General features: G+C 35.7%; 9 protein-coding genes and 1 long non-coding RNA gene across 21 annotated transcripts; 7 read left to right on the top strand and 3 right to left on the bottom strand.

Moving 5' to 3' along the window:
• Positions 1–24,371: 24,371 nt before the first annotated feature.
• LOC149921337 (uncharacterized) lies at positions 24,372–26,787 on the bottom strand. 2 transcript variants are annotated; one of them, XM_090163307.1, is made up of 4 exons: positions 25,382–26,787; positions 25,116–25,294; positions 24,921–25,043; positions 24,372–24,858 (listed from the first exon to the last, which is right to left on the bottom strand). In XM_090163307.1, exons 1-4 carry the CDS (start codon positions 25,837–25,839, stop codon positions 24,374–24,376), a joined length of 1,245 nt encoding a protein of 414 aa, XP_090019433.1. In that variant the 5' UTR covers positions 25,840–26,787; the 3' UTR covers positions 24,372–24,373. The 2 variants fall into 2 exon arrangements, with proteins under 2 accessions (XP_090019433.1, XP_090019432.1); XM_090163306.1 differs by having other exon boundaries at positions 25,116–26,787.
• Positions 26,788–48,521: 21,734 nt separating this feature from the next.
• LOC149921336 (uncharacterized) lies at positions 48,522–58,819 on the top strand. Of its 3 annotated transcripts, none has more exons than XM_090162404.1 (13): positions 48,522–48,987; positions 52,652–52,733; positions 52,824–52,939; positions 53,015–53,045; positions 54,024–54,696; positions 55,487–55,545; positions 55,612–55,721; positions 55,798–55,947; positions 56,003–56,117; positions 56,803–56,874; positions 56,940–57,489; positions 57,557–57,682; positions 57,740–58,819. In XM_090162404.1, the coding sequence occupies exons 1-13, from the start codon at positions 48,838–48,840 to the stop codon at positions 58,677–58,679; spliced, it is 3,174 nt and encodes a 1,057-aa protein (XP_090018530.1). In that variant the 5' UTR covers positions 48,522–48,837; the 3' UTR covers positions 58,680–58,819. The 3 variants fall into 3 exon arrangements, with proteins under 3 accessions (XP_090018530.1, XP_090018529.1, XP_090018531.1); XM_090162403.1 differs by having other exon boundaries at positions 52,652–52,748; positions 57,740–58,818; XM_090162405.1 differs by having other exon boundaries at positions 48,523–48,987; positions 52,652–52,748; positions 54,057–54,696; positions 57,740–58,818.
• A 1,006-nt stretch (positions 58,820–59,825) lies between these two features.
• Positions 59,826–61,179, bottom strand: LOC149921335 (sn-1-specific diacylglycerol lipase ABHD11-like). 4 transcript variants are annotated; one of them, XM_090163149.1, is made up of 6 exons: positions 61,047–61,179; positions 60,840–60,906; positions 60,599–60,772; positions 60,344–60,529; positions 60,090–60,274; positions 59,826–60,025 (listed from the first exon to the last, which is right to left on the bottom strand). In XM_090163149.1, exons 3-6 carry the CDS (start codon positions 60,704–60,706, stop codon positions 59,878–59,880), a joined length of 627 nt encoding a protein of 208 aa, XP_090019275.1. In that variant the 5' UTR covers positions 60,707–60,772; positions 60,840–60,906; positions 61,047–61,179; the 3' UTR covers positions 59,826–59,877. The 4 variants fall into 4 exon arrangements, with proteins under 4 accessions (XP_090019275.1, XP_090019276.1, XP_090019273.1 ...); XM_090163150.1 differs by lacking the exon at positions 60,840–60,906 and having other exon boundaries at positions 60,599–60,677; XM_090163147.1 differs by lacking the exon at positions 61,047–61,179 and having other exon boundaries at positions 60,840–61,034.
• Positions 61,180–71,458: 10,279 nt separating this feature from the next.
• Positions 71,459–73,652, top strand: LOC149921334 (zinc finger protein 862-like). The gene has a single exon (XM_090162160.1). The coding sequence runs from the start codon at positions 71,459–71,461 to the stop codon at positions 73,619–73,621; it is 2,163 nt and encodes a 720-aa protein (XP_090018286.1). The 3' UTR covers positions 73,622–73,652.
• A 2,492-nt stretch (positions 73,653–76,144) lies between these two features.
• LOC149921333 (uncharacterized) lies at positions 76,145–77,214 on the top strand. The gene is made up of 4 exons (XR_016477374.1): positions 76,145–76,270; positions 76,361–76,493; positions 76,569–77,082; positions 77,147–77,214. It is a non-coding gene; the product is annotated as an uncharacterized LOC149921333 (long non-coding RNA).
• Positions 77,215–78,162: 948 nt separating this feature from the next.
• On the top strand, positions 78,163–79,161 carry LOC149921332 (uncharacterized). Its single transcript, XM_090162159.1, has 3 exons — positions 78,163–78,337; positions 78,402–78,618; positions 79,035–79,161. Exons 1-3 carry the CDS (start codon positions 78,244–78,246, stop codon positions 79,159–79,161), a joined length of 438 nt encoding a protein of 145 aa, XP_090018285.1. The 5' UTR covers positions 78,163–78,243.
• Positions 79,162–79,643: 482 nt separating this feature from the next.
• Positions 79,644–85,004, top strand: LOC149921331 (uncharacterized). Its single transcript, XM_090163490.1, has 21 exons — positions 79,644–79,821; positions 79,881–80,050; positions 80,114–80,281; positions 80,353–80,457; positions 80,522–80,590; positions 80,646–80,775; positions 80,840–80,943; positions 81,012–81,140; positions 81,197–81,884; positions 81,947–82,110; positions 82,165–82,260; positions 82,325–82,396; positions 82,454–82,698; positions 82,757–82,827; positions 82,895–83,195; positions 83,326–83,734; positions 83,794–83,879; positions 83,939–84,105; positions 84,167–84,331; positions 84,406–84,548; positions 84,618–85,004. The coding sequence occupies exons 1-21, from the start codon at positions 79,758–79,760 to the stop codon at positions 84,849–84,851; spliced, it is 3,780 nt and encodes a 1,259-aa protein (XP_090019616.1). The 5' UTR covers positions 79,644–79,757; the 3' UTR covers positions 84,852–85,004.
• A 16,205-nt stretch (positions 85,005–101,209) lies between these two features.
• LOC149921330 (GPN-loop GTPase 2) lies at positions 101,210–102,391 on the top strand. Of its 2 annotated transcripts, none has more exons than XM_090162474.1 (4): positions 101,210–101,789; positions 101,847–101,971; positions 102,031–102,129; positions 102,225–102,391. In XM_090162474.1, exons 1-4 carry the CDS (start codon positions 101,303–101,305, stop codon positions 102,294–102,296), a joined length of 783 nt encoding a protein of 260 aa, XP_090018600.1. In that variant the 5' UTR covers positions 101,210–101,302; the 3' UTR covers positions 102,297–102,391. The 2 variants fall into 2 exon arrangements, with proteins under 2 accessions (XP_090018600.1, XP_090018599.1); XM_090162473.1 differs by having other exon boundaries at positions 101,213–101,789; positions 102,188–102,391.
• Positions 102,392–102,473: 82 nt separating this feature from the next.
• LOC149921329 (m-AAA protease-interacting protein 1, mitochondrial) lies at positions 102,474–104,071 on the top strand. Of its 2 annotated transcripts, XM_090162475.1 has the most exons (5): positions 102,474–103,076; positions 103,131–103,202; positions 103,257–103,380; positions 103,446–103,575; positions 103,889–104,071. In XM_090162475.1, the coding sequence occupies exons 1-5, from the start codon at positions 102,675–102,677 to the stop codon at positions 103,974–103,976; spliced, it is 816 nt and encodes a 271-aa protein (XP_090018601.1). In that variant the 5' UTR covers positions 102,474–102,674; the 3' UTR covers positions 103,977–104,071. The 2 variants fall into 2 exon arrangements, with proteins under 2 accessions (XP_090018601.1, XP_090018602.1); XM_090162476.1 differs by lacking the exon at positions 103,131–103,202.
• On the bottom strand, positions 104,068–107,617 carry Snx27 (sorting nexin 27). Of its 4 annotated transcripts, none has more exons than XR_016477142.1 (12): positions 107,289–107,615; positions 107,095–107,197; positions 106,893–107,021; positions 106,561–106,824; positions 106,316–106,496; positions 106,086–106,246; positions 105,930–106,019; positions 105,724–105,873; positions 105,535–105,663; positions 105,402–105,459; positions 104,982–105,209; positions 104,068–104,919 (listed from the first exon to the last, which is right to left on the bottom strand). XR_016477142.1 is itself a non-coding variant. In XM_090162472.1 (11 exons), the coding sequence occupies exons 1-11, from the start codon at positions 107,537–107,539 to the stop codon at positions 105,188–105,190; spliced, it is 1,527 nt and encodes a 508-aa protein (XP_090018598.1). In that variant the 5' UTR covers positions 107,540–107,617; the 3' UTR covers positions 104,068–105,187. The 4 variants fall into 4 exon arrangements, 2 of the variants coding, with proteins under 2 accessions (XP_090018598.1, XP_090018597.1); XR_016477143.1 differs by having other exon boundaries at positions 105,017–105,209; XM_090162472.1 differs by having other exon boundaries at positions 104,068–105,198; positions 107,289–107,617.
• Positions 107,618–119,719: the final 12,102 nt, after the last annotated feature.

Below are 119,719 nucleotides of genomic sequence, written 5' to 3'. Positions count from 1 at the left end.
ACGATAATTTGGAATTTCCTAACAAAATAATTTATTCGTTAAAAAACCTGGTATTATGGTAATCTAGATTCCGCCAAAACCAATTAGAAAGCTGATTTATACACTAGATTATTTCCTACCTTTTTGCTCTACCCTCACTACTGTGTTTTATATCCGAAACATATTTTTGGCCTAAAATCTGCATTCAAGGTCAAACCCAAACGCGGGAAAGGTATGCTTATTCAGAGTTTAGAGTCTAAAGTCTAGACCTATTTTCCCTCAGCTGATTCGAACATCCGACAGACCGAGCAGTCGGGTCGAGGAAATTGTTGTTTATACTTCATGGGCATACGAGATCGATAGTTCGCGGCATCGCGTCCAAAATACGTGAATGAAAAGGTTAATTCGATGAAATTAGTTTTTTCGTATTTATAAGCGATAAGCTATAACCAGTAACAATGGATTTAAGTTCAGAAAATGAAATTGACTTGGAAAACAACGATGAAAAAGATAAGTGTTCAACGCCAAAAAAAAGGCTACTGAATCGCGGCAGTGAATGTAAGAATAGGCCAAAACACCGTCAACAAAAGTTTCGAAGAGAATGGAAAGAAAACTCCATGTTTAAAGGTTGGCTTGAACCCGACAAAAATGACAGTTTTAAAGCGGTGTGCAAGGTATGTAACATGAAATTGACTGCTGAGATTAGTGTTTTAAAGCAACACGCTAATGGCATGAGACACAAAGCAAACATTCGAGGAAAAAGTAAAAATCAGCCAGATATTTTACAATTTAGCCTAAAAAAAGTGGATACTCCGGCAGAAACTCAATCAAAAATTGCTGAAATAAAAATTGCCGGTTTCTTAGCAGAACACGATATTTCTTTTAACACTGCTGATCACCTTAGTTATATCATACGTGACTGTTTTTCCGAATCACCCGCCGCGAAAAACTTTTCTTTGGGAAGAACTAAATGTACCGCAGTGGTCAAAAATGTCCTTGGCGAAAGCCACAAAGCAAAATTAGTTCAAAAGCTACAAACAACAAAATTTAGCATTTTATGCGATGAATCTACGGACATTGCGACCGTTAAGACGTCATGCGTTGTCGTTAGATTCTTTGATGATGACACGAAAAAGATTAAAAGTGAATTTTTTGAATTATTGAAGGTTTATGATTCAACTAATAAAGAAAAGGTTAATGAAGGGGCTACAGCGGAAAATCTTTACAACGGTTTGATTGAATGTATAAGTAAATATAAGATACCCTTCGAAAATGTAGTCGGCTTTGGTTCGGACGGTTGTAATACGATGATGGGAAGCAAAAACTCTGTGGCGACTCGTTTTAAGAACCAGTTCCCTGGCATTAATATCATGAAATGTGTGTGCCACTCAATTCATTTATGCGCAAGTGAAGCGTGCAAAGTGCTACCAAGGGCTTGCGAAGACCTTGTACGGAACATTTACAGTTTTCTCAATGGAAGTGCTAAAAGGCAAACTCAGTTTATCCAGTTTCAAGAGTATTTGGACGTAAAAGTTCATAAGATGCTTCATCCATCGCAAACACGTTGGCTTTCATTAATTGCCGTGGTTGAACGGGTATTGGAACAGTGGGAAGCATTGAAGCTATATTTCACGGAAGCATGTTTGTTGGAACGACTGGTTGCCGCTGAACAAATATATAACAGCTTGAATGACCCATTCCTGAAATTATATTTCGTATTTCTTAAATGGATTCTACCAAAATTTACAAGGTTCAACGAGTACTTTCAAAGCAGCAAGGTGGTTGTTACATACCTTCATGAAAAGATTTCAACAATCTACTTAGAAATACTTCAAACGTTCATGGTCGGTGATTACGTTAAACAAAACGTACTAGAGAAAATAGACCCAATGAAAAAAGAAAAACACTTGCCTCTTAACCAGATGTATTTAGGTGTAGATGTCATGGAGGTTATGAATAACGTCAACGTACAATCTCGTCCCGATTTGATTCAACACTTTCGGACGCGTTGCAGAGAGTTTCTGGTAACTGCATGTGTTGAAATTAAAAAAAGATACTCCTTCGCGGACCCTCTACTTACTACGATTGCCATGTTACAGCCAATTCATGCTCTAAGCATCACTTCTAAATCGAGACAACAATGGCCATCAATTTTGCCTTTGGTTTCATCTGTGCCGCGAGCTCTTGATTGTGAAAAGCAACTACTGGATGACGAATGGCGAAGGCTTCCGATTATCGTTGATCAGCTTCCACAAGAAATTAAAGAATGTCGTGAGCCGGACGAATTCTGGTCTAAGTTACTGAACTTTCGTGACATTGTGGACGAGCAAGAATTTAAATATCTTCCAAGGTTTGCCCTGAACGCATTGGTTGTTCCTCATGCCAACGCCGATTGTGAAAGGATCTTTAGCAAGATTAATCGAGTAAAAACTAAGTCAAGAAATAAACTAATTACCGAAACCGTGAATGGTGTTTTGTTAGCGTCTGAATGTGTTAAGGCTAGTGGAAATTGTACGCTCTTAAAGCCAACTAGTGATATGATGTCTCGAATGTGTCTTAAAATGTACGATAACCTTTCTTCCAACTGCGAAGATTTTGAAGAAGTTAATTTTCAAAATTAACTATTAATTTTTGTACGGTACGTTAAAGTTGCTAACGTCATTAAATTTGTTGAAAATAAAATAAAAATAACGTAATAATAATAAGATAACGTGTTTTTTATTTATCTGAATTTGCTTAGACACTCAAACGCCATGCAAGCAAAACCCAAGTGGGAATTTTCTTTAACATGTTTTTGATCTTTTAAGATTCCCGCTCGCCACTCGGGTGGATGCCTGAACATAAAACACTTAGAAATCGGGAAATAGTCCACTTCTGTCGAGCCCTTTAAAGTGTACGATAATTTTAGCTAAAATACGATAATTTCGAGCCCCTGGTACGATAAACACTTCTTCAAAGGTTGGCAACGCTGCTAGGCTCTTTAGTCGTTGCCCGCGCGGGAATTTCCAGTCATTTATTCCTGTTCCGCGAGAGCGTTACTTATTGTTATTACTAGTCGTATAAGTGGTGGGCAGTTTTAATTTGACATTGTTTACTTTCAAGTCGACATTTAAAGCGAGAACTCATTGCCGTAACTCTGCTTGGGTAGGGTGTATCGAGTCTAATCAAAGAATTTGTTTCGTCCACATCGGTACACTTCCATACAGTTCAGTTCAGCACTTTCTAACTAAGCCTTGGTCTGCCGAACTGAATGAATTACACGGCTGAGACCGGGTAATTTTCACTACATGGAAGGAGTTTTAACGACTATTTGATTGTTTAACACATGCTATAATAAAGGGTATTTAACCTTCAATTACATTAAAATATTGAAAAAAATGTTCGTAAAATTTCATCATAATATTTTTTTTTATTAATTTTAATTTTATTGTTTTATATTAAAATGGTTTTTATCATTTATTTTTGGAGATACCTGGTTTTGGGATCAAGGTGGCGATGTGAAAAAATTTTAAGATACTATGAACTAAATCGAAAAATCCTCTGCTTATTTTTAACGTAACTAGCTCCAATCATCTCTAGCAAACCTTTTGGCAGAAATGTTAAATTCGCATTTTATTGAACATGCTTAAAGGTTCACCAAAACCTATCGGACCGAATTTAAGTTAACTCCACCCATTCCGTCACGTGACTCAAATCTCTATTTTCACCAATTTACTGATTTATTGTTCCTTTTTATTCTCGGTTATTGAAGTAGATGGCGACACTGCTTAACATCTCCCTTAATTATAAGCAAATTTAAGTCGAATTAAAATAGTAGGTGATCAGTAGACGGTTCCTTCGTTTTTTGTTAATATTAGGTTTGTTTACAAATACAATTTTGTGTCCATACCCGTAACTATGGAAACGAATTAGGATTTTTATAGTCGCAACCATTAATTTCCCGCCCACAAATCATTAGAACAAAGCGAGGAAATTTGGGACGTGATGTCGTACGAGACAGAAATAGAGCGTTTTAATTATTACCGCAATAAAAACGGGGAATCTTCAAGGATGTTTCCATTACTACACTGAAATTCGGTAGTTTTGTCATAGAAATTATGTCCGCATCTCCAGTAACGTCGAAATATGATTCTTTTTGTTAGTTTTCGGCTACTAAATCGCTGCTTTAAAGCCTTAATGTCCTAAGTCCAATTTTGACGTTATAGAACTTTATATTTATTTGTGGAAAAATATATTTTAAAATTCACCAATCCGCTACACAACGCTTTTAATTAAAATATTTCTCATATCAATTCAACGCTTTTAATTTAAATATTTTATTTAAATTTAACGTTTTTAATTAAAATATTTCTTATATCAATTCAACGCTTTTAATTTAAATATTTTATTTAAATTTAACGTTTTTAATTAAAATATTTCTTATATAAATAATTTACACCAATCACCAATTTCATTTAAATTCATAGGTTGTAATTTACACCAATCACCAATTTTATTTAAATTCAAATGTTGTAATTTACATTTTACACCAATCACCAATTTTATTTAAATTCAAATGTTGTAATTTACATTTTACACCAATCACCAATTTTATTTAAATTCAAAGGTTGTAATTTACACCAATCACCAATTTTATTTAAATTCAAAGGTTGTAATTTACACCAATCACCAATTTCATTTAAATTCATAGGTTGTAATTTACACCAATCACCAATTTTATTTAAATTCAAATGTTGTAATTTACATTTTACACCAATCACCAATTTTATTTCAATTCAAAGGTTGTAATTTACACCAATCACCAATTTCATTTAAATTCATAGGTTGTAATTTACACCAATCACCAATTTTATTTAAATTCAAATGTTGTAATTTACATTTTACACCAATCACCAATTTTATTTCAATTCAAAGGTTGTAATTTACACCAATCACCAATTTCATTTAAATTCATAGGTTGTAATTTACACCAATCACCAATTTTATTTAAATTCAAATGTTGTAATTTACATTTTACACCAATCACCAATTTTATTTCAATTCAAAGGTTGTAATTTACACCAATCACCAATTTCATTTAAATTCATAGGTTGTAATTTACACCAATCACCAATTTTATTTAAATTCAAATGTTGTAATTTACATTTTACACCAATCACCAATTTTATTTCAATTCAAAGGTTGTAATTTACACCAATCACCAATTTCATTTAAATTCATAGGTTGTAATTTACACCAATCACCAATTTTATTTAAATTCAAATGTTGTAATTTACATTTTACACCAATCACCAATTTTATTTCAATTCAAAGGTTGTAATTTACACCAATCACCAATTTCATTTAAATTAAAAGGTTGTAATTTACACCAATCACCAATTTTATTTCAATTCAAAGGTTGTAATTTACACCAATCACCAATTTCATTTAAATTCATAGGTTGTAATTTACACCAATCACCAATTTTATTTAAATTCAAATGTTGTAATTTACATTTTACACCAATCACCAATTTTATTTCAATTCAAAGGTTGTAATTTACACCAATCACCAATTTCATTTAAATTCATAGGTTGTAATTTACACCAATCACCAATTTTATTTAAATTCAAATGTTGTAATTTACATTTTACACCAATCACCAATTTTATTTCAATTCAAATGTTGTAATTTACATTTTACACCAATCACCAATTTTATTTCAATTCAAAGGTTGTAATTTACACCAATCACCAATTTCATTTAAATTCATAGGTTGTAATTTACACCAATCACCAATTTTATTTAAATTCAAATGTTGTAATTTACATTTTACACCAATCACCAATTTTATTTCAATTCAAAGGTTGTAATTTACACCAATCACCAATTTCATTTAAATTCAAAGGTTGTAATTTACACCAATCACCAATTTTATTTCAATTCACAGATTTACACCAATTTTAAAAATAAAAATAAAACTGTTGAAAGATTATTTTTTGGTATCTGATATTTAAAGGACCACCTCGACGTACGAAAAAATCTGGTTGAAAATCCAGTGGCTCCTCCTCTTCCGTACTTTGAGATCGGGCCAATCGTATTCTACGATGTTTCTAGCCCCATTTCGCGTGGAAAAGTAGTAAAATTTAACGCCTTTAAAAGTCTATTTTTGTTCAACTTTGTTGCTGAGTTCGAGTCGAGTATGCAAAACGCGTAGCCTTTTCGTTCACACGCTTAACAGAAAGTTAGTTAGTCCTAATTCTTAAAAAAACGACCTAACAAAATACGTCAATTAACATTAATAAAGGTATTTCGTATTTATATTTTCATTTAGTTTTGTTCATTCAAAATAATGTTTAGGAAAATGATTATATTTTAATATTTGGAGCTAAGCCTCGGTCACAAAAAAAGTCCGTTCTTTAAAATATGGCCAATAACTGCGTTTGCGTGGGAAATACGTTGTGGAAAGTTTTTCTGCATTCACACGTCAACAATGTTTCGCGTAACAAATTTCATATGCTGAATGTCTATTATAATGTATGCTTGTACATTACATAACTGGAGGCTCACAATGGATATAAAGGTATCGCTTATTACGTTGTATGTAAAGGAGCTAGTGTTTCAAATTTTAACGATAAATATTTATATATTAATAATATTACTACGTTCCTGTTACTACTCTACTCCAGAGTTCAATCAAGATTTATCAGTAATAAAATTCAAACTAAGGTTGCGCAAAAACGATTGTTTGTATGATAATTTTTATGTAGGTCCTTTATTTGTAAAAGTGTAACAAATTGTAAAACTCTAAATTCCATAGGAGTGTAGATACGAGAAGGTAATCACTAAAGTAATCAGTAGGTAAACAAATCGTGGGTAATAACGAAAAATCACTTAAGAAAATCACTGAAATCACCGAAATATTGTGAGAAATCACTTACAATTGTGAGAACTCCATGTAAAATCGGAAAAGTTGTTAGAACTACATGGAAATCACAGAAAACTTGTGAGAACTACATGGAAATCACAAAAAACTTGTGATAACTACATGGAAATCACAGAAAACTTGTGAGAACTCAATGGAAATCACAGAAAAATTGTGAGAACTCAATGGAAATCACAGAAAAATTGTGAGAACTCCATGGAAATCACAGAAACATTGTGAGAACTCCATGCAAATCACAGAAATATTGTGAGAACTCCATGGAAATCACAGAAAAATTGTGAGAACTCAATGGAAATCACAGAAAAATTGTGAGATCTCAATGGAAATCACAGAAAAATTGTGAGAACTCAATGGAAATCACAGAAAAATTGTGAGAACTCCATGGAAATCACAGAAAAATTGTGAGAACTCAATGGAAATCACAGAAAAATTGTGAGAACTCCATGGAAATCACAGAAAAATTGTGAGAACTCAATGGAAATCACAGAAAAATTGTGAGAACTCCATGGAAATCACAGAAAAATTGTGAGAACTCCATGGAAATCACAGAAAAATTGTGAGAACTCAATGGAAATCACAGAAAAATTGTGAGAACTCCATGGAAATCACAGAAAAATTGTGAGAACTCAATGGAAATCACAGAAAAATTGTGAGAACTCCATGGAAATCACAGAAAAATTGTGAGAACTCAATGGAAATCACAGAAAAATTGTGAGAACTCAATGGAAATCACAGAAAAATTGTGAGAACTCAATGGAAATCACAGAAAAATTGTGAGAACTCAATGGAAATCACAGAAAAATTGTGAGAACTCAATGGAAATCACAGAAAAATTGTGAGAACTCAATGGAAATCACAGAAAAATTGTGAGAACTCAATGGAAATCACAGAAAAATTGTGAGAACTCAATGGAAATCACAGAAAAATTGTGAGAACTCCATGCAAATCACAGAAATATTGTGAGAACTCCATGGAAATCACAGAAAAATTGTGAGAACTTCATGGAAATCACAGAAAAATTGTGAGAACTCCATGGAAATCACAGAAAAATTGTGAGAACTTCATGGAAATCACAGAAAAATTGTGATAACTCCATGGCAATCACAGAAATATTGTGAGAACTCCTTGAAATTGCAGAAAAAATGTGAGAACTTCATGGAAATCACAGAACATCTTTCGAAAATCAGTAACAGGTGTGCAAACCTGTTAATATTAGCGTATATTTCCCGCTTGAATAAAAAGTGTGTACAACGAGATAATCGAGACTTCCGTCAGACTGTTGGCGCGATTTTAAGTATGTAAATATGTTTACGAAAACCTAATCATTTATCGGCGAAAATTTTAATCAAACCATTTTATACATTGGAATAACGATATCTCTTTGATTGATAAAATTATATTTATAATTTTCGTATATTTTTAAAAAGTAATCTCTTGATATAGGCTACCTTAGCTTAATATCGACTTGGCTGGCGATTTAGAAAATATGAACTTTTGAATTTTTCTTGCTGTAGTTATAGGTGAAAATAAAATATATTTCCTACTAGCAAACTACTATGTACTCACAAGGAGACATCCCGAAGTGTAACCAGGGAGTTTAGTGCTCCCTGGTGTAACCCACCGATTTTGTTCAAACTCGGGGGATTGGTAGACCGTCGTGTAACTTGAAAAATCCTAAAGGGAATTTATTCAATGGGCAACCGTTTTGCCATGGCAACGAAAAATATTTTTGACAACAATAAATGGAAATTTTCCCATTGAAAATAACATGGGATTCTGACCGATTCCTAGGACCCCCGTGTGAAAAATTTTAACAAATTAAAAAATTTCCAAAATGCCCAAAATTTAAAAAATAGATAAAAATTAATAAAGAAAACATCAAAATTGATCAACTTTTGATCAATTTGAGGTCAAAATCCCATGTTATTTTTAATGGGAAAATTTAATATTTTGTGTTGTCAAAAACATTTTTCGTTGCCATGGCAAAACGGTTGCCCATTGAATAAATTCCCTTTAGGATTTTTCATGATACATGAAGGTCTACCAATCCCCCGAGTTGGAACAAAATCGGTGGGTTACACTTCGGGATGTAAATATTTACTTTTGTAGTAAGTAAGATAAAGGTTTTATCTGTTGATGCATTTTAACTTAGTTTGTTAATGCAATTAAACAATTTAATTTGTTTAAAATAGTGTCAAGTCGAAAATATTTTTTAAATTAAAAGTCACGAGCTTTCATTTAAATAAGCAATTTTATACGAACCGAATTTTTAAAAATGGGACAAACTTAACAAAGAATGTAGTTTTTGCAATTTGTCGAAAGCTTTTTACTTACGATATTGAGGCCCTAACCTTATGTGCAATAATGCTTTTTCCAGCGGCCCTAATTTTCATAATTATATTTTTAGCGAATGATAGGCCTATTAAAGTCGCTATTAAAGCTCGCAGATTCCATTGTGAAACAAGGTCTTTGAACTGTTATGATCTACTCCAGACAAGGCGTAACGCGCGAACCGTAATCTCAATGCCAGATAAGCAGACGACGCTTATCAAAAAAAACGCCATTGTTAATGTCTCGCTCGTTTTGTGGAAGTGATTTTAAAAGACAATGGAATTTGCGGCATTCGCCCGTTAGATAACATTGCGAAACTTTTATGGCAGCTATATACTCTCAACTTTTCCGATAAATGTTTGTTTCATCTTAATTGGGTACGAAAATGGTCGATATAAATATGAAAGTGATAATATTCTTTTGAATAAAAGAGCTTTGGAGACTCTCAAAGACTCCCAAAACAGACTAAAATAATTGCGTTGTAGAAAATTACTTGATTTACCAGAGGCGTATATTGGGAAAATGACTTGATATACCAGGGGCGTATATTGGGAAAATGACGTGATTTACCAGGGGCGTATATTGAGAAAATGACATGATTTACCAGGGGCGTATATTGGGAAAATGTCATGATTTACCAGGGGCGTATATTGGGAAAATTACTTGATTTACCAGGGGCGTATATTGGGAAAATGACGTGATTTACCAGGGGCGTATATTGGGAAAATGACGTGATTTACCAGGGGCGTATATTGGGAAAATGACTTGATTTACCAGGGGCGTATATTGGGAAAATGACATGATTTACCAGGGGCGTATATTGGGAAAATGACATGATTTACCAGGGGCGTATATTGGGAAAATGACTTGATTTACCCGGGGCGTATATTGGGAAAATGACGTTATTTACCTGGGGCGTATATTGGGAAAATGACGTGATTTACCAGGGGCGTATATTGGGAAAATGACGTGATTTACCAGGGGCGTATATTGAGAAAATGACGTGATTTACCAGGGGCGTATATTGAGAAAATGACGTGATTTACCAGGGGCGTATATTGGGAAAATGACGTGATTTACCAGGGGCGTATATTGAGAAAATGACGTGATTTACCAGGGGCGTATATTGAGAAAATGACGTGATTTACCCGGGGCGTATATTGGGAAAATGACATGATTTACCAGGGGCGTATATTGGGAAAATGACGTGATTTACCAGGGGCGTATATTGGGAAAATGACTTGATTTACCAGGGGCGTATATTGAGAAAATGACGTGATTTACCAGGGGCGTATATTGAGAAAATGACGTGATTTACCCGGGGCGTATATTGGGAAAATGACATGATTTACCAGGGGCGTATATTGGGAAAATGACGTGATTTACCAGGGGCGTATATTGGGAAAATGACTTGATTTACCAGGGGCGTATATTGGGAAAATGACAATGGGCAACCGTTTTGCCATGGCAACGAAAAATATTTTTGACAACAATAAATGGAAATTTTCCCATTGAAAATAACATGGGATTCTGACCGATTCCTAGGACCCCCGTGTGAAAAATTTTAACAAATTAAAAAATTTCCAAAATGCCCAAAATTTAAAAAATAGATAAAAATTAATAAAGAAAACATCAAAATTGATCAACTTTTGATCAATTTGAGGTCAAAATCCCATGTTATTTTTAATGGGAAAATTTAATATTTTGTGTTGTCAAAAACATTTTTCGTTGCCATGGCAAAACGGTTGCCCATTGAATAAATTCCCTTTAGGATTTTTCATGATACATGAAGGTCTACCAATCCCCCGAGAAAATGACGTGATTTACCAGGGGCGTATATTGAGAAAATGACGTGATTTACCCGGGGCGTATATTGGGAAAATGACATGATTTACCAGGGGCGTATATTGGGAAAATGACGTGATTTACCAGGGGCGTATATTGGGAAAATGACTTGATTTACCAGGGGCGTATATTGAGAAAATGACGTGATTTACCAGGGGCGTATATTGAGAAAATGACGTGATTTACCCGGGGCGTATATTGGGAAAATGACATGATTTACCAGGGGCGTATATTGGGAAAATGACGTGATTTACCAGGGGCGTATATTGGGAAAATGACTTGATTTACCAGGGGCGTATATTGGGAAAATGACATGATTTACCAGGGGCGTATATTGGGAAAATGACGTGATTTACCAGGGGCGTATATTGGGAAAATGACGTGATTTACCTGGGGCGTATATTGGGAAAATGACGTGATTTACCAGGGGCGTATATTGGGAAAATGACGTGATTTACCAGGGGCGTATATTGAGAAAATGACGTGATTTACCAGGGGCGTATATTGAGAAAATGACGTGATTTACCAGGGGCGTATATTGGGAAAATGACGTGATTTACCAGGGGCGTATATTGAGAAAATGACGTGATTTACCAGGGGCGTATATTGAGAAAATGACGTGATTTACCCGGGGCGTATATTGGGAAAATGACATGATTTACCAGGGGCGTATATTGGGAAAATGACGTGATTTACCAGGGGCGTATATTGGGAAAATGACTTGATTTACCAGGGGCGTATATTGAGAAAATGACGTGATTTACCAGGGGCGTATATTGAGAAAATGACGTGATTTACCCGGGGCGTATATTGGGAAAATGACATGATTTACCAGGGGCGTATATTGGGAAAATGACGTGATTTACCAGGGGCGTATATTGGGAAAATGACTTGATTTACCAGGGGCGTATATTGGGAAAATGACAATGGGCAACCGTTTTGCCATGGCAACGAAAAATATTTTTGACAACAATAAATGGAAATTTTCCCATTGAAAATAACATGGGATTCTGACCGATTCCTAGGACCCCCGTGTGAAAAATTTTAACAAATTAAAAAATTTCCAAAATGCCCAAAATTTAAAAAATAGATAAAAATTAATAAAGAAAACATCAAAATTGATCAACTTTTGATCAATTTGAGGTCAAAATCCCATGTTATTTTTAATGGGAAAATTTAATATTTTGTGTTGTCAAAAACATTTTTCGTTGCCATGGCAAAACGGTTGCCCATTGAATAAATTCCCTTTAGGATTTTTCATGATACATGAAGGTCTACCAATCCCCCGAGAAAATGACGTGATTTACCAGGGGCGTATATTGGGAAAATGACTTGATTTACCAGGGGCGTATATTGGGAAAATGACGTGATTTACCAGGGGCGTATATTGGGAAAATGACATGATTTACCAGGGGCGTATATTGGGAAAATGACTTGATTTACCCGGGGCGTATATTGGGAAAATGACGTTATTTACCTGGGGCGTATATTGGGAAAATGACGTGATTTACCAGGGGCGTATATTGGGAAAATGACGTGATTTACCAGGGGCGTATATTGAGAAAATGACGTGATTTACCAGGGGCGTATATTGAGAAAATGACGTGATTTACCAGGGGCGTATATTGGGAAAATGACGTGATTTACCAGGGGCGTATATTGAGAAAATGACGTGATTTACCAGGGGCGTATATTGAGAAAATGACGTGATTTACCCGGGGCGTATATTGGGAAAATGACATGATTTACCAGGGGCGTATATTGGGAAAATGACGTGATTTACCAGGGGCGTATATTGGGAAAATGACTTGATTTACCAGGGGCGTATATTGAGAAAATGACGTGATTTACCAGGGGCGTATATTGAGAAAATGACGTGATTTACCCGGGGCGTATATTGGGAAAATGACATGATTTACCAGGGGCGTATATTGGGAAAATGACGTGATTTACCAGGGGCGTATATTGGGAAAATGACTTGATTTACCAGGGGCGTATATTGGGAAAATGACAATGGGCAACCGTTTTGCCATGGCAACGAAAAATATTTTTGACAACAATAAATGGAAATTTTCCCATTGAAAATAACATGGGATTCTGACCGATTCCTAGGACCCCCGTGTGAAAAATTTTAACAAATTAAAAAATTTCCAAAATGCCCAAAATTTAAAAAATAGATAAAAATTAATAAAGAAAACATCAAAATTGATCAACTTTTGATCAATTTGAGGTCAAAATCCCATGTTATTTTTAATGGGAAAATTTAATATTTTGTGTTGTCAAAAACATTTTTCGTTGCCATGGCAAAACGGTTGCCCATTGAATAAATTCCCTTTAGGATTTTTCATGATACATGAAGGTCTACCAATCCCCCGAGAAAATGACGTGATTTACCAGGGGCGTATATTGAGAAAATGACGTGATTTACCCGGGGCGTATATTGGGAAAATGACATGATTTACCAGGGGCGTATATTGGGAAAATGACGTGATTTACCAGGGGCGTATATTGGGAAAATGACTTGATTTACCAGGGGCGTATATTGAGAAAATGACGTGATTTACCAGGGGCGTATATTGAGAAAATGACGTGATTTACCCGGGGCGTATATTGGGAAAATGACATGATTTACCAGGGGCGTATATTGGGAAAATGACGTGATTTACCAGGGGCGTATATTGGGAAAATGACTTGATTTACCAGGGGCGTATATTGGGAAAATGACATGATTTACCAGGGGCGTATATTGGGAAAATGACGTGATTTACCAGGGGCGTATATTGGGAAAATGACGTGATTTACCTGGGGCGTATATTGGGAAAATGACGTGATTTACCAGGGGCGTATATTGGGAAAATGACGTGATTTACCAGGGGCGTATATTGAGAAAATGACGTGATTTACCAGGGGCGTATATTGAGAAAATGACGTGATTTACCAGGGGCGTATATTGGGAAAATGACGTGATTTACCAGGGGCGTATATTGAGAAAATGACGTGATTTACCAGGGGCGTATATTGAGAAAATGACGTGATTTACCCGGGGCGTATATTGGGAAAATGACATGATTTACCAGGGGCGTATATTGGGAAAATGACGTGATTTACCAGGGGCGTATATTGGGAAAATGACTTGATTTACCAGGGGCGTATATTGAGAAAATGACGTGATTTACCAGGGGCGTATATTGAGAAAATGACGTGATTTACCCGGGGCGTATATTGGGAAAATGACATGATTTACCAGGGGCGTATATTGGGAAAATGACGTGATTTACCAGGGGCGTATATTGGGAAAATGACTTGATTTACCAGGGGCGTATATTGGGAAAATGACAATGGGCAACCGTTTTGCCATGGCAACGAAAAATATTTTTGACAACAATAAATGGAAATTTTCCCATTGAAAATAACATGGGATTCTGACCGATTCCTAGGACCCCCGTGTGAAAAATTTTAACAAATTAAAAAATTTCCAAAATGCCCAAAATTTAAAAAATAGATAAAAATTAATAAAGAAAACATCAAAATTGATCAACTTTTGATCAATTTGAGGTCAAAATCCCATGTTATTTTTAATGGGAAAATTTAATATTTTGTGTTGTCAAAAACATTTTTCGTTGCCATGGCAAAACGGTTGCCCATTGAATAAATTCCCTTTAGGATTTTTCATGATACATGAAGGTCTACCAATCCCCCGAGAAAATGACGTGATTTACCAGGGGCGTATATTGAGAAAATGACGTGATTTACCCGGGGCGTATATTGGGAAAATGACATGATTTACCAGGGGCGTATATTGGGAAAATGACGTGATTTACCAGGGGCGTATATTGGGAAAATGACTTGATTTACCAGGGGCGTATATTGAGAAAATGACGTGATTTACCAGGGGCGTATATTGAGAAAATGACGTGATTTACCCGGGGCGTATATTGGGAAAATGACATGATTTACCAGGGGCGTATATTGGGAAAATTACGTGATTTACCAGGGGCGTATATTGGGAAAATGACTTGATTTACCAGGGGCGTATATTGGGAAAATGACATGATTTACCAGGGGCGTATATTGGGAAAATGACGTGATTTACCAGGGGCGTATATTGGGAAAATGACGTGATTTACCTGGGGCGTATATTGGGAAAATGACGTGATTTACCAGGGGCGTATATTGGGAAAATGACGTGATTTACCAGGGGCGTATATTGAGAAAATGACGTGATTTACCAGGGGCGTATATTGAGAAAATGACGTGATTTACCAGGGGCGTATATTGGGAAAATGACGTGATTTACCAGGGGCGTATATTGAGAAAATGACGTGATTTACCAGGGGCGTATATTGAGAAAATGACGTGATTTACCCGGGGCGTATATTGGGAAAATGACATGATTTACCAGGGGCGTATATTGGGAAAATGACGTGATTTACCAGGGGCGTATATTGGGAAAATGACTTGATTTACCAGGGGCGTATATTGAGAAAATGACGTGATTTACCAGGGGCGTATATTGAGAAAATGACGTGATTTACCCGGGGCGTATATTGGGAAAATGACATGATTTACCAGGGGCGTATATTGGGAAAATGACGTGATTTACCAGGGGCGTATATTGGGAAAATGACTTGATTTACCAGGGGCGTATATTGGGAAAATGACAATGGGCAACCGTTTTGCCATGGCAACGAAAAATATTTTTGACAACAATAAATGGAAATTTTCCCATTGAAAATAACATGGGATTCTGACCGATTCCTAGGACCCCCGTGTGAAAAATTTTAACAAATTAAAAAATTTCCAAAATGCCCAAAATTTAAAAAATAGATAAAAATTAATAAAGAAAACATCAAAATTGATCAACTTTTGATCAATTTGAGGTCAAAATCCCATGTTATTTTTAATGGGAAAATTTAATATTTTGTGTTGTCAAAAACATTTTTCGTTGCCATGGCAAAACGGTTGCCCATTGAATAAATTCCCTTTAGGATTTTTCATGATACATGAAGGTCTACCAATCCCCCGAGAAAATGACGTGATTTACCAGGGGCGTATATTGAGAAAATGACGTGATTTACCCGGGGCGTATATTGGGAAAATGACATGATTTACCAGGGGCGTATATTGGGAAAATGACGTGATTTACCAGGGGCGTATATTGGGAAAATGACTTGATTTACCAGGGGCGTATATTGAGAAAATGACGTGATTTACCAGGGGCGTATATTGAGAAAATGACGTGATTTACCCGGGGCGTATATTGGGAAAATGACATGATTTACCAGGGGCGTATATTGGGAAAATGACGTGATTTACCAGGGGCGTATATTGGGAAAATGACTTGATTTACCAGGGGCGTATATTGGGAAAATGACATGATTTACCAGGGGCGTATATTGGGAAAATGACGTGATTTACCAGGGGCGTATATTGGGAAAATGACGTGATTTACCAGGGGCGTATATTGGGAAAATGACGTGATTTACCAGGGGCGTATATTGGGAAAATGACGTGATTTACCAGGGGCGTATATTGAGAAAATGACGTGATTTACCAGGGGCGTATATTGGAAAAATGACTTGATTTACCAGGGGCGTATATTGGAAAAATGACTTGATTTACCAGGGGAGTATATATAAAATAAATTACTTAACTTAACAGGGGCCTCTGTATAGAAAACGACTTAAATTTCCAGGAGTGTGTGTATAGAAAATTGTAAGTGAATGGCCAAAGACTTATGTATGTACTTGATTGCGAAGGAAGTTTCTTCTTGGGAAAATAATTTATATAAATCATTTCTTTAAAGCTTTAAGTTCTTTTTCCAGGAAATTATTTTAAAATACTAGCATATGAAATAAAAGAAAATAACCAATATCGTTCTCTTTTCGAAAGATTTTTTTATCCTTTTTGGTTTTTCCGCATTTGTGCCATCTGAATTTACTATAATATATTATTTTTACATTAGCTTTATTTTGTTTCGAAAATTTTATCGGCTTTTTAAGAGTAAAATAACGTAGTTCCGTAAGTCAAAGTGGCTTTGGTGTTTGCATCGTGGAAATCCTTATCTCTCCATTCAAAGAGGCACGCTATCGCGGAGCCACCTAGCGGACAAAGCGAGACGTTAATTTGGTGCTGGTGGCTTTCGGGCTGATGCTCCCACATCGGAAATCAGAGCCGTGAATGGTCTTAAGAAAGAGATAAAAATAAGCTGATTTCATCGGTCATTCAAATCGGTAACTTTCACGGTTTTTGAGGGGAAACCGCTTTAGCCCCACTAATATATTATCGACCATGTTGAGAAAGTTCTCAGACGATAGATAGATTAAAGGGCAACAAAAGAGGTGAAAACTACGTGGCAGAACCTGCTCAAACTACACTTATGTCGCTTTTGCTAGTAGCCTAGTCGAGCCTAGTACCTTTTTCATTGTACGCACAGCCACAGGCGAACTTTCTTTCAATTAGATATTTAGATCAGGCCACATTTTCTTCCTTTCGGCAGTGTCACGGTACAGTTTGTGAATATTCTGCCACTTAGCTTTCCCCACGCCACTTCTTACCCTTTAAAGGGTCTCCAAAGTTCGGTGGCCAAATGTGTGTAAAGTCAGTAAAGTGCGAAATTTACGGTTGACTCTGCCCGCCTCTGCCAACTTGAGGCCGAGTAAGGGGTTGGGGGAATGAAAAGCATGCTCAATTTTCTTTTTTTTTCCACCGAACTTTGGAGCCCCTTTAATTTATAATTACAGCAAAAATAAGTGCGAATTTAAAATTAACGTGTTTGCTACTTTAGCGAGGGGTCGGACACTTGCCATTATTTTGTACGGGATTTCGGGATTTCGTAGAGATTTTGCTGATTTTATCATTACTTTTTGAAGTGATTTTCTGATTTCAATGTTAATTTACCATAGCGAGAGTTAAAAGATTTTGCGATTTTAGACAAAGTGTACGGGATTTTCGTAAATGTCCGACCCCTCGTACTTTAGCGTCTCTAATTTTTAATTTTTAATTTTATGTTAACCAGGGGAAGATCACAAAGTTACTAACTGCCCTAATAACCGAAATAAAATTTTAATAGCGATTTAATCATTTTTTTAATCTTTATTCAGCCAACGCTTTTATTTTTAATATGCTAAGCAAACATTAGCTTTCATACCCATACAATTAACCAGCTTTCATACCCATACAATTAACCAGCTTTCATACCCATACAATTAACCAGCTTTCATACCCATACAATTAACCAGCTTTCATACCCATACAATTAACCAGCTTTCATACCCATACAATTAACCAGCTTTCATACCCATACAATTAACCGGAATCGCTACTTGCTCTCTTATTATAAAAATCAACTTAAAATGCTTTGTAACAAATGGAATTCATATTTAAGTAAATTGGTTTTTTAATGTTAGTGACATCTATTGTAAGAGAAACTAGTTAGACAGGAACACATGCTTTAAAATCTTACAAGTAAACACATCCTTCCCCCCGATGAATTAGCTAATTTGTAAATATTAAATTTCACTTTGAAGAAATTTCCAATAATCTTGTACATAAAATTAATAAAACCAAGATCAATTTTATCGAAAAAGAATTTTTCGAGAAACCTAGTTTTGGAAATAAGGTAGCGAAACGACGTCGTGACCACGTTAATTTAAATTAATTTTTAGACAAACCGAATTTTTCGAGTTACCTGGTTTTGGAAATAAGGTAGCGAAAAGCGAAATAGTTATATCAATAGGCACGAAATTCAAATATGACAATAGGCGTCTCAATAAATGCAGATCAGCGAGTCCCCAAGGAGTAATAGCACTGAGAGCGTAGACTGGAAAGCTATGTTTTATTTAGTCCTTGTCTCTTGGTTTTGAAGCGGTGCCGAAAATAAGACCACATTTTAGGCGGTAAAAGTTATATAAAAGTTTAAAAAAGATTTTACCTTTATATCATATAAAATTTATCATTTACTTCGACCAGGACGAACACGTGTGGAAAGGCTTGTCTCTTTTGTGAAAGCATGGTGAAAGTGAAACGCAAAATCTATTTTACAAGTCGGATTGAAGTTGGCTTAGTTGGTTGGTTACCGGTTGAATTGGCAACCCTGTTACCGCCCGAGCGAAAATATTTCAGATCAGTGACTACGTCATGGGAGAAGCGAAAGGAGAGCGGCGTTTATTGAGACGACTATTATAGTGAGTACGCGGGTTGTCGGGTCCAGTGGTGGATATATATGGGGGATGCCCCCCCTTGACGCTTACGCTTTGCATGTGACTTGATGATTTGTTATTACACCCATAGCTCAAGAAGTCTTTTAGCGCCCCCCCCCCCATTTAAGTTTTTTCTGTATCCGCCACTGCTCGGGTCCCGCGAATTGGGCAGAAATCTCACCAACTAAACATATAATTTTCAACCAAGTCTGCCTTGATGTAAAAAAACTTTGTACATTTAAATTCGAAAATCGCCAAATCACAAAAATGGGCATTTACAATCGATTGACGTATCACGTGTCTTTGTACTTATAACGTACCACGATAAATCGTGCGAACTTCGGCGGCGGACACAGCACGTGAAATTGCCGAGGGATTGTGTGTCAAAACTTAATATTATTTGTAACAATAGAAGTCAGACTTCGATAGTTTTATTTTTTATAAATATTACTAACTTACCCTATTAATTATTTTAATAAAATTGTAAATCAGTTTTTCTCCCAAAATGGCAGTAGTAATGATGCGCCATAAACTCAATAACCCACGCTTACCCCACAAATTTTTCAGTAACAAATAGGCGAAACTATAAAGTCCAGGGGGGCTGAAAAGATGGTAGTCACGTGAATTTGTGGAGGACTGCAGCGCCATCTATCCTAAGAAAGAAGAACTATTATTTATTTTATTATGCTAATAGCGGTTTAAATTTTGATGGATTCATATAAATTTTCTAATTATTATTATTGTTTAGATCATTTTGTAATAGAAAAGTGTAAGTTAATTAGCTGTATGCAGTATCTGGAAGGAATATTTTTTTCTTTACCATCGCACGGCCAACTATGAACACGAGTTACCGAATCGAAGTTGGCTGTGATACGGTAGTCACGTGAATTTTTTTTCCCATTTTAACAAGTTGGTTAAGACCAAATTTACTTTATAGTTTCGCCTATTAGATCTGGTTTTTTTCGACTACTTTGCCCTCAATGGGTTAGAGTGTGCAATAACTGGTGGCTTTACCGGGGAGTCGGGGTCCGGCTCTTGTAACCCATAAGGGCGGTGGCGCACTGGGAGATGTTAGCTCTGATCAAATGGTCCTATCTCCACCTCCGACTTCGGTCAGGTTTGGGCTGGAAACTGTGCTTCTGCTCAGGCTAACGGAGAGGGTCCGTGCAAACTGGCCGCCTCGGCGGATTGGGTAGCCTGCTGTGGGGAGCTCTCTCCAAACGGTTTGACTCTTTACCTACGTAGGTAGGGTGTCGGCTGGAGTTGCTACAGCATCCACTCTTAATCCCACTGCTGTGTGCGAAGTGGTGATTGGTCCACCCATCGCTGCTCCTTCTGCTGGGTTGAGTGGCTTGCGTCAAAGGTGCGACCATCAGTAGTAGGGTACTGCTACCCATGCTGGATTTGTCACCTGTCCGGGCTAGATCGACGCTGGCGTAGGGCACTGTGATGATAGGCCTCCGGTGGTATGGTCTCTGTTACTAGGTACACCGGGCTATAAATTCTGACACACATACTTTGCCCTAGACCCGGGGAACCGAACTCAGCAAACCACGTGCCAACACGGCACAGAGACTCAATTATTTTTCTCATTCGCTTATCAACGATTGGAATAAGCTTCTGCTGTCTATTGTTCTAATAAAGGACTACCATAAATTCCGCTCCTCTGTTACTGACCATTTATTTGTCACCCCGTAATTCCTACACCGAGCCGTTCTTACCCCTTCAATATTCTTGCCTTTTGTACGGTATGTAAATTTTTTTTTTGTATTATTGTTAATATTTTTTTTGTACAATGTGTTACACAATTTTTAATCGGGAGGGGAACGGGAAGAAGTGTTTTGCGGTTTAGGGGAATTGAATCCGTCCTATTAATCGAAGCTTAACCTGATCGCTCAAATATGTGATTTTTATTTAATACATCGATTTCAAAAGTTAATGAGTATTATTCCTTTAAGCTTGGTTGGAGATAATAAGCAGATGGAACTGCGATCCGGACATAAGACACTAGTCACGGCATTTCACTACTAAAATAAATGCTCTGACTACTAAAATTAATCGAAATCTGGGGGCTCACTAGTCAATTTGACTACTGAAAAACTTAAATATTCATAAATAATGGCGAATATGGCAAATCATAAATTCATCATTCATCAATTCAAATTTGTGATCGGCCAAAGTCACGTAACTCAAATGATAATATATTCCTGTTTTAATTCTGACGGCTAAAGCAAAATGTTGGCTGCCCTTTTTGTGTTTATACCCAAATTTGTAAAATAAATTAAGATAGGAGGCTCATTAGTCAGGCTGACTACTAAAAAAAATTCTTATGTCCCACTCTGGATGGAACAGACTCTGTTATGACGTAAAGGAAGAAATTACATCAACTGACTGTTGGAATGAAACTATTATATGAGATAAAAATTTATTTCCTTCAAAAATCAGTATTAGATTTACAAAAATACTGCCCATAATGGCATACACTTAACCAGTTGCCGACCATTAATAAACTGCTTATTGGCGTTTTCATTTCCTTGTAATGGTTCGTACTAAGATGACTCTCAGGAGGACCATTATATTATAAAATAAAACACTAAAGATGATCAAATACGTAATACTTTAAAATAGACAAAATATAATATACACTTTAAAATATCAAAACTATAGACAAAAAAACAGGCGAGTGAGTTCAACTACTCGGATAGGCATCCTCGATCGAACTGGGGAGAAAAGGTAGAGTAGAATCATAAAAACTACAAGAGGAATAGAAAGAGTCGATGAAAAGTGTTACGGGCAAAAGGTTCTCCGTTCATTTCCGCTTGAATCTAATTGGCCGTCATTTCCAAAGCTTTTCTTTTTTGATTGGATCAGAGATAACCGGAAATAAAGGGGGAACCTTTTGCCCTTGTCATCTTAGTAAAGCACGTAAAAAGGCAGGGCCTTCTATTAAGTTGGTAGTTTCTATGGTAGAATAACAAAAACAAAAAATATATAAAAGGTTTCCCCGGGACATACTATGACTCAGAGTCAGCGGAGGGGTCGGTATAATATAATACCATAAGCCTATAATCTGGAAGTTTGAAACGCGCATAGCGCCCTTTGTACCACCACTGGACCGGTGAAAAAGAAGAAATCAGGCGATAGTATCGGCACCTGGTAGAGATAAATTGAAGCTTCTTCCTTCCCCCTTTCTCTCTCTACTCACCTCTCTCATACCAAAGCAGCTGGCATCATGCATTGCGGGACGCGTGACGTTTCTCTTTTCCGCCACCGGGTGGATTTAGCGCTGCACTTTCGCCAGTCGTTTGCTTGAACCAACACTGCCTTTCGATTCAAACTTAGGGTTGATAGGCTTATGATAATACCGAAATAAGCAATTAGCGGGTTCGTGTGAAAGGGGGGACATGGACGGTGGACGAGCTTTCAAAGAAGAAAATAAATACAAAGCTGTTACGGGTTCAAATTGCGTTCTTTTAACCGTTACATCCTTCACTCCATACAAATCTCATAATTCTTCAAAACTGAAACACGCGAAAAGTGCCTCGGCAGAAGATCGACAAATTTCTCCAATCAGCACTTAAGAGTGGTTCTGTCAGGAAAGGTGTGACACCTAACTTCCGTTTTTAAAAACAATAATTTACGCCGCATAGAACCCGCGTTTGATTGGCCGATATCGTTTTGTTAATACACTGTATTTTACCATTTCTTTGCAAAAGTTATTTCTATGTAAAACCTTTATAAGCATAATTTGACGCCAAATTAATTTGTTTAATGATTTGTATTATATTTTATATATGATAATATAATAAGTATAATTTTGGTATCATAGACTTTTGCAGAGTAATTGTGTAATCAGAAAATTAAAGTAATAACTCCCTGTCCAAAAGTCATAACTCCCTGCTCTTCGAAATAGCAAAAGCGACAAAAGCGTGTCAACTCTACCTTTGCACCCTTTAATTTTTTACTGAGAGCTAGTCTCACAATAGACTACATAACCTACTATTTGGAATAGTACTAGCAACTTTATATTTAGTCTAACAAGGAGACATCCCGAAGTGTAACTCACCGATTTTGTTCAAACTCGGGGGATTGGTAGACCTTCATGTAACTTGAAAAATCCTAAAGGGAATTTATTCATGGCACCGAAAAATGTTTTTGACAACAACAAATGGAAATTTCCCCATTGAAAATAACGTGGGATTCTGACCGATTCCTAGGACCCCCCTGTGAAAAATTTTAACAAATTTCAAAATTTCGAAAACGCCAAAAATATAAAAAAATAGATAAAAACTGACAAAAAACATCAAAATCCCAAGTTATTTTCAATGGGAAAATTTAAAATTTTGTGTTGTGATAAACATTTTACGTTGCCATGGCAAAACGGTTGCCCATTGAATAAATTCCCTTTAGGATTTTTCATGATTCATGAAGGTCTACCAATCCCCCGAGTTTGAACAAAATCGGTGGGTTCCACTTCGGGATGTCTCCTTATAAGACGATGTTCTCTCTTCGATCACAGACCTTTCGATTTACTAATACCAGGAATTCATACCTCGAACTTGGAATGGTTATCCGGCCGTATTCCCTATGGTAAGATCTCGGCGGGGACCGTTTTCAGTGACGTGTATGAGCGTTGCCTCCGTTATATCAAGGCCTGGGTTCCCTCTTTCCTGAGCATTGTACTACGAGTTATTCCCCCCCCTGTTTGAAGTTTCCTATTTTTCCCAATAGATGGCGTTCGTTTCCATTGCGTTTAAATTTTAAGTTTCGTTCGCATTGGTCCTGAAAATGTATTAGTTCATCTACACGGCCAATATTAGCCAACTTCAGGTTATGAATTTTAACAATTTGTGAATTAATAAATGTATTACTCTTATTAAGGCTTATGTTAAATAGAATATAGTTTATGTGTAGTTGATAGTTTCATGATGGTCAAATAATTGATTCAATTGGTTTATTAAAATTTTAAAATCAACATTTTTAATACCGGAACATGAAATCAGATACTTGTTTTCCAAAATATCACTAATGGGAGTAGAAAGATATATTCCATACATACCACCCACATACATATCAGTTTTTTCCTAGTATTTCAAACTTTGAGAACTTTTCTAGATAAGGGCTTGGTGTTTAATTTTATTTTCTTTTCTTTTCGATCTGAGGCATCTTTAGCGTGATTATCTAAAAGAGCTCTCAAGAACTTCTCTAGAAGGATTTTCCGTAAATCTTGACTTTCCCGTGATGAGAAATTCTTGCATTCGTTGCACATTAGGGGTTTTTCGAAGTAAGGTAGAATTTCTCTTACATATGATTGAAGCACTTGTACCCGAGGAAACAAATGGAGTGAGGATTGCACAAATTCCGTTACAAGGGCCAATAATTTAATTATCATTCGTGAGGGATATTTCAAGCCTCCTCTATCTTGAGCATTAATTAAAGCAAATAACGGAGATTTACTTTGCGGCTGCATCATTTTGTCCAGACAAAACTCACAGTCAGTCCTTTCTTCGGCACATTTTATTATGTACCCACCAACCATTGCAATGGAGCAATTTCTTATTGAGACAACAGGGCTTTCTGAAATTTAAAATGAAGTCATTTGCTTTTGAACTTATGGAGTTTTAAAATCATAATATTACCATTTGGACTTGTTTTCTCCATTTCATGTAATATGGTTGTTAGGTGAGGAGGCAATTTGATTAACACTATTGATGTGGCAGTTGGATGACTATCTCCAAGACTTATTTCGTGATCAGACGCAACTAGAAACAAATTTTGAAATTTGAGGACGCTCAATCACATTATCATATTAAATTGAATAAAAACTAATATACCATTAGCAATTGATTTAGAACCATTTCCACAAATTGATGAACTGGATGCCTTCAAGATTCCAATTTTCAAATGGTGTTCTATGCTGAGGGTGCAGGCACGGGCATCCATTTGATCGTTGAATCCTCCACTACTCCTTATATGACTAAACGTCTCTTGAATGGTATCACTTGAAAATTTTCTAGTGAAAATGTAATGAAAACCATTTTCCAATAAATATTTTACAAGTGAAATAGTGGATTTGGTGGTAACGACTAGAGCTTCATACGTCTCATCTGTGAAACAGTCTGATTTGTCATACGCTTGTGCATTAGTTTGAATAGCTTCGATAAAAGGTAGAAATTCTTCAGCGAGCCAAACAAGCCTTTCATCATCAATAGATTCGAAGGGGAGTTTATTCTCATTTCTCATATGTATGGCATAAGTCTTGTTGTGAATGTCATGTACTTCAAACCATTTGCGGACCATCTCCATAAAGTAGATTGTACATTCCAAATCAGCTCGTTCTTCAGGTTTGCACGTATTGAGCCTTAGAGTTGTTTTTAAAGCTGCTGTCATCGGATGAGAGAATAATAGTACTGCTCTTCTTACATTCATTTTTTCAAAGCTCGTTGGGAAAACCATTTTCCTAGTTAGAAATCTTACTGGTTTCATTAACGCATTGCTTTGAGCGAGATATAAGTCCGTGACAAATTTGGGGTTAATTAGAAGGGCAATAAACACCATAATTGATTTCTTATATTTTTTATTATATGACTTTGATCAAAGGCGATGAACATTTTCCTAGCTGGATCTAAGGGATGTACTATTTCGTGATGTAATTGTCTGTCACTAGAAAATTTCTTAAACGCTGCGGTATTAATCTTTGCGTTGTCTGAAACAAGCCGGACAACAACGAATCCACAGTCTTCCACCGCTTTAATCACCTCCAATGTAATTTTGTGAAGCTCTTCCGCTGTCAATTTGGCGGTAAAAAAATAGGCCACGGGAAGTTTAAAATTGGTTGAGAGACCCTGGAACACAAAACACAACAAATGTGTAGCTAGCTGGTCACCTATTCCGTCTTCATCTGTTGTGCTTGTTTCACCAAAATATCGATCCATTTTTCTGTCATGGTTTAATGGCCATTTCATCGTGCATTAAAGATCCTAATATTTCATTTGGATGCTTTAATTTGGAAACCTCGGCAATGAGACGGTCTTTGGCAATCTGTGTAATACCGTCAGCTCCACTTGAATTGCCCAGAAATTTTCTTAATGTTGTACGTTCCGGTAAATGTAAAATATCCAAATCTCGGATAAAGTTATACGTAGCTGTAGATTTCTTATAAATTAAACAACAAATCTTCAAGGTTGAATGTTTATACGGTAAAGACTTTTTACCGTAGGCGAGTACTTGTTCAATTAAAAAATTGGCTCTTACATCTCCACTCATACTCTCGCCCATAATCTTTCGCAGTTGGGTATATTCCTTTCTTTGGTTCTCTTCTTTTTGTTCCTTGATTGTTTCTTTTAAGCTTGCAATTATTTTCCTTTGAGCTACAACTTGCTTTCTCAATTTATAATTGTCTCTTACATATTTACGTTTAGAAGTTACGTATGGTGTCTTTCGTACAACAGGAGACGCTTGAGTAGTGGCATCTCTACATGAAATTAAATGGACAACTTCAGCTAGAGTAGATTTTTCTGGAATCACAGATTTAGCTTGGACTAGGGATGTAGTTTTGACTAGAGACGTTGTTTCTATTTGAAGAACGACTTTGTTGTGAGGAACTATAATGTCTCGAGGAACAACTACGTCTTGAGGAACTATTACGTCTTGAGGAACAATTACGTCTTGAGGAAAAATTACGTCTTGAGGAACAATTACGTCTTGAGGAACTATTATGTCTTGAGGAACTATTATGTCTTGAGGAACTATTATGTCTCGAGGAACTATTATGTCTCGAGGAACTATTATGTCTCGAGGAACTATTATGTCTCGAGGAACTATTATGTCTCGAGGAACTATTATGTCTCGAGGAAAAACTACGACTTGAGGAACTATTATGTCTCGAGGAACAACTACGTCTTGAGGAACTATTATTTCTCAACGACTAGCTTTCTCTTGACAAATGACTTGAGGGCTGGAAGTGTATTCGTAAGTTTTATTCATCACAGGTTGCATATCCATGGTTCGAATATGTGATGTGTTGTCATTGCACTGTTTTTTTTCAACTTTGGAATGAATAATATCTGATACTCTGAACAAAGCCTTTTTTAGCTTTTCTCGAGCTGAAATAACAGGTGTGGTTTGTACATCAGTCCTTGGAATATTTCCCACTGGAGAAAGAGGGATTCTTCTTTCGCAAGAGTTCTTAAACATCTTTTGGGGATGAGAATCAGAAATTTCAAATTCATTTAGCGAAATATGGGGCACAACGCAGTTTAAAAGACGTTTTCGACTAGTTGATATACTAAAATCAGACTTGTTAAAATGTTTGCTACAGATTTTAGCATCTCCTTTATTTGATATAAGTTCCTCATGAAATGAAAGATCGTCATCCTGTTGGACGTTAAAAATTGCACAAATCCATTTTTTTCTCATTGACATTTCCTTAGGAAATGAATGGAAACTTATATTTTCCTCTTGACCAATTTGGCGTTTCTTTACTCTCTTCCAATCACTTTGTTTGCAATTAGGAACTGAGCAGACAACCATTTTATATTACTACAAATGTAATTAAACGTTTGTTAATATGTGGAATAAAATACAATTAGTTAAATACTTACTTATTAATGACCACCACGGCGAATCATTGGAAAAAAAGATCCAAAGTACAACTTTGCAAAAAACGAAATGCGCACGCTCTAAATTTCAAATTTCACAATGGTTCAGAGTGCCTCTAGCGATAAATTGCGGCGTATTAGAAATCCACGGTGGGGGGGCGAAAATCTAAGCGTACCCAGGCCTTGATATAACGGAGGCAACTGACGGTATGAGAAAAAAAAATCGCCCCCTCGCACGCGTCTCCCCTCTTTAGGAGTTTTTACCCCGCGCAACCTCCCGTTTTTACAACTGTAGTTTTTTGTTGTTCGACTCCCCGGCCATTTCGAAATTTAGGGTTTGAAACTCCACCATTCAGCTCGCTCTCCCGACCTCTCCATGTGGAAGGATTAAGTCCGGCATTGTTATAGCGCTGTCAAAGTGGCAGCAGTGACAATGCCCTTGAGAACCGCGAAGTCCGAATGACGAGGTGACCGTCGCTATCAATAGAGCGATAGCGAAGGGAAAAGCAAAAAGATGTTCGAACCCTTTTTCGACACAGGGGGAGGAAATTATCTGAAACTAGGATTTAATACCATTGAAAATCGTATGAGAAAACACGTATGCTCTGACGTCAAAATGATGTAAAAAAACGGTCCCCTAGATAGAGACGGAAATCGGCCGAGGTAACCATTCCAAGTTCGATGTATGAATTCCTGCTAATACCCGTAGATATACGTTCTAAAACGCCTCATCCGGCGGCGCAAATTCAAATTTTGATAACGTATTTATGTCGCTTTTGATTTTACTGTATTTAAACGCGGCCATTTTTGATGCCCTTGCTAACTCTATGCGAATTAGCGAGCGAATGAAGTTGGTGGTGCTATAAGAATAACGGGAGACAATTTATTCGCTTGTTAGAGTTAACACGTGTTTTCTCTAAGACGGGTAATAGACCCGTATTTTCTCAGAAAATCCGATTTTTCTAAGCTTGAACACGGGTTTGATATACTGGGGGGTTTTTTAGTTGGAAATGTGGCGTTGTTTATTGAACGGGAAGAAACGAAAACGTCTCGTTTTGATCCATTCCTTCACGCAATTTCCCAAACCATTCTCGGAATACACTAGAAAGGGGTTTTGGTTACATTATTTATTTCGACCTTTCGACTAAATTGCGATAGAAATAGAGCTAGAGCCGTTTTAAACATGATACTCGTGTTCATTCTTGGTCTTTCTGCACAAGCAGAGCCTCGTCAGAACCCAATAGATTTTGAAGAGATCGAAGCTAGTAAAATTCTAAGCAGGGGTTTTTGGTAGGGTTAAAAAACGGGTCAAGGTTGTAAGGGGACGTCATGAAAACGGCTAAAAACGTGTTCCCCGTGGAGAGCGAAATCGGGATTTTCCGAATTTAGTGTTTCCTACCTACATGAAAACCAAAGACTATATAAATTTTTAGCGCTAATTACATAGTCTTTGACGTTTAAGGTGTTTCATTCATTATCTTGAAAAGAGTTGGTATGGCTTCGGCAGGTAAACAGCGGCGAATGGCACCTGTTTATCACTTTCGTGCGAGTTTTAAACGGGATAACTTCGATAGCTCAATAAATGTCGTTGTTCGGTAGTTTATAACAAACATCTTCCGATCGAACAAAATAAAATTTAAAATACTAATTATTATTTTTTAAATCGGCTCAACTTTCAGCTAGATTATGTCCTTCTGTACGTCGTGACAGCAGATACGACCAATTAAATTTTGGGTATTTTCAATCCCCCGAAATTAAAAAGATTATGTTGCTGGAACGATAGGGGGCGATACTTTACGGGAATTTTTGGTGCGATACGGAAAAGCACCATGGAGTTTTCTTTGGAGCCGCCACTTGATTTAAAGGGGAACGGGCAAGCTTTAACCAGTTAGATAGCCCTATAGCCCATTAAAAACAAAAATTTATGGCGAAAACCGCATCAAAAAATATTGAGTGGTTAATTTTTAATAAAATAAAGAAATTTCGGGAAATTGAAAAGCGCGCGTCCACCGCGCTACCTGGTGAGAAGTCGGTGAGACAGAAAAACAACGTAAAAGCGCGCGCTGCTGAAGACGCCAAAAATTTGTTTTTCACGCGCGGTGCGTTCCAGTTATAAGAGACCTAAGCCTAAATTGCGCGATTTTAAAAGTTAGGATAGTTCGCAAATAGCTCATACGGGGTTAGGGGCGCTGGCGGCAGCCCCTAAGATGGCGGCGAAAATTCAAACCCAAACACCTGGCGTTATTTTTCGTTTCAACTTTTTGGGCCAAAAGCTATTTTTTCAAGACAAAAAAAGGTACGTGTTAGTATATTGAACGTCTTGTTAATTTTTTGATACGGAAATAAGGCCATATTTGGAAAAGCTTGGCCGTTCCCCTTTAAGATTTTAAAAGTGGAAATAAATAAAAGTTTTCAATAGTTGATTTTATAAAATAAAAACAGGTCTTGCCCAACTTGTCAAAGTGTTGCTCTTACGCCACAAGACACAGCTTTATTAGTATATTTTGCGCACGAGCGATTTGCACGCGCTCTAGAAAAACCTACATTCCTCGCGACTGTAGCGCGCGCTAGTAGGCTTGTGAACGTAAGAGCAACATTTAAACAAGAAGGCCACGTTAATTTATAAAAAGAACTATTTGAGTTAAAGGTTCACGCGAGTGGCCAGCCACGGGCAAACGTTGTCGTTGGAAAAAAATTGCCAGGAATGATTTTCCAATAATTATCTCTCTCGTCGGGTAGGGGGAAAGGCAAAAAGAAAATAATTATATTATAGGTCAGTTATAGGTAACCTATCTCCATCTATCTATTGTCGGAGTAAACTTGAAATTGTACAGACGGGCAAGTGAATCTAGCAGGGTGAAAGTGGACTTCATCTTCCTGGGTAGAAAGTTCGATCCAGCATGGATTAAACACTAATCCATGGATCCAGTATTGATTGGTATGGATGGAAGTAGATAAAGTTTGTTAGCTGTTTTCTACTTTTGGATTCATTTGAACTAACCTTAGAAACCGTTTAAGTTACAAAAAATCTGAGAAACTAGTTAAGATAAATAGGTAATGTATATCTTAATAAATAAAAATACTAAAGACCTTTTCACACGAGCCAACTTTTCAAATCAAAATGCTGAGTCAGCAAAAATGGATCAGTGATCCATTTTTTTCTCGCGTACTTTTTTGGTGGATCAACTCATCGAACTTTTATTCACACGAACCAACTAGTTTACTCAACTCAAAGTTGACTCATCTAGTTGGATCAAAAAGTTGGCTCGTGTGAATAGACCTTAAGAAGAGGTTGAAGAACTTAGAAGTACCTAATCAACTTAGATATATTATAGATATTTTAATGATAAGAAAAATCAATAATATGAAGATAAACCTCTGAACTTAAAATTCAAACGATTTAAAGTTTATGTAAAGCAAATATTTTGCTGATTAAAGAAATGTTTCCTTTTCATTTTCTTATTTTATAGTTTTTTGAAGTATTATTGAATTTTTATTTCCAAAGTATATTAAAGCGGTTTAAACCAAGTAGTTAAATCTGGACTGGTTACCACCTTGCCAACCCTGGTACTCTATGGGGCATTTCTCAATATAAAAAAAAATAAGTTCAAATGTTGAAGATTTGGTATTGGACGAATACCACATGGATTAAACATTAGTGTTTAATCCATGAAAACAATTCCGAATTTCTTCTTCTGGCATTTCAGTAATTCATGTAGTCAGGAGTCTCAGGACTCCCAGAACAGCTAGTATTAAGTACCTGATTGTACTGTGATATTTTTGTGATGTCAAATTAAAGTTAACTATTTTTAAAAATGAAGAAAAAATTATTTACTAATACTTACGACGTTAGATTAAGCCTAGGAGGGCTTTGTGTTACTGTGTAAACACCTTTTTCTAATATTGGGGCAAATACATTGGGCTAGTAAAACAATAAAAGAGCAACTGGTCACTGATCCCAAGGACCACTTAAATAATTGTAAATGTCACAAGGACCAGTTTTTAAAAACAAATCTTATTTCTAAGCCTGGACCATAGACATAATAAAGAAATAGACACATTACGCGGAGTTTGATTTGCCAAAAATATACGGGAGCGATAACTAGCAGACAACCGGCAGTTGTTCCGTATTCCTGGGGTACTACGTGTAAAGCGCCACTTAAGTTTAGTGGCGCTTTAGACTAGGCGCCCACTGGCTCTCTACAAGGAAGCAAAGGCTTGTGGAAGCTAGGACGGAGACGTTACGAGGAGCAGTGAGCGCTTGGCCTAGGCCACATAGTACCTAACGCTTAAGAATATTTATCCGGTTTAAAATCAGACGCAAAAACTTTAGGGGTGAATTTGATAAACGGTTAGTACTTTTATGTTAGCTAACATGTTTCATAATTCGTTTTGGTGATTTTTTTAATTAAAAAGTTATAGAAAAAGTGTTTTCTACTAAAAATCTGTTTTTGTTTGGTAAAAAAGGTTAATATTAGTGTTTTTTTACGCATTGCAATAACAAGTAAAACAATACCGGAAAAGGTTTCATTCCATAAGTAGGATTAAATTATCATATTATTTCGATGAATATTCATTCTTATTTAAAATCTTTGTATAACTATAGGCAAAGATAATTTAAACTCGTACCCTAGATTCGAATACTGAGAGCTTTCCCATTGACGGTTTTGTTACAAACGCGTTTACCCTTTTCCGGAACGTGACCTCAGAAAAACCGGGCTCCATCGGTTGCGGTAAGGCGCAAACCATGGAGTGAATTTTTTCTGATTTCCGGCGGGAAGTGGGTAAATGCTATCGGCAACACGCGAGAGAGTGATTTCGAATCTAGGGTACGAGTTTAAGTTATCTTTGCTATAGGTTTCCCTTATCTAAACCTACAATACTTTCTCAATGGACAATTGCTGTAAATCGTGACACATTCAAATCATGATTTAATTTGTAATGATAACTTTTTAGAACGGGATATACAAATTGTAAATGGCAAAAGGTGTGTCAGACCAAAAGCCATTCCAACTCTGGTTTGGTTTCCATAGAATTAAAACAAGTAAAAATAGTCTAAATATTTTTTTATTTCATTTAAAGAAATTACATCCAGTTGAAAGTGAAATAGAAAAAACCGGTTATGCTAACTTCTCACCTTTAAATTTTGACCAAGGATCATTTCGTGTAGGTTTAATTATGTTATTATAATTTGAGCAAGATCTCCTTGGTTTTTAGCCAATTTTGTTTAGTTGGTATGAAGAGATATTCCTCTCTCTATAAAAGAAATGTAGTCTAAGAACTAGAACTGGCTATATTACGAAATATTGTTGGCATGGACATCTTCTTAGATCACCGCACGAACATGTTTGATGCTGAAGTTGGAATCGAACATCATCATTAAGAAAGTTATTAATTTATATTGCAAGCTCAGACCGCACAAATTAGCGAAGGACTAAAATCTAGAAATGAAGGGTCAAGCCATCAAATTAAATTGTCAAAGCTAATTTTATTTCAAGGACAATAGCTACATACCTTTAGTAGAATCATCCATTTCATCAAAATTCCATTTACTTTTGTTAACAATTTAGAATCTCAGAATATTCCCATAACAAGCCATAACCACAACACACGAGTTACTTAAGCCTTTGAAAAAATTAGAATTTTTTGGTTTTTAATTAAAAGATCATCTGCTGCTTTTTATTTGGGTTTTAAAAGAATTAATTGACTTATTTAAAAATTATAATAAAAATTAACCTTATTTTAAATTCTCACAGCCAAAATATTCGCGAATCACGTCAGAGTACCTAAATGATTACAAACACGAACATGTGTGACGTGTCACGTGATGATTTTTTATTTTCTCACCTAATCGACAGGCGTCGCTTAAACGTGGTACCACAGGAATACGGAACAATTACCGGTTGTCTGCTTGGCGTCGCCTCCGTATTAACCGCCCGTAGAATTTTGGGTCTATTTCTTTATTATGTCTATGACCTGGACCGAAACGAAATTAACACTAGTGGCAAGCGCCACGCTCTTTTGAAGTGTAAAATTGTAATAAAATACAAATATTAACCTTAGGCGTAGTGAAAGTTTTTGTTTGCGATTAGGAATATTAAAAGGCGCTGTCTGCAATGATGATGTATCCAGAAAGTTTCACCGCTGATGGCATGGCTGAGCTAGAGGTCCTCTGATTAATAAATTGTAGTCTTAACAATGAGTAGTTTGGACAACGCGTGTTTTTAAATGAAAAAAACGATCACCGTCTGCTTATCTAGAGGACTTTAAGCTTGCTAACGCCACTATACCTAGAAAGATTCCAGGGTCCCTGGTCCCATATAACATCCTGTAAGAATGCTGCCGCGTAACTGAGAATTAGCCAAACAGCCGTGGCAGACGATCGACCAACATCAACCAATCAGGACTCAAAGAGCGACTACCGCCGGTAACGTGTGACATCTAGCTCGAGCTCTTAATAATAATAAATTACTATATACATTACGTCACTATTTTACTGTCGATGTTTTTAAATATGGCGGGTGATCAAATTGTTCCGACGAGGCAATAAGATAAAAAAAAAATATTTATTTAATAATTTTAACTTTTTTTATTATGGCTCTACTTGCAAAAATTAAATTTCATAGGGAGCGAATGTTTCCTTGTACAGGTAATATCATAATATAGTGGTATAACCATTGGGTTGGGAATATTAATCTAGAGATCCAATCAAATCTGCTCCCCGCGAAACAAGTTTTTGTAAATTACGAGAAAACGTTATCATATGACCCGTGGCGCCATCCATTATTTTTGAAAACAAATCTTTTTGCCGGAAAACGCGTCTTATTTGAACGAACCATTGAGAGATAGACGGCGCCACGGGTAGAATGATAAAGTTTTCTCGTCATTTGGGAGCAGACGGCAGTATTCTTATTTTTTAAAAACTTGTTTAGCGAAATTCTGAAATCCGACGTTTTGATTGGACCTCTAGATTAATATTCCCAACTCAATGGGTATAACCATGACATAACCATTGAATTGGGAATAATACTGCTAGAATTACAATTACGATTTCGGTTGCCATGGTTACGCGGGACCTGTTCTGAGAAGACTGTACGAAATTCATCTTTATAATTAGGCGGTAGCGCCATCTATATTTTGTAAAGTTATATGATTCGCGCAAAAATTCAATTGCAATATAGACAGATGCCGCCACGGTTGAACGATATAGTTGAAAAAGTCTCCATATTGAACGAAATTGGTCCCGCGACCGCCAGATTTATTTATTCCCAACTCAATGGACATAACTGTACAAGCCTTTGTTTTGCGTTTAGTCTAGTCCCGGCCAACTTGGACCCTAGCACAATGGCTGAAATTCGATGAACAAGGATTTTCCCACTATAAATCATGCTATAAACTATTGGCGTCCAGCGCCACGCTCGTTTTTATATTGGCTTCAATGCAAAAACTATTCTAAAAATAATTTACCGCGAAAAATGGGTTAATCCGTTCTGTGGTGCATTGAAACAATAAAGCGTGTCAGTGCCCCCGCCAGCAGTAGGCACAAGTAGGCACGTGCCTATGTTCAAAAAATTTAGGCCTATTTTAGGGGCCTCTAAAAGTTTAAAAAAATTGCCTCTGGAGCCTCCAAATGTGATTTTTAAATTTTATTTATTTTTAAAAATTGGTCATCTAGCCCCTAAAAAAAGAACTCCCATTCAATTCCAATTTCCAAGAGTCCTAAATGGCCCTAACAAAACGTTCCCTTTTGAACCACCTATACTCGAAATCAATATTACTTGAGTACACAAACAAAGGTAGCGAACTCTGTGGTTTCTGCTTTTGGTAGTGTACTCTGTTAACATTGATATAGAGTATATGACAAAAGACTGGCCCGGGACGGGGAAGTCCGTCGTGCAAGGAATGCAGCAAAAAAAAAACACCTGTTCGCCTCAGTGATAACTTAGCTCCAACCGACACAATAAACATAAGCTTAGTTTCTAGGAATTCTACAAAAGGGGGCATAAAGTGAGAAACTGGAATTCTTTAATACGACTTAAACCGTTGCAACGCTTAAACGAAGGGAAATCCCAGCGGAGCTGAAGTCGAAGCGTAAAGCATCGTACCAGTCACTACTTTGAATAGAGAGCGTCCTGGGGATTAGGGTTTTTTTTTTTTACTCCTTGTCCCTTTTTGCGAAATCACGTGATATCAGTGACCACTAATCGTAGAGAAAGGACCTAGACCTTCGGTGGTCGGACTTGTCCCAGATAACGCGCGTTTCTTCATTTCGTTTTCTGCTCCTGAACAAACAGGTAGTTCTCAATTTCGATTCTCTCCCAGTCAAATTTTTTTAAGTCTCTTATGAGACTAACTTTGCCAATACAGCCTTTTTAAAGGCTATTTAGCTGTTTTAAGCTAATTTTTAAACAGCCTTTTTCAAGGCTAATTAGCTATTCTAGCTAAATTATTCAAAAAGCCCTTTTCAAGGCTAGTTAGCTACTCTAGCTAAATTATTCAAAAAGCCTTTTTCAAGGCTAATTAGCTATTCTAGCTAAATTATTCAAAAAGCCTTTTTCAAGGCTAATTAGCTATTCTAGCTAAATTATTCAAAAAGCCTTTTTCAAGGCTAATTAGCTATTCTAGAAAAAATATTCAAACCGCTTTTTTCAGGGCTTTGATATAGCTGGTATTATTAAAAAGTCTGTTTGAAGACTACATAGCTTTAACTAAGCTTTATTTGATTAAACCTTTTTAAGGTTATTTCGCTATTAGTATATAATAGTCGCATTTTCAAATATGAGTACCAGAAAATTTTTTATCTGGGTCCCAAAAATGAGAAAAATGGAAAAGGGAAGATAGTTTCGTTAGTAATCAGAAAGGCGCAATGGCACGTTTTTTGAAATCGTCGGCGCAAAGCCATAACTATAGTTCTGAGAAAAACCTAGTCAAAGAATTGGGAAAGGGTTTAGAATCCTTGGAGACTGATAACAGTCACTGTTTTAGTAATACTGCTGAAGTTCTTCCAAACGTCAGTACTGATATGGAAATGGAACTGACTCATGAAGGAATTGCAAACCCAAACTCTAACCATGCACAAAATACATCAAACAACGTGTCCAATTCAAAATAAATGGGCTTACACGCGTTGAATAACTTGGATATTAGTCTAGATAAAGATTGCCTTTCAGTTCAGCCTAAACTAAATCCTTTTCCTAAAAGATTAATTGGCGGTAAAAATCGAGGTTTCAATTCTTCTTGGTATGACAAATATCATGAATATATCTAGCTATGAATATACAATAACAATAGCCTCTCTAACCTCCTGCTAAAATTTGGGTTGAGCTTATCTAGTCACGTGATCAATCACATCTGCTCCGACCGAGTGAGGAGCATGCCGTCATTTCCTTCAATCTCCTGATTGGCTGAAAACGCGTCACTGGTTTCGAAAGTTGCCACCCAAATCAAATCGACATGATAGAAGGGCTATATGGTAACGTTGGATATTCATAGCTAGATATGTTCATGCAAATATCAAATGATTGAATATTCAGTTGCAAAGGATGCAGTGTATTGTTTTTGTTGCCGTCATTTTTTAGGCAGTAGAAACACTGCATTTCTAAAGGGAATTTCGGATTGGAAAAACATGGGGACACAATTCGAAGAACACTTCACTTCCAACAAAGCTTCTCACCAACTAGCCTACAAAATGTACTTAGACTACATGGAATCCAAATCCCGTGGATCAATAGTTTGCCAGGTTAACGACCACCATAGACTAGACGTTATTAGAAACAGAGAAGTCCTATCTACACACGTGGAAGTGATTATTTTATGTGCCCAACAAGATTTAGCACATCAGGGGAACACTTACACATCCACCGACAATATTTGGAATAGGGGAAACTTTATTGCAATATTAGATATTTAAAAAAAATGTCATGATTTAAAAGCAAGTTTAGTGAGAAAAATTATTGTTCAAGAGGTCAACTACTATAGGGGAGTTTGGGCGTTTGCCCAACATGTTTAGCTCCGGGGGTCCGAATTAAAACGTAATAATTAGATTACTTTGAAATTTAAAATTGTCAAAATTATTTTAAGCACTAAACAAGAGGCTGTTTTACACATCAATATTAATTTAATAAGTTAAAACACAACAATAAAACAGTTCAGCTTGAAATAGTGCGAAACTAGACAATGGCCACTGTAGTCTTCCCCCTTAACAATGGGGGAGACAAGCCTAAATAAGTAGTTGATGAATTTGGGTAAAGAGGTAATCGTAGGGTGGAATTCTTCGATTAAAAGTAAAGTTGGTAATATTTATTTGTAAATAATATACTTAATAATAAAAATTTATTAATTTAATAATAATAAAACTTTTATTAATTTAATAATAATAACATTTTTATTAATTTAATAATGATAAATTTTTTATTAATTTAATAATAATAACATTTTTATTAATTTAATAATGATAAAATTTTTATTAATTTAATAATAATAACATTTTTATTAATTTAATAATGATAACATTTTTATTAATTTAATAATAATAAAACTTTTATTAATTTAATAATAATAACATTTTTATTAATTTAATAATGATAAAATTTTTATTAATTTAATAATAATAACATTTTTATTAATTTAATAATGATAAAATTTTTTATTAATTTAATAATAATAACATTTTTATTAATTTAATAATGATAACATTTTTATTAATTTAATAATAATAAATTTTTTATTAATTTAATAATAATAAAAATTTTATTGATTTAATAATAATAAAATTTTTAAATAATTATATACAATTTGGCTAGTTAAAGAACAACAAAAATTACAAAGGAGTTTTTTATGGGGGCCTCTTAATCACGCAGTGCCTACTCGCGAAAAAATCCTGGCGGGGCTACTGAAGCGTGTAATCCAAAGGAAAACAATACTTTTTCATAAATGTACGCGTCGGTTTTAAAACTTTATTTGTAAGACAAGTCTGAAAACAGTGGCGAAGCAAAGACCCTGAGCCCCTCAGAGAAAGTCTTTTCGGGGTTTTAGTCGGCCTTTAGCATATTATTTGAGAATAATTTAGGGCCCCCCGAAGCCCTCCGGCATTGCGGTGGTGCTATCTACGTCACTGTCTGCTAATGCGCTACCTCTTACTGATTTCGTCTACGTTCGAAAGAGGTCTTAGCCATGATAGTCTTCGGTCTCGAATATTTTTTTTTCTTGCAAGTAGCAGGTATAGCAGCAATGACGTAAGTGACGTAGAAGCTCAACTAAAATTGGTTGGAAGTTACAGTCGACAGTGGTCAGCGCCACCTATCAACAACGATGACGTTCGTTATAAAGACATCATAGATCATATCTCTATGGCCTTATTTCGAATACCACGTAACTTTGTACACAAATCTTAAGAAGATACGTAGTTTTGGAAATAAAGTAGCTCAATTGTTTTTTTTATTTCCCCCTATTGTTTTTTCATTTCAATTCAATTCAATTTCCATTAATTTGAGTTTTAAATAGACAATACAAAAAGGAGAAGGGCAAAGACAGTCCTAGGGATAATAAAAGATCCTAGAACCGAATAACCCTAGGTAAAATACCAAGGTGTCGAAAAAAAATACCCAGATGCCAAGATCGATCTCAAAATGCCAAGATCTTGGGAGAAATGCCAAGGAGTGGCAACATTGCGAGCTGGGCTATCGAAAGCATCGTCTGCAGCTTTCATATTTATCCGCCGAGAGATGACGCGTCGGGCGTAGCACGGCCAACGTCGATCGTGCGTACCGCGCTTTAGCCATTGAGTTGGGAAAAGCGCGTGAATTTAACGTGTATATGTTTTCCCGCCAGGGTTTCGCTACGTTAGTCACATTGGAAAAATCAACAAAAACAATTTTTTTTAAATATTCTTAAGGAACATTTAATTGAACCGAATGTAGGTTAATATTTAAATAATACTAAAATATTTTTTTAAATATTCTATTTTTTTAACGGTGTTTATAAATTATAAAAGAGTTAAACAGAAACCGAGAACTTCCCCTAGATGCTGCCAGCTAGGAGTAGAGCATAGCGCCGAACCATTTTTCAACGGCGGCGGCGGGAACGATAATTAGTTCGGCGGCGGCGTGGCGCGCCGATTTGCAGAAAATAATTGGCGGCGTTGAAAAAAAACGGCGGCGGCGACGCCTAAGGGGAAAAACTGTCTCCCCCCCCTCTGAAATAGCGCCAGCCTTTTAATAAACCGGTAGAACTTAAACTGTTAAACACATTTAAAAAAATACATGTTTAATAGAATGTATTTTATTAAAATAAGAACCACTTGTTTCCAAAACGAGAAAGAGGTAACTTTGGTTACATACTATCATATGTAACTTATTTAAACATAAGTGTTCCAGAAAGAACTTTTTCTCAATGAGACCTTGTTGCAAGGATATGACGTAATTGACGTCACTTCCCAGACGATGACGGTTTTATCGTCATCAAAACTAGTTCTGGCGGGGAGGGAAGGAAGTTAAAACCAGTTTTACGCGACGTTAGTGCTGTATCCTCTTTGGTGGCTGTACAACGAGGTCTCATTTAAATTTTGAATACAGATATGTTAAACAGAGGCACACTTATCAGTAACTATGTTACATATGATACTATTAAACTAAAACATTTACGTTAGTAATAACAATACTGTACTTATTTACTACTATTTCACTAGTATTATTATCTATACACTCTTTTTAGAAACGTTTACTGGGCGCCGCCATTATCGCACAGACAACCAACGAGCCAGCCTTCTAACACAGAAATTTCATGCCCCCAAAACCGGTTTTTTCCTCACCGTCCCCGTAGACTGTAAGGTCATGGCGGTCGATTGGGAAGGCGCGTTTAAGTCTATTTTATCTTTGTATCAAAGGAATTTTTCAAATAAAATAGACTAGTTATTGCTGAATGCAGTTGATACGTTTCTGTACTTATTAGAAAATACGAGGCGAGGCAACTCTAAAGCCGTTTTCGTTTCTCTCTCTCCGATCCCAGAGCCCTGTCTGCTGCAGAACATTTTGGTGCGCGCGGTGCAGTGGTGCCAGATCTTTTGGAAATCGTAGCAATACCGAAAAATTTATGTAGTTCGAATTTAGAACTCAAAACGCAATTATTATACTTTAATAATGGAAATTAATTCGGCGGCGAAATTAAAATATATCGGCGGCGAAATTAATTTTATCGGCGGCGGCGTTTCGGTGTTATCTAAATAACCGGCGGCGGCGTTCGATCGGCGGCGCTATCCTCTAGCTAGGAGCAACAAACACAAGGAGAACGCAGGCTGCGTTCTCATTTACGCTGAACGTTTTACGGCGGGGGGAAAGACAATTTCCGAATATTCTCCTTCCGACGGCAGCAGGCGCTAAAGCATCTAACCAATGAAAAATGTACGCTAGAAAATGCACGACTTTTGACGTGTTGCGTTCTCCTTGTGTTTGTTGCTCCTAGCTGCCAGCAACATAGTATTATTGCGTAATACTTGAAACACATGACTGTAAATAAATAAATAAAACAAAAAGTGAAAAGAAGATTCACTGAAACTTCAGGGTAAATATATTATTTTAATATTTTAAATTAAATAATATTATAAGTGCAATCATATGTAACATAATTCCTCATAAGTATGCCACTGTACCTTTATTCCATTCAAAAATCTTCACTAACGGTTTGTTTCACCACGAACCAGTAAAAAGGTGGACTACGTTAGATTTTAATCTTTTTATTCATCCTAGTAATTTTGGGAGTCACACTATTGGCCCGTAACATATTTATTTAAGCCAATGGAAAACCTCTAAAGTGAGAAGGAATTTTTTGCGTGGGAATTTTAGTCAGCCCAATCAGTAGCGACGCTAAGGTTTTTTCACAGGTGGGCTAGTTATTTTGTGGCCCCTAAGAATTTTGTGGCCCTTAGCGGGAACCTTGGATTGACCATGGACTAATTAATTACTCCATGGATTGACCATATTTCGCAAAAGTGGTGAAATCGAAAAAATCCAAAATTTTCCAGAAAGCGAGAAGAGCAAGGTCGTTTTATTGTCGCGGCTCTCGTCGCGTTTTCTGGACCCCCTACTGACCTTGTATCTGACCCAGGGGCGGCTTAAGGGCCGGGCAACCCGGGCAACTGCCCGGGGCGCCGTTTTGAGAGGGGCGTCAAAATTGAGTTGGCGCCTTTCTAGTTATCAAGAATTGGATTTGTTTATAAAATTTGTAATGAAAGCATAACATAATTTGAAAAATCTTTAGCTAATAGGTCGTTAAACAAACCCCTCTCTGACTGTCTTGCCCCCCTGTTGAAAAATGCTGCATAGAAAATTCACAGCTTGGGCAGTATAAAGAGAAACCACTGACAAACCAGTAATGTGTCCATTCGCGGCAACACAAACTGTATAATAATGATCTTTTATTTAAAGGACTAATACCAAAATGTCCAACATAGTCGATGATCGTTTTTGCGACTATTTATTTTAAAATAGTAAATAAACCATAAAATTACGGTGCATACATGTAGTTCTGACGGATAAAGCATTTTAATGGTATTTTCATTATAAACCAGGGTATATAATATGAAAAAAGAAAAAGTGGTTGGGCGATACTACAAGAATAGAAGTGTGTCAGAATTTTAAGTCCGGTGTACCTAGCAACAGGGGCCATACCACCGGAGGCCTATCATCATAGTGCCCTACGCCAGCGTCCCCAAGCCCGGACAGGTGACCAATCCAGCCGAAGTCGGAGGTGGAGATAGGACCATTTGATCAGAGCTAACATCTCCCAGTGCGCCACCGCCCTTATGGGTTACAAGAGCCGGACCCCTACTCCCCGGTAAACCCACCAGTTATTGCACACTCTAACCAATTTAGGGCCACAAGAATAGAAGGAAGCCCAAAGTAATACAGTACTTCTATGTAGTTACTTGCTATTTCGTTGTCATTTATCCAGCTTTATGATAAATAAACTAGCAGGCCATTTTCAAGAATTCTATTTGTTTCTTAGACTGTTATGAACCTACATTTAATATTCTAAAATGCATTTAAATCGTTTTCGATGGCTAGTTCTTAAGCAGTCTATCGGTACGATTTAATCTTTCTTGTGTCCGTGGTTACAGATAGTCTCTTCTATTTTACGCGCACGCGCAGAAAGCCATTTATTAGTTTCAGTTAAATAGTTTTTGTTAGATAGATATTAATAAGAGTCACGTTGAATTGAATTAAGTTGTCCGAGAAATAGAAGCATTCTGGTTCTTTTTATAAAAAAAGTAAATTAAGAGAAGCCGTTAAAGCAGAAAAGCAAGCGACAGCTTTAAAAAGGTCATAAGTGTAGGCCTTAAAAAATCCCACAAAAAGTTTCTTAATTAAAGCAATTAATGTAATGAATAAAAGAATTAAGTTTACTAAGAACAACCCGTGAGTTAAAAATAAAAAAATCCAGGGATTATTTTTATCTTTTACTCACGGGTTCTTCATAAACTTAATTCTTTTATTTCACATATTAACCGTGATACTATTCAGTATGGACATTATAATTAATGTACTTAAGGTATACTAGTCTTGCCATTTTACCTAGTGTTTCAAGCTCCATGTAAAATGACCCTGTAACATAAAGAAGGTATTAAATATGTTTACACAAAGTATTTAGAAAGTGATTAAAGGGATTATTTATTGTTAGGAAAACGGTAAATTTATAACATGGACATGGTAATGTTTTTTACGGGTGGGGGTAGTTTAATTTAGTCTCAAAATAAGAGGGGCGCCAAAAATCCCCCTTGCCCGGGTGAAAAATATTTCTTGAGCCGGCCCTGAATTCTGACCTGGAGGAGACACGTGCATGCCTGGGATATTTCCCTAAATTCCCATAAGCCCCTTTCTTTTCAACTTTATCTCAATTTCCACTACCTTCCTCCCGAATCTATATGTTTATGGTCTACTACCTTTTTGAGTAAACAAATTGATTTTGAAAGATTTTTCCCGAAAAACGTTTCTTCGCAATAAAACAAATTTCTAGAGATAATGAAAATTCATAAATTAAAACATGTGGCCTCTTAATTATGAATATGTGGCCCCTCTCAGAAATGCAGGGGGGGCTAAAGCCCACTGCAGCCCACCCTTAGCGCCGCTACTGAGCCCAATGTAGCTTTATTGAAATTTATAAACTTGCTTGGTTTGTGCGGATGAAGTTAAATTATGAGTAATTTAGAAAAATAAAAGGTTGGGGAAAATAACCAATAAGTGATCACTTTCCGAAAATGGAACAAGTCGTCGAAGTGGGATATTCCACCAGCGTTATTAAAACCCATTTCAAGCCTAGTAGAGTTAGGCCTAGGCTCAAGAGAATCTGCAAAGACTCCAACCTTGGAGATGCGCCAGAAAAGCTCAACTTGAATTTCAACTATTTTTTCCAATAAACCTGCTTCTTTTAATTGACAATGCAAATTTATTTTAGAAAGCGAGTCTCCGAGAACTTCATTAATTTGCAAATTAATTACATTAACAGAACGACACTATATTGTAGTTCATTTTAGCTCCTAAGCCTTGGTTGTTCAAACCGGTTTTTTACGAAAATAATGGCCGTCGGTTTATCAGTCTCAGACCAAAGATAATTTAAACTCGTACCCTAGATTCGAAATCACTCTCTCGCGCGTTGCCGATAGCGTTTACCCACTTCCCGCTGGAACTCAGAAAAAATTCACTCTATGGTTTGCGCCTTACCACAACCGATGGAGCCCGATTTTTCTGAGGGTAAACGCTTCGTAACAAAACCGTCAATGGGAAAGCTCTCAGTACTCGAATCTAGGGTACGAGTTTAAATTATCTTTGCTCAGACGTAGAGCTAATTGGGCTACGGAATTATCGGCATTTGAGATTCGATGACGTCAAATATGACATCAAATATTACGTCAAATATTACGTAGGGTACGAATGACGCAATATCTGTGAAACAAACCGTTAGTAAAGAAATAGAGCTAGTGGCATACTTACGAGCAATTATGTTACATATGGTGCACTAAATTGCAATTTTAGGCTTAAACAAGTTTTAAGCTTTCGTCTTTTTAAACCTAGAATAATATTGTCTATTTAGTAAGGGTTTGTAATATTATCTGACTGAAAATGTTTTCCATAATAAAGGTATAAACTTGAACAGAAATCATTATCCTTGAAATGCAGGCTGCAGACCTTCTGTATATCTTTTGGTACAAAATCATCCCGACTAATGTTTTTTAACCATAAAACGTCTTTCTTCGCTAGGAAACTCGTGAAAAGATAGGTCTTTCCTATTTACAGGGTTTGATGTACAATATGGTACGCAACACGAAGGCATTGTGATGAATATTTCTATCTTTAACCTATTTAGTTCCAAAGATGTACCAAGAATTGATCTGTTTGTATATAGAGATAATGTTTATATTCCGTCAGTCCATTAGAGATACAGTGTCCATGGTCAGTCGCCACGCATCATGAACCAGGGGAATCAACTAAAGGGGGGAGGAAATGTAAAAGGAGGCGTTCTTATTTAACGCGTCTCTCATGCAAATTACAATCGCGTCAAGAGGACGTAATATTTAGGGAGCCAATAATGCGCCGCCTGGAGTTGATTGATATTTAAGGGGAGGGGCCAGGTTCTTTTCCTAGAGCTGCAACGGGAGCGAAGGTAAAAATCGACGGAATATAAACATTCTCTTTATATATTAATAGATCAATTCTCGATGTACCTAAGTATCTTTTATCTTCAATAGGATATCTTTTTATTTCAAATAATAAGATACCTTATTAGTCTTAAAACTAATTAGATATACGGAAAATGCTACCTAAGAACGGTTAAAAACTCGTGAATTTGCTACCTATATATATTATTAATAAAGATTTATAAAGTTTAAGAGGTACACTATTTACACATCAAAACGTTCTAAACAACTCTTCAGCTTTCAAAATGTGTTCTAATATGGCGCCTTCGCGTAAAAAACGCGTCTCTTTTTATTAATTTAATTTTTATAAGGTAATATTTTTTTTAAACTATGAATTAATGAATTATACATAAATATATTAAGAAAAGGTAGTTTAAACTAACCCTTGTTTTTTCTTAAAAGGAAAGTGTAAAACCGAAGAAAAACATTTTTCCGTGATTTTGCTTGTATTCCCTGCCTTTGGCGATGGAACGTTTATGGTCGTATGTAGCGCCCCTAGCGGGACTATTTACACACGCAAATAAACATTAGATACGTGGCGATTGACGGGGCCGCTAAAGCGCGATCGAAGTTGGCCGTGGGCGTAGCGTAGTCACTCTATCCGTTGCCTACGTTATCGCCTCTCATTGGTTGAACGGTCCCTGATGAACAGGTGACCGGCCCCGCCATAGACGGCAGCATTCTAGGTACCTATGAGATTTCTAATTTTCTATTACTGTAACGTTCATCCAATAAGGTAGATTATGAACTAGAGATACAAACAAATCTGAGATTCGCAGGACACGTTTTATTCGAGTAGGAGAACTAGGCTTAAGTTTCAACTCTATCCAATCGTGTTGGCGCCATCTGTTTCTATAAGCAAACACTATTGAAAAATATATTAAGGTTTAGTTTTCCAATAACACGATTTAATTAAGTTCATTTACTAGGCCCAAAGACTATATATACGCTTTGCTTACTAGACAGGCGTGTTCCTAGGAAAAACCGGTTAACACCTCTGTAGTTCTGTAAAAGCTGGGTTAATATTTGGACCCGCGGCTAGAGGCGCCACTAGTAACACAGCTCAAGCTAGGGGATAATTTTGACCAGCGTCGAGATGGAGCCACAATCGGTATGCAAGTTGAGACATAGAACAGGCCTGTCTAGTAAGCGAAGCGTATATATAGTCTTTGACTAGGCCTACTTCTCGAACTCAACAAATACTGTCCCACGAAACGGTAGGTCCTTTGTAGGCGGATTTGGATCTCTATTTATTCTACCTCATTGCGTTCATCATGATTCAGTGTTTCCATTTTCGGAAAAATATTTGTTATTGTTAAAATATATATTATTACTCGTTCTTAAAAAGCAACAAAAACCAATATTTTGTACAGTAATACCATATGTAACATAATTACTCATAAGTATGCCACTAGCTCTATTTCTTCACTAACGGTTTGTTTCACAGATATTGCGTCATCCGTACCCTACGTAATATTTGACGTCATATTTGATGTCATATTTGCCGTCATCGAATCTCAAATGCCGATAATGCCGTCGCCCAATTAGTTCTACGTCTAATAAACCGACGGCCATTATTTTAGTAAACAAACCGATTTGAACAACCGAGGCTTAGGAGCTAAAATGAACTACTATATAGTGACAAGTTTTGTTAATGTAATTAATTTGCAAATTAATGAAGTTCTCGGAGACTCACGTTCTAAAATAAATTTGCATTGTCAAATAAGAGAAGCAGGTTTATTGGAAAAAATAGTTGAAATTCAGGTTGAGCTTTTCCAGGGAATCTTCAAGGTTGGAGTCTTTGCAAATGCTTTTGAGCCTAGGCCTAACTCTTCTAGGCTTGATATGGGTTTTAATAACGCTGGTGGAATATCCCACTTCGACGACTTTTTCCATTTTCCGAAAGCGATCACTTATTGATCATTTTCCCCAACCTTTTATTTTTCTAAATTACTCATTATTTAACTTCATCCGCACAAACAGAGCGAGTTTGTATATTTCAATAAAGCTACATTGGACTGAATAAAATTCCGACGCAAAAAATTCCTTCTCAATTTAGAGGTTTTCCATTGGCTTAAATAAATATGTTAGTAGCCAATAGTGTGACTCCCAAAATTACTAGGATGAATAAAAAGGTTAAAACCCAACGTAGTCCACCTTTTTACTAGTTCGTGGTGAAACAAACCGTAAGTGAAGATTTATGAATGGAATAAAGGTACAGTGGCATACTTATGAGTAATTATGTTACATATGGTAATACCAAAAGAACCAATTTCCGTTATGCCACTTTATTACAGTTACGTTCTTTATCTGTAACAATGTTCTCGAGATCTCATCGATCCACCTGATTAACTGTTCATGTTTTATATGGGCGCAAAGGCAATTTTACGCCTAGTCCTCCGATTTTTAGGGACCTACTCGAGGGAGGCAAAGGGATTACTGCCACTTTATATGTTAGGTGACTCGAAAAGGGGTTAAAAATTTACCCAAAATCAAGTTATATATAAACGCGCCCCTGATCCGCACCGATCAATTTACTGTTGTAGAGAGCTGTTCTGAGATCTCTCAAAAGCGATCTGCCATTTTCGGATGATCTACGAATCTGGAGCGCTCTTGGCGCAAAGACCCTGTCACATTACATCACTTGGGCAATACGCGTTTTTTTTTTCTTCATATTATGAATAACGCGCTCAAAACTTCTAAAGATGTTCTTGGTTTGCTAAAAACATTAAAACAAAATATTTGGCAGTTATGAAGTTGCACTTCCCTAACATACTTTTCCAATATGATTCTACATATTTCGATATTCATGGTTGAAATGAATACATTCACGCTATCATACTATTCAAATATTTTTTGGAAATTAAGAAATACAAGGGTGAAAGCGGAAAATTTATTAGCCAGAGTGGCAGCACTGCTTAACGAAGCAGACACGACTCTGTCTGATTTCGCGCCCTTTAGGTATAAAAAACCATATATTATTTCGGTCATTTTTCGATTCCTAATAATTTTATAATCGTTGACTACTTAAGTATTTTATAAGATTATTGAAAACCGAGTGATAGGATTAACAAAAAAGTTCACGTTAAACTTTGGGCCTAACGAGGCCTCGCCATGTGTTTTGGTGTGCAGTAAGCACGACCGTAAATTTCCTAGTCTAGTTCTTTGTGAACAAAGAGAGGGGAGTCAGCCATTTTCTTTGGCATTCCGCCATTGCTACTAGTACTGCTTTACTTTTACCTTCATTTGGGAAACTCATTATTTTAAAAAATGGCCTCCACACTTCAAGACGCCGAAAATCCACCAATTTTGAAGAAGAAATTAAACGACTTAAGAGTCGTTGATTTGAGAGCCGAGTTGGACAAGAGGGAATTAGACAAATCTGGAGTCAAAGTAGCTCTCATTGAAAGATTGACGAAGGTGAGCTAGATTCTTATTGATTTTGAGCTTTCTCTCTAGGTCTTAAAACTAGGCCTAAAGTTAAGGTTACGTATATTTTAAATGATAAACATCTACATTAGTCGTGTAATTCTTGTCAAAATGTGTTTTGAGTGTTTGGCGCTACTACTTCATTAAATTGGGTTAATTATAGAGTTAATAGGAACCTGATAACTCCCAAGCTTTCAACTCTTAATCTATACCATCTTTATTCATGGTTTTATGAGATTTTGAAAGATATGGAAAAAAATTTAAATGAGATTAACGCATGCTTTAAGTTTTTATTTTGGGGCGGAGGGTGTATGTTTTAGAATTTTCAGATTACATTGAACTTTTGAAATTTGTAACATATTCATATAGAAAAAAAATGCCTACCAAATGGTGACCCTCACTGGAAATATTTAAACTTTTCACAGTATTATTGTAGTATGCAATAGTATGATATAAAAAAAAATATATAACAAAATTTTATATTTGGTGTTAGCAATTGGATTGTATATGATAAATTAGTTTTTGTATCCAGTTTACATTTCAGGCAAGGAGATATGTTTCATAGAAATTATATAAATCAAACTTAGTTAATGATAAACCCTGGGAAATCAATTTTTTGGGTAGCATTGAAAACTTTTGTGTTAATGAGTAATAGAGCTAAAAATTCTCAATGAACACTCTGAAATCTGAAAGTGCAGAAAATCTTACATCCTCTTGCAACTTAAAATTTAAGTAAAATCTAGTTGGACATATTTTGTATTAACCCCGTGATATCTGGTGGTTCAAATTGACCTGAAACAAAAGGTTTGAGACCTAACACGTCAGGACTAGTGGATTGTTAGTGGTAAAGTAGGAAATATTGTATATTCGCAGGCCCAAGGTAGTTTTCAATGAATGCCATGTGATTTTCCCTCCCATAAAACTGCATACACACTGAAATTTTTATCACTGGTATCATTCCACCTAATGACATAAAATGCAACAATTAGCCTTATCAGTTTACATAGAGCCCTATTGTACCCAATTTGAAGAATCGATAACCTGCTAGTTCATCATCTGCTAGCAGTCTTTGTAATTTAATAAAGTTGGATTGAGGAAAATCCAGCGGTTTGAGCTTTTGGTGTTGGCTGCTATGTAAAATGAAAAGGCTAATTACCCCCTGTAAGAATTTTCCATAAAGTATTTTTTTAAATACACCTCTCATTTAAAATAGTTTTTTTTCAAAATTCAGTAACTTTTTCTCAATTCAGTCACTATTTACCACTTATTTTAAAGTTTTATAGTTTTTCTTAGTATTTATCTTTAGTAAGCTGTATTTAAAGGGAACTGAATCATTTTCAAATTAGACTTGATTTGTTTTTTTTGTTTAAAAGTTACATATTATAACTGCAATTTTACCATATTATTTTACCCTTTTAAAAGTTGCTTTTTCTAATTATTTAGTAATTTTTGGTTATTCTTTAGTCACTTAAATCACTAAATTTTGCCTTAATTAACCTTGCAGGTTTAATTTTAAATTTTGAAAAATAATTGCCTGAAACTGTTAAATCTCTGGGAAAAATGTGTCAATTGTCTCTGTGGGGTGGGTAAAAAAAGCCCCTACAGCCACTGGGCTAGATGACAAGAATAGTTGAGAGCAAAAGTCAAACAAGTCTTAAAACCACAATTTGGAAAAAAACTTTTAAATTTACAATAATAACAATGGTAATCTCGTAATGGAAAATGTTAAAATGTGTATAAGAAATTAAGGAATGAATCAGCTTAACATAAAATTACTCTAGTATATTTATTTCGAATTTTTTATAAAAATAACATTTCCACTTACTTGACTTTTCCTTTCAAGTAGCAAGCTGTGGTTGGTTTCATTTTAGGAGCTATTTTTGTAGAGCATGTGAAAGATATTGGATTCCTGATTTTCAATTATGCACAGTGGTAACCGTTGTGTTATAAAATTAATTTGGCACAAAGCTACCTATTGTTCTGTGGATGTGCTTAGGCGTGCGTTCAAATCGAGGGGTCGGTCATTTGGAAAAATCCCGTACAAAATGTGGAAAAAAATCCAAGAATTTTGCTCCCATAGACTTTGTATGACAAATCAACAATAACAAATCCTGGATTTTAAAAAAATCCAAAATCCCGTACACAAAACAGGCAAATGTCCGACCCCTCGGTTCAAATGTTATAGTAATAGTTAAATACCTAATTTCAAATGCTAAGAATTTTCTCAAAGTTAAATTTTCTTAATTTAAAAGACTATTATTACTTAAATCAAGTTAACATAAGGACGTTTTTCTAAAGGGTGTATTCTCGTGACGTCATCATCGCTGTAGTGGAAGGCTAGTGTCATTCCCCTTTCCCCCATAACTATCTACCTTAGTGCAATGGCCGCCATCTTCTCGTGAATACCCTATTTCTAAATTACATCAAATTATTTTCATGATAGTTACTCTCGATTCGAATAATAGTTGTTTCAAACTGTAGGCCCATGATTATTTTATTTCCGCAATAGCTTTAAAGCTATAACTTAAAACTTAAATAAAAAACGTTTCCAAGATTTTTCACAAAAATGGACTAATTAAATCAAATAGCAAGCAATTTTAACTCTCATTAACACAAATTGAAAAGTAGCATGGAATTAGCCCTTATAGTTTACCTAGAGTCATGTAGAAACTAACATCCAAAGTAAAAAGTTCACTATTATAAAGTCTGCTCAGAAGGCAAAAAATGCAGCAGTTTGTGTTTGCCACTGCATAGGTCTATGTAAACTGAAATTTTGTTATGAAATAAGTCACTTGATGATTTATCCTCAGGGTAGAACCATTGGTAATTTTTTCCATTATATTCACCTTAATCCAAAAATTTTTTAACTTATTATTTATCTTCGTTGTAAATGCAGATCATTTGAGCGGTTGCAAAAATATTTATTATAAATCCAGAGTGTAGACTATTGACACCTGTATCGCGTTTTCCTTTCCAGGAGGTGTTTATTCAACATAATACATGTACATCTAAACTAAATGATTAATAGTTCACTCTTTTTACGTGACATTTACTGTTTTAGTAGAAATTTGTAAATTTCAAGTATGTGAAATTTAAGGGAATGGGAAATTAGGAATTTTAGGGTTTTGATGTGGAAAAAGTTATTAAACTATTTAAAAATGGCTTAACACTAAATGATGGTTTATTGTCTAACATATCAACGCTAAGCTCTCATTAATGTTATTATCACCTGACTTTCCTCGCAAAAACGTGGGCCTAGCTTAACAGTTTGTGGAACTACACTATTGGCCATAGATAAGTTTTTTGGGAAAGGATGTTGCTAGGTTACAAGCGGGACTGGTAGTTTTTAAGTCAGTGGAACTTCCTTTTGTGAAGCAAATTAACCTTTTGTTAGGACATAGAACACAATCTTCTGGAAAAGTGGAATAACATAAGAATTTTTTAAAGTTTTAAGAAAGCCAGGTATATTTTTTCAAATTAGTGCATTGTGTGGGGCACTTTGCTTATAAGACAGATAAAATTTCATTTTCCAACCCACTTTTAAAGGCGTTTCCATAAATTAATTTATCGCATAACAAGTGATATAGTACACGTAATTCTTTCTATTGAAACATATTAAATCAGCAAATTGTGAACAACAATAATTTATAAACAGGCTTTGGAAGACGAAGGACACGATCCTGAGGAATTCTTGTTTGAAGTTACCGGAGATATTACACCAGCCAAAAAACCACAAAGTAAAAGAGTTAATAGTAAGTTAGCTGTAATAGAATCGAGGAACGTAATGTCTGAAGCGGAAGAGTTTGATTTTGATGACTCAATCTCAGAAAAACTGACCAACGAAACGGAGTCTGTTGTCAGCCTGGAGGGTTTGGACGATTCCAATATTGATGACGAAGATAAACTAGACTCGGATGATGAGAAATTAGCCATAGATGAAAAAGTGAGGTTTAAAGAAACCATATCTGGCCAAGAGGCCTGAGATTGAATCTAAAAACTGGCATTTTTCCTTCCATAGGACGATATACCCAAAGAATCTAATCAAAAAGGTTTGTCAAAGTTTTTTCGCCTGTTTTGGGGGGATTGTTTGCTGTTTGCGTCTCGCAATGGCTTGAAGTTTGGAGCACTCTGTCAAGACCCAAAGAAGAAATCAGCCAAGAATTACTCATCTAGATCAGATACAATCATGACCTACCTAGTTTTAATAGGTGCACCATTGGATGACCTTAAACTTCGTGATTTGGCAAGATGAAGACTTACAGTGGAATGATACCAATTAAAGACTGAAGATACAAATAAATATTGGGCTAAATTGGAAAACTAATTAAGGTGGCCTGTTCTAAAGAAGGCACCTTATTCTGTAATTTTTGCAGATTTTTTGTATGCCAATGATTCCATCTTCTATAACCCTCTCAAAAATTGACAGGTTTTGGAAATAATTTACCCTTATCCCATGAGCCGATCTAATATATTTATATTGAATCTCAATGTCTGCAAAAATGTTAATTCAAAAAGGGCAACAGTGAACCGGCTAATGGTACTCAACTTTGGTTCATCAGTGATCTTAAGCCACTTTTCTGCATCCTCTTTAACTGAGCCATCAGAATTTGTATCCATGCACCGATTTGACTCTTTGAAAGTTAAAACAACTTTTTACGAGGCCTAGGGTTATTAATATACTAGGTTTTCTCTTGCAACGCAATACTGAAGTTAAAATTTAACCCGAAAACAATCTTTCCTAATCATAGAAATTGATATACATGTTGTTTTGACTTTTCATGTCACTTCGCTGGAGACTGACTATGAAGGTAATTTAAAAATATTTCTGATGGCTCTTTAAATGGCCTTATAGTAAACAAATACTTGATGTTTTTCAAATATTTGTTATAAATGAAATATTCGTCTGTGATGATTATGCGAGTAGCACGATGTTTTAGCCTCCTGTACGATACAGAGAGCTGTGATCAATTCAGTACGCTGTCTTGTTATCCATACCTTATAATTGAATTCAATTTTATTAACAACAGAATCAGCTAATATAGAAGATGATATTTCCACAGTTGCTGTAGATGATAAAGTAAGCTCGGCTGAGAAAGTGAATAATTCAACTGAGGCAAAGAAGAGTACCATTGAGAGCAAGCTTTCCAACAGCAACACTACAAAATCTGTGTTGGGGACAGCTACGGAAGATACAAATAATTTAGATGTTTCATCCGTGGTGAAGTCAAATGATAATGCGTCTTTGATCGTTCACGTTGATGATACACAGAGTGATGTTGACGGAGATTTAGACTTGACAATGTGTGACGGAGCTAGCGTGTCTGGTAAAGCTACTCCCGTGAACATTGATTCAGCGGGAAGTCAAGAGACTAGTGTTAAGAAGCTAATGGAAGAATCGGTTATTATAGACGATAATGATAATAACAATGACTCTAACGAAGTCTTAGAATTGGAAAATGATGATCTGGATGAATCACCCGCTACAGAGAAAAAGGTGACTAAAAAAGAAAGTGCCATTGTTTCTAATAATGGAACTGGTTCAAACGCTACCAACACTAATTCGGACGCCAAAAAACAGGAAGTTAAGAAATCGGACGGCCATCACGATTCAAAAGAAGCTGGCTTAAAAGAAAGTAATGAAACTGGCACTTCTAATACAGATTCTACCACAGCGTCTGCAACTACTAACAAGACCAAGAGGTTTGTTTTAAAAAACATCAGATAGATGCGGAAATGTAAATGCACCTACGTGAGTTTTTCTTGCTTGCGAGGCAAGTAGATTTAATTATCAGGGCAAAAATTAGCAGCTACTTTGACGATTTCAATTAAGTAATACTCGATTTTAAATGGTTTATTCAGTTAAAAATAGATAAGGTAGTTATCGGATTTATGGAAATGTCCTAAATTTGAGTCTTTTTGTTTTATTTGATCCCTTAACTAATTCAATTTCTATCTCAAGTTTTTCGCATAAAAATATACGTTAACGTTTCAAAAACAAGCATTGGTAAGAGATAAAAGGATCCACATCATTGACTCTCAAATCTATTATTACAAACAGCTGTATTATGTATGAAACCTCTAAGGGAAGGCGAAATTGGAAAAAAGCTGTGTATGATCTTGTGGTTTGGCCAAACAAGCCCCAGAACGATTGTCACCTTGTATGGAGTCTTAATTTTACAGCTATGATGGAAAAGAGGAAAAAAGATTTCAAAGCAACATAGCTCCAAGAAATATCTTGCTCTACAATCATCATCTAGAGACTTGATGCAGCTGGAAATAACAGAGGAATGAGATAGATTTGAATTAGTTTGGTTCAAATATTCCACAAAAATTTCTCATTTAATTTTTTTAAATAACGAGATATTTATAAGTCCTGTCTGATCCACGCTTTTATATTGTTGCCACTAAACAAATGAGATTCAAAACGCGGTTTCACATACTTATAGAGAAAATATTCCTAATTTAATTTCAAACTTTACGATCTTAACAGTAGCAGCAATGCAGTTGCAACGAAAGATGTCAAAGCAGCAGATAAAGATAGAGGTTCCAGTATGTGACGTTTTAAAAAAAATATATTGAGACGGTGATGTACTTAACATGTTTATATTGTTTTAGCTGATAGGATCAAAAGGGTATCCGTTAGTTCCTGTAACTTGTGGGTTAGTGGGCTTTCAACTTCGACTAAAGCATCAGACTTGCGAATGCTTTTTAGCAAATATGGAAGGGTAAGGATCCCTCATTTTGAAAACTAAAAGCAAGGTATGGTTCAATGTTAAAACTAATCTTATAATTTATATTTAGATCATAGCTGCAAAGGTAGTTTCCAACCCCAAAATGCCTGGCAGACGGTGCTATGGGTTTATCACCATGTTTTCAAGTGAAGAAGCATCAAAGTGCATTCAGCATTTACATCGTACTGAACTTAATGGGAAAATGATATCTGTCGAAAGGGTAAATTTACATTTGAAAATAAAAGGTGACAGGTATTAATTGACTACACTTTTAGACTAAAAATACTTTGCCTGGAGTTATGAAAACTACCAAAAGTGCGCCAGCTTCGAAGAAACCAGCTCCTAGACCTCACCCAAAGCCATCTCCAGAGTCAAAGAAACCAGATAAATGTAAGTTTTAAATTAATTTATTCTACTGTATCAGGAATTAATACCTCGAACTTGGAATGGTTATCTCTCCCGATTTCCGTCTCTATCTAGGGGACCGTTTTTTTCCATCATTTTGACGTCAGAGCATACGTGTTTTCTCATACGATTTTCAATGGAATTAAATCCTAGTTTCAGATAATTTCATCCCCCTGTGTCGAAAAAGGGTTCAAACATCTTTTTGCTTTTCCCTTCGCTATCGCTCTATTGATAGCGACGGTCCCCTCGTAATTTGGACTTCGCGGTTCTCAAGGGCATTGTAACTGCTGACAATTTTGACAGCACTAACAATGCCGGACTTAATCCTTCCACATGAGAGGTCGGGAGAGCGAGCTGACCGGTCGCTATCAATGGTGGGGCTAGGAGGATTCAAGTAGTTTTCATATTCCTAGGGTGGGGTTTCAAACCCTAAATTTCGAAATGGCCGGGGAGTCTAACAAAAAAACTACAGTTGTAAAAACGGGAGGTTGCGCGGGGTAAAAACTCCTAAAGAGAGGAGACGCGTGCGAGGGGGTGATTTTTTTTCCTCATACACGTCACCGAAAACGGTCCCCGAGATCTTACCATAGGGAATACGGCCGGATAACCATTCCAAGTTCGAGGTATGAATTCCTAACTGTATCTATATTGCAATTATGACCTTCTATAGCTAAGAGTGAACCAGAGCCCGAACCTGTGGAAAAGAAGGAAAAAGAGCCAATAAAGGAAGAGGAGAAGAAAGGTATGTGATTATTCTGGATACTTTTTATCGTGTTTGTATATTTTCTTAATGTTTTGATCTTTTAGAAAAACCCAAAACAGTCACTGTAGATGTTGCCGAAACAACTTCAAGTGAAACTAAGGAGCATGAAAAATCTTCTAAAGACAGTAAACCACGTGAGAAGTCGAGAGATAAGTCACGAGAGAAGTCCAGAGATCAGTCGAGAGAACGCATGAGAGGTCCAGCTCGTTCATTCCGCGACCCTCGATCAAGTAGCATGCGAGGCTCTCATTACCGAGATTATCGATCTAGAATGGGCCGTGGAAGACCTTATGGTACCAGAGGACGTGGTCGTGGATTAATGGGAAGTAGAGGAATGATTCACAATGACAGAGGCAGTTTCCGAAAGCCGTTTTTTTCACGTCGACCAATGACTAGTTCTTTCAAGTCAAGAGGTAATATGCTAACGTTCCAGAAAATCAAGGAAGAGAGGTTAAAACAACGTCAACGTCAGAGAGAACGAGAATTAAGAGAAACTGAAAGGAGGAGAGTTCAAGATATGATCCGTCAAAAGGAAATTGAACGTAAACAGAGAGAAGAAGCTTTGAGATTAGAAAGAGAACGTGAAAGATTGAGGTACATTTTGAATGGTTTTTGGGAAAATTAACTAAACCTTTTCCTGATTATTGTATTGGTTTTTCAGAATTGATAGAGAAAAATTGGAACGAGAACGTGAAACTATATTGAGATTGGAAAGAGAGAAGCAGAAGCTTGAACGTGAACGATTAGAAAGGGAACGTGAAGAGCTACGTCGAAGGGAACAGATAAGGTATAAGTTGGGTTTAATTTTTCTTGTTTTGGGTGATACTGACTGTCTATTAATTAGATTGGATGAGCCACGACGAACTGCAACAAAGAGGACTTTTGAAGCCAGAACTAACATCCGAGAGTCCGATCCTTACTGGGAGGATAGAAAACGTCCAGCAAGAGTAACGCCAAATACAACCAATAGGTTTCATGATTTTGAACACAGAAACGAGAGGGTTTCATCTTTTGAACGCCATGACACTTTTGATCGTAGAGGAGGGACAGAACGGTTTGAAACCAGGGATAAAGGTGGAGAACGTACAGAGTTTGATACTCTCCACAGGCCAGGTGGTGGTCGTCGTAGTGAGCCCCAAGTTCAAGTACGCGAGGAAAGGAAAGTTATAGAAAGAGATCATAGATTTGAACGTCCTTTAGTTAAAGAGGAGTTTAGAGGGGGTCGAGATAGGGAAATCAGAGGTGGTAATAGAGGAATTAGAGATACTGCAATACGTAGGCCTCCTGCTACAGAAGGATGGAAATCTGGAAATCATGATCGTAGAATAACTGATTTGTCTCGTAGTGACAGATCAGAACGCTATCTTGTTTCTGGCAAAGGAACAGTTAATGTATCATCGACTGGGGCTTATAGTGGAAGTAGTGGGAGATCTTATGGAGGCGACAGAGAAACTTGGTCTGGCAATGAAAGATCTGTTGGAAAATCTTATGGCTCGAGTACTGGATTGCTAAGTAACCCTCACTGGGGTTCAAGTGATTCGCGGAAATTAGATTCTGGCCATTCACAATCCTGGAGTTCTCAATCAGATCGTTGGGGTGGTGGAGCCAGTTCATTAGATACTCGTAATAATCGGGGACAGCCTAGTTTGAGTGGACAAGGTGTTCTGTCCCAGCCAACATCAAGCTTGTATAGCAGTTCCGTACCACCCGTCATTTCACATTCATTAAGCAGTAGCAGTTATGGGAATGATAGATATATGCCTGGAATGAGGCGATACAATTAATATTGTCCTACAGTGTCATGAACTCCCTTTTTACCCTGCTGTATATTTTTCTTTAGAATATAGTTATATTCACAATGATTGAACCCTTTAATTTTTGATGTAACCACTTTAAATGTATTGCAGCATTTATATGCAATGTAAAAATAAATGGTAAATTCAAATCCTTGTTTCTTTGATGAAGCTAACATTATTGACTAAAATGTTAATGATTTCTACCAGCACCATAGTTTTGTCTTTATAATAGGGGTTTATTTAAATCGCAGGCGGCTTACTCCGCACATCTTAATATCCTTTTCGTTGTGTGCCATTTAGCAACTTCATGGCGAACTTTTTTATTGCGCATAGTACAACCATGTATTAAATAACCTTACCTCGTTATTTAATCCATGCATAGATATAAGAAATGTATATAAAGGTCTAGATAAATTTCGAGGTGTCTAAGCCTAACCATGGCTGCGTTCAACAACTCAGCGCCGAGCTCAACGGTCAGCGGTTTTTTGCCGAACGGGTTTTTAGACTTCCGGTTTTGACGTCACGTTTTCTGACTCCAGCGCCGAAGAGTGAGGCGTTTTAGAACGTTATGTCTATCATGGAGGATGTTTCTATGGGTTATAGCGTTTTCCATTGGTATTGCTCGGAGACCGCTCCGGATTTTACGATGACGTCCGGACTCTTACTCGGACCGACGCGAAATCCTTGTGAGAGCAAAAAAAGTTTCTCCGTAACTGAAGACAGACCAGTTTATAGTGGTCCGCGAGCGAGTGATTCCGCCAATGGAGCAGGTTTTTTCTACCCAATGGAAAACGAAAAAAAATTACGAGCCGTCCGCGATCGCTCGGACCAGGCCAATGGAAAACGCTATTATGTAAATCGAAGAGAGAAAGTCGGGCCTGACCATAGACTAAATATAAAGTTGCTAGTACTATTCTAACTAGTAGGTTATATAGTCTATTGTGAGACTAACTCTCAGGAAATAATTTAACGGGCGCAAAGATAGATAGAGTTGACACACTTTTGTCGCTTTTGCTATTTCAAAGAGTACGGAGTTATTACTTGAATTTTCTGATTACACAATCACTGCCAAAGCCTATCATACCAAAATTTTACTTATTATATTATCATATATAAAATATAATACATATCATTAAACAATATAATTTTGTGTCAAATTATGATTATTAAGGTTTTACTAAGGGTTTTACATAGAAATAACTCTTGCAAAGAAATTCAGATAATGGTTCATAAGCATGTCTGGACAATCAATGTGAACTTGGTGAGTTGCCCCATTGATACATTTAAAAGAAGCATTAGGAAAAAGCTTCAATATTTCTGGTTCATGTTCTACCCTAAATTAAACAAACGAATTTTAGGTACTTATAAAAATTTAACTTTCCCCACCACTGACATTACCTTAAATATATTGGTTTTTCACCTCTTAGAAATATAACTGGCAGGTTCTTCGATAACTCCAGTTTTGGGAAATAGAACATATCCTCTACGAACCTTTTTTCAATTACGTCCAAATTAGTCATGCAATTGAAAGTATTGCCCACTTTGCAAATGTTAGAAATTAAGACGTCTTTCATTGAAGATGGCTTGTATATAAATTACAATTAAAATATTCACCCGAAAAATTTACTTAAGATAGTTTTAAAATAAATTACCATTTTTATAAGACCAAGTTCTTTACGACAGATATCATAAGCTTCATCTAAACTTATATTAGGACTAAGATTATTAATAACTTTCCTCATAGCATTTATAAATACTAAATTTCCAGCAATCATTGGTTCGGGGGCTGCTATTGGTGATATATCGACCACTGCTAGTGATTTTACTAAGGAAGAAGCCTTTATAAAAGTTTTGAAAGGTATCTTAGGTTTCATGAAATTTTAATAATAATATTTTTTGTGTTTTACTTGGGTCAATGTAAATGCCATAGAAGTAAGTCCACCCATGCTGTGACCAAAGAGGTGACATTGACTTACATTGTGATCTCTACAAAATTTTAGCATATCATTTGACATTTCAAAGAAATTTCCTGTGGGGCATCGAGGACTCTCTCCATGGTTCCTCGCATCAAGGGTGTAGACATGTATAATAAAATTACACTTAAACATGGAACCAGCAAAACTGGGTATTGTCCCTTTAATAACATACTGTGGACTGAGTATTATTTGCCAATTTCTTTGCGAAATCATCCCAGTTACCTCGGTGTCCAAAAAGACTATGAGTCACAATAATTGGAATCTTATTTACTATTTTACTGCACTGGATAAACTTTGGTTTGAACACACTAAACGCTAATTTAACAGCCATTGAATTTACTCTCACAAAACCCTATGTACTAATGGCCCTAATTCTTACCTAACGTAGTAATCAAGTAATATCAGGAAGTTGTGTAAAAAATCGTGTATTAATTTAGTTTATTACTCTGAAAGAAAAACAATTAGTAGTTTAAATTTTGGTCATAAATATCGCCGCCAACCGACCGAGTTAATTGAATATATGAAAGCTGTCTGCTCGTTCAAAATTCTCTCTCCAAACAGCTGATAATATAAATACGTAGCCGGAAGCAGCGTTGCCAGAAGCCTCAAAATGAATTATCGTACGAACTTTGTAAAAATATCGTACATAATGAAAAATTATCGTACACTAGGTATATGGCGTAGCTCGCAACCGAAACGGTTCTAGGTGGCGCTGAAGGTTTCATATCACTTCTTGGGTGTGTAGCGTCTGCTAGAATGGAAAATGCGTAAATCGGGTAGTGAATGCTTTTCTTTATTGTATTGTAATAATAAAGTAAGTTATTTCAACGGATAAAAATATATTTTCATATATTTCCGCGAAAGTTTTAAAACTTTGATTGTCAGTAACGTCTGCTTATACGCTAGCTCTTACTGTAGCTAAAAGAGGGCGTATGCGTAGTAAAATCGTGCAGGCCAGGGTGAGAAATATCGATTTTTTTAAAACTGGACCTGTGGCCAGTTACCACTTTTAACCTTGCAAAATCAGGCTTTCATAATTTATGGTCAAATTACCTATTCTTGACAATATGTGCTATAGACCCGACCCGAACAAGCCTACTGAGAGAGAGACTGTTTATATTTCTTTTTGCTTACTGCTACATTCGCTTCTTCTATAATGTAGAGTAGACAGACTCCCCTAGTCAACCATGCATACACACAATTGACATAAGGCCAAGCACACAGCATAGAAGCAAAGACCAAACAATTTTAGGGATTAATATAGAATTTTTATAATGAACTAAAATCTTGAAGGGAAAAAACTTTGAATTAATAAAGTGGTCACCAGGGCGATTGGCCTGTGATAGTGCCTTATTTCTCACACTGGTGCAGGCACCCACTGACCGGTGTTTGAAAAATTCACCCAGAAAGCTTTCCCTATGTCCGTAATTCGCGGGAAACTGACGAAATACAAACGCCAGTGGAGCCCTTTAAGCTTGGCCTATTCGAAAGTGTCCAAATTAAGTTTATAGTGTGAAGTGGGCTTTAAATTAACCTATAATATGTGGTCGACGTTCAACATTGTTAAAAGGAAAGGCACTACCAGGAGTTTCGATTGGTGCTCTAAGTGCTCAAAGAGGCTGGCCACGTTGACGCCACTCCATAGGTTTGCCCATACAGGACCATCATGACTGTATTTTGTTTCATTAAGAAAAAGTAATCGCTACGTTCTCTGACGACCTCATGCCAAGTAAAAATTACGGAAAATATTTAGAAGAGGTTCCCTCTCGAATATTAGATAATAGAACTGGAGTTTCGATTCCATCTAGACCAGATTTGTATGAAAGTTTCAAACTCACGACCAGTGGAATTATACGAAAAAAAATTGAAAATTAGTAGGTGCGAAATTTTTGGGGTGACATTTTTAAATTTTTCATTCGCCCAACTAATCGGATCGTGTAAAAAATATTCATAGCTTAAAATGTCAATAGAAACCGACAAAGGGAAGTTACACGCTTTTAGACATTTCAATTGAATAATTAATTTCATGGTTAAAAACATTACACAAATGTTTTATTTTTGGTGTGATAAAATACACTGTATTTTATCACACAAAAAATAAAACTTTCTACCTCTATAGGGTAACTTGCACGTGGCCTAGCGAACACTAAAGCCGGCCTAACGTTCTAGGCGTAGCCTCGTCGAGATTTGCATTGTAAATGTATATTTTAATGTTATTGTTAAAATAACTAATAATATACCGTTTATCTTATTGGTTTAATTATCTAAATAAATGTTTTACTTCTTAAACGGCTTCTATGACGTTATATATGATTAACTTACCGTTGCTCAAATAAAATAGTCCGGATAAAGATCCAAGCACGGAAGTTGGGGAATTTGGTGGGGCGATGTGTAAGCCAAAACATTACCCATAAGCCTTTGGTATCCGGTAGGCGCGTGTAAGTGGCGCCCCGTTTCGGAAATATCCGTACATTACCGTTTCATAGGGGTCAGCTAAAGCGCTAGGTATTCTGGGAGTTCTTCGGCATTCGGCTTCTAGATGGGGAAAGAGTTCGCGATAGACATATGCGCGCGTAGAAAATAACGGCAACGGCAGAAGAAACACGATTATATGCCCAAGCCTTTTCTACTCCTAATTTTATCATATGTGGTGTTGTAACAGCGTAAAAATAATTTGGAAAATATAGACAAAATTATCGTACTTTCGCGTACGATAATACATTTTACATCGTACATCGTACCTGAAACGGAATTCGCGTACGTGTACGATAATTATCGTACGTCTGGCATCGCTGGCCGGAAGTTGAAAAAAATCGGGCTCCATAGTAGGGTGAGAAATAAGGAATTTCAATAGATAACCCAAGATTATATTACTCACCTTTAGTTTTCTTTCGTTTTAAATCGTTTAGAAACATTTTTAGAGCTACAGGCATGATCCATTATTGTTTTAAAACAATATAATGCAAAAATATCTGGTAACTTGAAAACCGCAAGTCAAAAACCACAGCGTAATTTTCACTAAAACTTTACGTTTTAACTAGATGTCGGTAGCCTTGCCAGCTCCATGGAGGCAGTTTTTTACATAGAAATCTCATAGGTAACTAGAATGCTGCCGCCTACGGCCGAGCTTGACGCCAGTTCGCCTTGAACCTTCAGCCAATGAGAGGCCGTAGAGTGGTTCTGCCAAGGAGGATAATAATCCTCCTTGGTTCCGCTACTATAGCGGGAGATAGTAGACGTCATTCTCTCTGGTTACATTAAATTCTTGGCAGAACCACTCTTTGAGCTCTGATTGGCTGAAATCTGGCTATCGTCTGCCACGGCGTTTGGTCCATTTGCCAGTTACACGGCAGCATTCTAGTTACCTATGAGATTTCTATGGCCGGTACCGCGAAACGGGAATTTGGTAAGAGCGTCGCCAAAAAAAATCGAATTTCTTTAAACTAAATACTAATGATTAAGCACTTAAAAAACCCAATTAAATCGAAACATATAAAAGACACAGGTTTCCGACGTCAGGAATCCAGTGGTGGTTTTAGATTTCGCCTATGGTTTTTTCCGACTTCCGCCGGGAACTCAGTAAGAGCAAAGATAATATAACTACATACCCTAGATTCGAAATCAAGCTCCTTGCACGTAAACGCAGGCTCTTACAGACTTGTAAATACAGCATCAAAGTTTACATATTTTCATATATAATCGTGATCGATTAAATTAAAATGCTCGTAAATATTATCACAATTAATTTAACCATTGAAATCTTCATTCCAACCCCATAGAGCTTAATTTTCTTTCTACAAGCGCCCCGATCACATGACCTTGAGAGCCGGGTATGGAGCCCCCCACAGGCGGGACCCCATCACACCACTAGATAGGGACAGTGGGACAAACTGTAACAGTCATAATGTGGAGAGGCAGGGTTGCCAGTTGGGCGAAAAGTCGCCCAATTTGGGCTACTTTCAAAACGATTGGAGACAAAAAATGCTTGGGCGATTTGGGCGATTTTTGGGCTCCTTTAGCTGTCTTCAGTAGATCTATTTTTTAGGCTCGCCCGCGCTATTTTCAAAATTGGTCGAACACATTTTGGAAAGACGTATACCGTTTTCAAGATGCCTCTGGAGAGCACATAATGAAGGTGCAATTAAGTTTACCAATTTCTAACGCACAAGTAGAACGAGTTTTCTCCCAAGTGAACTTGACGAAAACTGATCTTAGAAAACGAATGAATCTCGATTTATTGTCTAGTATATTATATGTTAAATTCGGACTAGCTCGAATAAACAAAATGTTCGGAATTTGTGCCTCCAACTGAACTTTTAAACGCATTCAACCAATCATTGTATAACCAATAAGCATATGTAACATAATTACTCATAAGTATGCCACTGTACCTTTATTCCATTCAAAAATCTTCACTAATGGTTTGTTTCACCACGAATCAGTAAAAAGGTGGACTACTTTAGATTTTAACCTTTTTATTCATCCTAGTAATTTTGGGAGTCACACTATTGGCTACTAACATATTTATTTAAGCCAATGGAAAACCTCTAAATTGAGAAGGAAATTTTTGCGTCGGAATTTTAGTCAGCCCAATGTATCTTTATTGAAATTTATAAACTCGCTCGCTTTGCCGGGAGTAGTGGCTCACTCCTGTAATCCCAGGCGTCCGGGAGGCAGAGTTTGTGGATGGCCGTATGAGGGCGACCACCAGTCCCCCAACGGGTGGTCGGAATACTTCCGCCACGGGTGTCCCCACGTATCCCCCCGTTGGCGTGGCCGTTACACATATTTCGCCCTGATTAATCAGTTATTGTGTGTGTGCTGGTGTCTAAGGCCTCGGGTCGACACCGATGTGTGTAACCGCCCTGAAACGTATGGTTGTATGTACATTTTTTATTTTTTTTATTTGTTTCCATTGCGTGCCCCCCCTGAAATCAAATCCTGATTACGGTGCTGGTCCTAGGCTCAAAAGAATCTGCAAATACTCCAACCTTGTAGATGCACCAGAAAAGCTCAACCTGAATTTCAACTATTTTTTCCAATAAACCTGCTTCTTTTATTTGACAATTCAAATTTATTTTAGAACGTGAGTCTCCGAGAACTTCATTAATTTGAAATTAACAGATCTTGACACTATATTGTAGTTCATTTTAGCTCCTAAGCCTTGGTTGTTCAACCGGTCTGTTTACTAAAATAATGGCCGTCGGTTTATCAGACGTAGAGCTAATTGGGCGACGGCATTATCGGCATTTGAGATTCGATGACGTCAAATATTACGTAGGGTACGGATGACGCAATATCTGTGAAACAAACCGTTAGTGAAGAAATAGAGCTAGTGGCATACTCATGAGTAATTATGTTACATATGCAATTAGTATAATCATATGTAACATAATCACTCATAAGTATGCCATAAAAGCATTTTCGTTAATGAAACCTTGTTCACGGGATATGACGAAATACGCGTCATCAACTTTAATGATGGGAAACGGAAGTTAGTGAGAATTCCTCGCGCGTTTCTGGCTTTGCCTATGTCAAGTTTAGCTCGTGCCTCGCGATCACATGATTTCATTTCCATGGTAACCTTTTCAATAGCGCAAGGATTATAAGCATTTTTGCATTTTTGGGTCCGCTTAATGTATGTTCCGCGTGAAACAAGGTCTCATTGAATTTTTTTAATGGAAATATTATACAGAGGCATACTTATGAGTAATTATGTTACATATGATATAATGTAACTTTTACATTTTTTAATAAAATGATTGGTTTGATTTTAAAAAATTAGTTTAAGTGAGCTTTTACCATTTGGTTATTAATGTTTTATTTTGGGCGACAAATTGGGCTACTTTAAAATAACGTTTGGGTGACTTTCTGAAAAACGACCTGGCAACGCTGTGGAGAGGAGTCATATGAGTCATATACAGGATCATAAGAAGAAGCGTTGGCATAATCCGTATGAAAATGGGAATCGGCGGTTTGAGATGGGTCGGGAAAGTACTCCAATTCTTGGAGCGCATGGGCAGAACGACAGACTACAGCCAAATGACCCGGACGGTGGCATTTTAGGCAGGTGGAGTTACGTGCAGGACACGGACGGGACACATGAGGTGGGTGTCCACAGTTAGGGCAATAAGCCCAACGAGAGTCATTGGAAGAAAGAAATGGTCTTGGTTGAGAAGACAGTATGTTCCCACGACGAAAAGCGTCGGATGGAAACCACGGTGGGACCCGTGATTGTAGTGCAGAACGGTGACAATGGAGAGCAGTCAGGGACACATCAGTAGCAGGAGCAGGTGAGGATGCGCTGTGTTGTGAAGGAACGTCACGAGAAATGGTAGCAGCATGGATAGTAGAGGTTTTATCTGCTTGGCAGCGGCGTACAGCATCGTCAAGAGTGAGTGTAGGAATATATAAAAATTCTTTACGTTGTTTGTCATGGTGAACACCACAAACCATTTGAGTGATGATGAGGGAAACCAGTTGAGCAGCAAATTCACATTTCTGGGCCTTGGTTTTCAAGCTTGTGTAGAAATGATCAAACGTTTGGGAAGAAGTTTGTTTAGTTTGGAAGAACGAAGGTAGGTTAAATTCTTATATAGAAGATAATATCGGTCAAAAGCAGCACAGATCACCTCAACAGTACGAATTTGGTAAAAGCTCTAATCGAAGAGTATCATTCTTTGATTAAATTGCGAGGGCAGAAATTTTTATCTTTCCTAAGAAAACGTTTAAATTAACATATTAGTGTCATAATTTTAAAATTTTAACTATAGTCAAGAAAATTCTTTAAAATCGGACATTTCAAAATTAAAATATATAGATAGGGGGGGGGTCTTTAAATCAGACCGGGCCTGTGTGTTAAAAATTCCTGGCGTGGGGACTGCCGTTGTAGCCTAATTTGTTGCCTAACCTCGAGCAAGCGTCAGACGTGCAAGCGACGATCTCGGATTATTGACGAACTACGTGTGGACCACTCTTCATTTCTGGGCCTTGGTTTTCAAGCTTGTGTAGAAATGATCAAACGTTTGGGAAGAAGTTTGTTTAGTTTGGAAGAACGAAGGTAGGTTAAATTCTTATATAGAAGATAATATCGGTCAAAAGCAGCACAGATCACCTCAACAGTACGAGCATCGTTGACTTCAGCAATTGGAATAGTCTGGCAATAGGGCCTAAAATATGCAAAAATGTGGCACGTTGTTGTTCAATTGGCGTAGCTTGTAAATTTGCAGCAGCGGCATAAATATCGTAGCCTTCGTTGTAAGCTCCCCACGAAGAGGCGGGATCATCCCCAGGAACCAAAGCAGGAGGGCTTTTGAACGAAGTTGAAGTCATTGTGTCAGAAATAAAACACAAAAGAAATGAATCCGAACTGGAAATAATAATTTATACTTGTAGTAAAAACTTTGATCGTGATCCCGCCACTGTCACCATGTTAGATTTGGTAAATTAAAGTACGATGTTAAGTGATTTAAAAGATAAGTTTAATATACATGACTGTCGCTGGAGACCGGCCTCTAAAAAGTGCCTTCTCCAATTTCCCTGGGTGGGGTGCATTTGATCAACTGCTCATTTGACCGACTGTCCATTTGGCCGACTGAGGCGTAACGTGTATTTTGTGGTCGGCCAAATGACAAGTCGGACCAACGAAACTCTTCCATTTCCCTTGCCCCCTACATCCTCTAGCCCAGCGTTGCCAGAAGCCTCAAAATGAATTATCGTACGAACTTTGTAAAAATATCGTACATAATGAAAAATTATCGTACACTAGGTATATGGCGTAGCTCGCAACCGAAACGGTTCTAGGTGGCGCTGAAGGTTTCATATCACTTCTTGGGTGTGTAGCGTCTGCTAGAATGGAAAATGCGTAAATCGGGTAGTGAATGCTTTTCTTTATTGTATTGTAATAATAAAGTAAGTTATTTCAACGGATAAAAATATATTTTCATATATTTCCGCGAAAGTTTTAAAACTTTGATTGTCAGTAACGTCTGCTTATACGCTAGCTCTTACTGTAGCTAAAAGAGGGCGTATGCGTAGTAAAATCGTGCAGGCCAGGGTGAGAAATATCGATTTTTTTAAAACTGGACCTGTGGCCAGTTACCACTTTTAACCTTGCAAAATCAGGCTTTCATAATTTATGGTCAAATTACCTATTCTTGACAATATGTGCTATAGACCCGACCCGAACAAGCCTACTGAGAGAGAGACTGTTTATATTTCTTTTTGCTTACTGCTACATTCGCTTCTTCTATAATGTAGAGTAGACAGACTCCCCTAGTCAACCATGCATACACACAATTGACATAAGGCCAAGCACACAGCATAGAAGCAAAGACCAAACAATTTTAGGGATTAATATAGAATTTTTATAATGAACTAAAATCTTGAAGGGAAAAAACTTTGAATTAATAAAGTGGTCACCAGGGCGATTGGCCTGTGATAGTGCCTTATTTCTCACACTGGTGCAGGCACCCACTGACCGGTGTTTGAAAAATTCACCCAGAAAGCTTTCCCTATGTCCGTAATTCGCGGGAAACTGACGAAATACAAACGCCAGTGGAGCCCTTTAAGCTTGGCCTATTCGAAAGTGTCCAAATTAAGTTTATAGTGTGAAGTGGGCTTTAAATTAACCTATAATATGTGGTCGACGTTCAACATTGTTAAAAGGAAAGGCACTACCAGGAGTTTCGATTGGTGCTCTAAGTGCTCAAAGAGGCTGGCCACGTTGACGCCACTCCATAGGTTTGCCCATACAGGACCATCATGACTGTATTTTGTTTCATTAAGAAAAAGTAATCGCTACGTTCTCTGACGACCTCATGCCAAGTAAAAATTACGGAAAATATTTAGAAGAGGTTCCCTCTCGAATATTAGATAATAGAACTGGAGTTTCGATTCCATCTAGACCAGATTTGTATGAAAGTTTCAAACTCACGACCAGTGGAATTATACGAAAAAAAATTGAAAATTAGTAGGTGCGAAATTTTTGGGGTGACATTTTTAAATTTTTCATTCGCCCAACTAATCGGATCGTGTAAAAAATATTCATAGCTTAAAATGTCAATAGAAACCGACAAAGGGAAGTTACACGCTTTTAGACATTTCAATTGAATAATTAATTTCATGGTTAAAAACATTACACAAATGTTTTATTTTTGGTGTGATAAAATACACTGTATTTTATCACACAAAAAATAAAACTTTCTACCTCTATAGGGTAACTTGCACGTGGCCTAGCGAACACTAAAGCCGGCCTAACGTTCTAGGCGTAGCCTCGTCGAGATTTGCATTGTAAATGTATATTTTAATGTTATTGTTAAAATAACTAATAATATACCGTTTATCTTATTGGTTTAATTATCTAAATAAATGTTTTACTTCTTAAACGGCTTCTATGACGTTATATATGATTAACTTACCGTTGCTCAAATAAAATAGTCCGGATAAAGATCCAAGCACGGAAGTTGGGGAATTTGGTGGGGCGATGTGTAAGCCAAAACATTACCCATAAGCCTTTGGTATCCGGTAGGCGCGTGTAAGTGGCGCCCCGTTTCGGAAATATCCGTACATTACCGTTTCATAGGGGTCAGCTAAAGCGCTAGGTATTCTGGGAGTTCTTCGGCATTCGGCTTCTAGATGGGGAAAGAGTTCGCGATAGACATATGCGCGCGTAGAAAATAACGGCAACGGCAGAAGAAACACGATTATATGCCCAAGCCTTTTCTACTCCTAATTTTATCATATGTGGTGTTGTAACAGCGTAAAAATAATTTGGAAAATATAGACAAAATTATCGTACTTTCGCGTACGATAATACATTTTACATCGTACATCGTACCTGAAACGGAATTCGCGTACGTGTACGATAATTATCGTACGTCTGGCATCGCTGAGCGGCCCAGGCGATCGTACGAAAATCGCGTATGGGAAATTAGTTCAAAAACTTCTCACATCGTTTTCTGGCGCTAGTCTAGCCCCCACTTGAGAAAATTCGCAGCCATGTTATCGAATGGGAGGAACTGCGCGGAACTTTGGAATTTCAATTATTATCGCGTAATGTGTAATTTTTTGTAAAATATTTTTTTAGTAATATTTAAGTTAATTAATAATAAAAAAGTTAAACACCTCTTGAGATTTTTTAACGCAAAGTAAAGTTTTGAAAAACGTTATTTTTTTTTTCAAAATAAGAAAGATATTTATTTGGTGCCTATGACAGCGGCAGCGTTGCCAACCGTACGATAACTATCGTATTTGTACGATATTTACGGCTCCAATACGATGTACGATAGTGGTCAACTATCGTACGCAAAACGTACGATAATTTAAAATTTTCAAATAATCGTACGCAAAACGTACGATAATTTGGAATTTCCTAACAAAATAATTTATTCGTTAAAAAACCTGGTATTATGGTAATCTAGATTCCGCCAAAACCAATTAGAAAGCTGATTTATACACTAGATTATTTCCTACCTTTTTGCTCTACCCTCACTACTGTGTTTTATATCCGAAACATATTTTTGGCCTAAAATCTGCATTCAAGGTCAAACCCAAACGCGGGAAAGGTATGCTTATTCAGAGTTTAGAGTCTAAAGTCTAGACCTATTTTCCCTCAGCTGATTCGAACATCCGACAGACCGAGCAGTCGGGTCGAGGAAATTGTTGTTTATACTTCATGGGCATACGAGATCGATAGTTCGCGGCATCGCGTCCAAAATACGTGAATGAAAAGGTTAATTCGATGAAATTAGTTTTTTCGTATTTATAAGCGATAAGCTATAACCAGTAACAATGGATTTAAGTTCAGAAAATGAAATTGACTTGGAAAACAACGATGAAAAAGATAAGTGTTCAACGCCAAAAAAAAGGCTACTGAATCGCGGCAGTGAATGTAAGAATAGGCCAAAACACCGTCAACAAAAGTTTCGAAGAGAATGGAAAGAAAACTCCATGTTTAAAGGTTGGCTTGAACCCGACAAAAATGACAGTTTTAAAGCGGTGTGCAAGGTATGTAACATGAAATTGACTGCTGAGATTAGTGTTTTAAAGCAACACGCTAATGGCATGAGACACAAAGCAAACATTCGAGGAAAAAGTAAAAATCAGCCAGATATTTTACAATTTAGCCTAAAAAAAGTGGATACTCCGGCAGAAACTCAATCAAAAATTGCTGAAATAAAAATTGCCGGTTTCTTAGCAGAACACGATATTTCTTTTAACACTGCTGATCACCTTAGTTATATCATACGTGACTGTTTTTCCGAATCACCCGCCGCGAAAAACTTTTCTTTGGGAAGAACTAAATGTACCGCAGTGGTCAAAAATGTCCTTGGCGAAAGCCACAAAGCAAAATTAGTTCAAAAGCTACAAACAACAAAATTTAGCATTTTATGCGATGAATCTACGGACATTGCGACCGTTAAGACGTCATGCGTTGTCGTTAGATTCTTTGATGATGACACGAAAAAGATTAAAAGTGAATTTTTTGAATTATTGAAGGTTTATGATTCAACTAATAAAGAAAAGGTTAATGAAGGGGCTACAGCGGAAAATCTTTACAACGGTTTGATTGAATGTATAAGTAAATATAAGATACCCTTCGAAAATGTAGTCGGCTTTGGTTCGGACGGTTGTAATACGATGATGGGAAGCAAAAACTCTGTGGCGACTCGTTTTAAGAACCAGTTCCCTGGCATTAATATCATGAAATGTGTGTGCCACTCAATTCATTTATGCGCAAGTGAAGCGTGCAAAGTGCTACCAAGGGCTTGCGAAGACCTTGTACGGAACATTTACAGTTTTCTCAATGGAAGTGCTAAAAGGCAAACTCAGTTTATCCAGTTTCAAGAGTATTTGGACGTAAAAGTTCATAAGATGCTTCATCCATCGCAAACACGTTGGCTTTCATTAATTGCCGTGGTTGAACGGGTATTGGAACAGTGGGAAGCATTGAAGCTATATTTCACGGAAGCATGTTTGTTGGAACGACTGGTTGCCGCTGAACAAATATATAACAGCTTGAATGACCCATTCCTGAAATTATATTTCGTATTTCTTAAATGGATTCTACCAAAATTTACAAGGTTCAACGAGTACTTTCAAAGCAGCAAGGTGGTTGTTACATACCTTCATGAAAAGATTTCAACAATCTACTTAGAAATACTTCAAACGTTCATGGTCGGTGATTACGTTAAACAAAACGTACTAGAGAAAATAGACCCAATGAAAAAAGAAAAACACTTGCCTCTTAACCAGATGTATTTAGGTGTAGATGTCATGGAGGTTATGAATAACGTCAACGTACAATCTCGTCCCGATTTGATTCAACACTTTCGGACGCGTTGCAGAGAGTTTCTGGTAACTGCATGTGTTGAAATTAAAAAAAGATACTCCTTCGCGGACCCTCTACTTACTACGATTGCCATGTTACAGCCAATTCATGCTCTAAGCATCACTTCTAAATCGAGACAACAATGGCCATCAATTTTGCCTTTGGTTTCATCTGTGCCGCGAGCTCTTGATTGTGAAAAGCAACTACTGGATGACGAATGGCGAAGGCTTCCGATTATCGTTGATCAGCTTCCACAAGAAATTAAAGAATGTCGTGAGCCGGACGAATTCTGGTCTAAGTTACTGAACTTTCGTGACATTGTGGACGAGCAAGAATTTAAATATCTTCCAAGGTTTGCCCTGAACGCATTGGTTGTTCCTCATGCCAACGCCGATTGTGAAAGGATCTTTAGCAAGATTAATCGAGTAAAAACTAAGTCAAGAAATAAACTAATTACCGAAACCGTGAATGGTGTTTTGTTAGCGTCTGAATGTGTTAAGGCTAGTGGAAATTGTACGCTCTTAAAGCCAACTAGTGATATGATGTCTCGAATGTGTCTTAAAATGTACGATAACCTTTCTTCCAACTGCGAAGATTTTGAAGAAGTTAATTTTCAAAATTAACTATTAATTTTTGTACGGTACGTTAAAGTTGCTAACGTCATTAAATTTGTTGAAAATAAAATAAAAATAACGTAATAATAATAAGATAACGTGTTTTTTATTTATCTGAATTTGCTTAGACACTCAAACGCCATGCAAGCAAAACCCAAGTGGGAATTTTCTTTAACATGTTTTTGATCTTTTAAGATTCCCGCTCGCCACTCGGGTGGATGCCTGAACATAAAACACTTAGAAATCGGGAAATAGTCCACTTCTGTCGAGCCCTTTAAAGTGTACGATAATTTTAGCTAAAATACGATAATTTCGAGCCCCTGGTACGATAAACACTTCTTCAAAGGTTGGCAACGCTGGACAGCGGGGTCTTCGCACCACACACTCCAAAATTACATAAAAGGACTTAGCACCAGAACAAAGAAGAGGAAAAATTAAAAAACAAAAACGAAAATAGAAAAAACTGACAACAGACGAAATCTAATGACAGCCAATTAAAAAACTAGGCAAAACAAAGGTAGGAACTTAACATTAATTGATTTTCGCCACTTTAAAAATGTCACAAAGATCGTTAATAATCGCCAGGTCTCCATGCTGAACTGATTTTTTTACACCATTTCTATTTGTATCATATTTGCCGGTAACGTTATTAAAATTTGATCATTCTGGAGCCAGAAGTCGCCGTCGACATTTTCTGTATATAAATGTAAACATAAACACGTGGTTCTCCTTACAGCTGTATTTTTGCTATGTAGCAACTTCCAGAGGCCTTTGTTTTGTATTAATGTTTAAAAATTTATTTTAATTAAAGTAGTGAAATAAATGAATTTTAATTAACTAACTGACACTTGGAAGATCACTATGAATGAAAATAGTGATAGAAACTTGGAAGGTATTTAAATCTGATAAATATAGGGCCTGGTGCAGAGACGTTTTGCGATTCCTGTTAATTTTAACACGATCGCAATTTAGCGATTCAGATTTGGCGAGCTGTTTATTTGGCGATCCTCGCAATCGAAATCGCGGTGCAGAGACGTTTTAGCGATTCCTGTTAATCGGCGACGCTGTTATTTTTCCAAATTTTTTTAACCAAGTAACGGACCAATGGGAGAGCTCCATTTCTGACGCAAAAAGCTATCACGTGGTTATGTTTGGTTTGTATTTTGACGATGAAATCCTGGCTCTTCTAATTAATAATTTCCTAACTCTAATTATATTATTAGGTTTTATAATTTTTATAGTTAAATCCGTTATTTTATTAAAATAAATTTATATAATATAGCCACGAAGGGTAAGCAAAACAGTTTCTGAAGAATGAGAGGTTATCCAAAATCTTTTTTAAAGCCTTAAATAGTGCATGAAAATTAGTTTCTTCTGATTATATCATTTTCTTACTCTTATTATTTATTAGATTGGTTGCATTTATTACACAGTTTAATGGTTTTGTTATTTTAAAGATATATTTTTATAATATGGTTGGTACATCAATAAAATAACGAATTATAAGCCAACATTTTCCGAAAATGATTCTCTGTTAGAAAATGAGCCGTATCATTTGGTTTTTAGGAAAATATTTATTTAAAAACTTAGCTGATAGCAATTAAAATAAAACTAGTTATAACATAAATCAATAAATAAAAAAACAGCAATTTCACGAGGTTACAAAAAATGGTAATTGTCTAAAGAAATTTATAGCGAAATATCCTATATTGATCACACGTAAAACAATGGTCCTAGTATTTGATAAAAGTTGTTGTTCTACCTAATTATCTGGCATTTACATAGCCTAATCCAGGTATAAATTGTAACAAATGATATAAGCGTGTAGAATTAACTGACGAACACTTTTAAGGTAATACATCAAATTATTGGCTCGGTAAGCTCTTGATGCATGACAAATAAACTTGAATATTCCAATACATCTTTTATCGCAACTCCCTAGTCTACCTGAGGAAAGGTTTCTTCTCGGTAGATGAATTGGTATAAAAGCTGGTTGATAGCTTAAGATCCTTGATACACTGAACCAATTCACCATGTCATTACCGACTCATTAGTTAAAACCCACTGCATACAGTACCAGCAAATAAGGATCTATAAATAAACCAAGGCTTTGAATACACCCAAAGTAGTAGTGTATAAGATTCCCTATTATAATTTATTCTTACCTGTAAAATTTGTAAGAGTGGCTGGCTTATTTTAGTGTTTCGTAAATCGTGATTGTGGTTAGGCCTTGGCTCTGACAATAATTCGCCAAAAACATTTTTCGGGAAGAGATAATGAGCTAGAAACTCAAATTTTAATAATTTAAAAGATTCTGACCTATCGTGTTGTAAAATTTATCTTATTAAAGTAGGTAAAAAGCGTTTACTTCTCAATTTATTTCCCGAGCTCTTTACGTAACACAATCTGCCATTATTTTTGCGAGCTTTTCGGCGGCTAGCGACTGCCCACGGCCCACTGCGCATGCGCTCGCGTTCTCTCGCCCCATAGCGGCCCGCTCAATCAGCCCAAAATAGAGAATGCCATTTGTGGCCGCTACGTAGGCTGGAGCGCTATAATCTGACCCCTCTTTAACATTGAATCCTACGGAGATATGTTGTTTTTTGATTTATTATGAAAAAGATTAAGAATTAATAGGCATTTTCAAGGAAATGAAAGGTAAATCAACTCTTTTTATACGTTTTAATCACTTTTTCAAAATTTTTACGTTTGTTTTTCCCGCCGAAAATAATATTTTAAAATCACCAGATGTCAGATGCTCTCGCTACTGAGTCAGCTGTTACAGTTGACAACACGTCGATGAAAAAGACTGCTTGGATAATCACAATTAACGCTTGTAGCTAAGCCAATAGCAAATATTTTAATAACTGGGAAATGGAAAGTAAGTTATTATTTAAATATTTTCAATCCATAATATGGAGAAGTTTAAACAAAGTTATTATTTATCTGTTTCCAGGAATGACTGCCGTAAATGTTGTATTGGACATTTCACATTTGGAGAAACTTTATCCTTTGAGGCTTAAAACTAAGTTCTTTAAGTTTCTCGTAACAAGCTGAAATTTAACCGTGTTATATTATCAACTAAAGGTGGAATTATTTTGTCACAGATAAATTTGCAGAAGTTGAAGCATGAGTGTCATTGCAATCACACTGTAAAAGAGGACATTTAGAAAGCTTCGGCAAATTGTTACAAATTCCAGGAGTTTCTCGTAAATATGGAATCGCTCCCTCTATGAAGGTCAAAACAATTGAGATAATCAAACAAACTTCTGCTTTGGATATTTTAAACCACCTCTGTCTGATAGTTAAATTAAATCAAGGAGCGGAGAGTAGTAAATCCCAATTCGAAATTTGATTCGTTTAATCAATAAATCTAATATTTGTTTGAATTTGGTTACTTGATTTTAAGAGGCAAGAAAATGACTAAACATTATTTACATTTTTGAGGGACTACTAATTTTTAATTTCAGGTCAGTATATCCCACCCCCAAGGGTCTAGAAACGCCAGTGCATTTATAACCAAATTGTTTACAGGTTCTTTGAAAATGTCAAGCCCCACAATTGTCTGTTAAAGAGGAATTCTGTACCTTTATCTGTGTCACTAAAGTGTAAACATGTTTATAATAAAAATGAACAAATTCCACCTAAATAAACATTTTATTTTCTTTAGAAGATTTCTTTTCTGGTTATATGTATGGAAAAATGGCTACAAGACAAGGTAAAAGTTGTAAATAAAACTAACTAGGGTTAACTTTCTTGCTAAACAATTTGAAAAAAACTGAATTATAACCTAATTTTTTAAGCTATAAATGGAAACATAACTTTAAATTACAAAATAAAAATGAAAAAAATTAGCTTTAAGAATATTTAGGTACTTTTTAGCAGCACGTACTCCTCAGTTGTTGAGTTTCCCACCATAGAGTATGATGTTAAATCGGTTGTAAAAAGACGCGTTTTTAGGGTTGGGACGAAGCGCTCCCGGCGGACGACGATGACACTAATCGCTAAACTTTTGATTCGCGCCAATACATGGATTTGAAATTCTTTGAGCGGGCCGCTATGGGGCGAGAGAACGCGAGCGCATGCGCAGTGGGCCGTGGACTGCCCAAGACCACTCGCAAAATAAACAGAGCGACTTCCTGTTATTTTTGCGAGCGAGATGTCTCTGCACACCGATTCGGCGCGAAGTTCGATAGCACGCGCGTTTTCTGTTAATTTGGCGATGAATCGCAATTTGGCGATTCTTAAAAATGTCTCTGCACCGGGCCCTATAAACCAATGTGAATTTCCCACTGAATGATACCATGGACTAATTAACTAGTCCATGATTAGTCCATGATGATACACAACTAAAAATTTAGAAAACTAAAATTTACAACTTGAGTACTTTTCAAGAAAGAGGCTTATGCACAAGTTCTTTCACTTTCTCAAATTTTGCGGACAGAGTTTTGGTAATATTTGTGATAATTGGAAGTACAACCTTTCAACAAATTAAATCAGCAATTTCATTCGGTGATTATTATTCAAATCACATTGGATGTAAGGGCATAGAGCAATTTTTGGCCACAAGTGGATTTCAATGTTTTTTTAAAATGGCAGGTGAATCCCGGAGATAGGGTACAGCTCTCTTTATGAATGTTGTTACTATAGCCATTAACATGATAAAGCTTTGCTGCGGATACCTAAGGTTTCCTCTGTCGGACAATTTTATCAATCCAACTAATGGTAAGTCAGAATTAGGCTGTGATACATTTTCAAGGCACAATTCGCAAAAATGTTTTTCCTCTAGGATTTGTACTACATAACCAGCCAAGTATGCGATACTTGCTAGCCGTAAGGTGTATCTGGGTACTCATAACTTCAGATGGTAACGTAACTTCATTGCCGTTAAAAATAGTTGAAAATCCATCGAGTCTAGTATCAATCATGGCTGATAGATCTGTGAAGCTGTCTTGGGGAACGTTAGATGTTTTAGGTTTTGTTAATGATATAGTGCCTCTCTTAAGGTAGGATTCCAAACTGAATATAGTTTCTCTTGCATCAAGCATGTCTTTCTATCCAGCCATTTTCCTGAGAATGCTGAAAAACATTTCAATAGCATCGCTCGTTAAATTTCTTGTCAAGACAAACTGGAAACCAGATTTAAGGAGGTATGACACGCAAGATATTGTAGACAATGAAGTTATTCTAATAGATATTATAGATTCATATGTTTCCTTTGTCAATATTTTCTTTAATTTGCGGATCTTTAGACCTTGATAGTAATCACTTTCCTTAAAATGTCCCACTACAAAACAAATCTTGCGTGATGCGTAAGCTTCATTGACCCCAAAATCTTTTCTAGATATGTTCTTAGTCCATAATTTGCATAAACTTTTATCAACTGGAAACTGATGAAATTATACATTGATATTCTTCTTAGATTCACAGAATGGAACACAACAAATTTTTGTGGTGGGCATTTTTGCAAATTAAAAATAGGCAATATTTTAAAACTTAAGTTTGAGAAATGTGAACTTAATTTAAAGAATAATAAAGGTATTTATTAAATAATATGAATAATATTGTGGTTATTTATTTAAAATTCTGATAAAAAATGCGAATACTGGTTTTGAAAATTGTGAAAAACAAAAGAAACTTTGGTTAGGCTTAGCAATTAACTAATAAAACTCAATATAAGAATATTACTTTAATTAAATAAATGTTTTAAATGAAAACTTATTAGATAAAGATCAAATCATAAGATGTATATCCCAAACTTTCCAGAAGTTTTTGAAAAACAATGCAAAAAGGATTAACTAGTTGAATTTACCGCCATAGAAAACTATTAAATATCCCGCTAATTTTTTACATTTAAGGGGGGGCTCAGACAGCGCTCCTAGTGTTAAAAGAAGGTATTCGCGGAAATACATAGGAGAGGAAATCTTTGCCTGGGCCGCTATGAGCGAAGCAGATCTCGAGACGGCCGTGGTCAGACCTATGAGATTGGGTGAAAATATCGTCTGCTTTATTTCAAGTTGCGTCTCGAAAAGTATGACTCTATGAGACAAATTTTCAACATCATGATTAAAACAGTAAATTTAATTATGACATAAAATGTGTTTAAATTTGTTTGCTGGTTTATAATTAAATTTAAAATTTTACCATGAATTCAAATTCGACATCTGATGAGTTTATTCAAAAGATTCTTGATATCTCGAGAACTAAAGGTACTATCTTAAAATAAGGGTATGCTGATCTTGTAGCATGACATCTTTTAATATTTTAGAAATTGAATTAAGAAATGGAAAAGTTAAGTTAATTTTAACGCCGTACGATGTTTCATACCTTCAAAATGTTATTGAAAAAGGGGCTGGGTCAAGTCGAATCTCATTTATCCTAACACCCAATGATGTGGAAACCGTAAAAAATTTGTTCTGCTACCTCATTTCATTCAAAGTAACAATTCCTTTTTAAACTTATTAACCCAGTGGTCTATTGTATAAAAACTGTACATATTAGGTGAAATCTAGGCCAAACGCAGAATGTGGCACTATAAATTTCAAGTACTTAACAAGCTTGCAACATTTACAACTAGATAAAATTCGCCCTTCCCAGTTTCAAAATTTAGAAGTTATTCGTTCTCAATTAAAGTCTTTAAATTGTTATCAGAGCTTGAAAAGCCTTAAAGTAAGCCATTTCAAAATGATTTTAGAGATAATATATTTCTATACATTTCTACATTTTTTTTTAACTTGTAGGATTTGTTACGAGGCCCAGGGCAAAATATTGAAAACTCTTTTTGGTCTAATTTACGATATTTAGACATTTCGTTTAACGATTTGGAGTATTTCGATGATTCGTTGGTAAATTCAAAACATTTCAAGATTATCATACATATCACATAAAGTTGCAATAATTTCATTTCAGAGTTTAATTTCAACACTGGATGTATTTAACGCTAGTCATAATCACATCAAATCATCGGAAGGATTAAAAGTTTGTTAATTGAAAGGTTTATGCGTACAAAATTTATACTATTACTTTGTTTTAGCTTTTAAAAGAAGTTCATCACCTTAATCTCAGTTATAACAAGATAGTGGACTTTCCCTTATTTGGTGCTCAAACCTGTATGTCATTGATGCAACTAGATTTACGTTACAATTTTTTGGAATGTTTAACAGGTTTGAGGGTTTTACAATTTGGTCTTTTTTTATCTACAAATAGTAATGTGATATTTCGTTTTAGGAATACAGTATCTAGTTCATCTTTCTGAACTAGATTTAGGTTACAATCTATTACAAACGCATGATTGTTTAGTGCCTTTGAATGAGCTAAATAATCTAACAATTGTAAGTTAGATCTAGATAAGTGTTGTTTATCTGTTCAATGTGATATGATAAAATATGATTTTATTTAGATTGAACTCAGTGGAAATCCACTATCTTTTCACAAGAAACACCGTATTTTGACTTGCACTCACCTAAACACGTTCATATTGAAAAGAGTTCTTTTGGACGGATACAAATTAAGCTCGAAAGAAATTAAGGTAAATTACCTTAACCTTATAAATGATATTAAATTGATTTCGTTCCTGTTTTATAGGAATCACATTTAGTTCGAATAAAAGTCAGTCATTGTCCAATCCGAAATAATTCTTCAAATTCTTTACACACTATTAGTGGTAGCTTATATCAAACCAATATGATTGGATCTCTAAATTACAGCGAAGAGGCCAGCAACAACAGTGATAATTCTGATAGAGAGTCCTTCTCTGAACCCATTGCCAAAGCTTATAGAAAAAAGATAAGAACACTAAAAGCAACTTCTTCTAAAAATGTTCAAAAATGTACACCTCCTCAAGACTCATCTGACATTTGCACGTCCCTAGAGAAAGAAAGTCACGTTAAAACAAAAGAATTAATTCAAGAAAAAAGAAAAGAGTTAGGAGCTGGTTGGTTACTTTCAGCATCAACATTTTTAGGGTCGTACACCGAACAAACTATTTGTGGTTCTTTAAAATCTCAAGTATCTGAAACTGAGAGTACAAAATTGCTGTCAAATGAAAATTCCGAGAAAGATTTGGCGTCTAGCGAATCACAGGACATTCCGCAAATGCCATCAAGTGCAACCGAATCAGTGTCAGAAAATATTACACAAACTTCTGTTAAAGAAATACACGTGGATGATGCTATTTTCAATAGTAGTTCAAAGAAAAACAGTTTAACAGGCCATAGAAGTATTGATGACGAATCTGAAGAAGAAGAGAGTTCAGAATCTGCCGACGAGACTGGTTTGCTCAGTTAAATATACTTTTTTTTATGAAATGTTGTAATTCATTTATTTCTTGTATAGAATTGGAGGCTAATCTATTCATAGTTCAAAATTTAGAAGATGGAATTGAAACTCAGTTAATTTTAAGTGTTGGTGCAGAAAGTATGTCCGAAAAGGATGGTTTAACTGGAAAACATTTGCACAGTTGGGGTATGAAAAGCCTCGTATCTGCGCAAGAAATTATTGTATGTTTGAATATTTATACAAATGTATGTTCTTAAATTTTAATTGTATTGAAGGAAGATGAGCGTATCTTTGTACAACTGGAATTTGATGCTATGCGAAAAGAAAAAAGGGAAAGAAATTATTTGGTGGATGATACGGAAACATCTCGGGTTTGTTTTTTTTTTCAAATCTTTTGAATGTAATGATCTTATTGTAATTTTCTTAATTAAATAGGTATTATTGTCTCTATTGGAGAAACATGTTGAAGCGAGAAACTTGCAAGAAATTACCGAAGGTCTCACGCAGGTGTGCTCTTTGTACAGAAACGTTTGAGGCATATTTTTCATCATGATTTCTATTTAGTGCCTCAAATGCAATTTTGAATTCCAAAATGAGAATGCTGATCGAACTGTTATTGGAAAAGACTCTGAACTGAAAGAAGTGAATGCGTGTCCAAAATGTGGAAGTACATTATTGGTTATAGTTCAATCGGATGTCGTACCTGTTACCAAACCTGAAGAAACAATTGATACACAACCTTCGTCTTACACATCCAGTTTGAAAATTCAAGATTTTTTCCAGTCATTAAACACTGCAAAATCATTAGAGTTAGTATAAATAATAACATTGTTTTTGAGTAATTTTAAAATCATTTGATATTTATAGAGATTCAGGGTCAATGAATAGAAGTCCTGGTTCAAGACCCAGAAGCATTTCTTCAGAGATGCAAGCTCACAGTAAATATTAATTAATTAATTAATAAGGAAATATTTAAGGAGCTAATTGGAATTAAATTATAATCAGGAAAAGAGTTTAGTCTATCTCCAAGTAACCTTGATGAAAAATCACACTCAGCAGTTGAATCATGTTCTTCCAGCTCTGTTGATTGCATATCATTAAACACTGAAGAAAATGCACCAATCAACTCGAACAAAGTTTTATTAGATCGAGAATCTGCGTTTCAAAGTGAAAGTGACATTACCGTGCTTAGTAATCCTAGTCAAAGCAGTATTGCTGTGATATCAACTACCTCTTCAAGTATCGAACCAATTAACCCAGCTGGAGGCTTGGAAGTAATACCAGAACAAGATCTACTAACTCATGAGTAAGGTTTTTTCTTTCTACCATTTTATAGCTGAAGCTTAACAAGCCTTGTGCCTCAAGCCTTTGCTATAATGTTTACGGGGCTCTTGCCTAATATTTTAAAACATTACCTTAAAAATAAATGTTTTCAGGTATCTGTCGGCAAGTATTTATGACCTGAGTAGCACAAACGATACATTTTACTCAGCAAATTTAAATAGCCCTATTGCCAAAATAAAAGAAAGCTCTAAAAGTGACCAAGGCTTAACTTCATCTGGAGAAATTTCCTGGAATGATTCAGCATCTGCTGAGACTTTCATCCAAATATCACAAGATACACTGAAAAGAACAAGAACACCTGATGATCCAGATACAACAAGAGTGAGCGAAACTATAGATGAAAGCATAGAAGTTGAAGATGAAAGCAGAGCTATTTGGGAAGAATTGGAAGAACCTAGCGAGTGGCCGTCTGAAATATTTACTCAGCTCGACCACCGTATAAGATTACACTTGGAAGTGGAAATCTTTTCAGATGGAGAAGAATTGCTGGCAACTTTAAAAGTAAATTAATTTTCTTTTGGGTTATTTATGTATGAATAATGTAAGAATTTTACTTTTAGGGCTCAATTTCAACTATTTCTTCTAATTACTATGGAATGGCTATTTTCTCCAACAAGAAAATATATTTTTGGAAATTAGTACCTGGGTAAGTACTTTTTAGTTTTATTTTTTAAAGCAATTTTAATTTTATTATATTTTATAAAGAGAACATGTACAGCCATCAAACATCAGTAGCAAAGAAATTGGTGCCTTAAAATCGGTGCACACACTGCTTGGGTCCCAAGGAATTGCGCTAATTTTTGAAAATTCACCTTTAGTTATCAATTTGGGTTATGCCGATTTGTGCAACAGCTTTATCACTTTTATTGAAGGTACTAAAGCTTACAATTTTGATCAATATTTGAGAAGTTAAAATTATTTCGTTAAAATTAGGCATTTTAAAAACCAAGTTAAAACTCAAAAATGTTGTATTTAAACATTCAACCGAGCAAGATCTGATTAACATAAAGAACGAAGTTTTAATGAGTGATTTAATAACGCAAATGGCTGAAAATACAGATGTAAATGTTGAGCTTTTTCTTTTGATGACTGTTATTGGTAATGTTAAAAATAGTTACTGGTTCTTTCAGTTTTTATTAAGATAAAGGTTTAAATTTTTTTAAAAATTGTAGGTAGTAAATCGAATAATGTTGCCTTAATTTTAACAAAAAATTCCTTGAATTTGGCCGAAGTACAATATTTTACGCAGTCTGGCAACTACGAAATACATTTTGCTTTATTTGAAAAACAACTGTTAAGCAGTTTGATGTCCTTGGTAAGAATATTACCATTCCAAACTTTACAACTTAAATTGGTTTTTTATCTTCAATTTAATTTTTTGTAGCACCTTTCAGAGGATTTAATGACTGTTGGTTTTCATTTTTTGGATGAGGAAGAGAATACTAAACATTACTGGCTGCTGGAAGCCCAATCCAAATCGTCTATGGCTTCCTTACTTTTAATTCTTAGGAAGCATTGGGAAACTTTATTTTTAATTGAACTGCAACTATCGGTTGTCTCAAAGTGCCTTGCCTGTGGGTATGATGCGAAGTGTGGCTTTATTAATGCCAAAATTTAACTAATATAAATTTTTAAAGATTTAAATCTATAATCGAATGAGAAAATTGCAATGATTTTATTTGCCTGCGGGTACAATAAAGATTACAGTTTTACCAATGCCAAAATGTATCTATTATAAATATGTAAAAATTTAAAGCTCTTAAGGTTAAAATTGCGTGGATTTTTTATACAGCATTAAAGAATAGAGATGTATAGTTTATTTCAATGAAAAACAAATGCAAAATCGGTTTGGTGGATATTGAGAGAAAACGAAATTGAGTCGACATTTTTTTATGTCATATTTTGAATTTTGGACATTGATAGATTGTGCTTTCCAGTAAAATATTGTTCTCCTGCTAAATTGTTGTTTCCCCCTAACCGTCATTAAGTACCAAGTGGGACTGATGACGTTTTAGTCCATGGATTTACCCCAGGACCTCCAAAAGTAAAGTTTTTGTCCACAAGGCCAGTATGGTACCTAAATTAATTCCAGATTATGGTGACTGTCTAGAACGCATGGAGAAACCAACGAAGATAAGAGGAGAACCAGCAGAGACCAGAGGGAGTTCCAAAACTACACTTTTTCTATCTGTGGCTTTTTGTCTCGCACGCGGAGAATCCGGGGACCGAAGCACGCTGACTCCAGTTAAGATAAAAATTATATTCATTCGGCGCTAGCGATAGCTCAAATGCTGTCGTGGCATTAGACATTTTCTACTACTACTACTACTACAACTTCTACATTTCATTTCGGTCATAGCAATAGTGCCACTATATATACAGAGTGTTTGAAATTGATCAATACCAGCGTTTTCGCTTAAACTATGTATTGTAGCAGTATTGGACGACTAGTAATCGATTTGAATTTTCACGGAAATTGGGGCATTTTTCGTGGTTTTGGAAAAAGTTATTTTTTACCGGTAGGTTCCAGACAAAAAGTCCCAATGAGAAAGTGAAAGAGCAGACTAAAAAGATAGAATAAACTTGGTTTGGTTAAAATCCGCCTATTTTTCACTGGAATATGAGGTCATGAAAAAAAACACGTTAATCGTAGGAGGCAATAGCTTTTTATTCCATTTATTTTAATCTAAAGGTGGCAAAACAAATTATATATTGGAATTAACCAAAAAAAATTACATTTGATTTACTTACGTTTACTCTTAAAAAAGTTATCATTTAGTATTTGAAGCTGTACCATCATGAACAAAAATCATTATTCGAAATTATCAATTCAAGTTAAATATTCCTCGATAATAATATGCTTGAGCTATTTATCGGTGTAGGTAATCTGAAAGCCCGTACAGTACGCCAGTTATTTAGAAATCGTTTTGTCAACTGTAGCCCTAGTCACAATTGTTTTCAGAGTCATAAGCAACTTAAACAATTTCGGTAACATCAGTCCGAGGTTCCGTGGACAAGCCCGAAACAACTTTGACTTGGAAGGCGTTGTCCTTGCGTACTACGTTGCATACCCTTGATCGAGCGTCAGTGTTGCGAGCAATGCCCTGGGTGTGCCAAATAGATACGTCTGGAAGCGTTCTAAACAGTCACCAATATCACCGAGCGACACTGCATCAAGCACTACCCAATGGAGACATGCAGCGCCGTTACGAATTCTGCAACTTCCTAAACATCATGGCTGACGAAAACCGGGATTTTCAGCGTCTTTTGCTAATGTTCGATGAGTGCGCCTTCTCAAGGGATGGCCCCTTTAACCACCAGAACAATCACATGTGGTGCAACGAGAATCCCCACTGGGGATACCCTCATCACCATCAGCAGCAGTGTTTTGAAATTCAAAGTGGTTGATTCCAACATATAAACATTTTTGCCAATTTTAGATTAAAAAAATTAAACAGAATAAAAAGATATTGCCTCCTGCGACCAACTTGTTTTTTCCATGACCTCATATTTCAGTGACCAAAAAAAAACCCGGATTTTTAAACAAACCAAGTTTATTCTAGCATATTAAAGTCTGCTCTTTCACTTTCTCATTGGAACTTTTGGTCTGCAACCTAGTTCCGGTGAAAACGATTACTAGTCATCGAATACCTCCTGAAAATTTAGTAATTCTACAATAGTCCCTTAAATAAAAGATCATTCATAGCCGATTAAAGAGTTAGGGCTGCTGCGATTGGACATAAAACTGGCTTGTCTATGTTTTCTCTTTATACTGCCAAAGCTGAGAATTCTCTATGCATAGATCTGGCAGCATTTTTCCACAGGGGGCAAGACAGTCAGAGATGGGTTTATTTAACCGCCTATTCATAGTTTATTCGAAAAACGCTTGTATCGATCAATTTCAAACCCTGTATATATAGTGGCACTATGGCTATGACCGAAATGTAGTAGTAGTCTAATAAGTAATGACGCGACAGCATTTGAGATGTCGCTAGCGGCCAGTTAATATATATATTTTTTTAAACTGGAGTCAGCGGGTTTTGATAGATATAGAAAAATATATATTATAATTTTGGAAATCCCTCTGGTCTCTGCTGGTTCTCCTCTTATTCCCGTTGTATTCTCAATGCGCTTGCGCGAAATCGCTATTGAGGGCAACGTTGCCAGACGTACGAAAACTATCGTCCCTGTCGATAATATTGAACCAATTTTTCGTCCGTCCAATGGTTTGGAAGTTAATTTTACAGATATTCTGCGACTCTATCATTGCCGGACACGTAACGTGCAAGGAAAATCAAGGCAAAATTTTACTTTATGGCAATAGCTCTAGTAGAACACGCGAAACACACTAGTGATGTGCAGACAATACTAAAAAATTGGTAGAAAAAGTCGATATAAAAGTCGGTAGGCATGATGATGGAACCTTTATAAATTTTAGACTGCACTAACAAAAATGTTTATATTTATTATTATATTACGTTTTGTTTTTCATCGTTTTTTTTCTTTTAGTTAATCTACCATCTAAGGGGGAGCAGGGGTAAAACAGGGGATTTGGGTAAATATAATAAATAAATACGTCAAATAAATTAAAATAAAGGAGCCCAAAAGATACTTTCGGGACAACGGGGAAAAAAATGTGGTTTTGGGTGGGGTAAATATATATTACAAATTAATAGATATAATAAATTAATACGTCAAATACTTTATTTACACCCTCTTTTTATATTTGTACTTCGGAGATAATATCGATTAAATGGCACCTAAATATTGCACATACTTTTTACTGTTTTTTTTAACTAAATTTAAATAGCAATATTTTGGAAAAGGTGTAATTGTTGCTATTTAAATTTAGTTCCTGCCGATAGTCGTCTACTTTGACATCAAATAAAGAAAATGCTCAAAAAACGGCACGTGCATAACGTGCTCCACGTGCATAACGTGCTCCAAGTGCTCAAAACGCGGAAAACCAAAATAATTGATGTACATATAATATAAAAATTGACAAAAGCAAGGAAATATATCCTCACTCAAATCCCCTGCTGGTCCCGTTTAGATGGTAGATTAAAGAATAGAATGAAAAACCGATGAAAAAACAAAACTTAACATAATGATAAACATTATTGTTAGTGCCGTCTAAAATTTACAAAGGTTCCGTTCTACTTGGTTTGCGTATTTTCTATCTACTCGGTTTGCATCTACTCGGTTTGCATCTACTCTGTTTGCATGTTTATTATATCTATTTATTTATAATATATATTTACCCCACCCAAAACCCCAAATTTTTGCCTGTTGTCCCGAAAGTATCTTTTTGGCTCCTTAATTAGATTAATTTATTTGACGTATTAATTTATTATATCCGTTAATTTATAGTATATATGTATCCCACCCAAAACCCCTGTTTTACCCCTGGTCCCCCTTAGATGGTAGATTAAATAAAAGAAAAGAAAGGAAAAACCAATGAAAAAAATAAAACGTAATATAATAATAAACATTATTGTTAGTGCAGTCTAAAATTTATAAAGGTTCCGTCATCATTCCTACCGAAATTTATGTCGACTACTTCTGCCAATGTTTTAGTCTTGTCTGCACATCACAATTGTGTTTCGCGTGTTCTACTACACCATTGCCCCCTGGATTAAGAGAAGGCCTAGAAATGGACAGGTTTTGAATTTTTGAAACTGGCAAAATCAATTTTAGTTTTATGCGCCTGTTGGCCGAAAGATGGCCCTAGATCTTTCAATTTGGACGTCATCAAGTCAGGCTGACAGCGAAAGATCGACTACTATTGCTTAAGGGCATTGGCTTATGCGAGAATATTTAAAATTTCCGCCTTGATCGATAGTTGGTTTCATTTCCTCTAACCTATTCCACTCAATGAAAATCGTTTTTGGTAATGGACGCTTCAATAAAAGATACTCGGTTTTTACTCCCCTCTCCAAATTCATCTGGGAAAGAACTATTTCCGGTCAGTCGGTTAAACCGTTAGCCAAAAAGTCATATTTAAGCCAATTGGAGACGCGTTTTGCCCTCATGAGAATTTTGCGTCAGATAAGAAACGCGTCGGCTCACGTGTATAAGGAACTACTACTAATGTTAATTTTCGATAATATATTTTAAGGTGAAATATATAATGTTACTAAAACTAAGTATAAGAAGATAATATTATTATTATTATCATCCTCTTATGGTATAAATAATTAAAATTATACGGAATATTTTTATAATACCGGGCAATTTTAAGGCTTCTCATGGAGGCAGAGTTAATTCATTTCGTATAAAATTATCTTTCGGAAAAAAATGAAAACTAATTCCTTTAGAACTAAACGTATTACTTTTGCAGTACGGTATGCAACAAGTGTTTCCTTTTAACCAGGTAATTTTTTTGGCATGTTAAGGCTTAGCAAAAAACCGATGTTACGTTCGAGAAAAGTTTCCAGCTTTCTAATATTTCAACAAGCCCTATATAAATAGTAACTTATGAGTCCTGGCTGTCGGAAATATTACTTCTTGGCAATTTCTGGGAAGATGTTTTATTTAAGCGCCTATTCCACTATAGTGTAGGACCTATACTAAAGCGATTTAACTGTTATATCTTTCTACAGTGGCATTAACTCTTAGAGCAAAAAACCTAAGTTGTCATACATTTCAAGTTTATTTTGATATAGGTTTGCTGTAGATGGGGATAGTGTGTAAAAGTGTAAAAATAATGATTTTAAAGTAAGTTTATTAAAACGAAATAATAGAAAGATATGAAAAATACATTGTGTATCGTTAATGATTATTTACAAAGAAATTTTGTAAAATTATATAATCTGAGGATGTTATATAATTATTCAAACTGAATTTGTACAATTAAATTTTTACTAAAATACAATCAAATCATTAAATTGTTAGCTTTATTGTCCTTTGAAATGTAATACTTTTGTAAATTTCTTTATTAAAACTAAGACAGTCAGTTCCACGTTCCTAATTCTTGCAATATGATTCAATCTGTATGGCACCAGGTCAATCAAAAACAAATTGTATAGGTTTTTACTCGGTCTAAATTTCAGAGGTTCTTACGTGTTATATTTAAGAAATTAACACCGATGGCTTGAGATAAAATATTACTTACGTTTTGATTTCTCGATTAATACTTAACATCGTGTTGTGCTTTGATCAGCGAATTTTTTATTGTCTGAATTGTCCTTTCAGTCATACCATTAGATTAAGGATAATAGGGTGAGGATGTTGCATGTGTAACACCCCATTGCTCAAGGAATGCTTTGAATCCAGCTGAATTAAAGGGATTAGCCGCAGTGGCGTAAATAAGTATAAATGAAGAAAGTAAAGAAACTTCATTGGCAGAGTTTCTTAAAAACGTGTGCAGGGAAATGGGGTACGCAACTGCGTATGCGGCGCAAAGATTTTTGGAGGCGCAAATTTTCTAGTTCCAAATTTCAGAAAAATCGGAAATAATTTCGGGTTTTTGTAAAAAATATTTTTTCACCGGTAGGTGTTAGAAAAAACGTTTCAATGAGAAAGTTGTAGAGTGCTGTCGAAAATGTTCAAAGAAATTGGTTTCATTGGAAAAAACAAGCTGTCCATAGGGGCTAATAGCCTTCGCATTTTTGTACGTAAATGAAGGAAATCACGTTAAAAGATTAAATTCCTCAAAAAAAAGTACACGTAATTTAAAAAAACGCCAATTTAGGCAGGTTACAGTAGACCTAAAAACGTATCAGTAGGCCAACTACGCACAAAGTTCAAGTTTTCAATTAGTATTTAATGTGAAAACTTTTGTTTTCAACCCTTCTCTAACGTTTATTGAGTCTAATCTTAGTCTATGGTCTAATCAACATGCCACTAATTTTTTCTCGTGATCTGCGTGCTTTTATGGTCAAGTTGTTTTATGGTGAAGCCAATCGTAACGCGGAAAGGGTTAGTGAATTGTTCACCGTTCCATATCCAGATAGAAGACCAAGCCACAACACCGTTCTTGGAGCTGTTCGTGACTTTCAGACATATGGAAGCGTCAATCCCAGATTTCGTGGACCAGGTCGTCAAGACATCAACATGGAAGACACCGTTCTAGCCTATTTTGTCGCGTATCCTCGAGCAAGCGTCGGAGGTACAAGCGACGATCTCGGGTTATCGACGAATTACGTGTGGACCACTCTTCACCATCATAACTTCCATCCGTATGGAGCGACCCTCCACCAAGCTCTTCGCGAAGGAGATATGGAACGTAGATTTAATTTCTGCTGGTGACCGACGAGTGTTCCTTTGGGAGAGATGGGCCTTTCAACCATCAAAACGCCCACATGTGGTGTGACGAAAATCCTCACTGGGGCTTTCCTCACCTTCATCAACAACAACTCCGACTGAATGTTTAGGCGGGTTTGCTCGGGGATCGAGTTATTGGCCCATTTTTCCTCACAGCTCGTCTTAATGGACAACGCTACTTGGCGCTTTTGCAGAACGAAAAAGCAGACGCTTTAGAAGATATTCCGCTGGAAGCTTACAGACAGATGTGGTACCAACGTGACGGCGCACCACGCCACGTACCTAGATGTGTAGTGGAGCATATTAACGAGTTCCCTCAGCGTTGGGTTGGCAGGAACGGTCACGTTCGATGACCTGTGAGGTGTCCGGACCTAACTCCGATGGACTTTTTCTTGTGGGGGTTCATCAAAGCGCAAGTTTACGAGACGGCCGTTGAGAATATCGAAGATTTGCGTCACCGAATCATTGCATCCAGTAGCGGCGCTAAGGGTGGGTTGAAGTGGACTTTAGCCCCCGTGAATTTCTGAGAGGGGCCACATATTTATATTAAAAGGGCCACATAGTCATAATTAAGAGGCCACATATTTTAATTTATGAATTTTCATTATCTCTAGAAATTTGTTTTATTGCGAAGAAACGTTTTTCTGGAAAAAAAATTTCAAAATCAATTTGTTTACTCAAAAAGTTAGTGGACCATAAACATAGATTCGGGAGGAAGGTAGTGGAAATTGAGAGAAAGTTGAAAAGAAAGGGGATTATGGGAATTTACGGAAATATCCCAGGCATGCACGTGTCCCCTCCAGGTCAGATACAAGGTCAGTAGGTGGTCCAAAAAACGCGACGAGAGCCGCAACAATAAAACGACCTTGCTCTTCTCGCTTCCTGGAAAATTTTGGGTTTTTCCGATTTCACCACTTTTGCGAAATATGGTCAATCGATCCAAGGTTCCCGCTAAGGGCCACAAAATTCTTAGGGGCCACAAACTAATTAGCCCACCTGTGAAAAAACCTTAGCGCCGCTACTGATTGCAGCCTTCGAACTTATCACTATTGATATGATCAGACGGTCGTTTCAAAACATGCTTCATCGTGCCCGAACATGTATCGCGGCAAACGGAGGTATCATAGAACCTCACTTGTAAAATTCTTATGTTTATTCGAATAAAATGTTCAATTAAATCTTTCAGACATTTCTTTCAATTACGTACAAAAATGCGAAGGCTATAATTGGCCCCTATGGATAGCTTTTTTTTCGTGGAAAAGTGTTCTTATTTTCTATGGGGCCCCCCTTTTCAATTTTTTATGGTGAGCGGGGCCTCCTGAAGCTCGGGTACCCCCGCGTCGCGGGCCCTGCGGACCATCAGCTACGCCACTGCCTAACAATAAACATGCAAGCAAGGACTAGCAGTAGTGAGGTAAATTCAGTAAAAAGCGCCATCTGAAATAAAACCGCATTGGCGTATTTACGCCACTGACCCAAGTCCAATTTTTTTTTAAGGCTGATAATGTATTGTTTAAGGACTTCCTGTCTAAAATCGACTGGGCCCTAGTATTTCATGGTCTCTCAGTTGATGATGCTTGGAACTCTTTCTTAACAATATTACGTGTTGGTATTTCATATTTTGTACCTCTTAATACCCTTCCACTATGCCTCACCCCACAATCATCAATCAAGGTGCTAATCCCAGGCTTGGCGTCGTCTTGCACTGTCAGAGAAAAGGTTGGCTGCTCCATCTATTATTGAACGTAACAAGGAATTGTACCGTAAGGCTCGCAATGGTCACACTAACCATATTCGTAACCTACGCCATAAATATGAGAATAATCTTACTCGTCAAATTTCCCTAAATCTTTTTAATCTCACATTAGTAAGTTTCGGACAACTAGATACAAACTGACTGAAATACTAAAACCTAATGGTTCCTTTACGTCTTGTGCCTTAGAGGCGGTCAACGTCTTCAATGACTATTTCTCCACTGCTATTACGTCAATGCCTATTTCCCCCTCTCCACTCACTGTCAACCCGCCACATACTTAATTTTACCTCGTTCACCCGTGTACCTGCCGATATTGTTCTCCTGCTTGGCAGACTTAAAACCAATGTTAAGTTAAAAGGAACCACCTATGGACTGCAATGTAAAGTATTATATAATTAGCGAATAAGTAGATTAGTCCATTAAAGGGAATATAACCTGCAAAGCCATATTTATGGAAGACCCCTTCAATATTTCAAATTCCCCTGCACAGTGGCGCCAAACATTTCTAATGCCAAAGGCAAGAGCGGCCAAAGCTGCAAGCGTTGGTGTTCCACACCAAATACCTGAGGTTATATTCCCTTTAAAAAAAGGGATAATAAAGCTAAACCCTAAACAAATTTGAAGAAATTTAAAAACTTACTAATAGCTCGTACCGATAGGTCTTCCAGCGAACAAAAAGACGCGAAACTCGGACTAATCTACTTATTCGCTAATTATATAGACTGAAAACCAAGTGGGGTTGGATAAAACCAATAAGCCCCCCGCAGGGTCAGATGGTCTCCATCCCCTCTCTTTATATAATTGTGCCAAATCCCTTTCTACCCTCCTTTATTTAATTATTTCCCTCTCTTTTGAACCATGTGTTTTACCCCAGTCATGGAAGACAGCAAATGTAACCCCTATCCATAAAAATGGGTCACGTACTCATGCACCTAATTTCCGTACCATTATTGTTCTCAATCAAGTGCCTAAATTATCTGAATATCTTGTACATGACCAGTTGACTGACTTCCTGCAAAATCGGTGATTATCACCTCGGGTCGTCTCCTTGTCAGTTTATACTATACAGGGTGTCCACTAAAAAATGAACCAGGGCGAATATCTCAAAATCTGTTTTAGGTACGATTTTGAAATTTTCAAGTCGTATACAAGATCTAAGGGGAAACCTAATGCGAAAATGTCGATGACCTTGAACCATGTCTTCAAGGTCATCCAAAAACTAACTCGAGAACCGTAAGTGATAGAAAGTTGGTTCCAATTAGAAAAGTGTTCCACGTGACAAGTAGGTTTGACCTGGTTGGATTTGACCAATAGGAAGCCGAGAAATGCTAGATGAAAAACAAGAAGTTCGTTAAGTTGATAACGTGTCGAAAGCGAGGTTCGGGAGCTGATAACTCTAAAGATACTTGTGTTAGAGTACTGAAATTTGCTACACATCCTCATCAGGATTGAGGGTCTTTAGTCTAAAAATTTCAATGACCTTGAACCATGTATTCAAGGTCATCCAAAAACTAACGCGAGAACCGTAAGTGTTAGAAAGTTGGTTCCAATTAGTTATTTCTCAAGGTCATTTTTGAATGTCTTTGAAGACATGGTTCAAAACTACTTTGACGAGAAAGTGGTGATTAGCAAATTTCCTATTGAAAACTAGTTTCTAAACCCAATGGATCGCGAGATAATGTTTTCACACCTTGAACCACGTCTTCAAGGTCATCCAATTTTACAAACTTGAAGAACTCCCACCATAATGAGTTTGTCTAGCAAATTTCGATGTAACACGAATTGGTTTCGAGTTATGTGCGTTTTCTTTCAATTTTCATTTTAACGACCTTTGTGATTTTGAAAAACAGTTCCTCGACTTCCTATTGGTCAAATTCGATCGAATCAAAGCTAATTAGACCTACAATGTGACGTGGAACACTTTTATAATTGGAACCAACTTTCTAACACTTACGGTTCTCGCGTTAGTTTTTGGATGACCTTGAAGTCATGTTTCAAGGTCATTGAAATTTTTAAACTAAAGACCCTCAATCCTGATGAGGATGTGTAGCAAATTTCAGTACTCTAACACAAGTATCTTTAGAGTTATCAGCCCCCGAACCTCGTTTTCGACACGTTATCAACTTAACGATCTTCTTGTTTTTCATCTACTATTTCTCGGCTTCCTATTGGTCAAATCCGATCAGGTCAAAGCTATTTTCTAATTGGAACCAACTTTGTAACACTTACGGTTCTCGGGTTAGATTTTGGATGACCTTGAACTATGTGTTCAAGGTCATCGACATTTTCGCAGTAGGTTTCCCCCTAGATCTTGTATACGACTTGAAACTTTCAAAATCGTACCTAAAACAGATTTTGAGATATTCGCCCTGGTTCATTTTTTAGTGGACATCCTGTATAGTATATAGATTACGGTTCTTCGGTCTGGAAACCTCATTTGCTGACTGATATTCTAGCCCTTCAGAAGGCGCAGAATTCCTTCTCCAAACTTCCGCCGTGTCACGCGTATCTCTTCAACGGTTAGGGCTAGAAGAGTCAATGATATCTCGTTCGAATTTACACACATCGCCATTGATAGCCTTTCATAAAGTTTTCAAATCGGAGCCCTAGATGTTGGGCATTTGCCCAATTTACTATTTTCGGTGGTTTCGCTTTATGTGGTAGATATTTTATTTAAGAAAAAAGTCCGATAACGTTAAAAAAAATATTATTGGATAGGTTAGGATTCAGCGGACCTACAACTTCGATTATATCAGTAAATTTTAAATTTAAGTAAAGTTTTCAGGGTAATTTACGGGACCCCAATTTTCGTGGTTTTATATTTTCGCCTAAAAATCTACATACAGTTCCTTAATTTAAGTCCGATTTTCATGAAAGTTATATTTTTGAATAGCTGTGGTTTAGATATAACCAAAAGTATCATGCTACTTTTGATATAACCTAGAGTTGCAAATACGTTCCTTAATTTTAATTCCAAGTAAGGTTTTTTGGGCAGCGTATACGGACCCCCGCAATTTCCAACATTGTAAATCCGCGTGTTTATAGAGGTCTACGCGCCCGTTTCCCTCTAGCGTTTTTCAACGTATGACCAGAAGTAACAGTTAAAAATGCCACTGATCGACCTAGTCTTTGTCGTATAACCAGAAACAATAAGTGTGACACTCAACGGCTGACTAGAAGTAAACTAGGACGTTGCAAAAACCGAAAACGGAATTTTCAACAAATACTTGAGCGGAGCGAGATGCAAATCCGGTGGTTAATTAGGCTTAGATTAATTAAACTCAAGTAGAGAAAGAAAAGCGAGATAAATAATTTAGTTTTTAAAGATTACTCTTTATTTCAATTCGTTTGCATTAATGAGTGGAGAAACAGTTATAAGATGCGGGGAACGACTTGCCGGTGTGGAATCTGAGGTCGACGTCGACGTGGCCCATTGTTTAAATGTTCTTTTACGTAAAATTTCAAAATAAATTTTTAAACGTGTTGTTTTTTTTAAATAAAAATATAAATTTCAAAACTCATTTAAACGTTTGGTTTTTTTCGGTCAATAAAAATATAAATTTAAAAATTCATTTAAACGTTTTGTGTTTTTCGGTCATTGTCAGCTGTTGAGTCTTTTTACCTCTCCGAGGGGACAAAGTCCCCTAGGAGGGGTTATACAACGACCGTGTCTGTCTGTGGGTGGGTCTGTGGGTGGGTCTGTTGGTGTGTCTGTCTGTCAGGACTGCGAACGCGTTCGCATTTTCGGTGCAAAGTGTAATCACTGCGTACGCAGTTTCTCAAAGGGTTGGCAAAACCACCGTGTGACGGTGAGCGTTAACGGATGCATTTGCGGTTTGGTTTGGATGGCGTTTTTTCGCTCACGGTTTGGTGTATTACGGTTTTTGTAATGTTTATGCGTAGGTTGTGAGTGTTGAATTTGTTGTGTTTGTGTTCTGATGGATGTGCATGTTGAGTCTGTTGTGTTTATATGGGCGTTTTCTCTCCAACTTCTTCTTAATGACTTTGGGACGGACCGAGTGCTGAGTGTAATGCTACCTCTCAACGTCCAATGGCAGGGTTTCCACCAGTTGTACAAGGTATTCGTCTTAGTATCAATTTGCGATCGCATCGGGCGGGATTTGAACCCGAGACCTCCTGATTGACAGGCGGACGTTCTACCACAGAACCACCGACACTTGTTACGCCTTATTGAAAATTAGACCTTCAGCTTTATCGGAAGCGAATTTAATAGAGTACGAAATTTTGGTTTAATTGAAATAGAATTGAAATTGAAATTATTGCATCGAAGAAATTCTAATTTAGCGTTTCTCTATTGATTAAAAACAAATGCGCCACCCAAGTTTCGAACCCAGACCATTCGGCTTGGCAGTCGAGCGCTGTACCACAGAACCACCGATAGCTGCTTAGATTCACTGAAATTAAGACAGGCATCGTAAGCATAATAGGTAATAAAGTCTTTTTTTATTAATGAATTTATGAAGGCCTAATCTGGTATTTTTTAAAGGTTAAATCTTGTTTTAGCGCAGTCAGCCGAGATTAGAGGGTTAAAGGGTAGACCCTGTGGGTGGTCCACTTTCTTAACGACCTATATATAGTTCTGTTAATTCAAAGGAGATAATTTAACGTTAATTGCTTTAAGAGGTGGCGGTTAGTCAAGTGGCTCTCTGTGCTTTGTTGATGGTAAGGTTTTTGCTTCTTGTAAATACATGTGGTGTGGATATTTGGATATCTACGATTTCTAACGCAGTCAATGATTTCTTGGGTGTGCGAGTCATTATATGATATTGGAAATTGGACGGCATTGGTCTTTTTCATGTGGTATGCGTCACAACGTCAACAGGAAGTGAACGAGTCGTCCACTACCAGATATCTACGGTATCTTCATCAAGGGCGAGTGTTGAAATAAAATGAGCGTTAAAGATGCGGCAAGTATTTCGTAAGCGAGTAATTCCAAAAAGCCTCTGTAGATATTTCTTTCATTAAAATTTGCTTCGTATTATATTTAACTGATAAACTTGTTCTGTAAAAGGGTTTAATTCAATTGTGCATTGTTATAGTACGTCTAACTTACTGTTGTAACTACTTAACTTATGATATTCTGAATAAATTAAAATTGGTCGTTTCGTCTCAATTATTTTAATTATAATAAAAATTTTATACCGGGCGGGATAGAAATGGGTTAATATTTTTAACAAATAACTCTAAATTGCGGAGATATATCTTTAAGGGTTATCTCGAGAAATTAATACCACTAGGGACAATTCTACCGAGGAGAGGTATATTTTGGCTTGCCAACTTGTTAGTTTTACACGAGCCTAGTATAGGCTAGAGTAAAACTCCCGTAGCCGCTACGGTCCCCGCCGCCGCCGTTCGCAAACACGCCGTTTTCGAACGCCACGGTAGTATTCCCACCGTCCGCAATAACGTCGTTCTCTTACGCCACGGTAGAATCCTCCTACGCTCGCGCTTTAAACCAGAGAGGGAAAGGCCGTAGAAAGCTAGCCATATGCTGCTATAGTTACACCAGCTTTTCATCCCTAAAATTCACGCGGTTTAGACAACCAACAACCTTGCAAGTCAGGCAATCGGGATTCGGCGATCTTCTGGCGTTTCCGTCTCAGGCGTTTTGGCGTTTTCGTTCGCACATGGTTTCCGCAACAGCGCTTGCCTCTCGCTTCCATTCGGGTGGGGGAGGGTAAGATATGGCGACTCTCCCACCGAGCGCTCCTATCTATTGTTGGCGACTCTTCGGAGCCCAGCCATTCTGTGGAATTTGGGAACTATGCTATCACCTTCCCTGAGCCCCTAGGTGTGAAGGGAGGGGAGGGGGTGGCATGGGTTTTCGTAAGTGCATCTCTAAACGTGGTGAAATCGCTTCTGTTGGTTTTTTAACCCTTTAGCCCAACCACTCTGGGTAATTTTTGAAATTGTCACCCCTATATTTCCCACAAACATATTTCGAGCGGTTCCCATATTACCCACAAAAATATTTCGAGCGGTTTTTCTCGACCGTTTATTTTATTTGTTCATGTTTCCGTTACCGGTTATACTACTATTCGTGTGTTCGTAAAGCTTGGCTCGTGTGAAACTATTATTTGGGACTGCCGGGCCCACTTGTTTCCCCTCTCGTGGCTCCGTCAGACAGCAATTTTCTGGCGACGGGTCATCTGGAGTCGTTTTCCCCCCAACACGACCGATTAACCACTCTTTCCCTTTCGACTCGTTTTCCGAAACCCCACTTTTTTTCCCCCAATTCATCGCAGTGAGAGAATACCAATTTTTTTTAAAGCGCGGAACAATCACCCGTTTTTCCCTCTCGAGTCGTTTTCCGAAACGCCCCTTTTCGTTTCATCCAATAGCTTCTCTAGGACCGGACAGCCACTTTTTCTGCCAGTTTCCACAGTGAGAGCTACGCTCAATAATAAGGGTGACACTTATCGAAGGAATCTTCGATGCTTTCAAAGTATGACTAGACGTAACAAATAAGTGTAAATAGTAAATATATAGTGCTTGTGATACCGGCGTTGCAGGTTGCTGTGAATAGCTCAAACCAAGCTTAGATCCTATATGTTAGAAGGATATGAGGCCAGGGACGAAAAATGGCAGCGCCGTCGGTGGGTCAGGCGCGATAGAGAATCCGTCTTTAGATTCCGTCAAGGACAAAACATGGAGGAAGCACCACCAAAATTTGTCCTTGAGGGAATAGAAACAAGACGTCCCTCGTTTAGAGGCTCTCTTAATATCGACGGCGCTGCCGGCGTTTTGAAAACACGGGCTGGCGGAAAAGGCTCATTTCCCCAACTTGCCATTGCCCCAACCACAAATGCTCCATTTCCCCAACTGCTCATTTCCCCAACTGTTCATATCTCCAACCGTTCATTTCGCCAACTACTCATTTCGCCAACTAGTTTTTTTACGGAGTTGGTGAAATGAACAGTTGGGGAAATGAATAGGTCATTTCCCCAACTGTTCATTTCACCAACCGTTCGTTTCTCCAAATACTAGATAGGGTTGGCGAAATGAACAGTTGGGGAAATGAGCAGTTGGTCAAATGAAAAGTTGGATATATGAACTGTTGGAGATATGAAAAGTTGGGGAAATGAACCCCACCTGGGGGGCGATTCTGTAAAAAATCGAATGGGAATTCGATCTCGATGCCCTATACCATGTCGAGATCGACTTCGACAATTTGCATTGATTTATGCTTATTCGAAATCCTTACCGAATACCATTCGTCGAGATCTCGAAGTTCGAAATCTTGTTTTCGATCGAAAATTGGATTTCGAATATTTACAGAATAGGCCCCACCATGTCGAGATCGACTTCGACAATTTGCATTGATTTATGCTTATTCGAAATCTTTACCGAATACCATTCGTCGAGATCTCGAAGTTCGATATGTAGTTTTCGATCGAAAATTGGATTTCGAATATTTACAGGATAGGCCCCCTGGGCTGGCCGGAGGGCTACCTATCCTTCTAACATATAGGATTCTAATTAGAAGGAATGTGTGTATTCTGACCGTCGTAAGTCTTGTTATTTTTATTTCTAAAATTCAAAATTGTCTGTTTTTTTTAGTTTGTTTCCTTTTAAAGGGAATATAACCTCTGGTATTTCTGTCACCCTCCGAGGGTTCCAATATTGTCCGCTGCCTCCCACTGCTTTTCACACTTGCGGCGCTGATAATCGCTGATTGTGAAAGGAATAAAGAAAATTGATGGGGTCTTCCATAAAGAATGCGTTGGAGGTTCTATTCCCTTTAAGTATTGGTATGTACACCTACTATCTACTGGCTTTTTGAGCAGCTCTCTCTTAAATAAATAAATAAACTTGTTTGCATACCGAATAGGTGAAAAGCTTACATTATTTCCACAAGCCCTATATAAACAGTAACTTGCAAGTCCTGGATCTCGGAAACATTACTTCTTGGCGATTTTTTAAAGATGTTTTACTCTACTCTTTAGCGAGTTCTCGCAGGGAGTAAATTTATCTGAAGAACTCTTCAAACTTTAGCTTATTATTGTTTAATCTAAGTCGGAGTGGTTATGGCATTGTTTGCTCAAGTGGTAATTGGGCCACCTGGTTCTGGTAAGACCACATACTGTAATGCCATGGCCCAGTTTTTAACAGCTATTGGTAGGAAAGTGTCTATCATAAATTTGGACCCTGCAAATGAGGCTTTGCCATTTACACCTGAGGTTGACATTTCGGAATTAATTACATTAGAAGAAGTGATGGACACACTTTCATTAGGGCCCAATGGTGGACTTATGTATTGCATAGACTTCTTGGAAAAAAATATCGACTGGCTTTTAAAAAAGCTCTATTCCCTTAAAGATACATATTTGTTATTCGATTGCCCTGGCCAAGTTGAACTTTTCACCCATCATAATGGAATGAGAAATATTGTAGCCGCATTACAAAAAGCGGATTTTCGGTTAGCAGCTGTTCATTTAGTCGACTCACATTATTGTAGTGATCCAGGAAAATTTGTAGCAGTGTTATTAACCTCCTTATCAACCATGTTACAACGTATGTAGATTTAAGATTATATTTTGTGTATACTTTAATTAAATGGTCTGTTTTCAGTTGAATTACCTCATGTAAATGTTTTGTCAAAAGTGGACTTGGTAGAAAAATTTGGGAAGCTGCCTTTTAATATGGAATATTATTCGGAAGTGTTAAATCTATCATACCTCTTAGAAGAACTGGATGTATGATTTTTCTCTCTTGTTTAATAAAAAGTACATATTTAATACATTTTTTGTTTCAGGTTGATCCATTTTTGGCCAAATATAAGAAATTTAATGAAGCAATTGTGGGATTAGTCGAGGATTACAGCCTTGTTTCCTTTCAGCTATTGAATGTCAATGTAAGCATTATAATATGTTTAATTTTTTTACTCTCTTTGAACTTTATTTTATTTGCAGGATAAAATAACAATGCAACGGCTTTTAACCATGATAGATCGTGCCAATGGCTACATTTTTGGTGCCCAAGAAGAAGGAACCATACAAAACCTATTACATTCTGCCATGAGTGACATTGACCAATCCACACATGTTCAAAAAGTTGAAGAAATGTACATTAATCATTCATAAGGCAATTATTAAATTAGACCTCCTATTTTTGAACTGTGTATAAATATTGAACTATTATCAAGTGTAAGATATCAGTTATCAGCAGTGGTTTTTTATGCTGATATTTTGGTAAATATATCAAGATTTTTAACTTTAATAATAATTAAAATTGTTTTTATCTGAATTTAAAGTTATAAAGTTGTCATTCTTCTGTGATTTATGTCAAATACATCTATTTTTACTTTAATTTGCAGCTGATAAAAATAAGCCAAGGCTTAGCGGTGTCCATTTTGCTAAGAAAGTTAGACTTTAGTGCAATTTGATAAAGCAACTGAAAATGCCAGTTTCAAATGCGAAAAAACTATTTAACTTGTTCATAATGCAACATAAAGGTTTAAATAAAATTTTGTACAGTTGTATGACAAGAAACCTGGTCTCTTCGTACAATAAGTTGCCTTATTTACATAACATCAAAAATGATGGGCCTGCTGTTAGGGAGATTTGTGCCAAAAGTATTAGTTTAAGCTATTGCCGACTATTCTCCACTAATGGCAACAACTTTGGCGGTGATGAAAATGACAAACAGAGAAAAACTCCGCTTTTAATGGATATGGAAGGACCTCAGATCTGGCCTAGTGTGATACACACTATCAAAAATTGGTTCATTACAAAAGTCATAATACAACCATATTTTGATGCCGAATTCAACTTAAAAGATTTTGTACAAGGAGCAAAACAAGTAATTTTAGTGGTTATCTTTGATTTGTCATTATGTAATGAGGTTTCACAATAGGCACTAGTTCATGTTTCATCCAATCTTGCGAGTGGTACCTTAAACGCTCTTGATGATTTAATCACCCCCGAAGTAAACTTTGTATCTTTTAGATGATGATTGTGATATATACCCAATTTTTGGCAGGCTCTTGCTGAAATTAAGCAGAATTATACAAAATTCAACTTGTCAAACCGTCAGCGTTTAAAAATAGCCAAAGAAGATATCTATTTTACCTTTCCGTATCAAATTGGTATCATTCTCGAAGATGGTTAGTTAATTTAAAATTTGCTATTTATTTATTTCAATGGGCATTAATAGATTTTCTTGATTAAGATTCTACCAAACGTTTTGCTGAAATATTAGTCGTGTTTCATTGTATCTATGGCTTGGAGGGGCTCAAAGATTTGGAGAACATATTAGAATCTTCGGAATATAAAGATAGAGTCACCATTTGCAATTACAGGTAACTTTATAACTAGATCCAGTTTACACTATGACATATGATAATATTAAACTTTTTGTGGCATCTTCATTATAACAAAATGGTTTATTTGCTATGGAACTATACGCAGCTTTAAAAAGGTTACCTTAGTTTCCCCCGGAGTAAGGCATTTGATAAAATCCTGTAGAATATACAAAATAGATTTGGAAAATTAAATTAGTAAATAATTGCTAAATCCCTTAGAACTATCCACAGCGAAATCTGTTTCCAATTTAAAGTAATAGCTGGGATTCCAAATTGGTTTTTATATCTGATTTGACATGTTGATTTTCAGGTTTAGGAGAGAGTTTACTAAAGGCGTTGATGGTAGCTGGATGATTAACCAATTGGGCCACTACAAAGCGGCTGAGTTAATGCTGTAGATTACACTATTACTGTTTCCAATACATTGTAATCCCTCCTTTAGTAAATTTGAGTCAGTATTAAAAATTTAAACTGATTTTCACGTGATGATAAATCATGTAAAGTTTTATTTTTGCAAGCTTTTCTCCAAGTATAATATATACAGTATTCACAAGAATATATAAAAACATTTTTTTTTACAACTATTGAAGGAATTTAACCTAATACAGTAATATTGATACTCTTCTCGGAGAATACTTAATATATAGATAATAATTAACTCTTATTCTAAAACAAATATTCATTCCAGTGTAAGATAGGTTTACCGAACTTTTTTAACAATATATGACTAGTTTATGTCAACTTAACCTAAATCCGTGTGCTTTTGGCACAATTTGTGTCCATTAAACTTTTCTATTTGTTTTTTAAGGGATGAGCGTACAAAATTTGATTGCAAATTTGATTTTATCAAATTAATTGATCAATTCATGCATCAAATGCATCGAGTTTGTTCACAGTATAACGGGTGAAATTTTGTGAACGACCCTAGTTTGGACTAAATGAGCATTTATGAATCACGTCTAAAAATAGGCTCTTTAGTGTTAATTTGTTTACAAATTAAGAAATAGCTGCGCAAATCCAATTAGAATAATTAAGAGCAAAACATGGCCTAGTTCCGTAAATTTAGACTTTTCGAAGATATTATAATTACGCAAAATGTAGTTGAGTTACCACGAGAGTTAAAATTAATAGAAAGGAGTGATTAATATTAATTTAAACATGAAACAAATAAATACAAAACTATTAATACATTTCTACACTATACACATCGCCCAATCGGGGTATTTTTAACTTCACCCTATCCTCAGTGATTTCGCGAATTTTCTCAAGAGAAAAATATACGAATCCCAAAGTTATAAGAATAAATGGGTGATTATCGAATTTGCGAGCGGCAATCATCTACTGATATGTGGATAAAAGTGAAGTAAGTCCGAATGGTTAAATACATATTTAAATTAAATTACTTTAAAGCGTAAATGTGTAATACTAATTTTTATACTTTTCCCATCTTGGATTTTCAGTCGTAATCAGACTTAAAGGAAAAAAGATTCCTTACAGGTGATGTTTTCTTAATACCCCGTCTTGGCCACAAAATATTGGGGATGTAATCTGCCATACCCATCGTATGTACACAATTTATAAACCTTCTCAATAGTTAAGGCCACCCAAGTTATTCCGCAACTAAAAACAAACTTAAAAAAGTTTAAAATTATGAAGACTAATTAAATTAATTTGTACTTTAACGTAACACTTCAGTAAACTAAAATTGAACATTTCTACGAATCCATAGAAAACACCTTAAGTGTTAATATAGACTGTGAAAACCAATTACGGATCCAAGTGTTACGCCAATGTATATGGAACATCAATTTTAGTATAGATACCTTCTTTCCAACTTCTTTCTTCTTGAATCTTTTCGAAACAGTCATACATGAAGACGTACTGAAATCGTGCGAGGACTACAATTAGCATCTCAAGTTCCCAAAATAAATTTTATCAAATAAAGAAGCAACATACATAAGGAGTAAATATTTTAACCCAACGAGGTTTTTTGTCCGGTCTGTCGTATTGAAATGAAAAAGCCATAGCTTCATCATCTACTTCCCATTCTTTAATTGAATCCCACGTAAACTCGATAACTTGAGACTAGTTGAACTTGAAATTGTTATACACTGAAATAATGCCATATTTACTTGAAATGTTTACCTCCATAGTCCCGTCATCGCGACAAGCTTGTAGTTTAAAACTGGGAATGCCTAATGTAGCCACCACATGACCTTCTTTCCTAGCATCGCAAGAGCAATGCGGGAATGAAATTTCGCCGTAACCTTCTAAAGATCTAGCTAGTTTTAGGTACTATAAAGAAAGTGGCATTAAAATAAATCTACAATTAAACTTTCATTCTAGATTACTTCTAATTTACGAGCCGAATCTTGAAGGGCTTTTAGTTCATAAAGTTTGCTCCCGGGTTTAATTTGGCCCTTATTTACATCATCGATGGCCTAAATTGACGTAAATTACGATATTGATAAAAACTTTTGTATATCTTTCTTGAGAAGGTATATTACCTGCCAAAAGAAGAATGAGCATGCCAAATTATCTTCGCTAAGTTCAATTTCTTTCTCCAAAGTAAATAACCATTTTCGAACTAACAAGCACGTTGACGTAGCAGTACTATAATTTTGAATGTATAAATTATGTGGGAACTCATTTGGTTGTAGTTTCCTCTCTATTAAATATACAAATTTAGTTTTTCAATATTTTTTTTAGAGATTGCCTCAGTTTTGGCATATCTTACCAAATCCATACTCCACAATTTCAAAAAGGGCGAAATAGCTAGCCACTTCTTTTGCCATGCATATTTTATCTATTACAGCCTGGTATACATCGTCGGTTGTGCTGTTTTTCCGTACATTTACAACAACAGTGTTCCTATCTGGTAATAATACTTTTAAGTCAACCGCAGCGGAACTTCCACCCTTTTAAAAAGAAATTTTAACATTTAATAATTTGTACAATTATCCATTTTAAATTTTCTAGTACATTTTCATCGTCCATATCAGTCAGAAATTCTTGAACTATGTCACATTCTGCAATAACTCGCACGGCACAGACTTTTTCAAGGTATTGTTCTAAGCCTCTCCGCCGAGAATCAAGCTGTTGGTCCGATAGTGAAAAAGGCCATTTTCCCGGAAGTTTAGGAAAACTAAAGTCTGGAAAATCTTTCTTGAGATTATTATGTAGTACAGAGAATTCCCGATACCTTCTGGAACATAAATGTCGCCCGGCCATGTATATATTGAATACCTTAACAGAAACATCAAATTTGGTATGTTTTTGAGCTTTAAAGATTTACATAAGTAATGATATATTACAACATATTTTTCGCCATCTCTTTCAGACCAATTATAGTCCGGTATTGAAATGGGTAGGGAACGTTTTTCGCTGTAATCTATATAAGAATATCCTGATGAATCATCACTTGGTTCTAATTTTTCAGCTTCCTGAAAATAGAGGGAAACCAGTGTATAAAACATAAGAAAAAGCCATATGAAGGTACCTTAACTGTTATCTAACCTGAGGTGTCACGGATATAACGGTTAACGTTAGTTTATCACCTCCAGATTTTATCAGATCAACAACTTGTTTGTGGGTGGATCCTTCAACATTACTTCGATTTCTGCACGTGGTCGAAGATAAAAACATAAAGTTAAGTCATTATGCATAAAACGTTTAATAAAAGGAAGAAAATTAGTATAAACACGTCTTACACTTCCAAAATACGGTCTCCTTTCCTGATACCAGCCTTTTCAGCCGCTCCACCTTCTAGTACCGCACTAACATGCTGTAGTGGAGCGTACAGTTCTCCGTTTATACTTTTTAAGGGTCCTCCTTCACTAACCTGACCTCTTACATTAAAACCAAACCCCGTTTCGGTTTTATAAATTGTTACTACTCTTGGCCCTATTAAAAATGGTTTTTCGTCCACTACCGGACTACGATCCGAGTCGCTGTCAGCCATTTTTAAAGTAAAATGGAGAATTTGGCGAATTAGCTAACGATTTTTGTGACGACGTGGACTAGCAAACAATATGTTAAAGTCCGCTTTTTACTGATTTGGTTATCAGTCCATTTCATACTATAATTGCATTTCTTGTTGCTATTTATTTTATATCGAAAAGCTCTGATCACTGGTCGATAAGTTTTTTTACTTTATTTCTTTAATATTCTATTTGAAATTGAAATAGATCCCAAAAATATAATAAAAAACTTTAAGTATACAAGTCTTAAAAAATAAATTGGCAGTTCTGTTAGATAGAGCTTTGTCCAATCAGAAACAAATATTATATGCCCGATAGGCCCCTAGCCTAGTTTAAATATTTGAAAATAGTGGGGCGGAATACTTCAATATGTGGTAAAAGCATGAAAGTTGCCACATATCTATTATAATTATAGGAATTCATTTTTAGCCATCTTGAATAAGAAAGATATTTTAATTTTTATTGCGGAAATTCTATTTAAGCTTTTGATAAATTTCCAACGGTATTTACATTAATAAGTGTTAATGTTTTCCATTATGTCGGCCATCTTGAATCCAATAGGCGCTTAAATAAAACATCTTCCCAGAAATTGCCAAGAAGTAATATTTCCGACAGCCAGGACTCATAAGTTACTATTTATATAGTGCTTGTTGAAATATTAGAAAGCTGGAAACTTTCTCGAACGTAACATCAGTTTTTTGCTAAGCCTTAACATGCCAAAAAAGTTACCTGGTTAAAAGGAAACACTTGTTGCATACCGTACTGCAAAAGTAATATGTTTAGTTCTAAAGGAATGAGTTTTCATCTTTTTCCAAAAAATAATTTTATACGAAATGAATTGACTCTGCATCCATGAGAAGCTTTAAAATTGCCCGGTATTATAAAAATATTACATATAATTTTAATTATTTATACCATAAGAGGATGATAATAATAATAATATTATCTTCTTATACTTAGTTTTAGTAACATGAGGGAAAAAACGCGTCTCCCTTGGCTTAAATTTGAATTTCTGGCTAGCCATCCTAACCGTTTAACCGACCGACCGGAAATAGCTCCTTCCCAGAAGAATATGGATTGGGGAGTAGAAACCGAGTTTCTTTTATTGAAGCGTCCATTGTCCTACTTCCTTCCTCAATTCTAGAAGGATTCAAGTGATTCAAGTGTACACTTGGGGAGTAGAAACCGAGTTTCTTTTATTGAAGCGTCCATTGTCCTACTTCCTTCCTCAATTCTAGAAGGATTCAAGTGATTCAAGTGTACACTTGAATCAGAGATACTGGCTGTGTTCTCTTTGTGTTTGTTGCTCCTAGCTGACGCAACCGAAACAATTAGGTAATGCGTCCTAACACCAAAGAGAATACAGACCTCGTACACTAGATTCGAATTTACTGACTTGAGTGGGGTCAATAGCGTTTACCCATAGCTGTCGGAACTCCGAAACATTAGATCCATAGTTATCATGGTAACCAACTACAGATAGCGCTCTGCTGCAACCGATGGCGGCCGATTTTTTGGAGGTCATGTGCCGGAAGTGCGTAATCTCTTCGTTAGAAAACCGTCAATCGGAAAGCTCTGTCGATTCAAATCTAAGGTACGGAGTTCTGTGTTATCCATAGAAATCTCATAGGTAACTAGAATGCTGCCGTGTAACTGGCAAATGGCCCAAACGCCGTGGCAGACGAAGCCAGATCTCAGCCAATCAGAGCTCAAAGAGCGGTTCTGCAAAGAATTTAATGTCACCGGGGAGAATGACGTCCGCTATCTCCCGCTATAGTAACGGAACCAAGAAGGATTATTATCCTCCTTGGCGGAACCACTCTACGGCCTCTCATTGGCTGAAGGTTCAAGGCGAACTGGCGTCAAGCTCGGCCGTAGGCGGCAGCATTCTAGTTACCTATGAGATTTCTATGGTGTTATCTTTGTTAACAACTAATAATTTAAATAACGTTGAAAATTTGTCAAATGTCTAAATAAAATTTCTGCCAAAAATAAAATATGACTATTTTGAACATAAAATGTCTACCATTTTGGATCCAAGATGGCGGATGGGTGGACATCATAGATATAGGAAACTTATATAAAGGTCTAGATAAAATATTTCAAAGGGAGTGAATACGGAGGTGACACCTAGCAGAAACGCGTAATTTCTGCAGGCTATCCTTATAAGGCGCTATCTATCGGTAAGAAAGCTCGTGCTATCGTCGCGAGAGCCCTTGTCTCCTGCTTAAAAATGATACTTAAAGTCACCAACAGATGGTGTCTAAAGACTACCGCCTGCGGAAAGGTCAAGCACTTTGTACTAAAATGCTAAGAGAGCTCTTGCTCTTGGTCACGTGCCTTCCTCGGTGTCTGCTAGGTGTCAATTCCGTATTTTATGTTAGGCTTAGACACCCCGAAATTTATCTAGACCTTTATATACATTACTTATATCTATGGTGGGCATGCAAGATGAAAATAATATAATATATTTAGAGTAGATATGTGGAAATTTTCTTGCTTCGTCAAAAAGTGAAATATTCCTATGGAGATTTCGACTTATCTGCCCTACTATAACGCTAAAGAAAAATGTAACAAGTCACTCTTTCAGTGACATCTTTAGGACATTTCGAGGGGGTAGTACTGATTTTCGTAAAACAATCGGTGATAACCAGTGATTGCTCATAAGTTGTCAATGATTTCCAGTGATGGCTCATAAGTTTTCAATGATTTCCAGTGATTGCTCGTAAGTTTTCGATGATTTCCAGTGATTGCTCATACGTTTTTGGTGATTTCTAGTGATTGATCATAAGGTTTCGATGATTTCCAGTGATTGCTCACAAGTTTTCGATAATTTACAGTGATTGCTCATAAGTTTTCGATGATTTACAGTGATTGCTCATAAGTTTTCGATGATTTCTAGTGATGGCTCATATGTTTTCGATGATTTCCAGTGATTGCTCATAAGGTTTCGATGATTTCTAGTGATTGTTCATAAGGTTTCGATGATTTCCAGTGATTGCTCATAAGTTTTCGATGATTTCCAGTGATTGCTCATAAGTTTTCGATGATTTCCAGTGATCGCTCATAAGTTTTCGATTATTTCCAGTGATTGCTCATAGGTTTTCGATGATTTTCAGTGATTGCTCTTAAGTTTTCGATGATTTCCTGTGATTATTTTAAGTGAATTCCCGTGATTACCTATGATTTGAACACCTGATTACTTAAGTGACTACCCCTTCGGAACATTTATACCGAGTCAAGCAGACGAATTAAAAGCTTTAGTTCGATTTTGTAAATGTAGATGGCACTATATTTCCTATACTATGTTAAAATTTCAGAAGATGGCGCAGTGGTCGCTCTAACCTCAATAAATCCAAATTTCAAAATTTAATTACAAAATAATCGTGAAATATTTTTAAATAAAATAATAATTACATTCTTGGTTAACTTATAATATTTATGCTATTATGTAATTCAAATGATTTGTTACCAATTCAAAAGCAGCTACTAACATAATGATAATGTTAATCATAAATAAAATGTTTTTCGGATATTTTTCGGTGTAAGAATGATTTGAATATGATTATTCGGTTGTTTTAATTTCCTGACAAATTTAGGTCGAGATTATAACTCTCGTATGTTTCTGTAAGAAAGTAAGGTTAAAAGTAGTTCGTGTCGAAGTCAATAGATGGCGATATGTGCTCCGTGAGGGAGTAAGTTTTCGATAACTTCGCCTAAAAATGTGTTGAGTTGTTTCCAAAAGAAATGATGAAAATTTACGTACAAAATATTTATCTTTTCTAACAATGTTGCCAGCTAAGAATTCTTGCAAGAAATTTATTTTAAAACCAGAGCAAGATTTCTAACGTAAGTGAGGCACCACCACACCTCTTAAAATCCGGAGACAGGTGAGGGCGGTTCTTTTGACATCAGATATACGTAAGTATTTAGCCGCGTTTCATTGGTTCAAAACTCTCCGACCGAAAACCCCCTAAAGAGGGATTTACTTGGGAAAAAATATGGCGGATTAACTGTTATTTGAAAATGTGGAATACATTATTATTATATTATTATATAATATTACGTTACGTTACTTTTTTATAGCGTAGATTAATACTTATTTATTAAGAAATATATTAATTAATTAATTACTATTACATTAATAATATTATTGGTATTATTATCATAAGCATTGTATTTTATTTCAATTTGTAAATATCAGACTCTTTGTCAAACCAATTGACAATTTATGTACGAGTCTTCCCAAATTTTGGTTCCAAATTTCGTCAAAGAGAAGGCGGTAGTATTTCTGTGTCTCCACCCCCAAGAGTTCCAATATTTTCCGCTCCCTCCTGTGGCTTTTGCCATTTTTCGGCGCTGCTTAGTGGTTTGTTGCGCAGGTATTTTCTCAAATTGTTGGGGTTTTCGCTAAAGAACCGGTTTGAGGTTATAATCCCTTTAAGCATAATTTTTTTAACGTCTGGCGGAGTGAAATACGACGCCATCTGTGTTTCTTTTATTATGCAAGAATGAACATACAAATTTAATCGCAGGTGTTGAAATAAAATCATATTAATTATTTGAAATGTTTTAAATTATGTTATTTGAGATATTTTCACTTACCATTTCAATCAAATCTTTTTCGATAACTTAAAAGAATTCCCTAAGCCTTAGTCATTTTTTAATGTACTCATTCGTCGCCTGCTTTTTCAAATACCGGAACCCTCTTACCTTCTTTGAGTTGATTTAAATCAAAAAACACAACGAAGTCTATTTTTGACCTACTAGCCCCTGTAGAAGTGCTCCAACTGCGGAACACCGGTGCCCAGGGTGAAGCCACCCACCTAATCCTCTCAATTCCGTTTTCCATTTTTACTGATGGAGAATCACTTCGAATCCTTCTGTGACGTCATTAATTTAAGCCCCGTTCGAGAGACAAATGTTTTTTTCCGTAACAATAGGCAATTTTAGTAATCGTCCTCTGCGGTTTTAATTTTAAAGTTAGCTGAAAAGTGAATCGTAAAAACTTATGTTTATGAAAATAAAATGTTTTAGCTGTACTGGCAAGATTTGCTTTACTAGAATTAATAAAATACAAGGTTAGTATAAATCTGAAATTGCAGTTCGCAAAAGTATTCTCGGTAAATACAAACAAACTTATTAAAAAGAGGTGGATTATTTGACACATATTCGATTTATCGTTTAAAAAAACATTTTTATACAGTGAACTAACAATATCTTATTGATAATGATAATATTAAATTTATGACTACGTTTTGAAATATACTTTAAGCCATCTTATCTAAGTACTAAAATTTACTTTCTGGTTGCAAATATTAAATAAACACCAAATTAAATAATTAAATAGCATTTTTCACCCTATAATAAACAACTATGATAGCAGTGTTGCCAGACTCGAGTATTAGAAACTTGACCTTACACCTTTCTGTAATAATTTCTTTCGTAAAAGAACGTGAAGAAAACGAATATATTTTGTCAACTTAACGCAAGTTTTACATTATACGGCTAAATTCTTCTACATAAAATAGATAGACGAAGTCTCTAAAGGAAACACTATGACAGTTGAAATTAGGCTAAAATTGATATTGTAGGCAGCTACGTACGCTTTTTTACGTAAAATAGATTGCGAGAAAAAGGTAGGGAAAACGGGCGAGGAAAAAATCGTCCTTCTAAGCCTCGGCCGAAAGTAGATTTCGCTCTCGCGAATTTTTGAGAGGTTCCGAGGAGAGTGAGGCATGTTGGGCCACCAACGCTTCATTAAGCCGGATAATGAGAAAAAAGGAGGTCGACGCTACCGCCCTCTGGCGGGGCTCGAAATTGCCAAAAACTCCCACAACGGATCGGCCGCTGGAGGGAGCTAGAGAAGTAAGAAGCCTTTTCTTAGGAGCTGCCTTAATTTTTTGAAGCCTTCTTCGGACGACTAATAGGAAAAGCGACCCCTTTCTTACTTGTTCTAAAGATCAAAAGTTTGCCAGAACTTTCTGATCAAATCAATAGTTTTTCTAATTTGCAAAAAAAAATTCCCCACTTTTTTATCCCTGAAAATGGAGTTTCTTTTACGGTATATGTGTGTATAATATGTTAACTGAAGTACCCTAAATATTGAGGGGGGGGGGGGGTTGTGACGTCGATCGCTGAAATTATTTGGTCAGAGCTCTGGTAACACTGCCACCGACTTTCAGATTTAAGTGCTCTTTACTCGGCCTGTCGATCAAAAATGCTAAAATTATGAATTTATGAAAACATATTTTCCTGATTTAATATTAATAACTATAGTGAGATCGTTCTATATTTAGATATATTTATATACTTTTGGTCTCAGTTATTTCGTGTGATCGGGGCATTATTCAGAAAAACTGTAATAGGTAGAATCATAAGTCTATAATCACGTTCCATAAGTGAGTCAGTTAGTCAAAATAAATACTGATACGGTTTCGTGTGCAGTGGCATTTTACTTGAAAATTATAAAAAGTAGAATCATAAGTCTGTAAGTATGAATCCATAAGTGGGTCAGTTTGTAAAAATAAATACTGATACGGTTTCGTTTGGAGTGGCATTTTACTTGAAAATTATAAAAAGTAGAATCATAAGTCTATAACTATGACTCCATAAATTGGTTAGTTTGTAAAAATAAATACTGATACTTTTATGCGTAGAGTGACGTAGAATAATATCAAAAAAAACAGATAAGCGCCTCTAGCGGGGAAAATATGAGACTTAAAACCAAATTTTCACTTGTACGCGCTCACTATGACAACGAGGCAAATATCACTAAAAATGCGTGATCGTTTCGAAATTTTTTTCTCAGTGAATATTGAGCATGCGGGAGATAGGAAACTTGCACACTTATGGGAACAGTAATTATGGACTTATGGTAGAATGTATTAATTTTCAGTCTATATTAATATGTTATTTCTTTATTTTCATTTTAACTTTCTTAAATTTTATAATGTTTAGTCGATCTAAATTTCTCACATTTTTGTTCAAATGACCTCCTTTTAGAGGATTTGTAAATTGGTTATTATGTTTAAAGTAGAGTTGTTAATTTTCTAGAAAAATTAAATAACGAAATTTTTTTAAATTTTTTCTAAAATGTATCGACTTACGGAAAATTTTCGGCTAATTGGAAAAACAAAAAATTGAAACATATATTACTAAACTTTTCGGCAAATCAGAAAATAAAGAATTGAAACTTTTTTGTTCGAAAAAACGAAGTGAAAATGCCACGAAATTTAAATTTGCGAACAATATTAGGCTAATCATGGAATGAAAAAGTTTTCTTTCTTATATTCGGAAAAATACGGAATCTTTTCCGGAAAAAAGGCCTCGGTCGTTTCCGACTTACAACTCTAGTTTGAAGCCTTTCAAAAACATTAGAACCAAAATATAAATTGAGTTTCTTCAGAATATCATTTGGTATAAAAACTTAAAAAGACCTAAGCTGATAATAATATCTTAAAGGAAGTATGAACTCTATCGAAAAATCGCCGGCTAGGACTTTTTTAACTTGACTAGCGCCAATCAACCTTAGCTTCTGATAAATCTGATGCCAAATTTGTTGGTAAAATTTGTATTATATTGTTTTAAAAATTCATAACATATCGTTTGGAAAATTTGTATTATCGTTGGAAAAATTTGTATTATCGTTGGTAAAATTTGTATTATCGTTGGAAAAATTTGTATTATCGTTGGTAAAATTTGTATTATCGTTGGTAAAATTTATATTATCGTTGGTAAAATTTATATTATCATTGGTAAATTTCATATTACATCATTGGTAAAATTTACATTATAGTTGGTAAAATTTATTCCTGGTAAAATTCATATTATATCGTTGGCAAAATTCATATTTGGTCGCTGGTAAAATTTATATTATATCGTTGGCAAAACTCATATTTGGTCGTTGGTAAAATTTATATTATATAGTTTGTAAAATTCATAGTATATCATTAGGAAAATTTATGTTATCGTTGGTAAAATTTATATCATCATTGGTAAAATTTATATTATCGTTGGTAGAATTCATATTATATCATCATTGGTAAAATATATTATATCGTTGTTAAAAATATATTATATCGTTGTTAAAATATATTATATCGTTGTTAAAAATATATTATATCGTTGTTGAAAATATATTATATCGTTGTTAAAAATATATTATATCGTTGTTGAAAATATATTATATCGTTGTTAAAAATATATTATATCGTTGTTAAAAATTTATTATATCGTTGTTGAAAATATATTATATCGTTGTTAAAAATATATTACATCGTGGTTAAAAATATATTACATCGTTGTTAAAAATTTATTATATCGTTGTTGAAAATATATTATATCGTTGTTAAAAATATATTATATCGTTGTTAAAAATATATTATATCGTTGGTAAAATTCCAATATTATCGAAGGCAAATTCATCTTATATTGTTGGAAAAATTTACATTGTCATTTGTAAAATTCATATTAAATCGCGAGTAAAAATAACATTATATCGTGGGTAAAAATCATATTAAATCGCGAGTAAAAATAACATTATATCGTGGGTAAAAATCATATTAAATCGTTGGTAAAAATTCATATTAATATATTTTTTAACGAACACTTGGTCAAATTTCATTATTATATATTTATGTAAATGGCGACATTATAAAAGTTATTTTTGGTATAGCGAAATTTGTTAATATAATTCCCTAACATTGTGTAAATACTACCTTACGTAATTTTTACAGAAATATTCCCAAAATATTGACTAAGCCTAACAAGTACCGCGTGTTTGTCTTAAGAAACGTAAAGATTTAAAGAAATATTTTACCTTCGCATTATGTAATCCTTGCCTTAAACTACATATATTTTCTACGTGGTTAAAAAAGGTGTTTACGCGTAACCAATCAGCGTGAAATCAACCTATCAAAAAATGCGGCGAAAAGAAAAAACTCGCTTTGACTTTTGTCTATTCTTTTTGGGAGCATGATTTAAAAATTCTTCGCGAGTGCAGGCGTACACGGACTTTGTATATTTATCACAGCCAGCGTAGATATTTTTTCGGGGCATTTTTGAAAAGCCTTGATGAACTAAAAGATGACCTCCCCTATTCCGAAAGAGGCGATCTTACCCTAAAAGTAAAAAGCAAGAAAGGCCCTCCCCTCGAGTTTCTAGCGCATAATACGAGGTCTAAAAAAACTCGAGGCGGGCTCATGAGCGAACTGTATAAATTAAACTTCTCGCTGAGAACAGAAACACTTGAAAGGGACGCTTTCGCTTCAAAGAAGATTCCTGCACAATTTTCCCTCTATTTTTCTTCCATCCGTTGTTTTTAGCCTTTTTTGCCTTGTATTTTTACGTTTGGGGAAACTATTTCAATCGGTACTGTAGCCGTGGACCAAAACCGAGGGGTTAGCCGCTTTGAAAAAAATTGTACACCAGATTTTGTGATTTCCCAATATTTCCGATACTTCTTAAATATTTCCGATATTTCTCAAATATTTCCGATATTTCTCAAATATTTTTGATATTTCTCAAATATTTCCGATGTCTCTTTAATATTTCCGATATTTCTTAAATATTCCCGATATTTCTTAAATATTTCCGTTATTTCTTAAATATTTCCGTTATTTCTTAAATATTTCCGATATTTCTTAAATATTTCCGATATTTCTTAAATATTTCCGATATTTCTTAAATATTTCCGATATTTCTTAAATATTTCCGATATATTTTTTTTATATATTTCCGATGTTTTCAGATTTCCAGAATTATCAAGATTTCCAGAAATATCAAAATTATTTTCGTTTCTAATATTTCTAATGTATTTATCTAGCTTTCCAATATTTCTTTGAATTTCTCGAGATTTACAATATTTCTTTGAATTTCTCTAGATTTCCAATATTTCTTTGAATTTCTAGAGATTTCTTATACTTCTTTGGATTTCTCGTGATTTATAATATTTCTAATGTCTTTCTCTAGATTTCCAATATTTCTTTGAATTTCTCGAGATTTCCAATATTTCTTTGAATTTCTCTAGATTTACAATATTTCTTTGAATTTCTAGAGATTTCTTATACTTCTTTGGATTTCTCGTGATTTATAATATTTCTAATGTATTTCTCTAGATTTCCAATATTTCTTTGAATTTCTAGAGATTTCTTATACTTCTTTGGATTTCTCGTGATTTATAATATTTCTAATGTATTTCTCTAGATTTCCAATATTTCTTTGAATTTCTCGAGATTTCCAATATTTCTTTGAATTTCTCTAGATTTACAATATTTCTTTGAATTTCTAGAGATTTCTTATACTTCTTTGGATTTCTCGTGATTTATAATATTTCTAATGTATTTCTCTAGATTTCCAATATTTCTTTGAATTTTTCGAGATTTCCAATATTTCTTTGAATTTCTCTAGATTTCCAATATTTCTTTGAATTTCTAGAGATTTCTTATACTTCTTTGGATTTCTCGTGATTTATAATATTTCTAATGTATTTCTCTAGATTTCCAATATTTCTTTGAATTTTTCTAGATTTCCAATATTTCTTTGAATTTCTAGAGATTTCTTATACTTCTTTGGATTTCTCTAGATTTCTAATATTTCTCCTTTATTTCTAGATTTCCGTAAATAATTATTTCGATTTCTCACTATTTGTACAGCAGATCTCTGAAGTGCATGACTACCCCCTCCACCGAAACTTTAAGAAGACTCAAGTGGGGTAGGCAATTTTCGAAAATGTATTTGTGTATTCATAACTAGAGTCAGTGGGTGAAAATTCCCTTTCCCTATCTTGTGAAGACTCACCTCCCCTTCGTCATAACGTCGTCTGCTGGGTCGTCTTTACTCGCGCTGACTCGGGTTTCAGGGAAAGCGGCTTCACTGGGGCGTAAGTGATGAAGATTAACTTTCCCTACTGGCTCCCTCAAGTTTAAGGGAAGATGATGTTATGACGTTGAGGAAGTGAGTCATCACAAGATAGGTTGAAGGGAATTTTCACCAACTGACTTTTGTTTCAATTGATAATAAAGCTCTGTGGTACCTGAGCATATAACGTATAGTGCCATCTTCATTTAAAAATACGGACTATAGAGTATCTTAATTCGTTTGCTTTTACATTTTTAGTGTGGTTTTATTAATTAATTAATTCATTCATAATTAAAACTCGAAACGTATTTAGTTCTAGTTACTTTCATAAACGAAAAATCGTTTTTATCTTTCAGCAATTCATAATTATTAAAAAGTAGACGTATTTTTTCATTTTTCAGTAAGCTTTGGTTATTATCTTTCTAAATTTTAATAGTTAATCTTATATTCTTACGAATACAACAATTATTGTTATATATTATAATTATGATATTATATATTATATTATAATTATGATATTATATATTATATTATAATTATGATATTATATATTATATTATAATTATGATATTATATATTATATTATAATTATGATATTATATATTATATTATAATTATGATATTATATATTATATTATAATTATGATATTATATATTATATTATAATTATGATATTATATATTATATTATAATTATGATATTATATATTATATTATAATTATGATATTATATATTATATTATAATTATTATATTATATATTATATTATAATTATGATATTATATATTATATTATAATTATGATATTATATATTATATTATAATTATGATATTATATATTATATTATAATTATGATATTATATATTATATTATAATTATGATATTATATATTATATTATAATGATTATATGATATATTATATTATAATTATTATATTATATTATAATTATTTTATTATAATTATAATATTATAATTATTATAATATAATTATTATATTATAATTATTACATTATAGTTCTTATATTATAATTCTTATATAATTGTTATATGATAATTATTATATTAAAATTATTATATTATAATTCTTATATTATAATTGTTATATGATAATTATTATATTAAAATTATTATATTATAATTCTTATATTATAATTGTTATATGATAATTATTATATTATAATTATTATATTATAATTATAATCATTATTTTACCAATGAAATTAAGGGATTTCTTAACTTTTTTATGGTGGTTGACGAAACAGAATATCATAATAAAACTGCGAAGTTACTTTAGACTTCCC

Source organism: Leiobunum rupestre, chromosome 11 (assembly GCF_980474605.1).
Source record: "Leiobunum rupestre chromosome 11, qqLeiRupe1.1.hap1, whole genome shotgun sequence".
Taxonomy (NCBI): Eukaryota; Metazoa; Arthropoda; class Arachnida; order Opiliones; family Sclerosomatidae; genus Leiobunum; species Leiobunum rupestre.
Note: the sequence above shows the minus strand (reverse complement) of the source record. Positions and strands in the feature narration are given on the sequence as shown.

What these genes read in the sequence shown, in the direction of transcription:
- LOC149921335 (XM_090163147.1), bottom strand. Translation starts at nt 60,998, where the DNA reads ATGGCTGTTAAATTAGCGTTTAGTGTGTTCAAACCAAAGTTTATCCAG. An exon ending in CAAATAATACTCAGTCCACA is followed by an intron (nt 60,773 to 60,839) that starts GTATGTTATTAA and finishes TTTATTATACAT; the next exon opens with GTCTACACCCTTGATGCGAG. An exon ending in TGGCATTTACATTGACCCAA is followed by an intron (nt 60,530 to 60,598) that starts GTAAAACACAAA and finishes ACTTTTATAAAG; the next exon opens with GCTTCTTCCTTAGTAAAATC.
- LOC149921336 (XM_090162403.1), top strand. Translation starts at nt 48,838, where the DNA reads ATGGCCTCCACACTTCAAGACGCCGAAAATCCACCAATTTTGAAGAAG. An exon ending in ACTACTAACAAGACCAAGAG is followed by an intron (nt 54,697 to 55,486) that starts GTTTGTTTTAAA and finishes CGATCTTAACAG; the next exon opens with TAGCAGCAATGCAGTTGCAA. An exon ending in AGATAAAGATAGAGGTTCCA is followed by an intron (nt 55,546 to 55,611) that starts GTATGTGACGTT and finishes ATATTGTTTTAG; the next exon opens with CTGATAGGATCAAAAGGGTA.
- LOC149921337 (XM_090163306.1), bottom strand. Translation starts at nt 25,839, where the DNA reads ATGGTGTTTATTGCCCTTCTAATTAACCCCAAATTTGTCACGGACTTA. An exon ending in TTCTAAATCAATTGCTAATG is followed by an intron (nt 25,044 to 25,115) that starts GTATATTAGTTT and finishes ATTTGTTTCTAG; the next exon opens with TTGCGTCTGATCACGAAATA. An exon ending in GGAGAAAACAAGTCCAAATG is followed by an intron (nt 24,859 to 24,920) that starts GTAATATTATGA and finishes TTTAAATTTCAG; the next exon opens with AAAGCCCTGTTGTCTCAATA.
- LOC149921330 (XM_090162473.1), top strand. Translation starts at nt 101,303, where the DNA reads ATGGCATTGTTTGCTCAAGTGGTAATTGGGCCACCTGGTTCTGGTAAG. An exon ending in CTTATCAACCATGTTACAAC is followed by an intron (nt 101,790 to 101,846) that starts GTATGTAGATTT and finishes GTCTGTTTTCAG; the next exon opens with TTGAATTACCTCATGTAAAT. An exon ending in ACCTCTTAGAAGAACTGGAT is followed by an intron (nt 101,972 to 102,030) that starts GTATGATTTTTC and finishes TTTTTGTTTCAG; the next exon opens with GTTGATCCATTTTTGGCCAA.
- LOC149921334 (XM_090162160.1), top strand. Translation starts at nt 71,459, where the DNA reads ATGGATTTAAGTTCAGAAAATGAAATTGACTTGGAAAACAACGATGAA.
- LOC149921332 (XM_090162159.1), top strand. Translation starts at nt 78,244, where the DNA reads ATGAATGTTGTTACTATAGCCATTAACATGATAAAGCTTTGCTGCGGA. An exon ending in TTTTATCAATCCAACTAATG is followed by an intron (nt 78,338 to 78,401) that starts GTAAGTCAGAAT and finishes TTTTTCCTCTAG; the next exon opens with GATTTGTACTACATAACCAG. An exon ending in GATATAGTGCCTCTCTTAAG is followed by an intron (nt 78,619 to 79,034) that starts GTAGGATTCCAA and finishes TATTCTTCTTAG; the next exon opens with ATTCACAGAATGGAACACAA.
- Snx27 (XM_090162472.1), bottom strand. Translation starts at nt 107,539, where the DNA reads ATGGCTGACAGCGACTCGGATCGTAGTCCGGTAGTGGACGAAAAACCA. An exon ending in TTATATCCGTGACACCTCAG is followed by an intron (nt 107,022 to 107,094) that starts GTTAGATAACAG and finishes CTCTATTTTCAG; the next exon opens with GAAGCTGAAAAATTAGAACC. An exon ending in CTGATATGGACGATGAAAAT is followed by an intron (nt 106,497 to 106,560) that starts GTACTAGAAAAT and finishes TCTTTTTAAAAG; the next exon opens with GGTGGAAGTTCCGCTGCGGT.
- LOC149921331 (XM_090163490.1), top strand. Translation starts at nt 79,758, where the DNA reads ATGAATTCAAATTCGACATCTGATGAGTTTATTCAAAAGATTCTTGAT. An exon ending in AGCTAAATAATCTAACAATT is followed by an intron (nt 80,944 to 81,011) that starts GTAAGTTAGATC and finishes GATTTTATTTAG; the next exon opens with ATTGAACTCAGTGGAAATCC. An exon ending in ATGATACGGAAACATCTCGG is followed by an intron (nt 82,261 to 82,324) that starts GTTTGTTTTTTT and finishes TTAATTAAATAG; the next exon opens with GTATTATTGTCTCTATTGGA.
- LOC149921329 (XM_090162475.1), top strand. Translation starts at nt 102,675, where the DNA reads ATGCCAGTTTCAAATGCGAAAAAACTATTTAACTTGTTCATAATGCAA. An exon ending in TTGTACAAGGAGCAAAACAA is followed by an intron (nt 103,077 to 103,130) that starts GTAATTTTAGTG and finishes GTTTCACAATAG; the next exon opens with GCACTAGTTCATGTTTCATC. An exon ending in ATGATTTAATCACCCCCGAA is followed by an intron (nt 103,203 to 103,256) that starts GTAAACTTTGTA and finishes AATTTTTGGCAG; the next exon opens with GCTCTTGCTGAAATTAAGCA.